This window comes from Mobula hypostoma, chromosome 29 (assembly GCF_963921235.1).
Source record: "Mobula hypostoma chromosome 29, sMobHyp1.1, whole genome shotgun sequence".
Lineage (NCBI taxonomy): Eukaryota > Metazoa > Chordata > Chondrichthyes > Myliobatiformes > Myliobatidae > Mobula > Mobula hypostoma.
The window spans coordinates 20,719,744-20,841,639 of record NC_086125.1 but is presented as its reverse complement, the minus strand read 5'-3'; the positions used below and the strand labels follow the sequence as shown (position 1 = coordinate 20,841,639).

At 43.7% G+C, this 121,896-nt stretch overlaps 1 protein-coding gene and 1 non-coding gene across 3 annotated transcripts; one reads left to right on the top strand and one right to left on the bottom strand.

Moving 5' to 3' along the window:
- Nucleotides 1–7,448: 7,448 nt before the first annotated feature.
- LOC134339489 (breast cancer anti-estrogen resistance protein 3 homolog) lies at nucleotides 7,449–59,475 on the bottom strand. Of its 2 annotated transcripts, none has more exons than XM_063036042.1 (10): nucleotides 59,066–59,475; nucleotides 52,888–53,015; nucleotides 50,142–50,587; nucleotides 43,763–43,857; nucleotides 30,094–30,722; nucleotides 26,986–27,101; nucleotides 22,558–22,729; nucleotides 16,738–16,849; nucleotides 15,278–15,481; nucleotides 7,449–10,687 (listed from the first exon to the last, which is right to left on the bottom strand). In XM_063036042.1, exons 2-10 carry the CDS (start codon nucleotides 52,993–52,995, stop codon nucleotides 10,476–10,478), a joined length of 2,094 nt encoding a protein of 697 aa, XP_062892112.1. In that variant the 5' UTR covers nucleotides 52,996–53,015; nucleotides 59,066–59,475; the 3' UTR covers nucleotides 7,449–10,475. The 2 variants fall into 2 exon arrangements, with proteins under 2 accessions (XP_062892112.1, XP_062892114.1); XM_063036044.1 differs by lacking the exon at nucleotides 59,066–59,475 and adding an exon at nucleotides 57,107–57,128.
- A 38,323-nt stretch (nucleotides 59,476–97,798) lies between these two features.
- Nucleotides 97,799–97,883, top strand: trnar-ucu (transfer RNA arginine (anticodon UCU)). The gene is given in 2 exon segments: nucleotides 97,799–97,835; nucleotides 97,848–97,883. It is a non-coding gene; the product is annotated as a tRNA-Arg (tRNA).
- Nucleotides 97,884–121,896: the final 24,013 nt, after the last annotated feature.

Here is a 121,896-nt window from a genome sequence, read left to right as displayed (position 1 = left end):
ACTTTCAATGACTGGTGTATAATGACACCCAGGTCTCGTTGCACCTCCCCTTTTCCTAATCGGCCACCATTCAGATAATAATCTGTTTTCCTATTTTTGCCACCAAAGTGGATAACTTCACATTTATCCACATTAAATTGCATCTGCCATGAGTTTGCCCACTCACCCAACCTATCCAAGTCACCCTGCATCCTCTTAGCATCCTCCTCACTGCTAACACTGCCACCCAGCTTCGTGTCATCTGCAAACTTGGAGATGCTGCATTTAATTCCCTCATCCAAGTCATTAATATATATTGTAAACAACTGGGGTCCCAGCACTGAGCCTTGCGGTACCCCACTAGTCACTGCCTGCCATTCTGAAAAGGTCCCGTTTATTCCCACTCTTTGCTTCCTGTCTGCTAACCAATTCTCCACCCACACCAATACCTTACCCCCAATACCGTGTGCTTTAAGTTTGCACACTAATCTCCTGTGTGGGACCTTGTCAAAAGCCTTTTGAAAATCCAAATATACCACATCCACTGGTTCTCCCCTATCCACTCTACTAGTTACATCCTCAAAAAATTCTATGAGATTCGTCAGACATGATTTTCCTTTCACAAATCCATGCTGACTTTGTCCGATCATTTCACCGCTTTCCAAATGTGCTGTTATCACATCTTTGATAACTGACTCCAGCAGTTTCCCCACCACCGACGTTAGGCTAACCGGTCTATAATTCCCCGGTTTCTCTCTCCCTCCTTTTTTAAAAAGTGGGGTTACATTAGCCACCCTCCAATCCTCAGGAACTAGTCCAGAATCTAACGAGTTTTGTGGCCACTGAGTTTATAAAACAACGTCAATGGAAGACTGGGGGTGTCCTTTTGGTGAAATGACAAACAGGGACCCTGTCTGTACTCTCGGGATAGATTGAGTCGATCCCATGGTACAACTTAAAAGAGCAAGATGATTACCTCTGGCATAAAGACATTCCCCGCAGAAATCACCGCCACATCTCTCCACCCAGACACAATACTTTGGTCCATGGCCGCCAAGACAGTCCTCCTCATTGAGTTAACCATCCCACAGGAAGAAGGATTAGAGGCTGCCCATGAGTGGAAGAGCTTGAAGTACTCAGGCCTGGCAGCTGGCTGGACTACCATCATCTACCCCGTGGAGGGAGGGTGCCGGGACTTTGTCGGAGCATCGGTGACAAGGTTACTCCGTGATACGGTAGTGACTGGAGCGAGGCTCGGGTGGGTCGCCAGCAAGATGGCTGAAGAGACAGAAAAGGAGGAAGGACGGAAATGGGTGGGGGGGGGAACTAATCTCACTGAGAGCTGCAGGGGGTGGTGGGGAGACGTCCCTGCTACTGCTCCACCACCAGGAGATGTACCAGGGCGAAGGGGGCAAAACTTCAGTGAGCGGTGGTCCCTGGCTGATGACCTAAGGGCATTGTTGGAGGTGTGGCAGACAGCAATGCCAAGCAGGAAACAACATCTTCCTGTAAATGTCATTGTTTATAGTGCAATATCTATCAGTTATTAAATATAGTGATAATTTCAATGTGCATTAAAATGGCTTTGGTATTCATAACATCATCTGGCCACTATAAATAATGCCTTCAGTGGGAGCACTGTGTATACTTTGGCTGACTTGCTTCCTACGTTGCAGCATTAATTAAACTTCAAAAAGGTACAATGGAAATGTTTCTTTTAAACTCCCTTATTAAAAAATAGAATGCCGAAAATATCATATAGAGATAGGGTAACTAATGAGACAGTGCTCCAATGGGCCCGTACAAAAAGATCTTTAATGAGAACATTAAATGAGAGGAAACTTAAATTCCTGGGCCATGTCATCAGAAAGGGAGAAATAGAATGCCTCACATTACAAGGCCGTACGCCTGGGAAACGCTGAAGGGAAAGGCAAAGACGAAAATATATGGACACTGTGAAGGAACTAACAGATCTAAGTGTGCGAGATATCATTGACGCTGCGTGGGATCATTCGATGTGGAAAGCTATGATCGCCCAAGCGTGTAAAGTGTAAGGCACATGAAGAAGAAGATTAAAAAATGGAACAGAATACATGCGGTCATGAGCACACATTAGAACTGATTTTATAAGTTAACATTGTTGGACCATCATTTCCAATGTGTTTTGTGCATGGATGTATGTCAGTTTACAGACATCCTTACTGAAACAAGAGAGATGCACATCTGTTGGGAAATTTTACAACTTGTGAAGCACATTCACTGTAATATGGGACATACAGCTGCCAATATGTACTCAGGTTCCCATGCATATCAGTGTTATAATTTGTTTTTAGAGTATTGCTGATAAAGGGACTGCCCGGCATATGAGTTTCTGCCATTATCTCCTCCAGCATTTGATCTTCCAACCCTCATCTAAAGATGCTACTCTCATTTAGCTTGGCTGTCGTGAAACATCTCCCAATAAAAGCAGCTAATGGCATGGAAAAATGCAGTGAGTGGAAGATAGCTAGATAAAAACTAATCGCAGTCACTTACAGCAAAGTATCACCAGGCTTGACTGATGGGGGAGTTGCACCTTTTACTCTAACCAGAGATAGTTTGTCAGCATGAGAGTCATACTTTAGTTCTGGGACCTCAGTGCTATGTAGAAAAATACTCCTACTTGATCTATCTGAGAAATGACAAAGCTGGTAATCGGTGTGGGAAGAGGGTAGAATTGAAGGGACAGGACCTACGCTAGTGGAAATTGATGAGTCAATAGTGGAATGCACAGAAGAATGATGTAATGGTATGGGGAGAGACTTGGGTATGCGACTTATAAAATCTTAATTAAAGGTTCTCCAGGACCTGATGACTGTCTCTAGGTTTCATTGGTACCCCCTCCTTCCATAATCCGGGCTCAGATTCATATATATTCAAAATGTAGTGGAAAGCAAATTATGTCCAGCTACCTTCCTTCCTACTGAGTGAGCAGGATTAAAATTAGACCCTTGAATGTAAATGTCGTTAAAGAAAATATACTTGGACTCATCTGGAAATCCCAAAAGATTTTACCACCAATGCTGAATCTTTGAAGGACTGTAATGTGTAAAACCTGGCAGACAATTAATGCAGAATGAGTTTTCACCAACAGCATTGTTATGGTGGCTGGAGGGTTTGCTTTCTGATATCTTACTGATGGTCAGGGTAACAGGAAAAGCCTCTATGCACCTCATTTATAATATTAAAGAGCTCTGTAATTTTAATCCAATCTCTAAACATGGTATCAATGATATTGCAATACTCCCTGGACATCCAATTAGTATTGTCACCCAAAGAAAGTACCAATGACCCAACTCAGAATTGACGGGACTGCCACAACATAGCAAAAACCGACAGTAAAGTCCCAAGATTTTGAGTCAACATATTTCTGAAACCTGGCTATTGATGATGTGGTGCCTGTGCTCATTAGAAGAATATAAGAATTACTCCATAACGTGTGGTTGACCACCTTATGAGATAAATGCAAAATGGAAAATCATCCAGTCTTCAGCTTCGGGCTTTTATGAAGCCAACTACAAACTAAAGCATTAACCATTTCCTGGCACACTTTCCTCAGGATCCTAATGTGTCCTATTTAGAGATTTACAGTCAAGAATTCTTTGAGTATCTTTACAACAGATTCCTGTCCACATATGTTATGGATTTTCAAGATGATTTAACTGAATTGGAAATTGGGAATTAATTTAACACACCTGACATTTCCTGACTTTCTAAGTATCTTACAACAAGTTATCCTCAAAGGACCTATCCAGACAGAGCTCAACATGCATCTCTCATTAACTCAAATATTTGTAGTATTCTTGTGAATATTTGTGCAAATTCCCTGGCCTCTTTCCACATTTTATTTAACCCCTTGAATTAGTTATGTGTGAGTGCATTTAAAAACATTGGCAACAGGCCCAGAGGGGAGGTGGTGAGTTTATTTTTCATTCAAGAGTTGTCAGGAGCAGGATGGTTTGTCCTGTAAAGGAGCTGGAAACAAATTCCACAAATAATTTTGGATGAGAGTTTTACAAGAGCTGGAAGATAGACTTCCTGACAACAGCAGTGGGTGGGGGTAAATTAAGTCTGCCTGATCTTTCAAAGAACAGACAGTGTAGACTGAAGCAACACACACAAAATGCTGGTGGACACAGCAGGCCAGGCAGCTTCTACAGGAAGAGGTACAGTCGACGTTTCGGGCCAAGACCCTTCGTCAGCACTAACTGAAAGAAGAGATGGTAAGAGATTTGAAAGTAGGAGGGGGAGGGGGAGATCTGAAATGATAGGAGAAGATGGGGGGGGGGCGTGATGGAGCCAAGAGCTGGAAAGTTGATTGGCAAAAGGGATACAAGGCTGGAGAAGGGAGAGGATCATGGGACGGGAGGCCTAGGGAGAAAGAAAGGGGGAAGGGAGCATCAGAGGAAGATATAGTGAGAGGGACAGAGGGAGGAAAAAAGAGAGAAAGAAAGGGGAAAAAATAAAAAAATAATAAATCAATAAATAAGGGATGGGGTAAGAAGGGGGAGGGGCATTAACGGAAGTTAGAGAAGTCAATGTTCATGCCATGAGGTTGGAGGCTACCCAGATGGAATATAAGGTGTTGTTCCTCCAACCTGAGTGTGGCTTCATCTTGACAGTAGAGGAGGCCGTGGATAGACATACCAGAATGGGAATGGGATGTGGAATTAAAATGTGTGGCCACTGGGAGATCCTGCTTTCTCTGGCGGACAGAGCGTAGGTGTTCAGCGAAATGGTCCCCCAGTCTGCGTCGGGTCTCACCAATATATAGAAGGCCACATCGGGAGCACCGGACGCAGTATATCACACCAGTCGACTCACAGGTGAAGTGTCGCCTCACCTGGAAGGACTGTCTGGGGCCCTGAATGGTGGTGAGGGAGGAAGTGTAAGGGCATGTGTAACACTCGTTCCGCTTACAAGGATAAGTGCTAGGAGAGAGATCGGTGGGAAGGGATCCGGTGCTCTTGGTGCGGCCTCCTATATATTGGCGAGACCCAACGCAGACTGGGAGACTGTTTTGCTGAACACCTGTGCTCTGTCCCATGATCCTCTCCCTTCTCCAGCTTCGTATCCCTTTTGCCAATCAACTTTCCAGCTCTTAGCTCCATCCCTCCCCCTCCTGTCTTCTCCTATCATTTTGGATCTCCCCCTCCCCCTACCACTTTCAAATCTCTTACTATCTCTTCTTTCAGTTAATCCTGATGAAGGGTCTCGGCCTGAAATGTCATCTGTACCTCTTCCTATAGATGCTGTCTGGCCTGCTGCGTTCCACCAGCATTTTGTGTGTGTTGCTTGAATTTCTAGCATCTGCAGATTTCCTTGTGTTTAAGTGTAGACTGAATGCCTTCTTTCTGTGCTTAGACAATGAACTCTGAGTTTCCAGGCCCTCTGAATGTTTCTTTGATATGTTTGAAATAATGATGTTTGGCGTTTTTTTTTTAACATCTCATGGCTAGCTCCTCTCTGCAGGATTTGGAGAGACTGTCTTTTGGAAATGAGACACAATCCCTGCACTGCCTGGTAATTGAATGATTTAGGTAGATTTCAAAGAATTTGTGGTTGTGATTGAAGGAACAAATGGGAGTGTAATGGAGATGATTAAGAAATAATGCAGATAATAGTTTGTATGCATGGGCGAGGACTGGACAGTATAGATTTTATTATGTAAATTGGAAATGAATGTTCTTCATTCCTGTTGATAAAACCTCTTGTTACAGACACAGTTTGTTTACCCAGTAAAAGGACAGCACAAAGAAGGCCACAAATTGTTCTGGGAAACCCTGACAATTCTTCGGAGTTGCTCTGAAGGGTCTAGTAATTTATGAAAATTACAGGGACTCTCGCATTCCTTTTTGATTTTTATCTCTTTCAGGGAGAAAAACCCTCTGGCGCCTGTTCTACTGCCTGTTTATAAGATACTCATGGGCAGCGCATTCATCCAGTGAGATCTTGATCAAGAGGGGAAAATTCATCCTAACGTCACTAAGTAGAAAGGGCATCTTAAGTATGACTAAAACAGAAATTTTTTAAACAGTTATACATGAATGATATTATATGTTTGCTTTATTTATACTAAGTTTTAAACTTGGAGAGTACCACTACAGTAGGTGTTATCACTGATGAATACTGAACTGCTGTACAGTTTCTATCTGGTATCTATTGTTCATGTATGGAAAAGCAGGTCTTTGATGAAACCAAATGTTCATTGGCCAATATTATCATGTTGAATTGAGACACACTTCTTTACCTTTTGGTCATTGAACCTCCAACAGGAACACGTTTTGTCGTGAGGGGAGAAGTCAAAGCTTAATGTGTTGAAAATCAAATATTTCTAGTGCTTGAGAATTCTGCTGAGTCCCATTCAAAGTTCTGCTTACAATACTATAGATTTGCCAGTCATTTTTAAGACTGTGTGGAGGTTAAGGTTGTAGCTGGAGCTTATGGCCTAGAGGTTCTTGGATTTGGCAACTTTTAGGCATTGGTAAGGACTAGAAATTAGCTCAGTATAAAATTAAAATATGAACACATCCAATCTGAGCCCTTATGTTTATTCCCTACCTATTCGAACTCAACTCGTGTGATTTTTAGACACCTACACTTGAAGCTACATCTACAGTTCCTGTTCCCTGCCCATTCTCTGACAGAGGGACTATTCTGGGTCAAGTTCTTTATGCATTCCCTGGCTGAGTATCCAGCTAGCAAAGGAAAACCAAGTCAAAATGACCTGGCGAGTGTATAGATCTGCACTATTGCAGGATGCCCCAACCTGACCCAACCCAACAGTTCATTTGGTCTTTGGTGGGACACAGACTGAAACTGACCTTCCACTTATAGTTGGCTATTTTTGGGTTCAGACTATCAGGCTTTGATAATCTCTGTAGGTGAATTACAACTGGAGAGGAAAAAGAGATTGAGTAATTTTGGTGAAAGTAATTACCTCAAACAGAAAATCTATGGGACATTACACTAAAATATTAAGGTCTTGTGTTTACTTGGCTTCTGTATAATGGAATCATCTTTCTGCTAAAATAAACCAAATTCAGGATTCATTTTGCAGCTCCGACAACCCATTACAGGAACCCAGGTGACCAGTTCAATTAACCCTGCGAGCACTTTTGAGATCTAACCTGCCCTAATCTTCTCAGTTGCTTTCTATATAGCTCAGCGACAAGAGGCAAGAGGGAAAAATGGACTAGATTTATTGCCTCTGTCATAATACTTAATGAAGAAACTGGTGTTTACCTGCCAAGTCAACTTGGTATGTCTGCCTCAACACTAACTAAGCTGAAGATGAGAAATCTTTGAACTCAAACATTAACTCTATTTTTTCTTTCCTCACCTGCTGAGTGTTTCCAGCATTTTCTGTTTTCATCTCAAATTTCCAGAATCTGAATTGAATTGAATTAACTTTATTTCTTACATCCCTCACATACATGAAGAGTAAATATCTTTGCATTACATCTCCATCTAAATGTGCAATCATAGTAATTAATAATAATTTATAATAAATAGAACAGTCAATGTAATATAGAGTACACACAAGTCAGCATGAGTTAATCAGTCTGATGGCCTGTTGGAAGAAGCTGTCCTGGAGCCTGCTGGTCCTGGCTTTTATGCTGCGGTACTGTTTCCTGGTTGGTAGCAGCTGGAATTGATTGTGGTTGGGGTGACTCGGGTCCCCAGTGATCCTATGGGACCTGTTTACACACCTGTCCTTGTAAATGTCCTGAATCATGGGAAGTTCACAACTACAGATGCGCTGGGCTGTCCGCACCACTCTCTGCAGAGCCCTGCAATTAAGGGAGGTACAGTTCTCATACCAGGCAGTGATGCTGCTAGTCAGGATGCTCTCAATTGTGCCCCGTAGAAATGTTTTAGGATTTGGGGGCCCATAACAAACCTCCTCAACGGTCTGAGGTGAAGGAGGCACTGTTGTGCCTTTTTCACCACACAGCTGGTGTGCACAGACCATGTGAGGTCCTCGGTGATGTGGATGCTGAGGAACTTGAAGCTGTTTACCCTCTCAACCTCAGATCCGTTTGATGTCAATAGGGGTTAGCCCAACTCCATTCCTCCTGTAATCCACAACCAGCTCCTTTGATTTTGTGACATTTTTTCCCTGTATTTTTCTTCTGATTTTTGTCACCAATCGGTCTATCCTAGCCACCCATCTGCCCTCTTGGGGAAACCTCAGTCTGTTCATGTACTGAATTCATGTTCCTGGTGTCTATACAACTGCTGTGTCCTCTTTCATAAGCCTGTTTACAAGGTTAAACAGTTTCAGCTGCTGGGATAGGAAAGGTTTTGAAGGAATATTTGAAGATTATTTTTATGAATGAAATTTTTCAATACTTGTTTTGATTTTATCGAGAATTTTGACCTTGATTTACAGCAACAGAAAAGTCTGTAAGATAAAATGTCCTGTTCTGCTAAAATTATGTAACAGCCTTGGGTAGTGAGAAGCAGGCTGAAAATAGACATCAAATTAGGCCAGAAAACAAAAAAACTCCATGTTTCTGTTTCAAGTTCACGCCGGCTCCATCCTGCGCTAGGTTAAATTCACAATGAGTTTGCGTTTTAACAATTAAAACAGATTAAATGCACACCAGTCCAGGTGAAGGGTCCAATTGAAACGTCGGATCTCCATGTCTCTCTGCAGATGCTCGCTGACTGCAGAGTTCCTCCTGCAGCATGTGCGCTCACTTCTGTCTATCAGGCACACTGCAACTGCGAAGTTACTGATCGGGAGGCTGATATCAAATGAAGGCTGAGCCCGATTAGGTGCTGATATGTTGTACATCCGATGGTTTCCAAAATCTCTGAAGTGGGCAGTCTCTGAATGATATATCAACTTTATGCTTATTCTTGGAGCACTTGGACAGATTCAGCCTGACATCTTGTGTATAATCTTGGGCACACAGTGATGCAGCAGTTGGCATGATGCTGTTACAGCGTCAGCAACCCGTGTTCAACTTGCTGCTGTCTGTCAGAGGTTGGTACATTCTTCCAGTAAGCACACGGGTGATCTGGTTTCCTCCAGCCGTCCGAAGCTGTATGGGGTATTAGGTTAAAGCAACGCTCACAACGCGCTGGAGGAACTCAGCAGGTCGGGCAGCATCCGTGGAAATGATCAGTCGACGTTTCGGGCCGAAACCCTTCGTCAGGACTGAAGAGGGAGGGGGCAGAGGCCCTATAAAGAAGGTGGGAAGGAGAAGGCTGGTAGGTTCCAGGTGAAAAACCAGTAAGAGGAAAGATAAAGGAGTGGGGGAGGGGAGGCAGGGAGGTGATAGGCAGGAAAGGTGAAGAAGGAATAGGGGAAAACACAATGGGTAGTAGAAGGAGGCGGAACCATGAGGGAGGTGATGGGCAGCTGGGGGAGGGGGCACAGTGAAATAGGGATAGGGGAAAGGAGGTGGAGGGAATTACTGGAAGTTGGAGAATTCTATGTTCAAAGGTTGTTAGGTTAATTGGTCCAGGGGTGTAATTGGGCGGCCTGTTACCGTGCTGTATCTCTAAATAAAAGTCAGAGAGAAAATGAAGCCACTTTTGCAGCAAGACATCATTATCACTGAAGTTCCTTGGCTTAAAAGGAGGGGAAGTTCAGCTTCGCTGCACACTATGGTATGATCTGATGCTTTGCACAGGAAACAAATGACTGACATGTACTACTGTTAACAGGAGACCACTGTTTACTACAGACGTTACTACATTGCCGGACGGGTTGTCATCTAAACTGCCATACGTATAAAGGAACTCCTATGCGGAGGTTCATTTGGTTCCGTCACTGTAAAATTTAGACCATATTTTGGTAAAATGTAAAGAATTTATCCATTAGGTACAGAATTAAGATTTATTTATCATACATACATACATACTGTGAAATGTGCCACTTGTATCAACAACCAGCACACCCAAGCATGTGCTGGGGTAGCCCAACCCCATTATAAATGTTATTATAACACCAACTATGTCTCCATGGGTATAGAATCAGAGTGGAGTTAAGATTAAAATAATTCTTTTGATGAAGTTGCTGCTGGCCAAGGCCAGCATTTATTATTCCTCTCTTATTGCCATTTACAAGATAATAATGAGCCCCCACTATGAACTGCTACAATCTATGTACAAAGGACTTGCCGGATTTTGACAATGAAGAAACTTCAGATATATATTCAGGTTGTATATACAAATAATACATCCAGTGTGTGACTTGGGAGTAAAGCTGATCCCATGCAACGACTGGTCTTGTTTTCCTGAGTGCCCGGAGGCTGTGGATCTGGGAGTTGCTGTCCATTTAACAGAAACAACAACTAGTCAGAAAGCAACAAGTTCCACATGGTAGGAGATCCACGGACGGAAGAAAAGGACATTTCCCATATGGCACGTGCCACATTGATCGGTACCTCACTATACGCACTTTGTTAACTCCTGAGTTGACCGTTAGATCTTCACTTGTTTTACCTTTTCTCCTTGGCCTCGAGTGTCTGTTCTGTCATATAAATCTCTGAAGGGCCCAGAGGCTCCATCTTCCGTGACAAAGCATTAAGAATTTTATCAAATTTCTCATATCTCTCTTTGCGTGCAACTACAGTTGCATTGGCACCCCAGAACAATCTCAGAGCAAATTCAGTCTTGAATGCCTCTAGCAATTCTTCTTTAGCTTGAAAATCTGGGGGGAAAATTAATACCAATTATTGAAATCTTCTGTTGTAAGACCACAAGCCATTGGAGCAGAATTTGCCCATTCAGCCTACTGAGTTTGCTCCATCATTCGATCATGGCTCTGAACCCCGAACTCCTGCCTTCTCCCCAGAAACAGAATAGGGGCACCTCGCACAACACTATTACAGTTTGGGGGCGCTGGGGTTTGGAGCTCAATTCTGACGTCAACTGTAAGGAGTCTGTACGTCTCCCCGTGACCACATGCATTTCCTCCAAGTGCTCCAGTTTCTTCCCACAGTCTAAATATGTACCAGTTAGTAGGTTAATTGGCCATTGTAAATGGTAGACATGAGAAATTCTGCAGATAACTGGAAATCCAAAGGAACACGCAACACACACACATTGATGGAGGAACTCAGCAGGTCAGGTAGCATCTATGGAAGTGAATATACAGACCCTTCTTCGGGACTGGAAAGAGAGGGGGAAGATGCCAGAATAAAAAGGTGGGAGGAGGGGAAGGAGGATAGCTAGAAAGTGATGGGTGAAGCCAGGTGGGAGGGAAAGGTAAAGGGCTGGAGAGGAGGGAATCTCAAAGGACAGCAGAGTGGACTATAGGAGGAAGGGTCCCAGGAGAGTATGATGGGCAGGTGAGGAGAGGCAAGAGTCCAGAGTGGGCAATAGAAGAAGGGGATGGGGTGGGAAAAATTATTTTACAGGGAATAGAAATCAAGTTGGAGGCTACCCAGACAATATAAAGCGTTGCTCCTCCACCCTGAGGGTGGCCTCGTTGTGGCACGTGCTGGAATGGGAATGGGAATCAGAATTAAAATGTACGGCCACTGGAAAGTTCCGCTTTTGGCAGGTGGAGAGGAGGTGCTCGATGAAGCAGTCCCCCAACCTCCTCTACGTTGGACAGACCCATTGTAAATTGGGGTGGGGGGGGGCACTTCATCGAGCACCTCTGTCCCATTCTCCAAAAATGAAATGTACCGGTGACCAAACATTCCAGTGTCTGCAGAAGTTCTCACGTTTACAATTAAACTACGAACCTGTACATGTTCGGACTGTGGGAGGAAACTGGAGCACCTGGAGGGAACACGCGTGGCCACGGACAGGATGTACGCACTTCTTACAGATGACGCTGGAATTGAACTCCAAACTCCGATGCCCCGAGCTGAAAAAGCGTCACACTGACCGCTGTGCTACTGCGGTGCCTCTATTTCTGTTTTCATCCTCCAGTTAGTAACAGAATTAGTGCCTTGTTAAAATTTCTGACCTCGTCTCAATGTAATACCTGTGAGATCTTAAATTAGGACATTTTTTTTGAAGTAACTTGATGCATTGTTTCCTAATGGTGCTGCATTGGATGCATCTGGTTAAAGACAGGCTGCCTGTGGTCAGGGAAATGAACCAGGATTGGTGGGAACAGGGGCCATGCGCCTTCTCTGTATTTTTAACTTGAGCATGGCCCTGGCAGAATTATAATCATGCCCACATTTTGGTTGCTAAATTCTTATACTTGGAATGTACTGTAGATGAGAAAATTTAGCAAGAATTACTGTATTTAAAAAGGGTGAAAGATGAATTTGATATGCACAGAACTGTTCACTACAGGATTATTATATTTGGACACTTCTGGGTTTCTAGGTGAAGGTTCTATATGTGAGAGAGAATAAGAGAGAGGATGAGATAGATTGAAAGAGAAAGAACGAGATGTTAAGCCAAAAACAGATTGTCTGGAAGTGACTGGGGGAGGAGGTGAGGTGGAAGGGAAGGCAGTAAATTTTAACAGATTTGTTTCCATAGTTTATATTCCGTGAGCAAGGCAAGCATTTGCAGGTCCCTCTGAATCCCGAACCAAGTCACCCCCAATTCGTAGCCTTGCAGGAAGGCAGCCTCCTGGCCCAATGTAACACTTCGTTTGCCATCTCCGTATGGTTTTGGCTGCTGGTGATGGATGGGCAGTCCACAGATATTCATCGAATGTGATGGATAAAGCGTGCACTGTAACGTTTGGCTCCCATCAAACATATAGAGTCCTTAATATATGGGAGGATGCTACAGTGAGTGTTGTTACAATGAAAGGCCTGTCATACAGGCAATTCTTTGTATTTTTGATTATTTTTCCAAATATATAAAATGCTCGTTTCCAGACCATCGTTAAGCTCTGTAGCTTTCAACATTACAACCTTCCATATCTCGTACCCTTCAAGATCTGACCTCCGGATAATCCCTTAACTGATCCATCATTAGTAATTATACACTCACCTCCCAAAGTATCATAAACCCACTTTTATAACCAAGCTTTTGATCGTCTGTGCTAATATCTTCTTACTTAGTCCACTGTTGAATTTTGTTTGTTAACCCTCCTGTGCAATCCCTTAGGGACATTATAGCTTATTAAAAGTGAGGTATACTTTGATGTTACCTGTGTTGCTGTTAAACAGATTTCACTGCTTAACCCCAGAGTTAAGTATCATATTACTTCAGTGAGGCCTTTGGCAACATCTCACACGAGAAAGTAGACAAATTAAATCCAAAATTGGCTAGATAAGAGGAGTCTGAAAGTGACGGTGTAGTGTTACTTTTACAGGTAGATGCCAGTAACATTATATTTGAACAATTTCAGTATGAATGTACAAGTCAGTTTGCAGACAATATGAAAATTGGAGAATGGTCTTAGGTTACTGGTGAATCGTTGATCAGATGGCAAGATAGATAAAGCAGATGCAACTTAATCTTGATAAATGCCGAAGGATGCACTTTGGGAGACAAATAAAGGTGGGCCAAAACCCAACAGTCTATGGGAGTAGGGAATGTCATGGGGTGAAGGGCCTGTTCCTGTGCTATTTTATTGCACTTTTTAAATTTCAGTGCACTCTGCAGTACTCTCTGGTCATTGAAGAGGATACGATCTAAACTCTCATCTATCTGTGAAGGTGGCCAGATAACTTATTTTACCGGTGGCTGGATGATGCAAAATAAATAGCTCTTCTTCGAAGCATTGCTATGGCATGCTTACATTCAGCTGAAAGAGCAGAGTTTTAATGTTTAATCTGAAAGACTATACCTCAGAGCACATCACTCCTTCAGCACTTCGTGGGGAGTACTGGTTGGGATCTTGATGAGATCGAACCCACAACTTTGCAGTGAACAGAGATAGAAAATCTGGTTCAATGGTACCACAGCAACAACCTTTCACTCAACGTCAGCAAAGCCTATGAGCTGATTATCAACCACAGGAGGAAGAAGCCCAAGGTCCGTGAGCCAGTCCTCATGTGGGGATCAGAGGAGCAGAGGGTCAGCAACTTTAAATTCCTTGGCATTATCATATCAGAAGATCTGTCCTGGAACTAGTATGTAAGTACAATCACAAAGAAGGAATGACAGAACCTCTACTTTCTTAAAGTTTGTGTAGATTCAGCAAGTTGAATTTTGAAAGAACTAAAGAAATTTGGCCTGTCCCCTAAAACCCTCACTAATTTTTATAGATGCACTGTAGAAAGCATTCTTCTAGGGTGCATCACAACCTGGTATGGAAGTTGTCCTGTCCAAGACCGAAAGAAGCTGCAGAAGATCGTGAACACGGCGCAGCACATCACACAAACCAATCTTCCGTCCTTGGACTCACATTACACCGCACGCTGTTGGAACAGTGCTGCCAGAATAATCAAGGACTCGACCCACCCAGCCAACAGACTTTTTGTCCCTCTTCCCTCCGGGAGAAGGATCTGGAGCTTGAAGACTTGTACGGCCAGATTTGGGAACAGCTTCTTTCCAACTGTGATAAGACTGCTGAACGGATCCTGACCCAGATCTGGGCCATACCCTCCAAATATCCGGACCTGCCTCTCGGTTTCTTTTGCACTGCCTTACTTTCCATTTTTCTATTTTCTATTTATGATTTATAACTTAAATTTTTAATATTTGCTATCGATTTGTAATCCAGGGAGCAGGAAGTGCAGAATCAAATATCGCTGTGATGATTGTACGCTCTAGTATCAATTGTTTGGCGACAATAAAGTATAAAGTATAAAGTTATCTAAAACTTTGACTAACTTGTATAAATGCACAGTAGAGAGTATCCTGATTGGTATAGAAACACCAACGCTCAGGAGTGGAAAAGTTACAAAATAAGGTGGATACAGTCCAGTGCATCACAGGACAAGCTCTTCCCCCCCCCCCACACCCCCCATGAGCACATCTACAAGGAGAGCTGCCTGAAGAAAGTAGCTTCCATCAGCAAGGATGCCCACCATCCAGGTCATGCTCTCTTTCCACGGCTGCATAATTTCTTTACTTTTTTATTTGCACCGTTTGTCTTCTTTTGCATATTAGTCTTCGTTTGTGTGTGGTGTGGTTTTTCATTGACTCTATTGTATTTCTTTGTTCTACTGTGAATATCTGCAGGAAAATGAATCTCAGGGTAGTATATGGTGAAACATACATACTTTGATAATAAATTTAATTTGAACTTTGAACTTCCTGGCAGCACCAAGAATTGCAGCCATGACCCAAACTACCACAGGCCTGGTTCTGAAAGGAAACACTGGACTTAACACCGGTCGGGTAATATACTGCGGGGCGAGGAGCCTACCCTTCAGTTTGGCTTCAGTGTTGGCTCTGTATATTGCAGTGTTCACTGTCACAACACGAGCTGCTTCCAGGGTCTTCAATACCAATCCGCAGTCTGAGTCGATGTTATCCCAAGTTTCCATAAAATCGGATACGGATTGTGTCTCCATCAGCCTGATGACGGGCATAATGTGTGGAATGGTGGTATTTTGCAGAGGAAACTCAACTGTGTTGAAGAAGAACTTACATTACTTTTCACAACATCATACCCCTTTACATAACACCTTTAACATGGCATTAATGACCCAGACTATTTCATGGGAATGTTATCAAACACACGTTATCTCTGAACTACACAAAAGAGATATTAGGTCAGATGACGAAAAGTCAGTCAATGAGGGAGGCTTTATTAAGGCATCCGTTAGTCTTGCGAGACCATGGATCTGTGCCTTCACTTTCCAGGTCGCAGGCCTGGGTAAGGTTGTATGGAAGACCAGCAGTTGCCCATGCTGCAAGTCTCCCCTCTCCATGACACAAGGGCATTAGGACCCATACAGCTTGGCACCAGTGTCATCACAGAGCAATGTGTGATTAAGTGCCTTGCTCAAGGACACAACACATTCCCTCGGCTGGGGCTCGAACTCACGACCTTCAGGTAGCTAGTCCAATGCCTTAACCACTTGGCCACCTGCCCACACTGGCCTTAAGAGAGAGGCTTTAAGGGGCATCATAAATAACAGCAGAAATGGAGATGCAGATTGGTTTGGGAGCTTAATCCACTAGAAGCCATATATGCTATTATACAGTGATTAACTACAGCAATGAATAAGAACAGAATTATCCAAATGTGTTATGGGGCTACTTTTCACAACCGAGTAGCTTGTGGGAAGTTTTCAGAGTTGGGAGTTGCCCAACTGCTATGGTTCTAGAGTCACAAGCAGGCTATGCTGATAAAGAACAATGAGTGATCAAAATGGTATTTTTAGAAAAATTGCTGAAGTTTTAAAAATATCATCAACAAAATTTTGATTTCCCGGCCGTCATGATAGAATACAAATGGAATCCCAGGCTTCCACATCTCTGTACCACCGTTCCTATCTTTCTTTGTAAATGATTTTCAGAAAGTTCTGAAAGCATCAAGTGATGAGTTTGTAGCAGCAGTGCATATAATTCTATCTAATTTATGCCAATTATCCAAATTCAAGGACTTTTGGTCAGTTAATCACGAGACCTAGTTAACTACTAAAGACAGATACTGTCTCTTTAACAATGGAGTTGACTCTTAGCAGAACTATATAATTACAAAGTGCATGACCACTGAGGCCTTGGAGTATATTTGAAGCTAACTTTGAAAAAAAAAGAGGCCTATTCTCTAATATTTGGGTGGATTTCTGACTCTGAAATGCTAACTTAATTCTGCCCTCATCTGGTCATAAACCCATATCACTGATTGACATTTGTTTTTGGAAAAGAAATACCTACCTTTCCCCTCATTCAAGGATTTCATGAATGGTTTGAGTTCCTTCTCGAACCTGATGGCACTATCTGTATAATTTCTGCGTAGAGTCCTCCACGTGTGCTCCAGGCGCACAATCTGCAAGGGGAAGGGAACAAGTTGCATCAACAGTGGGATTTTTTGAGCTTTTTACTCCTTTATTCCTGGAGTTGAACAATTCCAGATCAACAATGTGGGAGGTTACGTTCCAGTGTTTCCTGAGGTTCAAGTTCGAGTTTATTGTCATTCAACCATACAGCTAAATGAAACATTCTTCCTCTGGGACAAGGTGCAAAACACACACCATACATATAGTTATGATCCAACACATACAGTCACAGAATAAAATGAGCACAAGTTCCTGAGTGTCTTGGCCTGAGATTGACTTAAAGTGCAAGGTGCAAGGTTGACAGAGCCACCGTGGCAGTGTGGAATAATTTTCCTTCTCAGTCATCCCTAGACCTAACAGTGCTGTAAGTAATGATTTCGCGTGGAGACTGTGAATTATAAAACCATCCACAACTCACTGCGCTTTGTGGGGAAATTGTTTGGGAGACGTTGTTAAGTTCGTAGTTAAATGTAGTGTTGTTTTGAATAGTTCCTACTTTCTGTTGAGCCCCTTGCAGTTTCAGACCCAACATTTAAATTCTTTTAATTCGCTTTTTTCATGATCTTGGTGTCACTGGCAAAGCTACTGTTTATTGTCCATTTATGAATGCTTTTGAACTGAGTGGTGAGCTAAGCCATTGCAGAGGCCAGCCATGTTTTGACCAGGCTGAGTAAAAGAGCTGACCTTACTCAGACTGTCTGGGTAGCCTCAAACCTGATGGCCTGAACATTGACTTCTCTAACTTCCGCTAATGCCCCACCTCCCCCTCGTACCCCATCCGTTATTTATTTATATACACACATTCTTTCTCTCTCTCTCCTTTTTCTCCCTCTGTCCCTCTCACTATACCCCTTGCCCATCCTCTGGGTTCCCCCCCTCCCCCTTTTCTTTCTCCCTGGGCCTCCTGTCCCATGATCCTCTCATATCCCTTTTTCCAATCACCTGTCCAGCTCTTGGCTCCATCCCCCCCCCCCTCCTGTCTTCTCCTATCATTTCAGATCTCACTCTCCCCCTCCCACTTTCAAATCTCTTACTAGCTCTTCCTTCAGTTAGTCCTGACGAAGGGACTCGGCCCGAAACGTCGACTGTACCTCTTCCTGGAGATGCCGCCTGGCCTGCTGCGTTCACCAGCAACTTTGATGTGTGTTGCTTGAATTTCCAGCATCTGCAGAATTCCTCGTGTTTACCTTCTCCTCTGAAGGGTTTTTACAAAAATCTCATGGTTTCGTGATCATCACTACTAATGTCAATTAAAAAAAATATAATTCTTTAACTGAAATTAAAATTCCACAATTGCCATGGTGGGATTTGATGACCCATTGTCTCTGCCTGCTCCTGCTCTACTAAACTCACGTCCACATACCCAGACTCCACTCTATCCCTCTTGGTTCATTCCCTTCCCACATACATCCACGACACTTCACGTGCTCTCGATCTCAACACCGTTCAATTTCCTGGCCCTGACCATCTCATTTTCACCATGGATATCCAGTCCCTCTACACTTCTAACCCCCATCAAGAAGGGCTTTAAAGCTCTGTGTTACTTTCTCAACAAAAGACCCAGCCAGTTCCCCTCCACCACCACGGTCCTCCTGGCAGAACTGATTCTCACCATCAACAACTTTTCCTTCAGCTCCTCGCACTTTCTCCAGACTCGAGGGGTAGCCGTGGGCTCCCACATAGACCCCAGCTATGCCTGTCTTTTCGTTGGCTGCGTAGCACTGTCCATGTTCCAAGCCCTCCCTGGTAAAGCTCCCCAACTCCTCCTGTACTACATTGATGACTGTATTGGTGCTGCTTCATGCAACCATGATGAGTTCATCAATTTCATCAACTTTGCCGCCAGCTTCCACCCTGCTCTTAAATCACTTGGTCCATTTATGACACCTCCTTTACCAACCTCAGTCTCCACTCTGGAGCAAACTGTTGACTGACATCTTTTATAAACCTACCGACTCCCATTGCTATCTTGACCATACCTCTTCCCACAGTGCCTCCTGTAAAAATGCTATTCCTTTCTCTCAGTTCTTTAATCGCCGCATCTGTTCTCAGCTTAGGGCTTTCCTTTCCAGGACATCAGAGGTGTCCTCCTTCTTCAAGGAACAGAATTTCCCTTCCTCCTCCATTGATGCTGCCCTCACCTGCATCTCCTCCATTTTCCAGACATCCGCGGTTACCCCATCTTCCCGCCACCTTAATAAGGATAGAGTTCCTCATGTCTTCACCTGTCACCCCATAAGCCCAACTGCTATCTTCAATGGGATCCGACCATCAAATACATCTTTACCTCCTCCCGGCTCTCCACTTTCCGAAGGGATTGCTTCCTCATGATTCCCTTGTCCATTCGTCCCTCCCTGCTGATCTCCCTTCTGGAACATATCGCTGCAGGTGACAGAAATATGACACCTACCCATTTACCTCCTCCCTCACCTCCATTCAGAGCCCCAAACAGTCCTTCCAAGTGAGACAACACTTCACCTGTGAACCTTTTGGGGTGATCTATTGTATCTGGTGCTCCTGATGCAGCCTCCTCTACACTGGTGAGACCCATTGTAAATTTGGGAACCACTTTGTTGAGCACCTCCGCTCCATCTGCCAAAAATGGAATTTCCCAGTGCCCAACCTTTTAAGTTCCTATCCTATTCCAGTTTTGACATGTTGGTCCATGGCCTCCTCTTTTGCCATGATGAGGCACTCTCAGAGTAGAAGAACAAGAACTCATATTCTGTCTAGGTAGCTTCCAATCTGACTGACATGGGCATTATTTCACCTTCCAGTAAAATTTTTCCCTCCCCCTTCCCTCTTCTCTGTTCCCCACTTTGGCCTCTTATTTCTTTTTCTCACCTGCCTATCCCTTCTACCTGGTGCCCCTCCTTCTTCCCTTTCTCCCATGGTCCACTCTCCTCTCCCATCAGATTCCTTCTTCTCCAGCCCTTTAACCTTTCCCACCCACATGGCTTCACCTATCACCTTCTAGCTAGATAGATAGATAGATAGACATACTTTATTGATCCCGAAGGAAATTGGGTTTCGTTACAGTTGCACCAACCAAGAATAGAGTATAAATATAGCAATATAAAACCATAAATAAATAATAATATGTAAATTATGCCAGATGGAAATAAATCCAGGACTAGCCTATTGGCTCAGAGTGTCTGACCCTCCAAGGGAGGAGTTGTAAAATTTGGTGGCCACAGGCAGGAATGACTTCCTATGACGCTCAGTATTGCATCTCGGTGGAATGAGTCTCTGGCTGAATGTACTCCTGTGCCCAACCAGTCCATTATGTCGTGGATGGGAGACATTGTCCAAGATGGCATGCAACTTGGGCAGCATCTTTTTCTCAGACACCACCGTCAGAGAGTCCAGTTCCATCCCCACAACATCACTGGCCTTACGAATGAGTTTGTTGATTCTGTTGGTGTCTGCTACCCTCAGCCTGCTGCCCCAGCACACAACAGCAAACATGATAGCACTGGCCACCACACCACTGGCTAGTTCTCCTTCCCTTCCCCTCATCTTTTTATTCTGGCATCTTTTGCCTTTCTTTCCAGTCCTGAAGAAGGGTCTCTGCCCGAAATGTTGACTGTTTATTCATTTCCATAGATGTTGCCTGACCCGCTGATTTCCTCCGGCATTTTGTGTGTGAGCCTCCAGATTACTGGTCCACTGTGTTCTGAATGTGATAGCGGCAATTTTGGGTGTGTTCGTCCATTGTCAACGTCAGTGAGGACCTTGACACCATTATGAAGGTGTTGAGACTGGTGCTTGATTTGGATTTAAGTGAGGGAGAGTTGTGCAGTGTCAGCCTCACTCTCTCTCCCCAATTCCCATCTGGATCCAGTGGCAAGACAGAGTTGAGACAGCTGGAGATGGGGGTACGACACCTCAAACGATATATTGGCTTAAGAGCAGATACAGTGCTTGATCAATAGAATGAATCGGTTCAGATTGTCATGTGATTAGAATGGATTCTGTAAACTAGTGCAATACTATCTGGTATTTAGAAGATGGGAGCGTGGTAATCTGATCAAAGTAATTAGATCACCACTCAATCTTCTAAACTCAAATGAACATGTGTAAATGTTGTACAAACTTATCCTCATAAACTATCCCTGTAGCCTGAGCACACACTTTTTTTTTATTAAGCCATCAGGGCTCTTGTGATCTTGTATAAAACATCTGAAGATTTCAAAAGGTGGATAGATATAAGATGGTTTATTTTGGTGTAGAAATCCAAAACATAATCTCAAAATTGTAGCTGTACTGTATAGGAGTGAAATCACACAACATTTCTTCACAGAACGTTAGAAACTATTACTCCAAAAGACAGTGGATGATGGACCAACTATAGTTTTAGATAGATAGATTATTGTTTAAAAAGGTTATTAAGAGATATGCAGCTCGAATACAACAATGGAACAGTCTTTGGAAGTGAATAGCTATCTATTCTGAATATTCCTACATTCACCAACTGACCACAGTGTTTTGATATCTGGTCTGCAGTAAGATAACTGATCTCAGCCAGTTAAGAAATATGGGACTTCCAAATGATTTGTAGTAGGCTTGGGAAAACAGAGAAGAAATTTGTGCTGATCACAATCACTATTTTCTGTACAGAAAATTGTGTGTTTATGAAGATATCAGATATGGACAAATTGCACTTCATAGTAGAGTGTCTCCTGAGTCCTTTCAGAGCATTAAATTGTACCCAAACATAAGGAAGTAGCTTCAAAATAATGATAAGGGCATAGACAGCAGACACCAGAAATCAAGACTCAGTTAAAATCAAGCTGTTTGGGTTATTTCTTTAGAGTAAGACGAGCTCTACCATTGATGTGAAAGTGCAGGACATTACTAACTTGCTATTGCAATGAACTGCAGGCTGATTCTGTTACTCTTGCATAGTTACGTTACACGAGAGAGTGGGTTTTAAAGTCCACCAGTCCATATGAGAGATTAAGTATCACAGCAACAATTGGGTCTGTTGTACTTGTGCTGGCCCTTTGAAATAAGATTTACTCCCTTGTCATTTTGCTGTAACTCAGCAAATTTATTTCCTGTAAATATTTATCCTATTCCCCTTCCAAAGTTACTAATGAAACAATTTTCACTGCTCTTGCAGTTAGTGAATTCTGGATAATAATGACTTGCCTGACTTCATCAGCTTTCTAGCCCCTTTCGCAGCTACTTAAATTGAAACAAACCTCGCCGAAATTTGCACTCTGGCCTGCTACAAATACAGATGGGTAGAATTTCCTGTCAATAAATCACCTCAACTTAATGATCAACACCCGACAGAGGGTCAAGAACTGAAAGAGGCTAAAGAGTCAGAGGACCAGAAAATACATTTCTGATGCATTTAATTGTTCTGGTTGGGATGCATTGCCCAAAAAGACAGTGGAAGCTGATTTAGTAATGACATTCAAATAGGATGTGGACAAACATGAGAAGGAACAATTTTCAGGGTTGGAGGGAAAAAAGTAGTTCGTAGTAGCTAATTAGATCGTGTTTTCAATGAACTGGGTCTGGCACAGTAGCCTCTTTCTGTGAAATGTAAAACTAAGATCATTCATTTTCATATCTGCTGTACATATGAAATATATAGATTACACCTTGGTGTGAATCTCGAGTCCTTGCGGGAGATAGGGTGAGACGAGTTAGGAAAGGAGGAAGGAGTGGGGGTTCATCTAAGTACCTGAGGCAGCTCCAACGCTTTCATCACTGCTGACAGTGCAAACAGATCACCCATGGAATCTTTCAGCTCGGCTGCAACTTGGATAGTTTTGTGAAGTACTGCAGACCTCTGTCCGACACTTCCTGTACAGCCCAGGATGTCCACTGCAATTCCAAGAGCTATTAAGTGATGTCTGAAAGGAACAAAGCGAGAAGGTCAATAAGAATATTTTAAGCAACACACATCAAAGTTGCTGGTGAACGCAGCAGGCCAGGCAGCATCTGTAGGAAGAGGCGCAGTCGACCTTTCAGGCCGAGACCCTTCGTCAGGACTAACCGAAGGAAGAGTGAGTAAGGGATTTGAAAGTTGGAGGGGGAGGGGGAGATCCAAAATGATAGGAGAAGACAGGAGGGGGAGGGATGGAGCCAAGAGCTGGACAGGTGATAGGCAAAAGGGATACGAGAGGATCATGGGACAGGAGGCCCAGGGAGAAAGACAAGGAGGGGGGGACCCAGAGGATGGGCAAGAGGTATATTCAGAGGGACAGAAGGAGAAAAAAGAGAGCGAGAGAAAGAATGTGTGCATAAAAATAAGTAACAGATGGGGTATGAGGGGGAGGTGGGGCCTTAGCGGAAGTTAGAGAAGTCGATGTTCATGCCATCAGGTTGGAGGCTACCCAGACGGAATATAAGGTGTTGTTCCTCCAACCTGAGTGTGGCTTCATCTTTACAGTAGAGGAGGCCGTGGATAGACATGTCAGAATGGGAATGGGATGTGGAATTAAAATGTGTGGCCACTGGGAGATCCTGCTTTCTCTGGCGGACAGAGCGTAGATGTTCAGCAAAGCAGTCTCCCAGTCTGCGTCGGGTCTTGCCAATCTATAAAAGGCCACATCGGGAGCACCGGACGCAGTATATCACCCCAGTCGACTCACAGGTGTTGCCTCACCTGGAAGGACTGTTTGGGGCCCTGATGGTGGTAAGGGAGGAAGTGTAAGGGCATGTGTAGCACTCGTTCCGCTTACACGGATAAGTGCCAGGAGGGAGATCAGTGGGGAGGGATGGGGGGGGACGAATGGACAAGGGAGTTGCGTAGGGAGCGATCCCTGCGGAAAGCAGGAGGGGGGGAGGGAAAGATGTGCTTAGTGGTGGGATCCCGTTGGAGGTGGTGGAAGTTATGGAGAATAATACGTTGGACTCGGAGGCTGGTGGGGTGGTAGGTGAGGACCAGGGGAACCCTATTCCTAGTGGGGTGGCGGGAGGATGGAGTGAGAGCAGATGTACGTGAAATGGGGCAGATGCATTTAAGAGCAGAGTTGATAGTGGAGGAAGGGAAGCTCCTTTCTTTAAAAAAGGAAGACATCTCCCTCGTCCTAGAATGAAAAGCCTCATCCTGAGAGCAGATGCGGCGGAGACGGAGGAAGAATATTTTAACTTTTTTTTTTGGCAAGCTACTGAAAAATTACACCGATCCCCAATATTCTCCACAGATACTGTCTGACTTGCTGCATCGATGTCTGGTTTTGTTATTATTGTACACTCTTGGTTGCAATCCATAACAGACATGAAGAACTATTGGAATCACCATCTGAAGCACCTGTTATTTCTGTCAACCATCTAGACTAAAACTCAAAAGATCCAAATGAAAATATCCAATAGACAATAGGCATTCCCTCTGGTGTGAATTGCTAGTAATAATCTCGGTGAACAATTTGTTTGCCTTTCTCTACATTTTCTTTTGTTCTATCTGTGACCGAACATCAGAATATCTTTCCTAGTGTATATTCAGTGACCGCTTTATTAGGTCCACCTGCACACCTGCTCATTAATGCAAATATCTAATCAGCCAATCATGTGGCAGCAACTCAATGCATAAAAGCATGCAGACGTGGTCAATGATTCAGTTGTCGTTCAGACCTAACATCAGAATGGGGGAAGAAGTGTGACCTAAGTGACTTTGACCATGGAATGGTGTTGGCATGTGGCCAAATGGTTAAGGCGTCGGTCTAGTGATCTGAAGGTCACTAGTTCGAGCCTCAGTTGAGGCAGCGTGTTGTGTCCTTGAGCAAGGCACTTAATCACACATTGCTCTGCGACGACACTGGTGCCAAGCTGTATCGGCCTTAGTGCCCTTCCCTTGGTGGTGTGGAGAGGGGAGACTTGCAGCATGGACAACTGCCGGTCTTCCATACAACCTTGCCCAGGCCTTCCATACAACCTTCCAAGGTGCAAATCCATGGTCTCACGAGACTAATGGATGCCTATATAGACCATAGAATGATTACTGGCGCCAGACAGGGAGGTTTGAGTAGCTTGAAAACTGCTGATCTCCTGGGATTTTCACGCAGAACAGTCTCTAGAGTTTACAGAGAATGGTGCAAAAATCAAAACCAGAAACATCCAGAGAGTGGTGGGTAAAAATGCCTTATTAATGAGAGAGGTCAAAGGAAAATGGCCAGATTGATTCAAGCTGACAGGAAGGCAACAGTAACTCAAGTAACCATGCTTTACAACAGTGGTGTGCAGAAGAGCATCTCTGAACACTCAACACGTTGAACCTTGAGGTGCATGTACAGCACAGGAAGACCATGAACATCCAGTCAGTGGCCACTTTAGTAGGTACAGGAGGTACGTAATGAAGTGGTCACTGTGTGCATCTTTCTTTGGCTGTACTTGATTCCCACACAGTATTTACCACACAGGGACAGGGCACGTAAGCACTCCAGACACCTATCTCTGCAAGCGTGCTAGGTGTTACACATGGCTCTGCACCTCCACTGTTACCACCTTTCAAGGCCCTAAACAGTCCCACACATGAATCCATCGGTGTCATTTATTGTGTCCTGTGTGGCCTCCTCTACGACCGTGAGACCTGACACAGATTGGGGGAATCGCTTAGCTGAGCACCTTCACTCTGCCTACCATAACAGAGAGGACCTCCTGCTGGCTAGCCTTTTTAATCCCATCTCCCACTCCCACACTGACATGTTAGTCTACAGCTTCCTCTACTACCAAGTCGAGTTTAGATGCAGATTAGAGAAACAGTGCCTCATAGTCCGTTTTGGTAGTCCCCAACCTAATGTCATCACTACTGATTTCATAACCTCTTCCCTCTGTTTCCCCTCCCCCTTCTGATTTCCCCTTTATTCCTCTGGCCCCGTCACCCCTTCTGTTTCTCCTTCCCCACCCTTATGACCTACCATCATGCACACTTTGTCTTTCTTATTCTCCAGTTCTCCCCATTATTCCATGGTCTTCTGTCCCTTCCAATCAGACTCCATCTTGTTCTGCCCCTTGCCTCTTCCACCTATCACCTCCAAGCTTCTCACATGATTTACACTTTACTCTCTCTCTCTCTCCACCCTTTCCTCCATCCTTTTATTCTGGCTTCTGCATTCTTTCTTTTCAGTCCTGATGAAGGGTCTGGACACAAAACATCAGCTATTCATTTCCCTCCATGGATGCTGCCTGACCTGTTGAGTTTCTCCAGCATTTTGTGAATGTTGCTCCAGGACATTTAGCCCAATAGATGGGAGGTACGCTCAATACATATCTACACTTATTTGTCTCACCCTGTGATTCTATTTTGCCTGCCTTTGCTTTTCCCATAATAGAAACATAGAAAATAGGTGCAGGAGTAGGCCATTCGGCCCTTCGAGCCTGCACCGCCATTTATTATGATCATGGCTGATCATCCAACTCAGAACCCAGCCTTCCCTCCATACCCCCTGACCCCTGTAGCCACAAGGGCCATATCTAACTTCCTTTTAAACATAGCTAATGAACTGGCCTCAACAGTTTGCTGTGGCAGAGAATTCCACAGATTCACCACTCTCTGTGTGAAGAAGTTTTTCCTAATCTTTGCTGTACACCAATGACTTCACTTGTATATGTGTTCTGCATTTCCATCAAATGCTGGCTTCCCCTAAATTCCCTATATGCATATTTATAGCCCTTGTTCTATCTTCTCCCTCAAGTACAAATCTTTTCCAGGAAGTCAATAATGTTAAGACAAGACTTTTCTAGGGCAGTCCTCAATTTTACTGTTTTTTAGAATGAAGTATCCCAATTCTTTTATCCTCTCTGAACAATATAACATCTCTGTCCTGCTATCATAAAAATCTTTTCAGCAGTTTCACCAATAGTGTTATATTATACACTACAAAAAAAATGACCATTCAGAGTACTGCAAGTGTGTTCTAACCCAAATTTTCACTTTGTTAAAAGTTTCCACCTGCTGGGTAGCTTAAGAGCTTGCGGCAGTACAACTTGAGACAACACAAGCAATTGACATTGGAATTCGCTTCTCTTGTGATGACATCCTCATCTCATCTTTACCTCCCAAGCTTCCTCTCACCCACAATAAGTGAATCTCCCAAAACACTGAACAGAAAAAGTTTTAATTGGTTGAGGCCTTTTGCATCTCAGTGCCAAAGATTGTTGGTGCTACCTGTCCAGGAGATCCATCCTCAGCTGGTGTCCGTGGGGCAACGTAATCAGATCTAGTCCTGAGCTCACTCCCATCATCCTCTTCTGCATTGGGGACACATTGACGAGGCGAGCAACCTACGAGATCAAAGCATGCGTATCTTTGCATCAGATTAAAATAATTTGCTCCTCCCAGCAAAGGGCTTGGACATGTTTCCTGTTTCTGTTGGAATGGCCTACCTATTCTCAAAGTAACCTCACAAAGAAATGCAGAATTTATTTAAACGTGCGGATTCCAATGGCACATGTTTGTGGATATTGATAATTTCCTCAAATGCCATTATTGAAGTCAAGGCCTTCACTGACGCTAAACGTATATTTGTGTAGCATGATGGGTTTTTTCACAGCTATTCATGTGTAAATCTCGGCAGTGGGAATAGAAGCCAAGTTGAACTCAGAGTGATAGGAAGGGACTCCTCCAGTATCAGTGAATTCTCTCTCGCCTTATTTAATAAGGTATCACACAGGAGGTTGATCAACAAGATGAGTGCACATGGAATTGGGAGTAAGATGCCAATGTGGATAGATAATTTGTTATCACAGAAAACAAAGACTGGGAATAAACAGGCTGCAGTTAGTGAGGTTACTCGGGCATTGCTGCTCACAACCTAGCTTTTCACAATCCATGAAATAATACTCAACAAGGTAAGAGATTGCACGCACTGAGGAGATGCAGGCCAGCTGAGTGGGTGTGCAGGAGCAGAGTACTGGAATGCAGTGTGGAACATGTGCCATTATCAGTGTAATGTGGAGTATTTGTTAAGTGGTGAGAGACTGGAAAGTGTTGATGTTGAAAAGAACCTGGGTGCGCAAGTGGCAGAAGATTAACACTTCAACACAGCAAGCTATCAGTTTATTACAATTTTTTTAATATAGGCATCCGTTAGTCTCGTGAGACCATGGATTTGCACCTTGGAAGGTTTCCAGGGTGCAGGCCTGGGCAAGGTTGTATGGAAGACCAGCAGTTACCCATGCTGCAAGTCTCCCCTCTCCACGACACCAATGTTGTCCAAGGGAAGGGCACTAGGACCCATACAGTTTGGCACCGGTGTCGTCGCAGAGCAATGTGTGGTTAAATGCCTTGCTCAAGGACACAACACGCTGCCTCAGCCAAGGCTCGAACTAGCGACCTTCAGATCACTAGACGAACGCCTTAACCACTTGGCCACTCACCAATACTTATTACAAATAGCTTTATGACAAGAGGATTTTAATACAGAAGGAAGGAAATTCAATTGCAATCGTATAGGGCCTTGGGGAGACTGCACCTGGAGTACAGTTGTGGTCTCCTTACCCATCAGAGAGCGTAGCAAAGTGCATTGAAGATTCACTAGACTGCTTCCAGATTTAGAAGAATTGCAATACAAAGAGAGGGAGAGAGTAGATTGGGATTGTATTTACTAGAGTACAGAACAATAAGGGGAGATCCCATCATAATTCGTAGAATTCTCAAAGGATTCGACAGGCAATACACAGGGAAGATGTTTCACCTGGCTGAGGGTCTGAGGGATCCAAGACAAATGGCATAGTTTCAGAAATGAAGAGCTGGCAGTTCAGGACTGAGGTAGGAACATAGAACAATATCACAGCACGTGTCCTTCCCCTCCCATGGAACCCTCCATTTTACTTCCATCCTTGTCCATCTAAGAGTTTCTTAAATTGCCCTGATGTATCTGAAGATTCAAGATGCCACATGCATACACAATACAGGAGGAATTCAGCAGGCCAGGCAACATCTACGGAGAAGAGTACAGTGGACCTTTTGTGCTGAGAATCTTCATCAGGACTGGAGAAAAAAAAAGATGAGGAGTCAGAGCAAGAAGGTGGGGGGGGGAGAGGAGGAAGAAACACAAGGAGATGGGCGAAACCAGGAGGGGAGGAAGGATGAAGTAAAGAGCTGGGAAATTGATTGGTGAAGGAGGTACAGGGCTGGAGAAGGGGGAATCTGATCGAAGAGGACAGAAGGCCACGGAGGAAAGAAAAGGGGGAGGAGCACCAGAGGGAGGTGATTGGCTGGTAAGGAGATAAGGTGAGAGAGGGAAGAGGGAATGGAAAATAGTGAAGGTGGGGTGGGGGAGGGGAGGGATATACTGGAAGTTCAAGACATCTTGAAGGCTTGAACATCAGGTTGGAGGCTACCCAAACAGACTATAAGGTGTTGCTCCTCCAACCTGAGTGTGCCCTCATAGCGACAGTAGAGGAGGCCATGGACTGACATGTCAGAATAGGAATGGGAAGTGGAATTAAAGTGGGTGGCCACCGCGAGATCCTGCTTTTTCTGGTGGGCGAAGCCCAGGTGCTCAGTGAAGTGGTCTCCCAATCTACGTCAGGTCTCACCGATATACAGGAGGCCACATATTTTAATGTCCCTCTACAGTTGCTACGTGAACTGCTGAGTTCCTCCAGCATTTTGTGAGGCTCTGGACTTCCAGCACCTGCAGAATCTCTTGTGTTTATAATTCTAACCACTTTCTGGTTTGACAGGTCCTTCTGATTTTGATGTTGCATTTATTTATATGAACGGCCTCGGCCTCTAGTTTTGGGTCTGCACCCACAGGTAGACCAAAACTGATTCCATTGGGTATTTATTTATATTTATGGCTTTTTCAAACACCAACTATATTTTAAAGAGCTCAGTTCTGTCAGGCTAATATTCTACAGTAAATGATCCCTTTGTGTAACTGAATGGCAACAGTGAAACCAAAGGGGAATTGATTGGGGAAATTATGTGAGACAGTTTCAAGCAAGGTGAAATAGTCCGGTGGGATTGATCTGCTGGGCTGGATAGTTTCCTACATCACTCCTCAATGCACTTTTGGCCTCCAATTTACAGATTAAGATTTATTTATCACATGTACGTGGAGACATACAGTGAAATGTGTCATTTGTGTTAGCAACCAACACACCCAAGTGTCACTGCACATTCCGGTGCCAACAATGCTACAGTTTACCTAATCGAATGAACGACTGAGAAGATGAAACAGTCATGCTAAAGGTTTTGACTGTATCACAAAGGAGGTGGTTCTGGATATAATCAGGTTAATCACTAATTAAAACCTATGTACTGTACCTCAGAGTCCACTTTCAAAATATGCTGTGCTATTGTCTTTGCATCGTGTTCACTGAATATTTCTTTGAGTTGCTTAAGCACAGATGGATCTAGAGATCTGTTGTCGGGCGGAAGTAAGATTGAAACAAAGGTGTCAGGTTGAAATGAGCTGGTAGTCTCCAGCTGTGGCTGAGTGAAGGTCCAACCATCTCCCTTCACAGCTTCCTCCTGGCAGGTCTTCATAGAGATTGAGTTCATATCTAAATCCAGGAGGCAAAAATTCATGTCTGTCATACGGGTCCTGACCCTCGATCGTTCTGCAGCTCGTAATCTCTCCACGTGAGTCATTGACGGTGAAGTTTTCTGGCCGGGCTTTAGAACGTGTGGCACTAGCTCGCAGTAGACGCTTCCATCTAACAGTGGATCTGTAGGAACATTCGGAACCAAGAGAGACGGAATTCTGAGTGGTTTTGGAGGTGCCTTCGAGTGTAACTGTCCTTCAGAACCTCTTGACCCAATACTAGACTGGGAACAAAGGCGTCTTAGGCCCACTTTGGGGTTTATTAATGGGTCACTCCCTGCTCTATACATCAACGATGAAGATCGAATTAATTTCTGTGTTTCATTTGCTTGAATGATGTCCCTGGGTCCTGTGGCACAGAAACACAATATGAATGAAATAAATCTCACAGTGTACATCAATCTCCCCTTTTTTTTTTGTTGTCTTCCCTGTCAAATGGTTAGATGCTAGGGCCCTGCCATTTCTCCAAACTGGCCATTAAACAAAATACCAAAGCCCTTCCAAGATACCTGTACCACTTCATTTCAAACCTCTAGCTCATTTAATTATTCCATAACTGCTGGTTATGCCTATACTTATCAAACCCCTGAGCTCTAGAATCTCCACCTTAAACCCTTGTTATTAACTCCTCACTTTGACCAGTGCTCTAATTATGTTGCCAACTCTCTCAGGACCCAACACCATACCCCTTTTTGGAGAACACCAAGAACAGAATCTCTAAATTGTCACCCAAATGATAGGCACGGGGATAAAACGATTAGGGAGGTGATAATGTGGATAAATTCAAGGTGTGGGGAAAAGACATTCCACTTAATAGTGCCATTTTGGGGTACTGTTGAGCTGAGATCTATCTTAACCCAGCTGAGATCAAAACCCTGTTGCAAAGGATACACACAGTAATCTCAAGAACTACAACTTTGTAAATGGATGATATGTTTCTGAGGAGGATTAGCATTAATAACAGCTCTTAAAAAAAGAAAACAGTAGGTTCTAGTTTGAAATCATGTTTTAGCCACAATAGGTGAATGGAAAATTAAAAATGTAATCAAATTAAGCTAGAAAATAGAGTGTCTGTGCACATCCATCGTGAGCAATGAGGACAACTGACATTCTTGGGTGGGTGTGTTTGTCATGTCACGACTTGCGCGTGAGTTTGATTAAAATGAGGGAGAGTTGTGCGGGTCGTCAAACTCACTCTCTCGTCCCAGTCTATCTGAATCCAGTGGCAAGACAAGAGTCAAGACAGCTGGAGATAGGTCAGGATGCAGTGGATGACTAGTGCGATCTACATGTCTTGTCGTGCTCTTTACATTCTACAATGCCTGCTGGGAAACGCCCTCATGCCCATAGAACCAGCTGCGCGGTCCGCTGAATCCAGTCTTCACATGCTTTGGGTAGACAACCCTGAATCACCGAGGTTCAAGAAAAATCCCCGACGGATACTCTCACCTGGTTTGGACGGCCTGTCGAAGCCGTTGCCCCGGGTGTGGCCGCTGTCACATGCAAGCAGCTTACTTGGAGCCACAGGTGAGACCCAGCTGAGGACCAAAGTAAGGAGTGACAGGTCTTCACCCCAGAGGTGCTACCCCCTCCCTGACTCCCCACACAGGATAGAGTAGAATAGGTTGGAGTTTGAAACTCAACAGGCACTTAGACAAAGTATAAACACCAATTTGAATGAATGGTTTGTGGAAAAACTTTCTTTAAATGTCACCTTAAACTCACGTCCAGGACTGTGATTATCTAACTTGTTTATGTCACTCACAGTTTTAGAAACCTCTGTATGGTCACTTTATATCCTGCAGCACCTTAGTGAGAATAATCCCAGCCTATCCAGTTTCTCCTTGGAACTAAAGTCTCCATTCCTGGCAGCATCCTGATGAATCTCTTCTGCCATCTTTCTACGGCAACCACATCTTTTTTATACTGTGATTACCAGAACTTAACACGATGTTCAATGTACAGCCAAGCCAATATCTTATACAGCTGCAACATGTTGTCCCAACTCTTATACTCAATACAGGCTTATTGTCAAGGGAATACACACCCACAGGATAAATGCCACCAAAATTTGCTTTCTGTAGCAGCGACACATTACATTACAACCATGGCAAATGTAAGTTGCATCAAACTAAATTAACATAAATTATCACAAACACGAGGAAATCTGCAGATGCTGGAATTTCAAGCAACACACATAAAAGTTGCTGGTGGACGCAGCAGGCCAGGCAGCATCTCTAGGAAGAGGTACAGTCGACGTTTCGTCAGGGTCTCAGCCCGAAACGTCGACTGTACCTCTTCCTAGAGATGCTGCCTGGTCTGCTGCGTTCACCAGCAACTTTTATGCATGTAGCATAAATTATAGATGACTTACACAGCAAAATAAACAAAATTAATACCCCGGCCTCTGAGCTATGCTTTTTCACACTACCCTATCCATGTGCGTAGGGAGCTATGAACCTACAGCCCAAGATTCCTCTGAACGTCAACACTTCAAAGGCTGCTGCTCTTTCCTGTGATATGTCTGGCTGGTATTACATGATACAAAATGCATGACCTCATATTTGTCTGGATTAAAAATATCCAACTGCCACCGCTTTGCCCGACTTCCCAGCAATTTATGCCTTTTTGTATCCTCAGATAACAGCCCTCGCTCACTAGCTACAACTGCACCAATCTTTGTGTCATCAGCAAACTTACTTATCAGACCACAAACATTCTCACCCAAGTCATTTATATATATGACAAATGACGCAGGTCCCAGCACCATTCATTCACCACGGTATACCACTGGTTACAGTTTTCCAGTCAGGAAAACAACCCTTCTCCATGACCATTGGGCTTCTAGCTCTAAACCAAATTCGGTTCAGTTTGCTGCAAGACATGGACCCGACATGCTCCAGCTTTCTAGATCAGTCTACCATGCATGCTCCTGTCAAAAGCCTTGCTGAAGTTCATGTACATCACGTCTGCTGCCTTTCCTTCATCAACTTTCTTTGTAGCCTGTTTAACAAGAACTCATTGAGGCAGGGTTCCCCATGCACTAGACTACACTGACTCCCCTAAAGAGATCCCCCTTTGCGTGTGATCATAAATTATAGTCATGGTATTGAGTAGTCAGGATTAAGAACTAAATACACGTTAAAATGGATACAGGAGAGAGAGAAAACGTAATAGAAGAAAAAAGAAACATGACGATCTGCCTCCCTGAAAATGCTCCAGTCCGTGCTTTTGAAGCAGTCCTGTCGTGCTGAGGTGGCTCCTTCTGGCCAGGTCCTGATCTCCCTGTGAACTGGCTTAACTCATTTAACCAGTGGTCTGTACGTAAGGATTAGCAAAATGGACAAGTGGTCTGAATATCTGAGGGAGGGTGGGGGAGGGGGGCAGGCTTTTAGGCTCCATAAATTTTGCTATGAACTCTGGTTGTGAAGCTGATCTGCTGGCAGGAGTGTTTTTAAATTGACTGAAGTCACCAGCAACAATGGAGGCAGCATCCGGGTGAGTGGTTTTGAGGTTGTAGACGGCACTGTGGAGTTCCCAAAGCATTTCCCCAGCACTAGCACAGGGATGGAGGGGGAGGGGGAGGGGGTAAGGAATAAGCAGCAATAATCACAATGGCAGTCAACTCCCTCACTAAGCAGAAGGGCCTGAACTTCACCATTAAAAACTATCTGTCATTACTGCTGAGGCATTCACACATCAGTTCTTATTGATAAAGACACACAGACCTCCTCTACGGGTCTTGCCGGATGCTGCAGCATTTCTGTCCACCCGAAAGGAGATTAGGCCTTCTAGCTGGATGGCCAAGTCTGGAGTTGTGTCAGGACAAATGTCCCTCATCTACCACTGGTTCAGACAGACACTGGTAATCCATCTATTCTCTAGTGATTGAACAGTAGTGAGTCGAACTGTCGGGACCTGTTTTAAGTCTCGCTCAAAACGTGACGCACTTACTGTGCTTCTGCGTTCAAGGTCACCGCTTCCGACGGCCACTTCTCTGAGTGGCTGCAGTAAACCGCGGGGCAGAGCGAGGGCCCGTTCCCCACATGAGTCTGTAACTGAGCAGCACCTTTGTTATACCGCTTGCTAACAAGGTAGACTTGCAGATTTTAGTGTTCATTATAATCAGCAGAGTTTTCCAGTCATAAAAAAGATGAACGGGACTACAAATTTCACCGCTGATTGGAGCAGGAGCGACTGCTATGACCATGTATATTCCTGGAGCATCTTCCCCTTCAGAGATGCAGTCTCGCCATAGATTCTTCTTTCTCCATGGACACTGCTTGACCTGCTGAGTTCCCCTGGCATTTTATGTGCGTTGCTCTGGGTTTCCAGCACCGGCAGAATCTCTTGTGTTTATGATTTGATGTCTCCCGTTTGCTTTGCATGGTCAGTTATCCCCAGCTCAGACATTTCTTCACGGTAATGTGCAATGGTCACAAAAGCCTGCGGCGACTGGGTATCACTGGTATTTAATGGCCATCCCTGGGCAGATGGCGGTGAACCATCTTCTAGAACCACTACAGCCCTGCCGGTAAAGGTACTCCCACGGTGCCATGAGTAGGAATTCTAGGATGTAGGTGATAATGAGAGACTGCCAGTATATTTACAAGACAGAATGGTGTCTGACTTAGAAAGTGTGGGTGGTGTGTTCCCATTTACCTTCTGCCTTGTCCCTCGTGATGCCAGAGTTTGTGGGGAGTGATCTGAGTAGTCCAGGTGGACAGTGCAGTGTATTTAGTAGCTGGCATGCACTGTAGCCCCCGTGTGCTGGTGGCGAGGGATTGAAGGTTTAGAGCAGTGAATAGGGTGGGGTGCTTTGTACTGTAATGGTATTGAGTTCTGAAGAGTTATCAGTGCTGGACTCTGCTAGCAAGTAGACAACATTGTGTCATACTCCAGATTTGTGCAGATGGTGGAATGACCCTGGGGTATCAAGAGGAATGTTTCTCACTGCAGGATACCCAGCTCCCTGACCTGCTCTTAAAAGTAAGGTAGTTATATAGTTGGTTCAGTTGTGTTTCTGCTGAATGGAGATGCCCAGAATATTGATGGTGGAGTGATAGTAACGGTGGGGTGATAGCAATGCCATTGAATGGAAGGGCTAAATTGTTGGAGATGGTCATTGCCTGGAACCTTTGTGGCATGAATGTTACTTATCAGCCCAAGCTGGATGTTGTCAGTGGCTGCTTCATTTGCCAAGGAGTTGTGAATGGACATCATACAGTCACTAGCGAAGTATGGACTTGATGTCGGTTGGAGGGTCTGTGATGAAATAGTTGAAGATGCTTGTGCCCAGGATCTATAGTGATATCTAATAAACACAAATCTGTGTAAGGTAGGACCAACCAATGGACTGTTTTCTCTTTGATAGAGTCATAGAACACTACAGCACAGAAACAGGCCCTTCATCCCATCTAGTCTGTGCTGAACTATTATTCTGCCTCATCCCATTGACCTGCACCTAGATCATAGCCCTCCGTACCCCTCCCATCCATGTACTTATTAAAACTTCTTATAGAAGTTGAAATCGGACCACTTCCACCACTTCTGCAGGCAGGTCACCACCCTCCAAGTGAAGAAGTTTCCCCTTGTGTTTCCCTTGAACATTTCACCTTTCACCCTGAACTGAGTTTTTATTCTCACCCAACCTCAGTGAAAAAAGCCTGTTTGCATTTATCCTATCTATATCACTCAAAATTTTATATACCTCAACAAAATCTCTGCTTATTCTCCTGTGCTCCAAGAAATAAAGTCCTAGCCTATGCAATCTTTCCCTGTAACTCTGGTCCTGGCAACATCCTTGTAAATTTTCTCTGTACAATTTCAATCTTATTGGGATCTTTCCTGCAGATACAGTAGATGACCAGAACAGCACACAATACTGCATATTTAGCCTCACCAATGTCTTACACAACTTCAACATAACATCCCAACTCCTGTACTCAATATTTTAACTTATTGATAGATGCCTATTGATTCCAGTTTTACCAAGCACCTTGATGCTACATTGGTCAAACGCTGCCTTGACGTTGATGGCAGTCAATCTCACTTCACGTATGGAATTGAACTCCTTGGTCCACATTTGGACCAAGGCTGTAATGAGATCTGGAGCCAAGTGAGCTTGGCAAAATTCAGACTCAACACTGGTGAACGAGTAAGTTCTCCCTGATGGCATTCTTGAAGACAGCACCTATCACTTTGTTGCTGATTGAGGGCAGGTGGACAGGCTGGTAATTAGGAGTGGATTTGTACACACCATGCTCCCAGCACCCAGGTTTCTAATGACAGCAGAGCACAGTAACAGAAAGGGCAGTGTTTGTACTAGGCCCTCAGCGCAGCAGCATTTTCAGTATCACATCTTGTCCCATATGACACAGGAGCAGAATCGGGCCATTTGGCCCATCGAGTCTGCTCTACCACGGCTGATTTGTTTCCATCCAGGGAATCAGTGTGGACATGGTGGAGGATTACAAATACCTGGGGATACGAATTGACAATAAACTGGACTGGTCAAAGAACACTGAGGCTGTCTACAAGATGGGTCAGAGTCGTCTCTATTTCCTGAGGAGACTGAGGTCCTTTAACATCTGTCGGACGGTGCTGAGGATGTTCTACGAGTTTGTGGTGGCCAGTGTGATCATGTTTGCTGTTGGGTGCTGGGGCAGCAGGCCGAGGGTAGCAGACACCAACAGAATCAACAGACTCGTTCGTAAGGCCAGCGATGTTGTGGGGATGGAACTGGACTCTCTGACGGTGGTGTCTGAAAAGAGGATGCTGTCTAAGTTGCATGCCATCTTGGTCAATGTCTCCCATCCACTACATAATCATAATAAATGACGGTGCAGGCTCGAAGGGCGAATGGCCTACTCCTGCACCTATTTTCTACGTTTCTATGTTTCTATAATGTACTGGGTGGGCACAGGAGTACATTCAGCCAGAGACTCATTCCACCGAGATGCAACACTGAGCATCATAGGAAGTCATTCCTGCCTGTGGCCATCAAACTTTACAACTCCTCCCTTGGAGGGTCAGACACCCTGAGCCAATAGGCTGGTCCTGGACTTATTTCATAATTTCCTGGCATAATTTACATATTACTATTTAACTATTTATGGTTCTATTACTATTTATTATTTATGGTACAACTGTAACGAAAACCAATTTCCCCCGGGATCAATAAAGTATGACTATGACTATGGACTATTATTCCTCTCAACCTCATTCTCCTCCCTTCTCCCATAACCTTTCATGCCCTGACTAACCAAGAACATGTCAACCTCCACTTTAAATGACTTGGCCTCCATAGCCGTCTGTGGCAATGAATTCCTCGGGCTAAAGAAACTTCTCCTCATCTTTGTTCTGAAGGTATGATGACCCTTTTGTGCCAAATCCATTAGCATTCTTGTTCTTGGGAATGCGTCCTGAGTGCTGAGCGAAGGGGTTAGTATAAAACTCTACTGGGAGTGGGCTATGGGCATCTCAGAGGGAGTCCTGAAATGGGCAAGTATGTTGTAATTGCACAGTCATTTTAATTAGGAACTTTAACTTCATATAAATTAAGAAGAGCAGATGAGTTCACACCTGAGAGAGAATTCTGAGTTATGTTCAAGGCAGGTTTATGTTTATGTTCTCAAACAAGGCATGCTAGGGCTGGCAATATTAGATTTAGTGCTGAATAATGTGCCAAATTTAAAGTTAAAAGTAAATTTATTATCAAAGTATGTAAATGTCACCATTTGCTACCCAGCAATTAATTTTCTTGCAGGCATTCACAGTAGACAATAGACAATAGATGCAGGAGTAGGCCATTCGGCCCTTTGAGCCAGCACCGCCATTCACTGTGATCATGGCTGATCATCCACAATCAGTATCCAGTTCCTGCCTTATCCCCATAACCTTTGATTCCGCTATCTTTAAGAGCTCTATCCATCTCTTTCTTGACAGCATCCAGAGACTTGGCCTCCACAGCCTTCTGGGGCACAGCATTCCATATATCCACCACTCTCTGGGTGAAAAAGTTCTTCCTCAACTCCGTTCTAAATGGCCTACCCCTAATTCTTAAACTGTGGCCTCTGGTTCTGGACTCCCCCATCAGCGGGAACATGCTTCCTGCCTCCAGCGTGTCCAATCCTTTAATAATCTTATATGTTTCCGTAAGTTTCCCTCTCAGCCTTCTAAATTCCAGAGTATACAAGCCCAGTCGCTCTAATCTGTCAACTTATGACATTCCCGCCATCCCGGGAATTAACCTTGTGAACCTACGCTGCACTCCCTCAATAGCAAGAATGTCCTTCCTCAAAGAAATGGAATAGAATCAATGAAAGAGTACGGACAAAGACTAACAAGCAGCCAATGTGCAAAAGAAGACAAACTATGCACCAAAAACAACAACAAATGATGATAATAACAATAATAAATAGTTCTGAGAACACGTGGGGTCCTTGAAAGTGAGTCTATAGTCCATAGACTGTTAGACTATTAGTTAAACAGACTAACCTGAGAGTTTAATAATTATGACATAGTTTTTGAAAGGGAGAAACACTAAACAGTGGGAAATTCCTAGAATCTATCGTTATATTAGAGTGACAGAAAAATTTGAAGTCTTTCAGTTGGTCAGAAGGATCAAGTGTGAATTTGCGGTTATGGTAAGACAGACCTTAAGTGGATGGAACAAGCAAATGCTGTTGCTGTACACATGGGGACATCACTGCAGAAGTGAACAGTATTATAAGACCATGAGACAAAGGAGCAGAAGTCGGCCATTCGGCCCATCGAGTCTGCTCCGCCATTTTATCATGAGCTGATCCATTCTCCCATTTAGTCCCACTCCCCCGCCTTCTCACCATAACCTTTGATGCCCTGGCTACTCAGATACCTATCAATCTCTGCCTTAAACACACCCAATGACTTGGCCTCCACTGCCGCCCGTGGCAACAAATTCCATAGATTCACCACCCTCTGACTAAAAAAATTTCTTCACATTTCCATTCTGAATGGGCGCCCTTCAATCCTTAAGTCATGCCCTCTCGTACTAGACTCCCCCATCATGGGAAACAACTTTGCCACATCCACTCTGTCCATGCCTTTCAACATTCGAAATGTTTCTATGAGGTCTCCCCTCATTCTTCTAAACTCCAAGGAATACAGTCCAAGAGCGGACAAACATTCCTCATATGTTAACCCTCTCATTCCCAGAATCATTCTAGTGAATCTTCTCTGTACCCTCTCCAATATCAGCACATCCTTTCTTAAATAAGGAGACCAAAACTGCCCACAGTACTCCAAGTGAGGTCTCACCAGCACCTTATAGAGCCTCAACATCATATCCCTGCTCCGATACTCTATTCCTCTAGAAATGAATGCCAACATTGCATTTGCCTTGTATGTGAATGATTATGTATGTGAACTTCCAGTTGATAAAGTTGCTCAAAGTAGGTTGGCCAACTTTGAAGCTCAAGAAACTAGTGGCAAGTTATTGCTGGGCTATGAAAATAGTGAGAGCAGGAGACAGAGTGGATGTAATGCCAGTTACTGAAACGGGCAGGAGAATGGACAAGGCACAGGTTCAGCATAGGTCTTACTCAAAAGGAGAGTAAATTCTACAGGAGCCATTTAATATCCTTTTGTTTCTACATCTTAGTTTCCATGTGTAAGAAATTTAAAGGGTATTTATTAATGGGCAATAAACATGAACAATGCCATATCCTGAAAATGTAAAGGAGATCAACTTGTTAAACTGATGCAAACCTCATAAATCCAGAAACAGCCCTTGCCTGCTCCACCCATTTAGGGTATGTCTCAATCTAACCACAAGCATAGGCCACAGGGTTGTCAACTAATGATGCAGTGTAGAAGGCAGCTATTCACTGATTGAGTCTGGGCTGACTCTCTGAATGAACTATCCATTTAAATACACTTTCACATTCTTGCCCTCATACTGTAGTCATGCTTTTCTCCTTTTAAGTATTTATCCAATTTCCTGTGTGGGTAACGGTTGACTCTTCTTCCCATTTCGGGCAGTATGCTTCACATGTATTCATTGCAGAAAAATGTTTTACCTCATATTTCGTGACATTCATTCCCAATCCTCTTAAACATGTTAGATTAGGGGGCATGTGCTGTGATGAGAGGCTGGATAAACTTGGGTTGTCTGCTCTGGAGGCTGAGGGGCAATCTGATAGAGACTTGTAAGATTATGAGAGGTGTAGATAGGGTAGACAGGCAGTATCTTTTCCCCCAGGGTTGAAACGTTGAATACCTGAAGGCATTTAAAGTGAGAGGGGGTAATTACAAAGGAGATGTGAGGGGCAAGTAGTTTCTTTACAGAGTGGTGGGTGCCTGGAGTGCACTGCCTGGGTGGCAGTAGAGGCAGATATATTAGGGATGTTAAGAGACATTTAGATTGGCACATGAATGTGAGGAAAATGGATATTGAGTAGACAGAAGAGATTAGTTGGCCATTTGATTACACATTTAATTGGTTCAGCAAAACGTTGTGGGCCGAAGGGCCTGAACATGTGCTATACTGTCCTAAGTTCTCCATGTAACCTCTGGTTATTCATCCCTCTGTTTTACTTATCATATCGAAACCATTCACGGTTTTAAAAGTCTCAATGAAAACTGATGTAGATGATGAACGATCAAGTGAAAAGGGTCTCAGCCTGAAATGTCAACTGTTCATTTTCCTCCACAGATGCTGCCTGACCTGCTGAGTTCCTCCAGTATTTTGTGTGTGTTACTCAAGATTCCCAGCATCTGCAGAATCTCTTGTGTTCAGTCAAAATTTGTCTTATCTGAAAGAAGTGTATTAGAACATAGGACATAGAATAGTACAGCACAGTACAGGCCCTTCGGCCTACATTGTTGTGCCAACCCTCAAACCCTGCCTCCCATATAACTCCCCCACCTTAAATTCCTCCATATACCTGTCTAGTAGTCTCTTAAATTTCACTAGTGTATCTGCCTCCACCACTGACTCAGGCAGTGCATTCCACGCACCAACCACTCTCTGAGTAAAAAACCTTCCTCTAATATCCCCCTTGAACTTCCCACCCCTTACCTTAAAAACATTGAATAAGATAGTAATTAATTTTTCCATCAGTCTCTCCCCACACTGTCTGTATACACATATTTGATAGTTCTTGATTCGCAAGTTTTTAACTGGAGCTCCATAGGAGATTAATAATTAAATTATAAAAAATACTGAGGAATGCTAAATTGTCAGAGGAACTTCCTGTTATTGAAACATGAGATAAATCTTCTCAGGATATTCAGATGAGAGCTATAAATTGTGGATATATTGTAGATTTGTATTTAACAGGGTGAAATCAAGGGCCTTTACTCAAGATTATCACATGGAACTTATTACGAAACCTAGATCATTGAGTCCCTCAACATGCTATATTGGTGACGGAGGCATGGCGACGGTTGTGGGCTGCCCCCTCAGACGGTGTTGATCGCTGATGCAAAACAATGTACTTCCCTGTATGTTTTGATTAACATGTGACAAATAAAGCTAATCTTTAAAAAAAAATCTTTAAAGGTGCATCCTGCTGATAAATAAAGCCATGGCTGATCTGTACCATAGGAAATTACCTACCTTGACTCAATAATTATTAGTACCTTTATCTCATAAAAGTGTATCAATCCCCAGCTTGAAAATGCCAACTAAGCCCAAGATCAACAGATTTTGGAAGAACAATTCTTTATCCGGAGAAGTATTTCATTACATCAGCTACGAACGCCTTAGTTCTAAATTTAAGGTTATGATCTGTTGTTCTAGACTCTCCCACAAGAGGAAACAGTTTCAAGAAAACCTTTAATTATCTTAGGTACGTCAATCACCCATAATAAGTATACAGTGGATGCAATCTCACTGGCTCTCCACTCAGCTTTGGATAACCTGGACAATAGTAATATCTGTTTATTAATTACAGCTCAGCATTCAACACAATCATACCTTCAGTTCTAATCAATGAGCTCCAAAACCTAGGCCTCTGTACCTCCCTCTGCAACTGGATCCTTGACTTCCTGGCTTTCTTTTCAAATCTTTTTATTATTTTTTTTCCAAAATAAACACGAGTACATCGAAGTAAACAGCACTTACAATGTCTCAAGAAAAAAAAACATTATATAAAGATTGAAAAAGATCCTTGACTTCCTCACCAGGAGAAAACAGTCTGTGTGGATTGGAAATAACATCCCCTCCTCACTGACTATCAACACTGGTGCACCTCAAGGATATGTGCCATGGAGAGCATTCAGCGACAGTGGGGCCATTGCACAGGATTGGAAATAGCTGCAGAAAGTTGTAAACTCAGCCAGTTCCATCGTGGGCACTAGCCCCCCTAGCATCCAGGACACCTTCCAAGGGGATGCCTCAAAAAGGCGACATCCATCATTAAAGACATGCCCTCTTCTCATTGCGACCATCAAGGAGTGGTGCAGGAGCTTGTAGACACACACTCAACATTTCAGAAACAGTCTCTTCCCCCCACACTGCCAGATTTCTGAATGGACAATGAACCCATGAATACTGTCCATCTAGGTACCATATTTGATGCGGACTTTGGTGACCGTGGTTTTCCATATAGATCTACCCTTCGTTTTTTGGATTACTTCCATTTCCTCGATGTGTAGCCACCTGGCTATGCTTTTGATGTACATAAGCCGAGGTCTTCCTCTAGGTTTGCTCCCCTCGATCTTTCCAGAGAGTATGAGTTTTTCTAGTTCATCTTTCCGCATGATGTGTCCTAGGAATCTGAGTTGTCTTTCTCTTATTGTTGGTATGAGTGATCGAACTGCTTGGGCTCTTCTGAGAACTTCTTCATTTGATGTGTGTGTGGTCCATGATGTTTTTAACATTCTCCTGTAGAGCCATAATTCAGCTGCTTCTAGTCTCTTTTCCATTGCTGGAGAAATGGTCCAGCATTCACTTCCATAAGTCAGGATAGAATAAATGTAGTACTACTATCTCACTATTTTTTCTCTCTCTTCTTGCACTTCTTATTTAATGTAATTTTTTCTATATATGTAATTTACAGTTTTTTATTATTATTATGTACTGCTGTGCAAAACAACAAAATTTCACAACATATGACAGTGATATTAAGCCTGATTCTGATCTAGTTCTGATTCAATTAAATCATCCCTTGATGTATACTCAAGGGAACACAAACCCAGCATCAGCAATCTATGCTCATAATTCACCACTTTTATCTCTAACAGCTTTCAGTCCTCAGATCAAAAGAGCATAGGGTGCAGTTGCAGAAGATATTTCAGTCTAGATATATTATCTCGAAGCTGAAATGGCAGTGTTATTAGGATGCAATCCTATCAGGATCGGAATGCATGGAGTGCAAGAGGTGAGATTTAAAATGGACTCACCTCCAGAAAGGTAGCTGTCAGACTGGGCGGACTGCAATGGCTTTTTGTCATTCCAGTCCAGAATATTTGGTTGGCTGCCACTCTTGTCCTTATTCCTAGAATTAAAACATGTCAGCAAATATAGAATGGCTTTGTTAGTTAACACTTCTAACTTATCAAACAATTCACATGGTAGAGCACAATTGGCATTGTAAAAGAGCCTCCAACTCTATAGTGCTTTCATGAATTTAAAACATTTTACAATACACTTTTGGAGTGCTGTAATGTGATAACCATGAGAATGAGCTGTGGGTTCTCACAGAGTTGATTTGTTCCTCCATTTCAGCATACTCTTGCTGTAATTTTGTTATGGGACCAGCAGACCAACTTGGCAACAGGCAGCAGCCTAGGCAATGAAACAGTCCCTCAGTACTACATTGGAAACTTATGTTTAAATGTTCACTGGGGGCTCCAATTAAAACCTTCTTGGCCAAGAAGGAGCTTTGCTGCTGTCTCAAGTGTATGGATATTAGTGAGGAGAGGCAACAAGGGAGAAAATAATCACCCCTTTACCCAATACTAATCATGTATACCTCCTCCAGAGAGGTTTGATAGAGGCATGAATGGTTTGGATGGAGTAAGTTAAGAGAAATTGCTTCTGGTGGCAAAGGGGGTATGCTCCTGGAGGAAACATTTTTGAAATAATTGTATTAAAAAAAACAAAGGAAAAGTGAGGCAAATCATAAACACAAAAGATTCCACAGATTCTGGACTTCTGGAGCAACACACACAAGATGCCGGAGGAACTTAACAAGTCAGGCAGCATCTATGGAGAGACATAAACAGTCGATATTTGCTGATGAAGGGTTTCGGGCAGAAATGCCGACTGTTTATTCCTTTTCAGCAGCCTGACCTGCTGAGCTCCTCCAGCATTGTGTGTGTGTTGTTCTAAAAGTGAGGCAAGCAATTTCACTGCAATGAGTTATGCTCTGACATGCATTGCCTGTAAAGGGGGAGGAAGCAGATTCAATGGTAACTCTCACAATACATGATGGATGAAAAATTGTGGGAAAGCTTATGCGAGTGGGGCTCATGATTGGAGCATTGATCGCCTGAACTGGCTCATTGAATGGAGCCTTCGAAGCTTGGGTTGTTTCTGAACTAAACCAGAGATAGCCTTTTCCCAACACTTGACTGTCCAGCACAGCTCAGTAGTCAGCTAGAGATCTCTGGCTGATTTATTTCTTCTCTTGTGTTTACTGTATTTCTTTCCTTTCCCAGGAATAAAGAATAAGGGTGTAGACTGTTGTCTAAATGGAGGGAGAATTCAGAAATCAAAGGTGCAAAGGGACTTGGGGAATCCTAGTTCAGGGTTCCCTTAAGGTTAACTTGCAGGTTGAGTTGGTAGTTAAGAAGGCAAATGTAATGTTAGCATTCATTTTGAGAGGCCAAGAACATAAGAGCAAGAATATACTACTGAGTCTTTGTAAGGTATTGGTCAGACTGCATTTGGAACACTGCGAACCAATTTTGGGCCTGGTATCTGAAGAGAGATGTGCTGGCCCTGGAGAGAGTCCAGAGGAAGTTCATGAGAATGAAAGGCTTGACATGAAGATCGTAAACACAAAATAATCTGCAGATGCTGGGGTCAAAGCAACACTCACAACACACTGGAGGAACTCAGCAGGTCGGGCAGCATCCGTGGAAACGATGAGTCAACGTTTTGGGCCGGAACCCTTCGTCAGATGGAAATGACCCTTCGTCAATTCTATGTTCTTGGTATGAACATAGAATTCTCCAACTTCCGGTAGTTCCCTCCCCCTCCCTTCCTCTATCCCTATGTCACTCTGCCCCCTCCCCCAGCTGCCTATCACCTCCCTCATGGTTCCGCCTCCTTCTACTACCCATTGTGTTTTCCCCTATTCCTTCTTCACCTTTCCTGCCTGTCACCTCCCTGCTTCCCCTCCCCCACCCCTTTATCTTTCCCCTTACTGGTTTTTCACCTGGAACCTACCAGCCTTCTCCTTCCCACCCTCCCCCACCTTCTTTATAGGGCCTCTGCCCCTTCCCTCTTCAGTCCTGATGAAGGGTTCCGGCCCGAAACGTCGACCGATCTTTTCCACGGATGCTGCCCGACCTGCTGAGTTCCTCCAGCGTGTTGTGAGTGTTGGCTTGACATGAGGAATGCTTGCGTTCTCTGGGTCTAAACTCTAAGGAGTTCATAGGAATGAGCTGGGCGTGGCGGGGGGGAGGGGTAGTAATCTCATTGACCCTATTGATCCTACTGGATCCTGAAAGCCCTGAAAGACTGGATGGAGAGAGAATGTTTCCATTAGCAGGAGAGTCTAGGATTGGGAGGCGTAGCCTCAGAATAAAAGGAAAGGACCTTCCTTTAAAACTGAGAGAAGGAGAAATTTCTTCAGCCCGAGGGTGGTGAATCTATGGAATTTGTTGATACAGAGGCCTGTGAAGGCCAGGTGATAGGTAGATATGGTGGTGTAGCTGTTAGTGTAATGCCTCACAGTGCCAACAGCCGGGATTCATCTCCCTCCACTGTCTTTAAGGAGTTGGGACATTCTCTGTGTGACAGAGTGGGATTTCTCTGGGTGCTTCCATTTCTTCCCACTTTGCAAAGACATATGGGTAAGGGTTAGATGGCTGTGGGCATGCTCTGTTGGTGCTGGACGAATGGCAACACATGGGCTGTCCCTAGCACATCCTCAGACTGTGCTGGATGCTGGTACTGTATGCTTCGATGTTTCAAGTAAAACTAATCTTTAAGGCAGAAATTGATAGGTTCTTGATTGGTAAGGGGTAAGATGTTACAGGGAGAAGGCAGGAGAATGGGGTTGGAAAAAAGTGTCAGCCATGATGGAATGGCAGAGCAGACTCAATGGGCCGAATATCCTAATTCTGCTCCTATATCTTATGATCTTATTTGATCTCCAGGTATATCTTTGTCTCTGCTAGGATTAGCACAGTAAAAATGCCCCAAGGGGCTTCACAGGAGTTTTATCAACTAAACTTGATTCAGAGTCTTCAAAAGAGAAATCAGGTCATCTGACCAAAAACATTAAGGTACCAAAGAGGAAGAGAAAGATCATTCACCAAACAAATTTAGGGCCTAGAAAGCTAGAAACATGACTGCCATTGGTGGAATAATTAAAACTGGATAGTTTACGTCAGCCAGACAATACAGGGATTTGTAAACTAGATTTCTAAATTTAGGTACAGATACTGTAAGCATGGAATTGATACAGGCCAGTGATATTAGAGAACGTGAATGGCCAGTGGGGTATATCAGCAGAGTTTCAATGAGCTCAAGTTTATGGAACATGGAAGATGACATCTGGTAGCTGAACTTGCTAATGGAATTAAGAGCATAAGACCATAACAGTTAGGGACAGAATTAGGCTATGAGTTTGAGCCATCATTTCATCATGGCTGATCCAATTTTGCTCTCAACCCCATTCCCCTGCCTTCTCTCTGTAACTCTTCACACCCTGACTAATCAACAACCCATCCATCTTTGCCTTAAGTACACCCAGTGACCTGGCCTCCACAGCTGCATGTGGCAACAAATTCCACAGATTCACCACCATCTGGTTCAAGAAATTCCTCCTCAACTCCATTCGAAATGAATGTCCCTCTATTCTGAGGCTGTTCCCTCTGGTCGTAGACTCCCCCCCTATAGGAGGTATTCTCTCCACATCCACTCCATCAAGGCCTTCCAAAATTCAATAGGTTTCGATGAGATCCCTCCTCATTCTTCTAAATTTCAGTGAGTACACACCCAAAGTCATCAAACACTCCTCAAATGATAAGCCTTTCCATGCCCAGAATCATTTTCGTGAACCTCTTTTGAACCCTCTCCAATGTCAGTACATTCTTTCTTAGATAAGGAACCCAAAACTGCTCACAATATTCCAAGTGAGGCCTCACCAGTGCCTTATAAAGCTTCAGCATTGCATCCTTGCTTTTATATCCTAGTCCTCTTGAAATGATTGGTACCATTGCATTTGCCTTCCTCACAACTCAACCTGCAAGTTAACCTTTAGGAAGTCCTGCACAAGGACTTCCAAATCCCCTTGCACCTCAGATTTTTGAATTTTCGGCCCACTCAGAAAATAATCTATACTTTTGTTCCTTCTACCAAAGTGCATGACCGTATGCTTCCCGACACTGTATTCCACCTGCCTCTTCTTTGCCTATTCACCTAATCTGTCTTAAGTCCTTCTGCAGCCTCCCTGCTTCCTCAACACTACCTGCCCCTCCACATATTTTAATATCATCTGCAAACTTGGCCACTAAATCATCAATTCTGTCAACCAAATATAATGTAAAAAGAAGTGGTCCCAACACCAACCCCTGAGGAACACCAACCATTAATCACCAGCAGTCAACCAGAAAAGGCTCCCTTTATTCCCACTCTTTGCCTCCTGCCAATCAGCCAATCCTCAATCCATGCTAGAATTTTTCCTGTAATATTATGGGCTCTTATCTTGTTAAGCAGCCTCATGTGCGGAACCTTGTCAAAAGCCTTCTGAAGATCCAAGGGCACTACATCCACCGATTCTCCTTTGTCTATCCTGCTTGTTAATTTCCTCAAAGAATTCCGACAGTTTTGTCAGGCAAGATTTCCCCTTAAAGAAACTATGCGGACTCTGGCCTATTTTATCATGTCGCTCCAAGTACCCTGAAACCTCATCCTTAACAATCAACTTCAACATCTTTCCAGCCACTGAGGTTGGGTTAACTGGTCTATAATTTCCTTTCTTCTGCCTCTCTCCCTTCTTGAAGAGTCAAGTAACATTTGGAATTTTCCAATCCTCCGGAACCTTCTCCTTGAAAGAAGAATCCCTCCATAATCTTCCCAGCCACCTCTTTCAGAACCCTGGAGTGTAGTCCATCTGGTCCAGGTGACTTATCTACCTTAGGGCCTTTCAGCTTCCCAAGCACCTTCTCCCTTGTGATAGCAATTGCACTCACTTCTGCCCCCTAACACTCTCGAACTTCTGGCATACTATTAGTGTCTTCCACCGTGAAGACAGGTGCAAAATACTTATTTAGTTTATCCGCCATTTCCTTGTCCACCATTACTACCTTTCCAGTGATCCAGTATCTACTCTCACCTCTCTTTTACTCTTTATGTATCTGAAAACAAACTTTTGTTATCCTCTTTGATATTATTTGCTAGCTTACCTTGATATTTCATCTTTTCCCTCCCTGTGGCCTTTTTAGTTGCCTTCTGTTGGATTTTAAAAGCTTCCCAATCCTTTAACTTTCCACTAATTTTTCCTCTGTTATATACCCTCTCTTTTGCTTTTATGTTGCTTTTCACTTCCCTTGTCAGCCATGGTTGCATCATTCTGCCTTTAGAATGTATTTCTTCATTGGGATGTATCTATCCTGTGCCTTCCAAATTGCTCTCAGAAAATCCAGCCATTGTTGTTCTGCTGTCATCTTTACTAGTGTCCCCTTCCAACTCACTGTGGCCAGCCCCTCTCTCAGACCTCTATAATTCCCTTTACTCTACTGTAAAACTGATACATCTGACTTTAGCTTCTCCCTCTCAAACTGCATGGTAAAATCTATCATATTATGATCACTTTCTCCTAAGGGTTCCTTAACCTTAAGCTCCCTATGCAAATCCAGTTCATAGCACAACACCCAATCCAAAATTAGCCCTTCCCCTCGTGGGCTCAAAGCCAAACTGCTCTAAAAAGCCATCTCGCAGACATTCTAGAAATTCTCTGTCTCAGGATCCAACACCAACCTGCTTTTCCCAAATTGCCTGCATATTGAAATCACTCATGATTATCATAACATTGCCCTTTTGACATGCGTTTACTATCTTCTGATGTAATTTGCAGACCACATTCTGGCTACTGTTCAGAGACTTGTATATAACTCCCATCAGGGTCTTTTTATCCTTAAAGTTTCTTAAAGCTACCCACAAGGATTCTACATCTTTGAATAGTGTGTAACCTCTTTCTAAGGATTTGATTTTTTTTACCTACAGAGCCACCCCACCCCTCTGCTTACCTACCTGACATTTCGATACAATGTGTATCCTTAGATGTTAAGCTCCCAACTATGATCTTCTTTCAGCCAACTCAGTGGTGCCTACAATGGCATTCCTACTAATCTGTGACTGCGCTACATGATCATCTACCTTATTCCATATACTGCGTGCATTAAAATATAACACCTCCAGTCCTGTATTCATCACTCTTTTAGATTTTGTTCCCATGTTACTCTGCAATTCACCCCGCTGACTGCACTTTTGTCCTACCATCTGCCTGTCCTTCCCGTATACAACTGCATCTAGTTGTATACCAACTGACCCATTCTCAGCCCTGTCACTGTGGTTGCCAGAGTTATTTAAGTAAATAATTACCTCAAAAGATTACTATCCACTTCAAGCTGGCCCAAAGATACTCCTTCGGATAGATTTAAGCTGAATCTTTTATTTTGATCATTGCTTTTGACTGCCTGTTGTCCTTGCTGTGATCTTTGATTTGATGCTTTCCTATATTTTTCCTCTATGCACCTCAAGGGTACAGTGCGGTTTACTGGATGGAAGATTATCGCTCCGCTTTTCTCTGAAATTGGCCTGCGGTTCCCCACGTAGAATCGCACTAGCGCTGGGAGGTTATCGAAGCTCTCCTGTTCAAACTGGTACAGCACGCGGGTGTAGGATTCCTTGTGCCGCAGGACCACGCGGATGATCTTGAAATGGAGAGGCTCGTGTTTCCAGGTGCAGCTCAGTACATAGTCTCCTGGACTGGAACGGGACTCGCGTATGAGGAAGTCTCCATCTCTCTCAATCAGCGCCTCTGCTTCCTGTCAACAAAGAGGAGAATCAGCCCCCATCTGCTATCCATCGGCTAATGTTAAATTTATTTTATTTGCCTTTCCATGTTTGTTTTAGGATGAAAGAATGAAAGGCTTCAGGCTTGAGATTAGAGATAAGACCTGAGGTCAACCGATCAGCTGAAGTCCAAGATCAACATCTGATCCTGCTGCTATTTGGCTATGAGTTAAATACATTCTTAGAAGAGGCCAAGGAAAAGGATTCCTTGAAGTCCTGCAGGATAATAAATGTGAAAAAGTTGGCACTATTTCATGATCACCAATAACACAGTGGTGGAACTCATGGGTGCTTGCTTTATTTTCCAGGCAGCCTGCCATTTTGATGGCATAGTGGTTCCTGACTACTGTCTTTTGATAACAAGAGCATAACTCCTGTTCAGCCACTGATATCTAATCAACTGTTGGAACCCTAACTTCCTGTTGAAGTATCAGTTCTGCCATTTCCTTCTCTATATTTAGATGTTTTTGAAAAAAAAAACACATCTCAATTCCTCACTTTTTCCATTAACAGTTTCTCCCCACTGTGAAGTCTGCACCTTTTTTTAAGGACTGTTTTCTCTTGTGTTGGAAGTGGTGTATGAATATGCGTTGTTGCCTTAATAGATGGGGCTACAGTTCCAATTCAAGCAGTGAATTGGGATCTGAATGAGGTTTATTACCAGTGACGTACGTCAGGAAATTTGTTGTTCCGTGGCAGCAGAACCAAGTAAAATTAAAGGGCACAGTTAGGCAGTGTGGCAAATGGAATGTCACATTTGTGGTGAATTGGATCTGCCAATTGGTTCAGACAGAATCGGTTTATCAGAATCCATGTGGATTCCTCTACATGTCATCAATGCTTTACCCTAGACCTATAGTTCTTTATCCTGGCTCTCATTTGATCTCTGAGCCAAATTAATAATTCAAAAAAATACCTCTTTGCAGAGGTAACTGGTTAGGATTTTGTTGCAACCTCTTTTGCAACCTAGATGGATGTAGCAAATTGGTGTTTTTATCCTTGGCCCTCGACTGACATTTTCGCTTATTGTATTGCATCTTTTTTTTTTTACAAAATATGTCCTCAACCCCTTTAAGAGGCTGGCTTTGTCTGAGGAGGAATTTCTTTAGCCGGGGGCGGGGGGTGCATCTGAGGAATTTATTCCGCAGATGGCTGTGAAGACCAATCATTGGGTGTAGTTAAAACAGAGGTTGATAGGTTCTGGATTAGTCAGGGCGTCAAAGGTTATGAAGAGAAAGCAGGAGAATGGGGTTGAGAGGGATAATAAATCAGCCATGATGGAATGGCAGAGCAGACCCGATGGGCTGAATGGCCTAATTCTGCTCCTATATGTTAAGGTCATACTGGGGGAGCGGGTGACTCAGTGGACACAGTCCAAGAGCTCCTTTGCCATGGCCAGGATTTAGGGAGGGTGGTAACGTGGCTTTGATATCCTGCAGTTTGAAAGGAGGAGGATTGTTCAGGGAGCATTATTGGTATTGCGATTTGGTGGGGGGGGGGCGGGGAGAGGTATAGTGATGAGGAATTAAGAGAGTAGAGACTAACAGAATAAAGAAAGAGCCTGAGAGGAATCTGGGAATTGATGAATCAGTGGCGCGGGGAGGGGAAGGACTCCAGTAGTGCCAGAATCAAAGAAAAAGTGGAGGTCAGAGGTCAGAAGACTCAAACACGAGGAGAGGGCGTATTCAAGGTCTAACAGAATCAGCAGGGAGAGGGGAGGGTAGAATTAGGTACTAGAAAAATCCTGGCCATTGGATGAATCAGGGTCCAGCAGAATCAAAACAGAAGGAATGAAATTTGACCTGGTAGATTCGATGATCTGGGAAATTGCAGACCAGCAGAATGGTCGGGGCCTGAATTTGGCTAGGACTCCTGTCGGGACATTAAAGTGGGGACTGGTGTAGTGTGTGTTGACCTTGAAGCATAAGAAATTAGAGGGCTGAGTCCAACACCGTAGTATCCAATTCCCAGGTCAAAACCTACAATCAACCCCAGCACAAGGTGACCCAACTTTCTCTACAATGTTCCTATAGGAGCAATACGCATCAGTCTGTGTGGACTTTTCCAACGGGATGCAGGTGATAGAGGCCATGAAGGGTTTGTAGTGGTTACAGCATTTTTAACTTAAAAAAATTCAATTGCACAATACTGGAAAAACAGCATTTTCAATTAACTTCAAGGAAATTTAACTGCATGCTATGGTTTTCAAGTTGTGTTAAGTTTGAACCTCATGGTTCAGAGATACAGAATGAAATAGAGAGGAAATTCCAACCTGTCGTGGGATAGGGCCGTAGAACCAGGCATGGCTACGGAGATCATCTGTGTTCAGTTTTAGTTCCTCCTCCAGCTCCTTCGTTAATGGATCTTTCACAGAAGCCATTCTATGTTATCAGCAAGCAGCTAAAAAAAAAGGATTAATAAAGTCAGTGCCAAATTAATTATTGTCCCAAACAGTCAGATCTCCAATTCAGACTGTCCCTGATCACTGATGTGTTGACAGTTGTGATGGCAGTCTTGATGCTGCACGTTGGATCATTTTATGTCCAAATTTCACCTCAGTGACCTCAGCATAAAATCAGGGGAGACAGCTGACACTGATATAGAACCATAGAACATTACAGCACAGAAACAGGCCTTTTGACCCTCCTTGGCTGTGCCGAACCATTTTTCTGCCTAGTCCCACTGACCTGCACCTGGACCATATCCCTCCATATACCTCCCATCCATGTACATGTCCAAGTTTTTCTTAAATGTTAAAAGTGAGCCCGCATTCTCCACTTCATCTGGCAGCTCATTCCACACTCCCACCAGTCTCTGTGTGAAGAAGCCCCCACTAATGTTCCCTTTAAACTTTTCCCTCCTTCACCCTTAACCCATGTCCTCTGGTTTTTTTCTCTCCTAGCCTCAGTGGAAAAAGCCTGCTTGCATTCACTCTATCTATACCCATCATATTTTTATATACCTCTATCAAATCTCCCCTCATTCTTCTACGCTCCAGGGAATAAAGTCCTAACCTATTCAACCTTTCTCTGTAACTCAGTTTTTCAAGTCCCGGCAACATCCTTGTAAACCTTCTCTGCACTCTTTCAACCTTATTAATATCCTCCCTGTAACTTGGTGACCAAAACTGCACACAATACTCCAAATTCCAAATATAGGGGACGTCCTTATTCTCGGTGCCATCTCTTGGTTACACTAAAAACTGCTTCCTTCTTACCGTGACTTGCAATATCTAGTGGCAGCATTTGACAAAGCAGTTGGTTCCTTTGTCATGGCGAATATTTAACAAAACTGCAAAAGATGACTGATGATGATTTGATTACTAATTGTAGACATCTGATGCGTGCAAATTGGTTGCTGTATTTCTTGGCTGGCAGCATTGACCACGAGTACTTTGACTGACTTAGTAAAAAGTGCTGTAGAACGTAAGCCTTTCTTTATTCATAAAGGTCATAATTTTCAGAATGTTCATTCTAGATCAGCCTCGAACAGCTTTTGTATGTGATAGGGGCATGGAATATATTTCAAAACCTCTGCAGATGCCTACAGTGAAATGCAATATACCACATGGAGTCTCACTGAGGAGAAATATGTCATCTGTTCCTTGTGCTAAATGTGTTTGAGAATACCAGTTTGCCTCTGATATTCACTTCTCCCAGGAGCTGAGTACAATCAGCAGATGATAATCTTGTAACCATTTGATCACAGTGGCCAAACATAAATTACTCTCAGACGCCTCAGGGGAAAAAGTAATCAGTGTGCAAAATTGTGCAGCCCAACCTACTAAAATCTGGTAATTAGCGGGGGGTTCAATTTCCCTTGTTTATAATTTCTCTGCTATTTATTAAAGTTAATGAAGACAGAATGCTGCTCTGTCCTGGGAAACACAAACGTAACTATTCAGGCTGAAATGGGAATTCTGAACAAATAGAAATGTTGAATGTGGGCACGTTCATTCAGTATTGTTTAATTCCAGTCTTATTTATAACTGCGTTAATAAATTCTGTCTCTCACACAGAATATAAAAACAAATTAACCCTATCAGCAACCTTACCTGATGAACAGGTGGGGGGGGGGTGGCAGGGGGAAAAGGGGGGATAGCTAGCAATCTTGCCTCTCTCCTCATATCGTTATTGGTTCAAGGTCCATCCTAGTGAGGGAGTGCTGCAGAGGTGTCATCTATCAGGTGCAATGTGTAACTGAAGCACTGTTTGTTCTTTCAGGTGGGTGTGAAAGATTCCCACATCATAATTTATAGGAGCAGGATGCAGTCCGTGACATGTGATTGCACTGGGATGGGCGCACAGAAGATTTATAGGAATGTTACCAGGACTGGAAAATGTTAGCTATGAGGAATAAAGATGGGCTGGGGATGTTTTCTTCAAAACAGAGGAAAGTAAGTAAGTCCAAAGTAAATTTATTATCAAAGTACGTACTGTAGATGTCGTCATATCCTACCCCGAGATTCATTTTCTTGCTGGCATTCACAATAGAACATAGAAATACAACTGAATCAATGAAAGGCTACACACAGACTGACAAACAATCAATGTGCAAAAGAAGGCAAACTGTGTACACACAAAAAAACAAAAGTAATAATAAATAAATAGGAAATAAATAATACAGATAACATAAGTTACAGGATCCTTGGAAGTGAGTCCATAGATTATGGTATCATTTCAGAGTTGAGTGAAGTTATCTACGCTGATGTTAACTGGGGACTTAAGAAAGATGAAAAGATAGAATAAATGTATAGATAGGTTTATAGATAGAATATATAGGAAAGATTAATTTTCCTGGTTAAAAAACCAAAAATAAGGAGGGAAATATTGAAAGTAAATGACAGAAGAAGAAGTGGAGGAATGGGAGAACTATTATTCATCAGAGGGTGTACAGGTCTTGAATTTTCTTCCTAAAAGAGAAATCCTCATTACATTTAAAACATGTGTGGGCATATCCTTGAGACAATGATTCATAGGGGCCTTGGTTCAAGTGCTGTGGATTGGAATGAGAAAATGCAGATGTAGTCGGCCAAACAACTTTCTTCTGGACTTTCTACAATTCTTTAACACAGGGGTCCCCAACAATTCTTTAACACAGGGGTCCCCAACCTTTTTTGCACTGCGGACCGGTTTAATATTGACAATATTCTTGCGGACTGGCTGACGGGTGGGGGGGGGTGGTGTTCAAGTTCAACAGTGCGTGACAGGGAATGAGGAAAGGTGCAGCTGACTCATATCGCCAAATGATATCATTTGCTTGTGGCCCGACAGCACATGCTTTGCGGCCCGGTACCAGTCCACAGCCCGGTGGTTGGGGACCGCTGCTTTACCACCTTGGTCTATTTTTACCCAGTATCATTAAAAGCAGATTATCTGGATATTGTTACATTGGTATTTGTGGGAGCACATTTTGCTGCTGTGCACAATATCTGCACTTCCAAGGCCAAGCTGTTACTACAATATACCTTGGGATGTCCTGAGGGGTGAATGATGCAGTATAAAGACACATTTCTGATTGATGCTGGGTCCTTGCAAACCAACAGACCTTGATACTCTGTTCCACAAGGATCATGGCTCAAGTCATTGTCAAGGGGATGTGGCATTAAGGATTCAGGAGTTATGCAATTAAATGTCCTGATCAAAAAGCTACAGTACCTGTCCTCTATACCTCCCTCTGCAACTGGATCCTTGACTTCCTAACCAGAAGACCACAATCCGTGTGGATTGGAAATAACATCTCCACCTTGCTGACAATCAGCACTGGCACACTACAGGGGTGTGTGCTTAGCCCACTGCTTTACTCTCTCTACACCCGTGACTCTGTGGCTGGGCACAGCTCAAATACCACCTATAAATTTGCTAGAGATACAACCATTGTTGGCAGAATCTCAGATGGTGATGAGAGGGCATACAGGAGCGAGCTATACCAGTTAGTTGAGATGTGTCATAGCAACAACCTTGCACTCAACGTTAATAAGACCAAAGAGCTGTTTGTGGACTTCGGGGGGCTACTGCACAGGATTGCAGAAACTTGTAAAATTAGTCAGCTCTATCATGGGTAGTAGTCTTCACAGTAACCAAGACATCTTCGAGGAATGGTGTCTAAGGAAGGCGGCGTCCATCATTGAGGGCACCCACCACCCAGTACATGCCCCCTTCTCACTGTTACCGTCAGGAAGGAGGGACAGAAGCCTGAAGGCACACACTCAGTGATTCAGGAACAGCTTCTTCCCTTCTGCCATCCGATTCCTAAATGGGCTTGAACCCATGAATGCTACCTCACTACTTTTTAAATTTATTTCTGTTTTTGCACCTCTTATTTTAACTCAACTATTAAATATAGATATATACTTTCTGTAATTCAGTTTTTTTTCTATGCTTATCATGTATTGCAGTGTGCTGCTGCCACAAATTTCACAACATATTGTGGTGATATTAAACCTGATTCTGATATGAACATAGCGGATATTAATTCAAATGAGATCCTACCTTGCAAGTTGTAATCAGGTTGAAGTTGAAAGGACAGCTTTGTAAACAAACAGAATTGTCCAGAGCACAGACTGCTAGCCCACAGTATGGGGATGGCTGCTAAGGTCTGCAAAGTGACCGTATGAAGTTCTCATTTGTATAAGCCAAATGTAAGACAACATAGGCTAAGTTATTTTGCACTATTGTGACTGAGTCCAGCAAAGCTTGCAAACCAGACTGATTACGTCACTCAGCATATCAAACATGGTCACAAGTGTAGTTGATTAATCAATGGCTGGGATATTATGTACTCAGAGAGTCAGCCTCACACCATTAGTTTTTGAGTGTCTGGGTTCTCTGTCTTCAGAAGCTTTTAGACCATCTTTGTGAATGACGTTGTCCCAGCAAAGGTATTTGAATATTCAGAATGCCTCCACCGTAGATATGTAACTCTTAGGGCTCAAAATATTGAAATAAACTGTGTCATTGTAGTTATTGAACTTGTATTGAATCATCTGCTATTACCTTTGATCTGAATGGTGTAAGAGTGTGATTTGCTTTAACTTTTGGAGACTCTACGGAAAGGATATCAAAGAGAATGTTTGCTTGTCGCGATGAATAAAGACGTTAATATCACCAGCTTCAGTGACTCTCCGGTCCCAAAGGTCACAGTCACAAAATAAAGGTCGGTCAGTTAAAGCTGGGTGTGTATAAATGTTTTCTATCAGAGGGTAATAAATCTCTGGCATTCTCTACAGTCTAGGGAAGGTTGAGCCTAGAGATACTTCGATATATTTAAAGTGGAGATTGAAAAGTATTTGGCAGATTGAGGAATGTTGGGGTGTGGGAACTGGCTCGAAAAGGGGGACACTGCAGATCAGTCATTGTGAGAACCTCAAAGGAGCTGATTAAAACCTACACTACAAATCTTTTGGTAACCTGGCCTTATATTTTCTGATGCAGCAGAATTTTAGTACCAATCGGTAGCATTCCTGCGATGCACCTTGATGTTTTGTTATGTTAAAGCTGTTTCATAGGGATTGTTAACATGAAATAGCAAAAGGAGTTTATGGTAAGTATTAATAAATCAGTTATGACCAAATGGCAGAGCAAACTCAATGGGCCAAACAGCTGAATTCTGCTCCTATAGCTTATGGTCTTAGGATCATACTGAATGCTAGAGTATGTAGCATGGTCCTGCTTTCTTGTGCTCCTGTGAAAATGGCAAAGTAGTGCTTGTAAAGGACAGGCCTTAAATGTGCCAATGTGATTTGTAACAATTCCTCTGTCAGAACTTCTGAAGTGCTTTTGCTGACAGTAGAAGGAATCGATAAAGAACACATTCAGAATTATTAAGACATGGAACTATTGAGACTTCGCTGGTTCCTTATCAAGGTAGCTGGTCAGTTGCATTCCCTGCTTTTTCACAACAGACCAGCAAATTATTTCCTGTCAAATTTCTCCCCCTTTTGTTTCTTGTAGATAGCAAGTTACATATCGTAACCGCACAGTTTAAAAAAAAATTTCTATAACGGAAGGATGTAAATATTGGGTTGGCAGAGGGAATTAGTTCAATTAGCCATTTGATTACTAATTTAAAATTGATTTGCCACAACATTGTTGGCTGTTGCTGCTCTGCAATTCCACATTCTGTTTCATTGTATTCCCTTTCATCCATAGCCCCTGTATCCGTTGTCCATCCCTCTAAATCTATGCCCACACACCATTCAATTCTCACATACATAACTCACATTCAAGTTAATTATTTAGGTTAATGTTCCTTCCAAAAATTTCTTTCCATTTTGAAGGAAATTACAGTAGCCTGAACACGCCGGTACTGGTTTGTACACGTCTTGCACAACTCTCCTTGTTAATACGGAATAAAACTTCAACCATTTCATTAATCACATTCCACACATTTCTCACCCAGTCCCAGCTGATGTGCCATAGAGAACCACCGATCAGTAATTTTTCGCCTACCTTGTATGTCCTTTGCTCCAACTTTGATCCGCTAACCGAAAGGTACAGCCATTTAGGTTAGTGGTTTTATACAGAAGTGGAAGAGCACCTCAACACAGCCCAGGGGAACCGCACCTCCTGGGAAGACTATTAACTGGAAAGGTATAAGGGGACTGAAGGTTACTGACAGATAAGCCCGTACAGGTTGGCGGGGGTATTACCTCAACAAAGCAGCACCATTAAGCAGTTTCTAGCACAACTGCTTAACAATTAAAATGACAAGCCATTCTATTTTAGTGTCACCATTTTACTGAGCTTTTGAGAGGCACAGTGCCCCCACAAAACATGGAATATCCCAGTGCTGTACTCCACCCTTTAGTTTAGAGGACACTTTGACGGCAAACCTATGGAACACTCACGCATATCATTCAGTTTAGTAAGCGGAGAGATTGTGCAAACAGTGCCCTTCCCTCTTGCAAATATCTAATCAAGATTATCAACCGCAAGGATTGCCCAGCAATTAAAAAAAATATATACCCAGAGCATTGCTCAAGGCAACTCCCGGAGAGAAAAAAATCTGAGTGGCTTTAAAAATATTCTACTTCCTATTCCAACATTTCAGTCCATGACCTCCTCTGCCGCTATGATGAGGCCACTCTCAAGATGGAGGAGCAACATCTCATATTCCACCTGGGTAGCCTCCAACCCGATGGCATGAACATTGATTTCTCTAACTTCTGGTAATTTCTCCCCCTCCCCCTTCTATCTTTTTTTCAATTTCCCATTCTGGCTCCCCTCTTACCCCTTTTCCTCACCTTCCAATCACCTCCCTCAAGTGCACCTCTTCCTCCCCTTTCTCCCTTGGTCCACTCTCCTTTCCTATTGGACTCCTTCTTCTTCAGCGACTTTACCTATCACCTCCCAGCTTCTTCCTTCATCCCCCCTCCCCCACCCACCTACCTTTCCCCTCACCCGTCACCTCCCAGCTTCTTCCTTCATCCCCCCTCCCCCACCCACCTACCTTTCCCCTCACCCGTCACCTCCCAGCTTCTTCCTTCATCCCCCCTCCCCCACCCACCTACCTTTCCCCTCACCCGTCACCTTCCAGCTTGTACTCCTTCCCTTCCCCTTACCACCATATTCCAGATTCTTCCGCCTTCCTTTCCAGTCCTGGTGAAGGGTCTCTGCCTGAAACGTCAATTGTTTATTCCACTCTGTAGATGCTGCCTGACCTCATAAGTTCCTCCAGCATCTGGTGTGCTGCTGTGGATTTCCAGCATCTGCAAGAATCTCTTGTATTTATTAAAACAACGTGTTTGTCCATTAAAATGGATGACTTTTGGATTGACAAGGCCATTGGAATAGAGAATTGGGTCTGAACCAGCCAAGACGCCTGTCTGTGCTAATCCCATTCACCTGATTTTGGCCCATATCCTCTCCAAGGCTCTCCTATCCAGTCACCCGTCCAAATGTCTTTTAAATGTAATTGTACCTGCCTCTATCATCTCCTCCAGCAGCTTGTTCCATTTGCCCACCTTCCCACTGGAACCCCTTTAAATAATTTATACACACCTTAAATCTATGCCCTCTAATTTTAGATTCTCTTACTCTGTCCCTATCTATGCCCCCCCTCCCCTTAATTTTATAAACCTCTAAAGCTCACTTCTCAGTCTCCAACACTCCAGGAGAAACAGTCCCAACTTATTCATTCTCTCCTTTAGCTCAAACCCTCGAGTCCAGGCAACATTCCTGTGAATCTCTGCCTGCATCCTCTTGAACTCAATCACATCCTTCCTACAGCATGGCCACCACAGCCACCCATATTACGATCATGTGAAGAAGCGTCAGGATACGCCCACATCAGCTTTTACCCCAGTTTCTTCATCTCTGTCCCTGCTGCTTTCAAAGGGAAATGGCATCTCACTTCTTCTAAGTGGTTAAATGCAGCTCCCTAACGTTCTGATATCTCCTCAAGTGGCACGTAGACCTATGCTCTACATGCTGATATCCTGTGACAGTGTTTCGTGTAGATGTGCTCAATGGTGGGGAGGGCTTTACCCTTTATGGACTGGGCCATATCAGTGCCTCTACTTCCTTAGGATTTTATGAAGATTCAGCATGACATCTAAAACTTTGATGAACTTCCATAGATGTGTGGTGGAATGTATACTGACTGGCCGCATCACTGTCTGGTATGGAAACACCAATGCCCTTGAATGGAAAATCCTACAAAGTGTAATGGATAAGGCCCAGTCCATCATGGGTAAAGCCCCACCGCAGAGCACATCAGTACAAAATGCTGTCATAGGAAAGCAGCAGCAATCATCAGCGACCTCCTCCTCCACCCAAGGCATGATCTCTTCTTGCTGCTGCCATCAGGAAAAAGGTACAGAATCATCAGGACTCATGCCACCTGGTTCAGGAACAGTTACTACCCCTCAACTATCAGGCTCTTGAACCTAAGGGGATAACTTCACTCAACTTCACTTGCCCCATCATTGAAATATCCCCACAACAGATGGATTCACTTTAAAGGATACTTCATCTCATGTTCTCAATATTTATTGCTTATGGTACTTATTATTATTTCTTTCTTTTTGTATTTGCAGTTTGTTGTCTTTTGCACACTGATTGAATACCCAGGTTGGTGTAGTCTTTCAGTAATTCTGTTATGCCTAATATTCTATGGATTTATTGAGTATGCCCACTAGAAAATGAATCTCAGGATTGTATATGGTAACATATATGTACTTTGATGATAAAGTTACTTTGAACTTTGAATATTTTGTAGGATTTTCCATTCAAGGGCATTGGTGTTTCTATACCAGGCTACGATGCAGCAAATCAATATACTCTTCACTACCCTTCTGCAGAAGTTTGTCAAGGTTTTAGATGCCAGGCCGAATCTTTGTAAACACTTAAGGAAGTAGAGGCATTGCCATTTTTTCTTTGTAATTGCACCTGTGTGAGGGGCCCAGGACAGGTCCTCCAAAATAATAACGAACATTGAGGCATTTAAAGTTGCTGACCTTCTCTACCTCTGATCCTCTGATGAGGACTGGCTCCTGCAGTCAAGAATAAGCTTGCTGACATTGAGCAAGAGGGTGATGCTCTGGCACCACTCAGCCAGATTTTCCATCTCCCTGCTATATGCTGCTTCATCACCGCTTCGATTTGGCCTGTGACAGCGGTGTCATGAGCAAACTTGACTATGGCGTTGGAGCTGTGCTTAGCCACACAGTTGGGCTAAGCGAGTAGAGCAGGGGACTACGCACACAGCTTTGTGGTGCAAAGATCACGGAGGAGATGTTGTTCCAGTCCAAACTGTTTGGGGTCTGCAAGTGAGGAAGTAAAGGATCCAGTGCATAAGGAGATAGTAAGGCCAAGGCCTTGGAGGTTATTGATTAGCTTTAAGGGGATGATCATACTGAATGCTGAGTGTAGAGCATCCTTGCTGTCCAGATGTTCCAGGGCTGAGTAAAGAACCAATGAGATGGCAGCTGCTGTGGACCAGTTGCTCCGGTAGGCAAATTGGAGTGGATCCAAGTCACTTCCCAGGCAGGATTTGATAGGTTTTGTCGCCAGCCTCTCAAAGCACTTCATCACTGTGGATGTAAGTGCGACTGGATGATAGTCAATAAGGCAGGCCACCACATTCTTTTCTGGCACCGGTATACCTGAAGGCTGCTTGAAGCGGGTTATAGGTACCACATAAGCACAAGTTGTTACCATTTAGTGTTCAAACCCATTTATTCCTGAAGTGTCAGCAACACGTAATTCAGGCCATAGAGAGAGAGTCAGCTAAACAACTGCGTTATTTTTTCAAGAGCGGGAACGAAAAGCAGAATCTGTAAAACATTAAATATTGATTAGACCATAACAAGGAAGAGATGTAAACCGTACATCCCCTCTATTTAAAACAATTAGGGCTGAACTAATTGTAGTCCTGAATTCCACTTCTGTATCTGATTCTCAGATTCAGATTTATTTGCATTGTATATTGCATATTGGTAAATTATTATTGTGTATATTATTATTCTGTACTTTATTATTAGTTAAATCTGCACACTAAGTGTATTTTTAAATGTTGCTGCTGTAATGAGAGAATTTCCCACTAGAAATCAATAAAGTACTTATTATTATTGAAACATACAGTGAAATGAATCATTTGTGTTAACAACTAACACAGCTTAAGAATGTGCTGGGGCAGGCCACAAGTGTCACCACATGTTCTGGCATCAAAATAGCATGCCTACAATGTTCAGCAGAACAACACACACACACACACAGAACAGGCCTCCTCCAGCCTCCAGTGGACTCGCAGATATCGGACCTATGACTTCCCCTGTGGACTCGCAGACCCTGGGCTTCCAGCCATCGGCCTTTGACCTTCAGTATTGATCTGCACAGACTGCCGATTCCGGGACCCTTGATTCCCTTAAAATCTAACCCATTGTTTCCCAACTTTTTTTAGCCCAACACCCCTTAAAGCACTTTCATACTTGCCGATGCCCCTCTTAGGCACAATATACTTTCTGGCACCCCCATAGTGTAAAAACATGTCTACCATATGCAAAATGATTCTGCTTTTAATTTTTATTCATCTTTAAATTAGCTTACACAGTACCTGTGCGCTGTACAGCAGCTTTGATATCAATGTGCTTCTTGAGCTTGATGGTTTTTAGCGAGAATTGAAATACCTGGTTCAGAGTGACAACAAAATACTTAAGTCCCCATGTGTAGCAGCGTCCAAATGGTTTCTGTTTTTTGTGAGTATGTGGTTCACTGCACTGAAGCTTCTTTCTACAAGGTAGGAGGATGGAAATGCAATGAAGAGCATTTTGGCTCTTCTCTAAAGACCAGGAAACTTCATATGAAACTGTAGCCACGTACCACAAAAGTTGACATTTTTGAAAAGCATTTTTGCTTCTTCATCATTCTGAATTTCGATACTTTCTTCTTGCAAGCTTTCTTCCTGTTCTTCCACCTTGAAAAGAAATGGGTTAATTATCCAGTCTGGAATTTCCAGATTGTTCAAATCCTTGAATCGATTCTGAAAATCCTTCTTCAGTGACTGCAGGTGTAAGCAGTACTCTTGCAAATCACTGTCTGTGAAAGAGAGTGCCATACCTTCTATGCAGGGAGACTGTAAAAACATTCTTCTCCCAATGTTCTGCTAATGTATTTTCAATTTTCCGATAAAAACGGACACTGCACTTTTTGTCTGGATTAAATTGAAATTTTCATCCTGCAATTTCATATTTAGATTGTTCATTTTGTCATCTAGATAGGCTAGATATGCCGCATCTCCACATAGAAGTTCAATTTTGTTTCCCAAACTCTTACCAACTTTGAGCAAAAATTCAGCCACAGTGTCAAAAAGATCAAAGAAATGTTTTAAGCAGCAGCCCTTTTGACAGACAATGCACTTCAGTGTGAAGAAGCAGGCATTCAAACTCTTCATTGTTATCTTGGCATAACTGGTGAAATATTCTGCTATTTAACGGATAAGCTTTAATTTTATTGATAGCGGATATTACAAGAGTTGTGCTTAGCTGAGGTTTTTGGCTGTGAGATGTTTATGATGAATTATACAATGGATTGCAAACTGACTTGGAATTTCTTTTTTCATAAATGCCACTAAACCAGATCTAACCTGCCATATATGGTCTCCACAAAATAATCTGCAGATGCTGTAAAAGATCAAAGTAACACTTTCAGTACACTGGATGAACTCAGCAGGTCGGGCAGCATCAGTTAGAAACGATGAGTCAATGTTTCAGGCCGGAACGCCTCGTCAGGACTGAAGAATGAAAGATGGGGAAGGATTTGAAGAATGCTTGTAGCGTCAGTTGATAGACCAGTAATTTGAAAGACAAAGGGGTGGGGGGAGGGGAAGCATCGACGTCATAGCCCTGAAAACAATGAAGAAGGAAGGAATGTAGAAGAAGGAAGCGGAACCATGAGGGAGCTGGGGGAGGGGGTAGAGTGAAATAGGGATAGAGGAAGGGAGAGGGAGGGAATTACTGGAAGTTGGAGAATTCTATGTTCATACCAAGGGTCTGGAGACTACCATATGGTCTCCATCTGTTGCCCAAGAAATCATGTTCCTAATCAGAATACTTTCATTCCCAATATACCTTTTCAGCTCATCATAGATTGAATCTCCATTGATATTTGTTTTTAACTTTTTACAAAAGAGAATCTCTTCATAAACTTTTCCATTTTTGATAAACTGTACATATGCCATTAGCAATGGCTCGTTGTCATGCACGGTAGACTTATCCAGTAAAATCCCAAATTCTGTTTTTTGTAGCTCTGTGCATAGCTGATACTCAATGTCTTCACTCATTTTGTCTTTATGATGAGCTACAGAGTTATTACTCAGAGGAATTGATTTTACAATACTAGCATCTACTTTGAGAACAGTGGTGAGCACGTCTAATACAGCAGGAATTATTAATCTTTCACCAATTGTATGAGGTTTTCCACACTTTGCTATCATTTTGGAAATGTGATAAGGAGCAATGAGACCACTATCAAGGTCTTCTTTTAGCTTTCTTTCGCAAATGACTCTAGTGACAATGCTTTTCAAATGCTTCTTTCATCTTCTGGAACAGTAATATCATAAGAGGCCTTTTCCAGGTGTCTTTTACTGAAGTGTTCCTGCAACCTTGATGGTTTCATGGCTTCATTAGACACTACAGTATTACAAATAGGACACATACGGCGTCGCTGATCTGACGGGAACGGAATTAAACCATACTCCAGGAATGTACATTGTATTGATGCACGTTCTGTCGTTTCTGTTTTTTAGCAGGATTAGAATTCAAGGCTCCACCACCTTCAGAGTCACAGAGATCTCGCCATATGTATTTATCCATCATTAACGGGGCTAAATCAAAATAAAAAATTAACACAAACTGCGAATGCCTATCGAATATTGACGACGGCAGTGAGTTGACATGGATTGAATGATGGTAGCACCATGCAAAGGAACAGTGAGGCGAAGATGAAGATGATATCAACAAAAACTACATTGACAAGGATTCAGATTGGAATCTGAATGTTAGTTGGGATCGAGCTGGTGTTCGGTAAGCTACCTTTATACTATTCCAGTTAGCGCAATTGACCAATCATGTAAATTATCATAATCCCCAAAGGTGATTCTTGACTGCACGTATGAAGCTGAGGTTGCTTTTAACACCTCAAGAGGAATCCTTGGGGTTGGCAGGTTCACTGATTGGCTCTATTTCACTGCCCACAGAGCTATGGTTCTTCTTGTGTTCTAAAGCCTCATTCTTTTATTTGGAAGTGCCTGCTCTACTAACGGTCGGTAGGGTCTCGTGCCTCCAGTTAGGGTGCCACTTACCGCACGCTGCCCCCCATGAATCCTGAACAACTCCAAACAACTTCTATTTTCCCTAATGCCCCCTTAGGGAATCATTGATCTAACCATTTATCCTTATCCGTTTTGAATATACTTAATGAAAAATATTCTGGTATCTATATTAGAAAAGGATAACAAAGTACATGAGAAGGTACAGAAAAGATTCTCAAGACTGCTTACTGAACTATAGGAGGTCATTTCTTTCAGGAAAAATGAACAGATTGGAATTCCCTTAGAAGAGAATTGGTTACAGTGATTTGATAGTAATTACAGCAGGGTTTATCGGGGCAGGAACAGAGAAGGTTCTGTAACAGACTAGGAGCCATGAGATTAAGATGATCAATCATACATACAGCAAAAGACATTTTCTGGCTGGAGGTGGGTGGGAATATGCAGTTCATTATGGTGATTAATAGTTGTTCCATATATCACAGATGCATTTGAATCCATAAACGTAGATAAAGTCATGAGGAAGAACGGATAGAGGGATAAAAATTGAAAAAGAAGAGTCGGAGAAAGTTTATAGGTGCATATATACAAGTATTAACTAAATAGTGTTTTTCTTATGTATGATCAATATAATTCTGTGCTATTTCTGCAGAATTTCCGATGATAACCGACTTAATTTTTGTCCTGTAACTCACTCTACAGTCATGTACTTTAGGATATCTGTGAGCAAAAAGGTTAGAGTTTAGAGAAGCAGGGTTTTCTCAAAGAGGAGGATTATAGGAAGAATCCAAAATTGTAGGGCTTCATAGATAGGGAAACTCTTTTTTCCCCCTTTCTCTGTAAGAAGACACATTAAAAAAAATACAGATGTGAGAAAATTCAAAAAAGAAAGAGGGAGTGAGAAATTGTGTTATATGTTTATTTTTGAGAGGGGTTTGAAAGGGTGCTGGAAGCAATTTAAATAGTATCTTTCAAAAAGAGGGTGTTGGACTGAACGCACAGCTTTTAATGTTTTTAAAATTTAGAGATACAGCATGGTAACAGGCTCTTCTGGCCCAATGAGCCCACACTACCCAATTATACCGGGTGGTCAATTAACCTGCTAACCTGTACATCTTTGGAGAGTGGGAGGAAACCCACACAGTCACGGGAGAAAGTACAAACACCTTGCAGACTGCAGTAGAAGTGAACCCAAGCTGCTGGTGCTGTAATCGACTAACCACTACACTACTCTGTCGCCCCCATTCTATGAAAGTTTACAGTTGATTTCATCCCACTAACGCAAGGTTTTATTCAATTAATGATGTCTCTAACAAGCATTAGATGGTACTAAGTAATTCTGATGCAGAATTTAATATATGGTAACTGCCTGTTCCATAAAGAGATGACAGCCTTTATTACACTCACCAGTATATCATCAAAACAAAGACCTGCCTTTCTTTTGAGTTGTTGATTACATTGCGAGAATTCATTTTTAATTAATTCCTGAAAATGGTCATAGCTGACAAGGCCAGCTGAACCTTGCTTGAGAAACCCCATATTTATTGACCATCCCTATTTTCCCTTGAGTCAGTGATGTGAGTTACCTCTTTAAAGGATACAGTCTTACATTAGATGAACTCCCATACAGGTAAGCCTTCTGTTAGATATAGATGGGAGCCTTGCTGGGATACACCAGATCATTCTTACATATGAAACTAGAGTCATATCTTGGCCCAGATCACAGGATCCAGACTGTATCATAACAAACTGCAATGTCCCACCAAACCTTCACTCTTTCCTGTCTCTTCTTGTCCAGGCCCTTCCCACCCACATCCGGGACATGGTGCACGCACTTCATCAGTTCTGATACAGGGTTTTGAAACAACACATTGATATTTCCTTTCCTCCCACAGATGCTGCTGTACTGGCTGAGTTCCTACAGCATGGGCAGCTTTGCGTCTCCACTGCAATTAACCAGTTAGGGGTTTATATGATCATTTGACAGAGTTATTATTTTATTTCCAAAGAATCATTATTTTATATGCAGATTGCCATACGGGGATTAGACACACATCGCCCAGAGCACTACTGTGATATTACACCGATCTGCTCATGCAGTTAAACAGCAATTAACAATAACAATCACACACTGGTCCAAGAGCCTGATGATTGTAGGGTAATAAACGTTTCTGAATCTAGTAGTGTGGGACCTAAGGTTCCCTGTACTTCCTGCTGATATTAGTAGTGAGAAGAGAGTGAAAGTTAATGACATTTATTGTCAGTTTTCACCCTGATCTCACTTGAACATGGACCTTCTATAACACAGGTGGTTGCCAGGCTGGGTTTGAATCCAGGTTGTTATGGCAACGTTCCGTACCTTTAACCAGTAGACTACCAGGTGGATTCAAGTGCAGAGAAGACCAGAACTGAGCATGGAGTTGAATAAAAGATCTTTACCTGAGGATTGGTTTGTAGAAAACTCACTTGACAATCACTTCACACAGGGTAGGTAGACTTAAGACGGAACAAAAACAAACAAAGCAGAGGGAACTTAACTAGAGACACAAGGCACAGATAAACTGGTAACTGAAACAAGAGACTGGTGAAAATGATCAATTAATAATTGGGGAAGAGGAGTGGAGGGCTCTGGTGTGTCGCAGTGGTCAGATCAAAGCCCGACAGGACCCTACCCCCTGTGACCGGCACCTGATGGCCCAGGGTGATCTGGGTGGTGGCAGTGGGTGTTTCAGATCAGGTCCGGGTCCAGGGTATCACGGGAGGGAACCCGCAGCCTTTGCTCTGGGTCACAAACCAGACGGGAATCCAGAAGCCGCCAGATGTACCCCAGCTAACCGTCGATGATGTGAGGAGCTGGGGGCAGTCTCAGGACTGGTGCCAGCAGACCACACAGAAGGGGCCTCAGAAGGGAGAAACGGAAGGTGGAGTTGATACGCATGGCGTCAGGCAGCTGGAGACGGTAAGTGACGGGGTTGTACAGTCTGATGTAGCGTGGTGCCAGTTTCTGAGAGGTAACCTGCAGAGGAAGGTCTTTGGTGGAGAGCTAGACCTGTTGATCATGACACCTACTCGTTGAAGAGTGTCGCAGAATATTCTGAGCAAACTTTCCCAGAGCTGATGATCACTCCAAATGGTTGGGTTACCCAACACGTCCCCTCAGGGTCTTCTCTAGGACCTGGTTGGTCCTCTCCATGTGCTCAATGGACTAGGGGCAAAATCCGATGAGAGGCTGACCGTAGCTCCAATGAGCTGACAGAAGTCCCTCCAGAACCAGGGGGTGAACTGAGGGCCGCAGTCGGAAACAACATTCCAGGGAAAGCCATGCACTCTAAACATGTGTTGCCACATACGGTTGGCCGTCTCCCAAGCTGAGAGAAGGGCTTAGGTAGAGGCACAAAGTGTCAGGCCTTGAAGAACTAGTCCACCACCACCGTAATCATGGTGCTACCTCGTAATGGTGCCAGACCAGTAATGAAGTCCACGAGATATGGGACCAGGGACAGGAAGGATTGGGCAGCGGCTGTAACAGCCTCCTGTGGACATGATCTGGGTTCCTCCTTCTGACCACAGATGCGACAGGCTGCCACGATGATTTAACATCCCCAGCCATGCCGGCCACCAGGACTGCCTCTTGTTGAACTCCACCATATGAGCAGTCCCCAGGTGTCCTGCGATACGTAATGCATGCCCCCACTGTAACACATCTGAACAGACAGAGTTAGGGACATAAAGGCAACCCGGTGGGCCATTCTCTGGATCTGCCTTCTGTTGCTGTGCTCTCCTAATAATGGTCTCAACCTCCCACTGGACCAATGCCACCATCCTTGACCTCGGAAGGATGGGTTCTGGGACGGCAACTAGGTCCTGTTGTTCAAACTGCCTGGAGAAGGTGTCCAGCTTCTAATTCTTCAGACCTGCACAGTAGGTAATGATAAAATCAAAAGTGTTAAAAGAGACCATCAAACCTGGCATGAATTTAGTTACTTCTCCCCTTGAATCTAGGCCAGGATCTTGTGATTGGTCTAGACCACAAATGGATGTTTAGCCCACTCCAGCTAATGTTTCCACTCTTCCAGTGCTCATTTGACTGCCAACAGCTCTCTACTGACAAACGTGGAAGCTGAGTGCAATAAAGTTGGACTTCACCTAAACGCTAAAAAGACAGAGTACGTGGCGTTTAACTGTGATGATGGTACTCTCTAGACTGCAGAGAATGATACCATTAAGAAAGTCTTTGACTACAAGTATCTCGGGTCAAGAATGATGAGTTCGGAGAAGGACATAAAGATACAGAAGGCGCTGACGTGAAGGGCTATGAACAACATGAAGGAAATCTGGAAGTCAAACCTGACCAGAGGGCTTATAAAGAGGATTTTCATAGCAGTCATAGAGTCCATTCTCACGTACAGATACGAGATGTGGACACTCACCAAGACGATGCGAAAGTCTCTAGATGGTTGCTATACACAAATGCTCCAGATGGCTCTTGACGTGAGTTGGCAACAGCACATGACGAACGTCGAGCTCTATAACAACCTACTAAAATAACTCACCACTAAAATCAAGGTGAGAAGACTGCAACTAGCAGGGCACTGACTACGCCACCCTGAGCTACCTGCCAGCCTAGTCATCATATGCGAGACCAAGCCTGGGAGGATGAACCCTAGGTGCCCTCCCAAGACTATGGTCAACATGCTCCTAGAAGACAGCGGCGCGACTAATGTAGATGAACTGAACACACTGATGAGGGAGAGGGAGAAGAGAAGAATCCGTCATCGTGCCCGACGCTGGCCCCCTAGGCCTGAGTCGACGTAGTAGTAGTAGCTCTCTATTCCCTATGTCATAATTCCTCTCTGCAGGAGAGCGTCATTGGGGGAAGAAAGCACAGGGATGGAGTTTTTGGTCAGACAGGCATCGTTGCAAAAGAACTGCCCCAACCCCAACACCTGAGGTGCCTACTTCAAAAATGAATGGCAGTCCTGGGCCAGGGAGAACATGGATGGAAGCTTTTGTGAAGCGAGTTTTCAATTCCTGGAAAGGTACCTTGGCTTCTGGGGTCTAGTGAAATGGGCCGTAGGTTCCCTTAGTCAGAGCAGCGAGGGCTGCTACAATGGAGCAAGCTGTGGATGAACCTCCAGTAAAAATGAGCAAATCCTAGAACTGCTGGAGCTGCTTGATCGTGGTAGGTTGAGGCCCATCCCTGATGGGCTAGGTCTTACTCGGGCCCATCTGCAGATTCCCCTTAGAGACAGTAAACCCGAGCAAATTCTCCAGTTTGACGAATAGCTGGTTTTGGAGTAAACATCGAAGGACCTGTCAAACATGTTAGACGTGTCCATTGTATGTCTTGGAGAAGATGGGTATATCATCCAGGTACACAAGGACAGAGTGATGTAGCTTCTCTCGCAGAACATCATTGGTAAGGGCCTGGAAAATGGCAAGAGCATTGACTGAACTGAACATCATCATGAGATACTCTTTGTGGCCAGCGGGGCGTTAAAAGCAGTCTTCCATTCATCACCCTCCCGAATGCGGACCAAGTTATATGCAATTTAGAGGCCCACCAGTAAAGACAGTTGACCCCTGCAGCAACACGAAAGCCGTGACCATCAGCGGCAAGGGGTACCAGTTCTTCTCTGTGATCTCATTGAGATGTTGAGAATCTACACATGCTCAGAGACCGCCATTCTTTTTCACCAGGATAAAGAAGCCTGTAGAAGCAGGGAATCGGGGAGGGCAGATGAAATCTGACGTTAGGGCGTCACGATCTACTCTTCCACGGTCACCCGTTCTGGAGCTGACAGGGAGTAGAGTTTCCCTCGGGGCAGACAGGGTCCATGTGTATGTTTTTGCAAATAAAATGGCTTGAGGTGTTTTATGTTTAAGAAGAAACCAGTAACAAGCCATTCATTGGACTCCAAAAAAACTGAAGACAGAGCACGGTAAAAGTACTTTAGGTGATCACGTCATCATGTCAGACCCGCCTTTTAAAGTGAATCCCAACTCAATGTCTGTGGTTGTGAATTCTGTACATTTTCATCAATTATATTACCCTACACGGGCCCCCCTCCACTCCCCCAGAATTCACTAAAACTGGCATTGGGAGCTTGGATGAGCTGGCTGGCTCGGGTCCTATGCTCCATGGTTGGAGGAACAGTAGGTGCCTCTAGCTCGTCCAGAGGCTTGTTGACCCATTCATGTCGTGACAGCAGGAGCATGGTGGCAGAATCCTTCAAAACTAGCTTAAGGCGATCTACTGAAATGCATTCTGGTTTACCCCTCCTATATATGAGAAAAGTCTGTTCTCTCTGTTTCAAAACACAGAATGGGTCATTGTAAGGGGGCCCAAAGAGATGTTGGTGTGCATCATGGCGGACAAGAAACAAGCGAGGCGGAATGTAGGTTAACAGGAATCTAAGAGTGATGGGAGGTAGGAACAGGTGCAGAGGAATTGAATTTATTGATGAGGTGGATTGCTGTTGAGAGGCTGACCAGGCAGTCTGGAATAAAATCACCCGGCCCTCGGAATGGCTGCCCATATACCAACTTGGCCGTGGATGACTGCGAGTCCTCTTTTGGAGCTGCTCTGAGCCCCAGCAAGACCCACAGGAAACGATCATGCCAACACTCTTTCTTCAGGGAAAGCTCAGGGAAGCCCTCAGAGCAGCCTTTAAGGAGTGGTGAAAGTGCTCACATAGGCCATTGGACTGTGGGTGATATGCTACGGTGTGCTGTAGCCTAATGCGAGATTCTGGGCCAACGCAGCCCAGAGGTTTGAGATGAACTGGGGTCCCCGGTCAGAGAAATAACAGATGGGGTGCCAAACCGAGCAACCCGGTGCAGATGAATGCCCGAGCCACGTCTGTGGCCAAAGTCAATGCTAGAGGGGTGACCTCTGGCCACCTGGTTGTATGGTCCACCATGGTAAGGAGGTATGTAAAACCACAGGTGGCGGGGGGGGGATGAAAGGGGACCAGCAAGGTCCACATTGACATGGGTAAACTGTCGCTTAGGGACCACAAAAGGTGCCAATGATGCCTGAACATGACGGTTAATTTTTGCTCACTGGCACTGCACACAGACTGCACTCCAATCACGCACGTCCTTTCTAATACCATTGAAACGCTCTGGTTCTGTCGGCTGTGTAAGTCTAGGGAATACAATCTCCAGCCCCGCCAAATGTGTGAGATTGAAGTGCAAAACCCCGAAACCCCATTTGTGTGGATGCTGCATGATTTGTTACCCTGTTACAAATAAGTGCCATGAAATCACAGACAGTAGACTGTATACAATTACATGATTTAGCCTTATAAAGAATTATAGTAAAGAAAAAAAGAAAAGGGCCCATTTTAATGAAACAGTCTAATGTGCACAAGCTGGAGCTCACGCTTTCCTCTTTGCCGATCCTCCTTCGAACTCCCTGGGCTTTGTCGAGTCATGACCCCACTCTGGGTCAGGTCCTACGACCTCTTCTCTCCAGCATCTCCCTTCACCTCCTGCTGAACAAAGGACCCAGCTCACCCCGGTGTCAGGCACACAACACGAAAACACACTCCCTTCATCGGACAGCTCACATTCCAAAGCGCCTGTTATCTCTAATCTTAACCCAAACACTGCTTCTACAGAAACAACATTACGATAGCAGTAAAACCTTTCCCAGGGTGTTACAAACAAACTTTAGTGCACCCAGTTTCCATGAGGCCTTCTGACCTGGATGCAAAAAGACATGTATGGAGTTAAAAACAACCTGCTACCAGTTTGCAGGCACTATGGGACAAAGGCGACTGAGTCATTGCACAGGAAAGAAAACCCACTACCCCAAACTGAATGTCAGCCAACCGTAGGCCCATGACTGTTGTTTGGTAAGCCGGGACCCCTGGGTCAGTAGCTTGGTCTGTTGGCATGCCGGCATAGTCAACCCCTATGTGTATGGCCTCAATGGCTGGCCACTGCTTCAGTATCCACCTTGTGGTGGGAACCGAACTGAAGTGACGGAGGAAAGGGAGGTTGGCTCACAAGTACAGAAAACTTGGAGACAGTGCGAAAGGAAGGATAGGCAGGTGATAGAGAAGGGACACACTCAGACCGATGGTTTGAGATGTGTCTATTTTAATGCAAGGAGTATTTTGAATAAAGCAGATGAACTTAGAGTGTGGATCAGCACTTGGAGCTATGATGTTGTGGCCATTACAGAGACTTAGATGGTGCAGGGGCAGGAATGGCTACTTCAAGTGCTGGTCTTTAGATTAGTGGTCACCAACCTTTTTAAGCCCAAGATCCCCTACCTCGACCTCAGTGAAAGGCAAGATCTACCTACTAAATCATTTAGAGAAAAAACAGCTCAGATTGTACTTCCAATTTGAGGCCTTTTATTTGGGCGAATTGTATTTGAATTACACAAAATACTTTTGTCAAACTTTCAAATTAATTCAAACAAGAAAACACTGTAACTAGCATAGCAAACAGGCCATAGCTGTCTTTCTTTAAGAATATTACAATACTTCACACCTTTAATTCTAAGTTTCATTATTTAATTTTATTTCAACGCCAAAAATAAATGAATAAAAATTGACTGTTGCACTCAGTGTGATGACTGGGGCTGAATACTTTCTGCTAGTTCCCTGAAATTTGGCTCATAACTACAGACAGCCAGTCTGGGACAGTCTGTGAGGTGTAGGGTTGCCAGCTGTTCCGTATTTCCCCCGCTAAGGTAGAACGTTCCTATGAAACCTTTCGTGCCAAAATGCTTTACGCCGAAGAAGCAATTACCATTAATTTATATGGAAAAAAATTTTGAGCATTCCCAGACCCAAAAAAAACCTACCAAATCATACCAAATAACACATAAAACCTAAAATAACACTAATATATAGTAAAAGCAGGAATGATATGATAAATACACAGCCTATATAAAGTAGAAATAATGAAAATTAAGCCAAAACCGATTGGTGGGGTAAAGAGAAGAAATCGGCACGTACGCGCATGCGCACACAGGTGCCCGCTCAAGGCTTCATGGTCATGCTAGTATTTCTCGGGATTTGACATCTACTTTTGTCCATTATTTGGGAGTAAGAAAGTTGGCAACCCTAGAGAGGTGTCTGTCAGTAAGTCAGCTCCTGTACTTAGATTTAATAATTTTCATCTGTGAAAATACAATTTCACATAGATGTTGACCCGAAGTAGGCACCGACTTTTAGTGCTATAAAACCAACGCACACACCGCGCATTGCTCGGCCCCATCAGTAGTAATTGCCACCAGTTTATGAATGGGGATGTCATTTTCACGGACGTTTTTTAAAACTCATTGTAAATATCCTCACCTCTCGTTCTTTCCTTTAATTGCAAAAGAGTGAGGAAGTCCTCCCTTGTTGTAAAATCCTGGAAAGCTATTCTGACAAATACAACAAGCTGAGCTGTTTGCATTACATCCAGGGATTCATCGAACTGTAGTGAAAAATATTCACATCCTCTGATGGTGACTCTACCCTCCTTGTCACTGTTGCAGTGCCAAGCGGTCTATTATGTATTGTGGTTGTGATGCCGTTTTTGTTTTTAAAGTCATTAAAAACAGTCTCTGCGGTAATGGCCATTGCTTCCTTGAATAAATCGCCATCTGTAAAAGGCTTCTTGTGTTCAGCCAAAAGGTGACTTACACGAAATGATGCTTCAATAGCAGCCTTATTTTGAGCAGCATGTTTTGTGAAAAACGATTGCTGGGCCTTTAACCCCGATTTCAGCTCAACTTTCCAGGCACGAATTGCACTCTTTGTGGGGTAGGTGCCTTTAAATTCCCGGTGGTTGGTGTTGTGGTGCCGCTCCAGATTCCCTCTTTTAGTCAGTGCCTGTGTTTGGTGGCACAACATACATACACACTTGTCTTTCACCAAGGTAAATGGAAATTCCTCTTTCCATTCTGGATGGAATTTGTATGTTTTCGCCTTCTTTCGTGGAGCCTCCGCCATGCTATCAGGATATCACGAGCGATTGCCGATTGCGTCGCCTCTGATCTGAGGCGCCATTTATGTGCCGGGCAGCACCTAATTAATTAGCTTGTTTATTTCGGCTTTTTTTCTTAAAAATGTGCTGTGTGCATCCCGACTACTGCTGCACCCCTGCCTGCTTCGCAACCCGGAGGTTGGGGACCACTGCCGTATATTGACGTTTGCGACAGTCAGTACTCTTATCCCTAATCTGATTGGTGACTTTGATGCAGCACAGGCTACGCTGAAAACCTGGTGCATGGCGGGGGAGTTACACACATGCCCACTGGGCAGAAAGAACGGAACTAAACCCCCGCAACCCGGAAACAATCTCTCTTTACAAACAGCTTTTCAGTGAAAATATTGCTGTCTTACCATTATCCTAATTGGTATTACTTACTTTTATAATGCTCACATTACAACAGTATTTGTGTATTTATTTTTGATTTTTCTTCAGGATCTGCTGGGAAAGTCTGAAAGATCGGCCGGTTGGTGACCCCTACTTTAGATGTTTCAGAAAGGATAGGGAGGGAGAAAAGAGGTGGGGGCGTGGCACTGTTGATCAGAGATAGTGTCACGCCTGCAGAAAAGGAGGAAATCATGGAGGGGTTGTCTACGGAGTCTCTGTGTGTGGAAGTTAGGAATAGGAAGGGGTCAATAACTCTACTGGGTGTTTTTTATAGTCCACCCAATAGTAACAGGGACATCGAGGAGCAGATAGGGAGACAGATTCTGGAAAGGAGTAATAATAACAGGGTTGTTGTGGTGGGAGATTTTAGTTTCCCAAATATTGATTGGCATCTCCCTAGACAGAGGGGTTTAGATGGGGTGGAGTTTGTTAGGTGTGCTCAGGAAAGTTTCTTGACACAATATGTAGTTAAGCCTACAAGAGGAGAGGCTGTACTTGATCTGGTACTGGGAAATGAACCTGGTCAGGTGTCAGGTCTCTCAGTGGGAGAGCACTTTGGAGATAGTGATCACAATTCTTTCTCCTTTACCATAGCATTGGAGAGGGATAGGAACAGACAAGTTAGGGAAACATTCAATTGGAGTAAGGCGAAATATGAGGCTATCAGGCAGGAACTTGGAAGCATAAATTGGAAACAGATGTTCTCAGGGAAATGTACAGAAGAAATGTGGCAAATGTTCAGGGGATATTTGCGTGGGGTTCTGAGTAGGTACGTTCCAATGAGACATGGAAAGGATGGTAGGGTACAAGATCTATGGTGCACAAAGGCTGTTGTAAATCTAGTCAAGAAGAAAAGAAGAATGTACGAAAGGTTCAAAAAAACTAGGTAATGAGATGAATCTAGAAGATTATAAGGTTAGCAGGAAAGAGCTTAAGAATGAAATTAGGAGAGCCAGAAGGGGCCATGAGAAGGCCTTGGTGGACAGGATTAAGGAGAACCCAAAGGCATTCTATAAGTATCTGAAGAGCAAGGAGATAAGATGTGAGAGAATAGGACCAATCAAGTGTTACAGTGGAAAAGTGTGTATGGAACCGGAGGAGATAGCGGAGGTACCTAATGAATACTTTGCTACAGTATTCACTACAGAAAAGGATCTTGGTGATTGCCTGTTGCCTGTTGCTTGTTGCCTCCCTGGTGCCAAGGTCAGCGATATCTCGGATCGAGTTCTCGGTATTCTCAAAAGGGAGTGTGAGCAGCCGGATGTCGTGGTCCATGTAGGGACCAATGACGTGGGTAGGAAGAGTGAGGAGGTCCTGAAAGGTGAGTTTAGGGAGTTAGGCGCCAAGTTAAAGGACAGGACCTCCAGAATAGCAATCTCAGGATTGCTACCAGTGCCACGTGCAGGCGGGTTTAGAAATAGTAAGATAGCGCAGATCAACACGTGGCTGAAGACATGGTGCAGGAGGGAGGGCTTCAGATTTATAGATATTTGGGCAGTTTTCCAAGGAAGGTGGGACCTGTTCTGGCAGGACGGTTTACATCTGAACTGGAGGGGGACAAATATTCTTGCAGGTAGGTTTGCTAGAGAGGCTCCGGTGGATTTAAACTAGATAAGAGGGGGGAGGGGAACCAGAGTGTAGGAACAGATGTAGGAAATAAGGAAGAAAAAGAAAATAGTAAAGTTGTTTGCACCATTGGTGATAAACAGAGAGTAAGAGGTGGAAAATTTCTTAAATGCATTTATTATAATGCTAGGAGCATTATAAGAAAGGTGGATGAGCTTAAGGCATGGATTGATAGCTGGAAGTATGATGTGGTAGCTATTAGTGAAACATGGTTACAGGAGGGGTGTGATTGGCAACTAAATATTGCTGGATTTAATTGCTTCAGGTATGATAGAATCAGAGGGACAAGAGGGGGAGGTGTTTGCATTGCTTGTCAGAGAAAATATTACAGCGGTGCTCTAGCAGGATAGATTAGAGGGCTCGTCTAGGGAGGCTATTTGGGTGGAATTGAGGAATGGGAAAGGTGTAGTAACACTTATGGGGGTGTATTATCAACCACCAAATGGGGAGCGATAATTGGAGGAGCAAATTTGTAAGGAGATAGCAGATATTTTTAGTAAGCACAAGGTTGTGATTGTGGGAGATGTTAATTTTCCACACATAGACTGGGAAGCCCATACTGTAGAAGGGCTAGATGGTTTTGAGTTTGCAAAATGTGTGCAGGATAGTTTTTTGCAGCAATACATAGAGGTATCAATGAGAGAAGGGCAGTGTTAGATCTCCTGTTAGGGAATGAGATAGGTCAGGTGACGGAGGTTTGTGTTGGGGAGCACTTCAGGTCCAATGACCACAATGCTATTAGTTTCAATATAATTATGGAGAAGGATAGGTCTGGACCCAGGGTTGAGATTTTTGATTGGAGGAAGGCTAACTTTGAGGAGATGTAAAAGGATTTTGAAGGAGTGGATTGGGGCAATTTTTTATGGGAGGAATGTAATAGAGGTCATTTAAAGGTGAAATTTTGAGAGTACAGAATCTTTATGTTCTTAAGTTGAAAGGAAAGGTTAAAAGTTTGAGAGAGCCATGGTTTTCAGGGGGAATTGGAAACATAGTTCGGAAAACGAGAGATATCTACAAGCATGGAGTAAATGAGGTGCTCGAGGAATATAAAGAATGTAAAAAGAATCTTAAGAAAGAAATTAGAAAAGCTAAAAGAAGATATGAGGTTGCTTTGGCAAGTAAGATGAAAATAAATCCCAAGGGTTTCTACCATTATATAAATAGCAAAAGGATAGTGAGGAATAAAATTGGTCCCTTAGAGAATCAGAGTGGACAGCTATGTGTGGAGCCAAAAGAGATGAGGGAGATTCTGAACAATTTCTTTTCTTCGGTATATTGAGGAGAAGGATATTGAATTGTGGAGAAGGATATTGAATTGTGTAAGATAGGGAAACAGGTAGGGAAGTTATGGAAACTATGATGATTAAAGAAGAGGAAGTACTGGAGCTTTTAAGGAATATAAAAGTGGATAAGTCTCCGGGTCCTGACAGGATATTCCCTAAGACCTTGAGGGAAATTAGTGCGGAAATAGTAGGGGCTCTGCCAGAATTATTTCAAATGTCATTAGAAACGGGGAAGGTGCCGGAGGATTGGCGTATTGCTCATGTTGTTCCATTGTTTAAAAAGGGTTCTAAGAGTAAACCTAGCAATTATCAGCCTGTGAGTTTGACATCAGTGGTGGGTAAATTGATGGAAAGTATTCTTAGAGATGGTATATATAACTATCTGGATAGACAGGGTCTGATTAGGAACAGGCAACATGAATTTATGCGTGGAAGGTCATGTTTGACAAATCTTATTGAATTTTTTGAGGAAAGTTGACGAGGGTAAAGCGGTGGATGTTGTCTATATGGACATCAGTAAGGCCTTTGACAAGGTCCCACATGGAAGGTTGGTTAGGAAGGTTCAATCGTTAGGTATTAATATTGAAGTAGTAAAATGGATTCAGCAGTGGCTGGATGGGAGACACCAGAGAGTGATGGTGGTTAACTGTTTGTCAGATTGGAGGCCGGTGACTAGCGGTGTGCCTTAGGGATCTGTACTGGGTCCAATGTTATTTTGTCATTTACATTAATGATCTGGATGATGGGGTGGTCAATTGGATGAGTAAGAATGCAGATGATACTAAGTTAGGTGGAGTTGTGGATAATGAAGTAGGTTTTCAAGGCTTGCAGAAAGATTTAGGCCAGTTAGAAGAGTGGGCTGAAAGATGGCAGATGGAGTTTAATGCTGATAAATGTGAGGTGCTACATTTTGGTAGGACTAATCAAAATAGGACATACATGGTAAATGGTAGGGCATTGAAGAATGCAGAAGAACAGAGGGATCTAGGAATAATGGTGCATAGTTCCCTGAAGGTGGAATCTCATGTGGATAGGGTGGTGAAGAAAGCTTTTGGTATGCTGGCCTTTATAAATCAGAGCTTTGAATATAGGAGTTGGGATGTAATGTTGAAATTGTACAAGGCATTGGTGAGGCCAAATTTGGAGAATTGTGTACAGTTTTGGTCACCGCATTATAGAAAAGATGTCAACAAAATAGAGTACAGAGAAGATTTACTAGAATGTTACCTGGGTTTCATCACCTAAGTTACAGAGAAAGGTTGAACAAGTTGGGTCTTTATTCTTTGGAGTGTAGAAGGTTGAAGGGGTACTTGATAGAGGTATTTAAAATTATGAGGGGGATAGATAGAGTTGGCGTGGATAGGCTTTTTCCATAGAGAGTGGGGGAGATTCAAACAAGAGGACATGAGTTGAGAGTTACAGGGCAAAAGTTTAGGGGTAACATGGGGGGGAACTTCTTTACTCAGAGAGTGGTAGCTGTGTGGAATGAGCTTCCAGCAGAAGTGGTTGAGGCAGGTTTGATGTTGTCGTTTAAAGTTAAATTGGACAGCTATATGGACAGGAAAGGAATGGAGGGTTATGGGCTGAGTGCAGGTCAGTCGGACTAGGTGAGAGTAAGAGTCCGGCATGGACTAGAAGGGCCGAGATGGCCTGTTTCCGTGCTGTAATTGTTATATGGTTATATGATTGTAGGGATGACTTACAGTGGACTGAAAAGCTTCAGAATGTAGATATTAAGAAAGAGGATGTGCTGGAGCTTTTGGAAAGCATCAAGTTGGATAAGTCACCAGGTCCGGACGGGATGTACCCCAACTACTATGGGAAGTGAGGGAGGAAATTGCTGAGCCTCTGGCCATGATCTTTGCATCATCAATGAGGACGGGAGAGCTTTCGGAGGATTGGAGGGTTGCAGATGTTGTTCCCTTATTCAAGAAAGGGAGTAGGGATAGCCCAGGAAATTATAGCTTTACTTCTGTGGTTCGTAAGTTGATGGTGATGATCCTGATGGATGGCATCCGTTAGTCTCGCAAGACCATGGATCTGCGCCTGGGAAGTCTTGTTTCAGTCTCTCCAGGGCGCAGGCCTGGGCAAGGTTGTATGGAAGACCAGCAGTTGCCCATGCAGCAAATCTCCCCTCTCCATGACATCGATGTTGTCCAAGGGAAGGCCAAGGGCCAATACAGCTTGCACCAGTGATGTCGCAGGAGTCGCCAGAGCAAGGTTGAAAGCAACGTCGGATTGCCTTAGGGTCTCCAGCTCTCCGGATTTGTCCTCAGAGTTTACTCCTGAAGCCTTTCCCATAAGCGCGTATGGCCGCAAGGCAGCGGAGGTTTGAAATCAGAGTTTTCCCTCTCTTAGATGGACTGCCTTCCCAGGCTGACGAGCTCTACCCGAAGCACTGGTTTTAAGGTGCCAGGACCTGCCTTCGCCCCTTCTCCTGTTAGTAGAAACAGTTCCGCTGGGCTTAGAGGCTAAGCCACATGAGAAGGCCAGGAGTTGGACTTGGTTGTCAGAGGCTATTTGAGGCACATGCCATGAGGAACACTTTTAGGTAGTGAGAGCTTGTCCCCACTACCACTTCTTGGCTTGACAACCTTGGAACCTGAAAGGCAGAAGCTCCTGAGAGGCAAGATTTATGAACATTTGGAGAGGCATAATACGATTAGGAATAGTCAGCATGGCCTTGTGAAAGGCAGGTTGTGCCTTACGAGTCTGATTGAATTTTTTGAGGATGTGACTAAGCACATTGATGAAGGTAGAGATGTAGCTGTAGTGTATACGGATTTTAGCAAGGCATTTGATAAGGTACCCCAGGTAAGGCTTATTGAGAAGGTAAGGAGGCATGGGATCCAAGGGGACATTGCTTTGAGGATCCAGAACTGGCTTGCCCACAGAAGACAAAGAGTGGTTATAGACAGGTCATATTCTGCATGGAGGTCAGTGACCAGTGGTGTGCCTCAGAGAGCTGTTCTGGGACCCCTACTCTTTGTGATTTTTATAAATGACCTGGGTAAGGAAGTGGAGGGATGGGTTAGTAAGTTTGCTGATGGCACAAAGGTTGGAGGTGTTGTGGATAGTGTGGAGGGCTGTCAGAGCTTACAGTGGGACATTGATAGGATGCAAAACTGGGTTGAGAAGTGGCAGATGGAGTTCAACCCAGAGAAGTGTGAGGTGGTTCATTTTGGTAGGTCAAATATGATGGCAGAATATAGTATTAATGTTAAGACTCTTGGCAGTGTGGAGGATCAGAGGGATCTTAGGGTCTGAGCCCATAGGACACTCAAAGCTGCTATGCAGGTTAACTCTGTGGTTAAGAAGTCATCAATCGTGGGACTGAGTTTCAGAGCTGGGAGGTAATGTTGCAGCTATATAGGACCATGGTCAGGACCCACTTGGAGTACTATGCTCAATTCTGGTCGCCTCACTATAGGAAGGACGTGGAAACTATAGAAAGGGTGCAGAGGAGATTTACAAGGATGTTGCCTGGATTGGGGAGCATACCTTAAGAGAATAGGTTGAGTGAACTCGGCCTTTTCTCCTTGGAGTGACGGAGGATGAGAGGTGGCCTGTTAGAAGTGTATAAGATGATGAGAGGCATTGATCGTGTGGATAGTCAGAGGCTTTTCCCCAGGGCTGAAATGGCTAGCACGAGAGGGGCAGTTTTAACGTGCCTGGAAGTAGGTACAGAGGAGATGTCAGGGGTAAGTTTTTTATGCAGAGAGTGGTGAGTGCATGGAATGGGCTGCCAGCAGCGGCAGTGGAGACGGAAACAATAGGGTCTTTTAAGAGACTCCTGGATGGCTACATGGAGCTTAGAAGAGTAGAGGGCTATGGGTAAAGCCTAGGTAGTTCTAAGGTAGGGCCATGTTCAGCACAGCTTTGTGGGCTGAAGAGCCTGTATTGTGCTGTATGCTTTCTATGTTTCTATATGTTGTAAATCAGTTGCGAACTCTGATATGTAGGCCAGGTGGCATTGTTACCATGCAGACTGAGGGTATAATATTTTGTCAATCATATGCATGAGGGGTTAATGGTCAATGAACGCTGTGAAATGGCGACCCTCTAGAAAATGGTGGGCAGCCAGATAGAGACTAAGAAGCTTGTGGTCAAATGTGCTTTACTTCATTTTGGGATGATGGAACTTCCGGGTGAAGAAGGTGAGCAGCTGCACACATCTCCAACCACAGCATAGTCTGAAATGTCAGTAGTAATGACTAAATGGCTACAGGTGCATTGGGAGGCGGATGCATCAGTCGGGTCATGTTGGAAAGAGCTTGTTTGGCATCATCAAATGCCCTGGTCATGTTTGCTGACCAGTCAAGCACTTGATTAGGGGCATTGCCTAATGTACTATGCAGCGGGAGCACAAGTTCAGCAGCTCGTGGAATGAAGTGGTGATAGAAATTCACCATACTTGAAAACTCCTGTAGTGTGAAGTGGTGGGAATTCTCTAATAGCGGCTACTTTTGATGGAGTGGTTTCGCACCTTCTGTGGAGATGTGATGGCCAAGAATGTCAATGGTTGACAACCCAAACTGAGATTTAGCAGTTAATAGTCAAACTGTGTTGGCTTAAGCGCTTGAAAAGTGTACAGAGATGAGATACGCATTCAAATTTCGATGCACAGGAGACAAGTATGTCTTCCAGGTAGACAAAAAGAAAATCTGTCTTTTAATACTGAGTTCATCAGCTGTTGGAAAGTCTGTACTGCATTTTTCAGCTCAAACAGCAGGCGCAAAAACTCAAAGAGGCTAAATGGGGTTATCACAGTTGTTTTGGGAAAGTCCAGGCACACAGGTACCTGATGGTAGCTCCTAACTAAAGTGACTTTGGAAAAAATTAGCTTTCCGGCTAATTGTGCCAAAAAATCTCGGATTTGTGGGACCGGGTAACAGTCAGGGGTGGTGACCATGATCATATTTAGAGACCATATGGAGGAGCGAAGCCCATTGGGTACTTGAGCAGCATACAATGCCAAGTCTTTCCATATTGGCAAATGCAGCCTTTGCAATTGCCAGCTTTTCCGGGTCCAGTCTGTGTGTGCGGGCACGGACTGGTGGGCCAGTTGTGGGAATGTGGTGCTCGAGCCCACGTTTTGTGTCTGTAGTCTAGAATGTAGGCTTGGTGAGGTTTGGGAATTCACCCAGCAGTTGAATAAACTCGCATGCGGTGGTGCATGCGCTTGAGAGTTGTGGGGAACTTATTGGAAGACCAGGGTAACAAGCCCTGACATTCTTGATATCCACAAGCTGGTATTTCCTAGATCAACCAACAGTCCTTGGGCACACAGCAGAAACCTGCACCAGGCAGAAGTCTAGCCACTCTAGCCAGGACAAAGAATGGGTAACATTGTCCACTGCAGCACAGCGTCAGGCAATCAAGTCTGGATCCTGCTGCCATCGGCGGCCTCCAGGGAGGTTTCATTGTTCTTTGCCTTCTCACTAATAGGCGATGCTGGCAGCACACTCACTTGTCACACAGGAAGCGTCACCCCGAAAGAGTGTCCGTAATGAACAGTAGACCACCTTGGCAGCTGGAATCCACAGTTTTCACAGACCTCTGATGTCCTGATGTGCTAGCAATGTAGAAGCTGCAAGGTGATTGGCTCTTCTTAGCATTTGTACCAAACCGAGTGTGGTAAAAACATAGACTTGGCATTGTCTGTTTCACGTGCTTATGTTGGAGGCCTCACTGACCCGGCTTACTGAGGCAGGGAAAAGCGGAAAAATTATGTTCTGCAGCCTGGCTGAGTGTAGACTATCAACCATTTTGGCAAGCTCCCTATAATCCTTCTCAAGTGCATTAGTGAGGGCTATGCGAACTTGATCATGCACTTGCTGCATGAAGAGTTCTTCAAAAATAACAGAAGGATGGTGATTTATCAGGAGAGACACCAAGGCTGGGCAAAGAGGGCAACTGTTTGGCGCGTTCAGACTCTGATAGTCCAGATTTCTATGAAAGGTGAGTTTTCAGTGATTGGTTTTTATCGTGTTCAGGCGCATGTTCTAATAAACTCACCACTCTCACAGCCGTGGAGTTTTTGAGCAACATTACCACATAGTAGAATTTGGTGTGGTCTGTGTGATCTCTTGTAGCACAAATTGGGCCTTGGCTTGTACAAACCAAGTGACGGCATTTTGTTCCCAAAGCTCTGGCAGTTTCAAAGTGACTGTGTTGCCGAACATGTTCAGTAACTCTGGAATCATCCTAAAGCATCGGGGTCACCAATGTAGGTTTTTGGAAATAAAACAATGCAAGGCATTTTATGTTTAAGAAAAAACCATAGCAACTCATTTATTGAACTCCAAAAAACTGAATACAGAGCATGGTAAGAGTAATTATGTAATCACACCAGACTTATCTTTTAAAGTTAACTCCAATTCAATGTCGGTGGCTGTGAATTCTGTATATCTTCACTAATTACACTACCCTACACGGGCACCAATTCAGTTGTGCTGACACAGGTTCGAAGAGGCGGGAGTGTAGAGACCCTTTACTTACTAACACCCCCTAACAGTTCTGCATACTTGGGCAGAACTTGGGACAGCTCGGAAGAGGCAGCAGGAGGCAGCCCAGGAGGTGGGTAGGCAGGGGGTCTGGCAACGACAAGACCATCCATGGAGTGCACCGGTAATTTGTTGGCCGTGAAGGGCCAACCAGGAGTGTCCCAAAATCAACGAGATCTCCAGAGAATGAATAAGGCTGAAAGAGGACCATGTCGGTATGTTCTATATGTAGACATATGGGAGCAGTGAGATCCTCCCAGGACCCAGAGCTGTGGTCATGACTGGTTGGTTGAGAAGGACCAGAGGAACCTGGAGATATCTTGCTAAACCTAGGTCCATGTCAGAATCCATGAAGGCTCCAAAGGCACGTTGCTGCTCTCTCAATGAGATGGAGTTAGGCAGCACGACTCTGGAAGTAGCAGACCTGGGAAGAGTGGTGGAACCTGTCAGACCCTTTCTCTAGATGGGTCTAACCAGGCAGAATGGAAATGGCTTTACTCACCATAGTAGGTGCAACACTTTCCCTTCATTCTCCAGTCCCGCTCAACTGGAGAAAGCCAGGCTCTGTCAAGATGCATCAATTCCTCTGGAGTAAGTTTAAGGGAGCTGAAGGGGAGGGGTGCATGACTACATCAAGGATGATGCAGCTGGAGGGGCTCAGAAACTGGCAGTTCTAGAGGCCTCGGTGCAGCGCTCTCCTTTCCTGGGGACAATTGTCAACCCGGATGGAGGTATCAATGAATGTCTCAAGATCCTCAACTGGGTCTCTGGCTGCCAATTCATCTTTAGTTTCTCCCGATAACCCATGGCAGTACATGGCCATGAACACCAGGATGTGGAACTCGATTGTGTAGTCAGCCATGCTACAGATACCTGAAGAAGTTGGAGGAGCCAGTCGGCCACCTCTCGTCTGACGACTGGGTGGTCAAGCACCCTCTTCATCTCCCTGGTGTGCATTTGCACAACTTGAAGAGTTCTTCTCCAAGAGCACCACGGCCAGTCAAGAATTCTGACAGACCAAAGAGAGATGACATAGGCCAATTTGCAGTGGTCAGAGGTAACTTGGTGGGATGCAGCTTGAAAGCCAGAAAACACTGAGAAAGAGAACCTCGACAGGTCCCTGGGCTATCATCAAATCACTTGGGCACCGGCAGGTTCAGAGGCTCGGGAGGTTATGTGGCAGCAGGAGTTTGCCGGCTCAGCTGGATGATCTCGGTGAGTGTCTGCAGGGTGGTCAAGATCTGCTGGAGCACATGCTCATGTCTACTCATCATGGCTTCCTGGCTGGCCTGCACTGACTGGAGCTATTAATACTCTGCTGGGTCCGTGTTGTGGCTCTGTCTTGCTGTAAGACAGGCTGGATTTGAACTGGGGTTGTTATGATGAAGTTCCATATCTTCAACTAGGGGACTACCAGGAGAGACTTAGATCAGGTGGACCCAAGTCCACCAGATACAAGCATGGAGTTCAACAAAGAATCTTTACTTAAGGATTGGTTTGCAGAAGACGCAGGCTAGGACTTGAGAATCACTCCACACAGGGCAGATAAACTCAAGACTGAGCAAAGATAAACAAAATAGAGGAAACTTTAAAAGAGAAACAAAACAAAGAAAAGGTGCACTGATAATTAAAACAAGATACAAATATATTATTTCTCAGTGAAGTATTTTTTGATAGTTTGAGTCTGAACTCAGTTGCTTTGTTGTCCAACAAAATATTCGACAACGTGTTCAGAGTAGACTTGTCAGTACATTACCCCAAATACCATTCATAGCTGGCCCGAAGGAATTCCATGAAAACATACAAATGATCAAACAGGCAAGTCTAAACTAGGTAAGAATAAACCAGGCATGGTTAAAATATACTTGAATATATTTAAAGGTCTGATTGTAGCTGGCAAGACTTCCTGGATGTACTGTTTTCTGGACATTGAGCCTTTATTAGAGATTTGTTTACCTTTTTCACTTCTTCAGTAGTTACTAAGGGATAGATACCAGCCTGGAGTGAAAAGTCATTTGTACAGGATTGGAAACCAAGAGCCAGGAAATGTGAGTACAAAATAAGAATATCACATTGTAAATATTATCAATATTTCATTCTAATGCACTTAAGTCATCAAGGGAGTTAAGGTCTTGAGAATAGGAAGGAAAAATATTTCACTTTTTCACTTGGTGTAGCAAATTGCATTTATAATTCGTTGTTTCGAACAAAATGTCGACAGGCAATTAAAGCCTTTTTAAATCCCCTTGCTTCATTAGTGGCTCAAGAAACAGAAAATAACAGAATTATAACGTGAAGAGAATTAAAAGGTTCAATCCACGATTTGACTTAAGTTAGCAGCACATGGGGCAGTTCTATTTGGCATGAGTGCTTCTTGAATTAGATAATGGTTTCCCAAGCCAAGGCCTATTTTTTCAAATTACTGCAAAGTGTAGGCAGTACAGAAACAGGCAATTTGACTTAACAGACCCATGCATGCATATTATATGTATTATAAGATGTTTTACTTAACATTAATGAACATGAACATTGTTTTTTGATTGATTCTGAGAAAATTACAATTGGTGGTAAAATAGAACTAAGGATATCTTTCAAGCAATTCATCTAAGTCACAGAGACGTAACTTCAAGTTGTAGAGTGGAATCCGACTTTATAACCCAGGACACAATACTAGTTTGAATGCAAGTCCATTAACCAAAAATTTTACCAAATCCAGGGTGAGATACTTAATCTTGAGTCTGGAAGTACTTAATCCTACCTCATCTGCAGTTGATGGTAGGAGCAGAATGATGAGCAATGGATGAAATACCACTGTCAGTTACTTAATACGTCAATTAAAGTGATACAAATTCACAGATAATTTATGTACTTTCAATGGAGTTTGCTTTTGCCTGCCTCAAGCAAATAATTTGCTTCTTCATGCAGTTTGGGGAAGTAATTTCTTAACCCTGAATGCTAAATGCGAGGACCATTGTTCTGTACAAGGCCGCTAGAGCAGAGAAGTTCCATCCGAGATATTAAAACATAGTGGAAAAGTTCTTCTGGCACTAATTCATGATTCTCATATGAGAAGATATCCAAGAAAGGAGACATCTGATTATGGTCATTTTAGTGAGATTTCCTGGAATCTGCTGCATGAAAATCTTCACAAGGATCTTCTCCAATGGTCTTCTCTTTATGAATGAAAAGTTCCCCTCAGACTCATAAGGCAAATTCCATCAAGAGATACCACATGTGAAAAATCAATGAAAAATAGAGCACAGCTCCGATCATACATAGTACATGATATATTTGATATTTTTAACATAAGCAATTGACACTGTTGCAAAGACAGAGTATGAAGTATTGTACTCCAATGTGTCTGCCTTCAAAAAATTCATTACCCTTCTACATCTGCCACACAATCATACTGTATATACTCTGTGGTCCTAACAGACTGGTCCATTCAATACTAGCACAGAAAAGGACCAAGCAAGCACTGAATCTTTCAACACATCAACTTCCTCTCTAAAATGCTGCACCTCACTTCCAACAAGCTTCCAAATGGAGTGGAATTGGTCTAAAGTTGGAGCGGGAAGCTCTTCAATTATCATTGCCTCTACCTCGGAATCAAGATAACTACAACCTTAAAAATCAAGTCGCATGTCATTGACTCCTTCAATGAAGTATACAAAAGGATGGTCTTCACATAAAAATCCAGAAGGGAAAGGCCCTCTGTCCATCTTCCTTTGCCACAAAACACCATGACAATCAATAACCACAGCCAGAGACTTGAAACTGTCCATTAATTTTCTTATCTCAGGACCACCATCGAAGCTTAAGGTTCTCAGTGGCATCCCAAACACTCCTCCACTTTATCAAGGCAGCCTGAGAACGTCTTTGAATGAAGGTAAGTGTTGGCAACAGAATTCACCACTTCCCAGTGAGGCAGGTTGTCTTTGGCTGACTGAGGATACACAAAGGCCAAAACCTCAAGTGCCTAGTCTATGGATCTATAGTGATCCATACATCAGGTGATTATTGCTGCTCTGAAGTCAATCATAACCTACTGTAGAAGTTCAAACAACAGGAATTCTGCAGATGCTGGAAACTCAAGCAACACACACAAAAGCTGCCGGTGAACGCAGCAGGCCAGGCAGCATCTCTAGGAAGAGGTGCAGTCGACGTTTCAGGCCGAGACCCTTCGTCAGGACTTCCTTCAGTTAGTCCTGACGAAGGGTCTTGGCCTGAAACGTCGACTGCACCTCTTCCTAGAGATGCTGCCTAGCCTGCTGCCTTCACTGGCAGCTTTTGTGTGTGTTGCTACTGTAGAAGTTTCTGGTTTTGAAGAATCACTATCAATATTATGTTGACAAAATTCTATAAAACATTTGGCAGGAGAGGTATAGAAATGATGATGAACTTTCCAAGGCCAGTAATTTCAGCAGCAGGGCTCTTGCAATGTTGAGATGCATTGTTGGTAGCCTGGCAGAAGGTTCCCAAAATAATTATTCTACTCTGAGCTCTGTATAGACAGACATTTCCAGGAAGGCAGAAAAAGTGCCTCAAAGATGTTCTCAAAATCACCTTCAAAAAAATGTAGCTTCTACCCGACTAATGGGAATCCTTGCTCAAAATGGAGAAGCATTTAGGAGGCAATGAGAGCCTTCAGTTTTGATGACGGGAGGACACAGAAGTCTTGCGCAAACTGCAGAAATGCACATCGTCCTAAAATCATCTTCTGCTCCACTTGTGGTAGAGTCTGCAGTTCCAGTATAGACCACTTTCACCTCTTCAAAATATCCAAAACTGGAGCAGAAGCAAATCATCCTTGCCCCTGAAAGACTGCCTAAGAAGAAGATACGTCACACAATTGAATCCTTTCTGGAAGTGTCAGCTACTGACCTGACACAATTGTATATTTTAAAATAGCCACAATTCATGCAAGTAGCACTGAAAGTGAGTGTCAGATGATGCAAGTGAAGTTCCAAGTATGATTTTCACATTAATATACCACTTCCTCAATGCACCCTCAAACAGTATAGCAAGGTACAGATTGGTTTAAAGTACTGTAATGATTGGGAGTCATTTTATGTGAAGTTTCTATTAGTAAATTAATTTAAGAGGCATACAGAGAATTATAAACCAGCAGAGAAAGAACCCACATGATCGGTTGTGATTATGCCAGCTCGTTAAACGAGCTACTTAATTAGCCCTTCCATATTGCTCTTTACCCCTAGCGTTAAGTAGACAGTAGTCATGTACGCCATTGCCTCTAGCTAATTCCAAACTGAAACAGGCTGCAGTTCCTGTTTGTACTAACCATGTTACTGCTAACACTTACTCATTTCCCCATGGCAACTGTATCAAAGAGAGGGATCTCCCTCCCAAGGCCTCTTTGATTTGAGTCAGGCCAACATGCTAACTTCTTCAGCTAGATCCCCCATTTGTATGCATGAATGAGAAGGATTTGAAGGGATGTGGGAAGGATTAGGAACAGTGGGGCTCAATGGATAGTCCTTTCAAAGAAGTAGCATAGATACAATGGGCCAAATGGCCTACTTGTGTTATTCTATGCCTTGTGACTCTCAAGGGTTTAAGTTCCTTCAACAAACAAATGGAGTTTGATCACTATTCATAAATCACTTAGGTCTGTACCTGCTTTTTTGGCAAGATTAGTCAGGTAATGTGATTGTTACTATGCCAACTGAAACCTATTTCCTTTCTCACTGCGAACTCTGCCCCCTTGCAATGGGACCTTTCTCCAAGTATTAACTTTCAGTAAGTGACTACAGTGCTTAAGCTTCTGGAAAGTTCCTTTGGTTTTGTGCACCCTCTGCTGGAAGTGTTTTGCCAGCATTCTGAAATCTATGCTTCACCACAGTGTGGAGCACATAGCATTTTTAGTTTACATATATTAAAAAATCCACCTGGAGATCAGATTGAAGGTTGAGTCTGCATTCTTATGTGGATTGGGAAATGGCTTCCGAAGACTTCACAGCCTTGTAAGTTTTTGTCAAGACTGAACCCTCCCTCTCCAATTTTTCTGTATGCCCATAAGACCTTTAAGAATGTCTAATGTCATTTCCAGTTCACAAGTGTAAAGGAGAATGAAATAATTGTTACTCCCGATCTGATGAAGTGCATAAAAAGCACGATAAGGAATGCAATAATAATAAAAACACAATAAACATAAGTACGTAAGATAGCTTATATATCTAGATTTATTGTATGTCCATGAAGTGACACGAGACACGGGAGTGTCTGTAGATAAGGTGACTGACAGGAAGTGATAAAGTAGTGGCGATTGGGGGTGTGGAGAGTGGGTTTGTGGGTGGAAGTGTTGATCAGCCTTACTGCTTGAGGAAAGTAATTGTTTTTGAGTCTGGTGGTCCTGGAGTGGATGCTACGTAGCCTCCTCTCTGATGGGAGTAGGACAAAGTCTACGAGAAGGGTGGGTGGGATACTTCATGGTACTACTGGCCCTTTTCTGTATATATGTCCTTGTTAGTGGGTAGACTGTGATGCATTGGGCAGTTTTGACTACTCCTTGTAGAGCCTTCCTGTCTGCCAGAGTGCAGTGTTCGTACTATGCAGTGATGCAGATTTTGTTAGGATGTTCTCTACTGTGCACCTTTAGAATGATGTGCGTAGTCCAGCTCCCTTCAGCCTCCTCGGAAAGTAGCGGCATTGCTGAACTTTCCTGATTGTGTGTAATGTGTTCTGGGACCATGTGTGAGATGTGAACTCCCAGGAGTTTGAAACTGCTTGCAGTTTCCACCGCTATGCTGTTGATGTAAAGAGGGGTGTGAGTGGTGTGAGTTCTCCTGAAGTCAGAAACCATCTCCTTTGTCTTGTTGACATTGAGGAAAAGGTTATTTGCCCGGCACCAGGGCCTCAAGCTCTTCCACCTCCTTCTGTTGGCTGCCTCAGTATTGTTGGTGATAAGCCCCACCATTGTCATGCTATTGGTGAACTTGACAATATGATTACTCAGGTGTCTGGCCATGCTGTCATGTGTGAGTAGGGTGTATAGCACACAGCCCTGGTGGGGGGGGGGCACCCACATTGAAAATAATGGGAAGGGTGGGCATTCTCAATACCTGAGCTCTGTTGATTAGGAAGTCCAACACCCAGTCGCATATTTAGACTGAGAAGTAGGAGTTTGTTCACCGAGGTCTGTGGGACAATAGTGCTGAATGCTAAAATGAAATCCAGAACTCTGGCATAAGAGTCCTTGTTTTCTAGTGACAGGGCCAGGAGCGTGACAGATGCTATGGGATCTGTTGTAGAGCAGTTCTGTCCATAAGCATGCTGGTGACTGTCCAATGTAGCAGTAATGGAGTTGATATGTGACATTACCAGCCGTTCAAATCACTTCATGTAAATTAGCATCAATGCCACTGAATGGCAGTCATTTAGTTCTGAAAAAGTAGAGGTCTTTGGTGCGGGGATGATGGTAGCTGATTTGAAGCACGTGGACACAGCAGCCTGCATGAACGATGTCTTGAAGATATTCATGAAGGTGTCAGTGAGCACAGTCCTTGAGTACTCGGCCTAGGAAATTGTTTGGCCCGGCTGCCTTATGGAGATTGAGTCTCTGCAGAGTCCTTCTCTTACACTTGCTGCTGTTACAGACAGTGGCTGCTTACCTGGGAGGAGGCAGCTTTCACAGTGGTGTGGTGTTGCACGCTTTGAAGTGTGCATAAAGGTTGTTGACAGCATCAGGGAGGGAGGTATCACCGGTACAGTCGATGTTGTTTTTCCTTGCGTAGTCAGTGATGTCCTTAATTTTTTTTATTATTGTGTCCTGTTCTTTCTTGGAGTCTGTTCATAGCCCTTTGCACTTCTCTGTGTTAGCTGAATGAAGAAAGGTTTAAATTTATAGCGTGTCCTTTATGATTCCAGGATGTTGCAAAATATTGTAAACCAAAAACAGTACTTTTGAACCGTAGACATTATTATAATATAAGAAGGCTAATTTATGTACAGCAAGCTTCCACAAGCAGCAATAAGATCGTGACCAGAAAATCAGTTATAGTGATATTGATTGAGGAATGAGTGTTGTGCAGGATACCAGGAATGACTCCATTGCTGCATCCAACTGTGAGAGAAAACTTGATCTGTGCTTGTAACTTTATATAAAAGAGTGAATGTGGTAGCAATAGAGACAGTGAGGAAGAGGTACACTGTCATGTCACTTTCACTGGAATGCAGGGCTGTAGTTATAAGGAGAAATATGCACAAAATACTGGAGGAATGGTTAGGCAGCATCTATGGAGTAAAATGAACTGTTGGCATTTTGTGCCAAGACAATTCAATAGGACTCCTCTTCATGTCCTGCGTAAGAGCCCTGATAAAAGGTATCAGTCTGGAACAATGACTATTCATTTTCTTCCATAGATGATGCCTGACCCACTGAGTTCCTCAGTATTTTGTGTGTGTTGATTTGGATTTCCAGCATCTGCGGTCTTTCTTGTGTCTCAGCTACAAAGACAAATTGGACAGGCTGTGTTTCTTCTCAGTGGGATGCAAGAGACCAGGAGGTGCCCTTATAGAAGTTTGTAAAATTATGAGAGTCATAGATAACAGACACAGTTAGAAACTTTTCACGAGGACGGGGGAAGTCAAGAATTAGTGCACACAGGTTTAAGATGACAAGGGAGAAATTTGAGGGGTAGTGAATATTTGGGACAAATTGCCAGAGCAGATACAATTTCAACATTTAAAAGACATTTGGATAGGTACCTGGATGTGTAAAGAATAAAAGGATTTGGGTCTAATGCAGGCAGATTGGGATAGTGTCGATAAGCACTGCTGTTTACATGTACTAGATGAACTGAAAGGGCCATTTCTTTGATTCTACAGCACCGCTGTCAACAATGGACTTCCTTGTTACCAAAGTGACCTACATTTCTGTGCACTGAGAGTGGAAACTGAACCCTTAGTATTCTTACTCAGCCAAATGTGCTACCATTGGTGGTATAACTCTTCACACAATTGCACTGTCAGATATGTACAGCTAATGCAATCCAACACAGAAGTATATGGAGAGAAAAAATGCACAGTTTAATGCTTTGGAATTAGAGACGTGCGCAACATGGAAGGAGTTCATTTGGCTCATTGTCTTCACTTGTTAAAGCTTCACATCTTGTATCAACGTCACTTCCCAGCCCCACAGGCATGTACATAATAGTTGGATGGAGCATGAATGCAGCTCGGTAAAATATTTTGTATTCCTTGAGATTTCTATTCTCTTTACAACATATTGCTGTGTGCCTAAACATAGCTCCAACACCATCCATAAACTTGCTGATGACCTATTTGTTGTTGGCAGCATCTCAGATGGTGACGAAGAGGCATGCAAAAGTCTGCTAGGTTGGCTGGTTGAGTGATGTTGCAACGACCACCTTACACTCAACAGCAGTAGGACCAAGGAACTGATTGTGGACTTCAGCAACAGGAAGTTGAGGGAACACATACCAGTCCTCGTCCAGGGGTCAGCAGTGGAAAGGTGAGCAGCTTCAAGTTCCTGGGTGTCAACATCTCTGAAGATCTATCCTGGGCCCAACATGATGAAGGCACACCACTGTCTATATTTCATTAGGAGATTGAGGAGATTCGGTATGCCATCAAAAACTAGCAAATTTCTACAGATGTACCATGGAGAGAATTCTGACTGGTTGCATCACCGTTTAGTACATGATTGGAAAAAGCTGCAGAGTGTTGTAGACAGTCAGCTCTATCATAACTATTCTCATTACTACCATCAATGAGGAGATACAGGAGCCGAAAGATGCACACTCAACGTTTTAGGAACACCTTCTTCAACCTTAACCATTAGATTTTTGAATGGTCCAATAACTCATGAACACTATCTTGCAACACACACAAAATGCTGGTGGAAAACAGCAGGCCAGACAGCATCCATAGGAAGAAGCACAGTCGATGTTTCGGGCTGAGACCCTTCGTCAGGACTAACTGAAAGAAAAGATAGTAAGAGATTTGAAAGTGGGAGGGGGAGGGATGGAGCTAAGAGCTGGAAAGTTGATTGGCAAAAATGATACGAGGCTGGAGAAGGGAGAGGGTCATGGGACGGGAGGCCTTGGGAGAAAGAAAGGGGGAGGGGAGCACCAGAGGAAGATGGAGAGCAGGCAAGGAGTTACTGTGAGAGGGACAGAGAGAGAGAAAAAAGGGAAAAATAATAAATAAATAATTAAATAAATAAATAATGGAAACAACAGGAATTCTGCAGATGCTGGAAATTCAAGCAACACACATCAAAGTTGCTGGTGAACGCAGCAGGCCAGGCAGCATCTCTAGGAAGAGGTGCAGTCGACATTTCAGGCCGAGACCCTTCGTCAGGACTTCCTTCAGTTAGTCCTGACGAAGGGTCTCGGCCTGAAACGTCGACTGCACCTCTTCCTAGAGATGCTGCCTGGCCTGCTGCGTTCACCAGCAATGGATTCAGTAAGAACGGGAGGAGGGGCATTAATGGAACTTAGAGAAGTCAATGTTCATGCCATCAGGTTGGAGGCTACCCAGATGGAATTATAAGGTGTTGTTCCTCCAACCTGAGTGTGGCTTCATCTTGACAGAAGAGGAGGCCATGGATAGACATATCAGAATGGGAATGGGACGTGGAATTAAAATGTGTGGCCACTGGAAGATCCTGCTTTCTCTGGCAGGCAGAGCGTAGGTGTTCAGCGAAGTGGTCTCCCAATCTGCATCGGGTCTCACCAATATATAGAAGGCCACATCCCTAATTTATTTATTTTCTCTCTCTTTTCCTCTCACAATAACTCCTTGCCTGTTCTCCATTTTACTTGTGCTCCAGTATCGTCTAAACAGAATATTGCTCTATTTTTGTACTATATATATATATATCTTATTGTTATATATGTAATAGTCTAATATATTTTATTGTAATATTTGTAACGCACTGTACCTCAGCCGGAAAACAATTTTTACGGCATATCTCAGGGATAATAAACCTGAATTTGAGATTATATGAAGCCGTTTCCCATTCTTTTTATAAAATTGCGCAGCACAACTCAGCATGTTCAAAGGTAATGCACATTGTTTTTAACACGCAGCCATCATGTCGATGTTCTAACTGACCGGAGATAAGCCGTCGCGGCCGCCATTTTGAACGCGCCGGTGGCGCCATTCGGTCGGCAGCCGCCTTCGGCCCCGAGCGGACGCGTTGCCAGTGGCAACGGCTGGCTGACGTTCTCCGCCCCTCGGCGAGCGGGTCCCGGGCCGGGGCGGGCAGCTCCTAGCGGCGGCAGCCGGTACGGGCGCCGGTTTCATCGGCCGCCGAGCCATCCACCCCAACACACACACACAGACATCGAAGCTAATTTCACTTTACCTCACCGGCGAAGCCTCCGGGGGTAGATGCTGACCTAGCAAGGTGATAGCTAAAAGGAAGAAATGGCAAGTAATTATCTGAGATTCTGCAAATGCTGGAAAATCTTGAGCAACAAATGTGAAATGGTGGGGGAGTTCAGCGAGTCAGGGGGCATATATGGAGGGGCATAAACAGTGGCATGATCGGAGTTGAGAGCCTGCAGCTGTACGCTTGCAATGTGAGAACGAGTAGTCTATTTCCAGGTTGGATCCAACAGGTGGCTCCGTGGCGCAATGGATAGCGCATTGGACTTCTAGCGGTTGAAGTAATTCAAAGGTTCCGGGTTCGAGTCCCGGCGGAGTCGAAAATCTTTTACATCCCCTGTATTAATATTTCAGAAATATTTATCAGCATCCCCTTGACTGTATTAATTTTTCAAAAATATTTATGAACATTTAAAATAGTCATTTAATTTTACAGGAGTATAGGACATTTCTTTTATTTCCAGCTTTTATTAACCAATAGGGGAAATAAGTATTTTAATTTTGTTTTGTTTTTCTTTAGTGGTTATATTTATAAGATAAGGTTAGATTAGATTAGTTTTATTGCAATTTAATTCCTTGTTTGCATGGCGCTCACGGAGTGAACACTGTACATGGTAATAATAAATACAACAATAATCACAGCCACCAGCACAAACACATAGCACAAATATTGTAGCGCAGTTGGTGAAAATATTGTGACAATAGTGCAAGAAGAAATGCTAAAATGATAGTAATGGAATAATTGAGAGCAGTAGAATTAACGGCACTAGAACCTGGCAGCACCACTGGGAAGTGAGTGTGAAACAGATGATAAATTTTAAAATACAAATTTATTTGTTTTTGAGGGTTTTTAAAAATTCATTGCTGAGGGAAATAAATCTGGTGTTTTATAAATCTCCTAAAAATGAGGACTGAATTTAGATAATAAAAAAAACGTACATTTTAATGTCATTTGGAATTGTTGCAGGGATCAGTGTCAAGTTGAGGTATCTTTAAAAAAATAATATTATTGTGTTCTTTTCCGCAAAATATGAACTGTTTTTATTTTTCTGATCCGGTGATATTTTTCTGATCAGCTGGCTGTGTTTAAGTCAGAATTGAGCTGGAAATAATAGAGCCTGATGTCAACTCTAACAGAGAAAAAACAAAATTGATGTTTCAACTCAATGAGTTTTCATCACAAAATTAGAGAAAATACAAATTTTAAGATACAGGCATAAGAGAACAAAACACAAAGTTCAGAGTTCAAAGGTTCAAAGTAAAATTTATTATCAGAGCACATACAACCTTGAGATTCTTTTTATCTGTGGGTGTACTCAGCAAATCTATAGAGCAATAACTGTAAACAGGATCAATGGGCAACAAACTATTCAAATGCAGATGTAAATAAATAGCAATAAATAACGAGAGAATGAAATGACAAGATCAAGAGTCCTTAAAGTGAGACCAGTGGTTGTGGGAGCACCAGAAATAGATTGAGTGTAGCTACCCCCTTTTGTTCAAAGGCCTAATGGTTGAGCGGTAGTAACTGTCCTTGCTTGAACCTTGTGGTGAAAGTCCTGAGGCACTTGTACCTTCTACCTGATGGCAGAGGAAAGAGCATGGCCTAGGTGGTGAGGATCTTTGATGATGGATGCTGCTTTTCTATGGCAATGTTTCATATAGATGCGCTCAGTGGTTGGGAGGGCTTTACCTATGATGTACTGGGCTGAATCCACTACCTATGGTAGGATTTTCCACTCAAGGCCTTTGTTGTTCCCACACCAGGCCGTAATGCAGCCAGTCAGTACCCTTTCCACCACACATCTATAGAAGTTTGTCAAAGTTTTTGATGACATGCTAAATCTCCACAGACTCCTGAGAACTACTGCACAGAGTCTTGTCATCTTCAGAAGTTTTCTGATGACTCTGCCATAGTTGGATGCATCAGCAAGGGAGATGAGGCCGAGTACAGGGCTACGATAGGAAACTTTGTCACATTGTGTGAGCAGAATTATCTGCAGCTTAATGTGAAAAAGACTAAGGAGCTGGTGGTAGACCTGAGGAGAGCTAAGGTACCGGTGACTCCTGTTTCCATCCAGGGGGTCAGTGTGGACGTGGTGGAGGATTACAAATACTTGGGGATATGAATTGACAATAAACTGGACTGGTCAAAGAACACTGAGGCTGTCTACAAGAAGGGTCAGAGCCGTCTCTATTTCCTGAGGAGACTGAGGTCCTTTAACATCTGCCGGACGATGCTGAGGATGTTCTACGAGTCTGTGGTGGCCAGTGCGATCATGTTTGCTGTTGTGTGCTGGGGCAGCAGGCTGAAGGTAGCAGACACCAACAGAATCAACAAACTCATTCGTAAGGCCAGTGATGTTGTGGGGATGGAACTGGACTCTCTGACGGTGGTGTCTGAAAAGAGGATGCTGTCCAAGTTGCATGCCATCTTGGACAATGTCTCCCATCCACTACATAATGTACTGGTTGGGCACAGGAGTACATTCAGCCAGAGACTCATTCCACCGAGATACAACACAGAGCGTCATAGGAAGTCATTCCTGCCTGTGGCCATCAAACTTTACAACTCCTCCCTTGGAGGGTCAGACACCCTGAGCCAATAGGCTGGCCCTGGACTTATTTCCTGGCATAATTCACATATTACTATTTAACTATTTATGGTTTTATTACTATTTATTATTTATGGTGCAACTGTAACAAAACCAATTTCCCCCGGGATCAATAAAGTATCACTATGACTATGGACTATGGAAGTAGAGGTGCCGTCGAGCTTTCTTTGTAATTTTATTTATATGATGGATCCAAGACAGGGCCTCTGAGATAGTGACACCCAGGAATTTAAAATTATTAACCCTCTCCACCTCTGATGAGTACGGGCTCAAGGACATCTGGTTTCTCTTTCATGAAGTCTACAAACAGTTCCTTGGTTTTGTTGACATTGAGTGAAAGCTTGTTGTTATTATAGCACTCTGCCAATTTTTCAATCTCCTTCCTGTATGCTGATTCATCACCCCCTTTGATAACAGTCCACAACAGTCATGGTCATCAGCAAACTTGCATATGGCATTGCAGCCGTGCTTAGCCACACAGTCACAAGTGTAAAGCGAGTAGAGCAGGGGGCTAAGCACACATTCCTGTGGTGCACCTGTGTTGAAGGAGATTGTAGAGGCACAATAGATGATGAATAAACTCTTCTCGGACTTCCAGCTGGGTACAGGTATCGATTCTAACCAATGTTTCGAATGCAGACTCTGCCATCTTCATCAGGGATGATGCCTGGGCATGTCTAATCTGGTCGTATTTATACTCCTATAGTCCGTAACTGCTGATTGGTTAGTCCTCATCCAATCAGGTTTCCACTGTCCCACCTTGATTACAATTGAATTCCAGTTCTTATTTACAGTGAGACCTACATCCTTGTTAAAATTCCTTTTCTCCAGTTTTATTTCAATGGCTTCCTTCACCAGACGGTCCCACAGATCATTGGCACTACACAGTAGTTCTGTGCCGTCAAAGTCAATCCTATGGCTATTGCAGATGCAGTGCTCTGCTACCGCTGATTTCTCTGGATACACCTCCTGTGCTCCCTGATGCTCCTGATGTACTACCTGACGTGCTGAGTTTGTGCGTTGCTCCAGATTCAGACACTGAGATGTTAGAATATGCCATCTTCAACGGAACCCTACCATCAAACGCATTGTTACCTCCCCTCACACTCTGCAAGGATCATTCCCTCTCTGAATCCCCTGTTCGTTCATCCCTCCCCACTAATCTCCCTCCTGGCACTTATCCATACAAGCAGCAGTGCCCATTCACCTCCTCCCTCACCCCCATTCAGGGCCCAAACAGTCCGTCCAGGTGAGGCAACACTTCACCTGTGCATCTACTGTACTGGCCACTCCCAATGTGGCCTCCTCTACAACAGTGAAACCTGGCGTAGACTGGGGGACTGCTTTATTGAGCACCTTCACTCCATCTGCAAATAACAGGATTCCCTGGTGGTCAGCCATTTTAATTCCAATCCTCATTCCCATTCCAACATGTCAGTCTATCTATGGCTCCCTCTTCTGACACGATGGGGTCACCCTCAGACTGGAGGAGCAGCACCTCATTATCCATCTAGGTAGCCTCTAACCTGATGGCATGAATATCAATTCCTCCAGTTTCTGGTCATATTTCCCCCATTCCTCTTCTCTCGTCTTCAATTCAGTCCTCTGCTCCCAAGAGAAAAGCCTTAGCTTGCTCAACCTTTCCTCATAAAACATTCTCTAATCCAGGCAGCATCCTGGTACATCTCCTCTTAGATAGATATACTTTATTAATCCCGAGGGAAATTTGGATTCGTTACAGCCGCACCAACCAAGAATAGAGCGTAAATATAGCAATACAAAAACCCCCAACAATCAAACAACAAAATGCAAACTATGTCAGATGGAAAATAAGTCCAGGACCAATCTATTGGCTCAGGGTGTCTGACCCTCCACGGGAGGAGCTGCACGTTCGATGGCCACAGGCAGGAACGACCTCCTGTGCCGCCAAGTGTTGTATCATGGTGGAATGTGGCTGAAGTCCAACAGTAAAAAGTTCAATATCCAGTCTGCAAACGCGTTCCTCGATCGTAATATGCCCCGGATTGCACCATCTGATAGTTAGCCAGAACAGTAAGCACCCAACTCCTTTACGCTTACTGCTGTCAGTGCACTTCCGGTCAGCCGGAACGGTATTACCCACCGAACTCCTCTTCTCCAAAAGTCTCTGTTGTCTCAACCCGGTCGGCCCTCTTTCCTCGGCTTTGTGATCCCCCTCTGCATCCTCTGTGTGTTTTCCTCCGGATTTCAGCAGGGGTGTCCGCCGCTCTGCTTGCTAAACTGGTCGGTATTTGCTGGTCCGTGGAATACACAATGCGACCTTGCTTCTGTCCTGCGTGTTGGGATGTAACCATTTCCAGTGCTAAACCCCCTTTCTCCTCACCTGTCTACCACCTCTCTCTGGTGCCCCTCCTCCTACCCTTTCTCCCATGGCCCACTCTCCTCTCCAACCCTTTACCTTTTCCACCTATGACATCCCAGCTTTTTACTTCATCCCTCCTCCCCCACACACTTGGCTTCACCTACCACCTTGTAGCTTGTCCTCCTTCCCTCCCCATCCCCCACTCTCATGGTGGCCTCTTCCTCTGTCCTTTCCAGTCCTGATAAAGGGACTCGGCCTGAAACTTTGGCTGCTTATTCTTTTCCGTAGATGCTGCCAGATCTTCTGAGTTGCTCCACATTTTGTGTGCGTTGCTCTAAATGTATATCATTCCTCTATTTGCAGAATTTTCTGCCTCGCTTCAAGTTCTCTAACTTCCGTTAATGCCCCACCTCCCCCTCATACCCCATGCATTATTTATTTATTTATTATATATACATTCTTTCTCTCTCTCTCTCCTTTTTCTCCCTCTGTCCCTCTGACTATACCCCTTGCCCATCCTCTGGGTTTTCCCCCCTCCCCCTTTTCCTTCTCCCTGGGCCTCCTGTCCCATGATCCTCTCATATCCCCTTTGCCAATCACCTGTCCAGCTCTTGGCTCCATCCCTCCCCCTCCTGTCTTCTCCTATCATTTTGGATCTCCCCCTCCCCTTCCCACTTTCAAATCTCTTACTAGCTCTTTCTTCAGTTAGTCCTGACCAAGGGTCTTGGCCCGAAATGTCGACTGTACCTCTTCCTAGGGATGCTGCCTGGCCTGCTGCGTTCACCAGCAACTTTGATGTGTGTTGCTTGCAAATGCTGTGGTGCTTTGCCATTGCATTAGCATTTCTATGATTCCAACATTTGTAGTCTTTTGTGTTTCCATTTCTATGGCTCCCTATGTAAGATTACAAATTAGACTGTGCAGAATTGGAACAGACTTTTGACTTAGCCTGGGAATTAGTTGACAGGAATTATAAGATGATTTGATCATAGAGTGCCCTCGGGGTCTGTTGTAGCCTCCCAGCCATATTTATTAAGAACCCGAATGTTGTAACTCAGTGTTGTGGGTTCAAAGTTTAAAGTACATTTATTATCAAAGTACATATTCCTCACCATATACAGCCCTGAGATTCATTTTCTTGCAGGCATTCACAGTAAGTACAAGAAACACAATGGAATCAATGAAAGATCACACCCAACAGGACGGACAAACAACCAATGTTCGAAAGCAACAAACTGTGCAAATACACAAAGAAAGAAAGGAAAAAGAAATAATAATAATAATAAATGAATAAGCAATAACCACTGAGAACATGAAATAAAGATTCTTTGAAAGTGAGTCCATAGTTTGTGGGAACAGTTCAGTGATGGGCAAGTGAAGTTATCCCCTCTAATTTGAAAGCCTTATGTTTGAGGGTAATAACTGTTCCTGAACCTGGTGGCATGCTTCCTGTGGCTCCTGTACCTCCTGACTGCAGCAGCAAAAGGAGATCATGGGCTGGATGGTGGGGGGAGATCTTTGATGATGGATGCTGCTCTTTTGCAGCAGTATGCTCTGTGTTAAAAAAAAACTATCTCTGACATCCCCCCTATGTCTTAAAATTATGGTTTCTCATATGAGCCATTTCTGGTCTGGCCTGGGAAAAAGATGCTGGCTGTCCACCTGTCCTGAAGAAGAGTCTCGGCCCGAAATGTCAGCTGTTTGTTTACTTCCATAGAAACTGCCTGGCCTGCTGGGTTCCTCCAGCACTTTGTGTGTGCCGCTTTATCAATGCTTCTTATCGTGCTATGCACCTCTATCCAGTCACCGCTCATCCTCCTCTGCTCCCAAGAGAAGAGCCTCAGCTCGCTCAACCTTTCCTCATAAAACATGTTCTCTAATCCAGGCAGTATCCGGGTACATCTCCTCTGCAACCTCTCTAAAGCTTCCTGTAATGTCAGCTACCGGAACTGAACTCAATACTCCAAGTGTGGCTTGAGCAGAGTTTTACAGAGATGCAACATTACCTCGCGGCTCACGAACTCAATCCCCTGACTAAAGAAGGCCAACACACGATAAGCCTTCAGGTTCAAAACCTGAACCAGAATCAGGTTTCATATCACCGGGATGTGTTAGGAAATTTGCGGTTTTGCAGCAGCAGTACAGTGCAATAAGTAGTAAAAATTACAATAAGAAATACGTAAAATTTAAATAAGCGGTGCTAAAAGCAGTGAGGTAGTGTATGTGAGGTGATCATCGTCTGATCAGAAATCTGACGGCGGAGGGCAAGAAGCTGTTCCTAAAACACTGAATGTGTGCTTTCAGGCTCCTGTACCTCCTCCCTGATGGTAGTAATGAGAAGAGGACATTTCCTGGGTGATGGGGGGTGGTGGGGTGCTTAATCACGGATGCTGTCTTTTGAAGATGTCCTTGATGCTGGGGAGGCTGGTGATCTTAACCACCCTAATAGAAACTTGTTCTACCTTCTACCTAATAGAAGGAAGCAGAAACCTGGGAGTCCTGCGGGTCTCTTCTGTTTTGTAAAATTACTAAAGAGTACAAGGTAAGCTGGTTAAATGGAAATGTGATCAGCTATGATCTAACTGAGTGGTGGAACAGATTTGAGGGGCTGAATGGCCTGCTAGTACGTCACTATGAAAACAGGACTGGTCAGTGTATCAGGCAGCGTCTGTGGAGAGAGAAACGGATTCACTATTTCAAGTTAAAGCTCTTTCTTCAGAAGGGTGCATTAATTTGAAAATTAATGTTTCATATTCCATATGGTGTATATTGTCTCTGCTGCTGACCAGAGTCAGAGCGTAGAAACAGACCCTTTGGCCAATTCATTGATGTCGACTCCGTTGCCCAGCAAGCTATTCCCATTTGTGCTCTCATTATTTAGATGGCTTTTAAATGTTTCTAATGTGCCCATCTCAGCCACTCTTTTGGCATCTCATTCCCTTTTGGGCAATGAAGCTCCCCCTGATGTCCTTTTTAAATTTCTTGCCTCTGATCTACCCTCTTGTTTACAGCACCTTCTTCCTGGGAAAAAGACAAAGTGCTTTCACCCTGTCTGTGTGCCTCATGATTTTATATACCTGTATCATAAGCCCATAAGACATAGGAGCAGAATTAGGTTATTCAGCCTACTAAGCTTACTCTGCCATTCAATCTTGGCTGTTTTATTTTGCCTCTCACCACCATTCTCCTGCCTTCTCCGCGTAACCTTTGCCACCCTTACGAAGCAAGAACCTATTAGATCACCCCCTTCCTACATTTCGGGCAATAAATTCCTAGTCTATGCAACCTCTCCTTGTAACTCAGGCCCTTAAGTCCACCAAATCCTAGTAAATCTTTTCTTCCACTCTTTCGAGTTTAGTAACTTCTTTCCTATAATAGGCTGACCAAAACTAGTATTTGTTTAATGTTTCCAACATTGGCAGTAATTTGTCTTCTGATAGAAATGCACAGCCTTCCATAACAAAGAAAGCACAATGTTACTTTTGATAGACAGGCAAGGCTGGAAGGATTTGTGGAACACTGAGAAAATGAAGTAACTGAATCATAGCAGAGAGTTGTTGAATTCATGGCAGTTTTCCCCAACGGTCTATGCTGGGGAATAAAAGACCTATGTAGCAACAGCAAACAAGAGAAAATCTGTAGATACCGGAAATCCAAGCAATACACACAAAATGCTGGAGGAACTCAGCAGGCCAGGCAGCATCTATGGAGGCGGGAGGAGAAGATGGCGGTGCGCCTGCACATGCGCAACCCTCCGGTGAAAAATGATATCATATCTGTAAAATAGGGGCCTTGGACAATTCTGATTTGATGGAGAATGGACGTGAAAGCACAGAGGAACATCTGGAGAAATTTCTGAAACGCTTGTTCGCTGCTGTCGTTACTGCGTGGTCAGGAATCTTTCGGAGGGTAGGCCTCAAAATCCCTGGCCTTGCCTGCTTTTGGCGACCGAGAAGGAGGTCGAATTGTTCGGACAGAGATGGCGCTCAGTACTCGGTGTCGGAGAGCTGATCAGAGCTCGAAGTTTTCGGATGACTCAGAGTCGGATTGTGGTCAGTATGGCAGGGAGAGTTTTTCTTCCTTCTCCCATCTACGTGAGATGTGGGACATTTGAGAGACTTTGAACTTTACTGTGCTCATGGACTTCTTCATCAAGTTATGGTATTCTGCACTGTTGTAACTATATGTTATAATTATGTGGTTTTGTCCGTTTTTTCAGTCTTGGTCTGTCCTGTGTTTTGTGATATCACACTGGAGGAAATATTGTATCATTTCTTAATGCATGCATTACTAAATGACAATAAAAGATGACTACGTGTCTTCATAATCTAATCTAATCTAATCTAATCTAGGAACAGAGTAACAGCCTGAAATGTTAACAACAGCCTGCTGCGTTCACCAGCAACTTTGATGTGTGTTGCCTGAAACGTTGACTGTTTACTCTTTTCCATAGATGCTACCTGGCCTGCTGAGTTCCTCTGGCATTACCTAACAGCAGTACTGCTCATGAATGAAATGCAGCAAATTTACTACTCACAGGGTATCGTCATCTGTTATTGTAAGGAGCACTCACACCACTAACTCAAAAGGAAAACGATTAAATTTCCGTGTGCAAAAATATCTAGACTGACATGCCAGTGCTATGAGTGAGCTCAAGGTGTTTGTGTTTGGATGAGAAGTTAAGCTGTTCTCTTGGGTAGGTATAAAAGGACCTATGTTGATAAAGAACTGCAGAGTTTATTTCTGGGTGCTGGTTAATATTTATCACTTAACCAGCTTTACTGAAGCAGGTCACCTAGTTGTGATCACTGTGCCATCCAGGAGCATTGCTGTGCACAAAATGTTACCCTACCTCAGTGACAACATTTCCAAAGTATGCCCGTTTCTGAGAAGTGCTACAGGACCCATGGATAGTGTGAATATAAATGAAGGTTGACTCTGCTCCATGGTATTATTAAGGAAGGAGATTATAACCAGTCCTCTTTGGAAGTTCTTTTTCTAAATAGATTTGTTAAAGATTGAATCAAAAATCAGTGTTTACCTCATCTCTTAACACATTCCTTTTATGCTCATGAAAGAACAATTAGCTAATTATTAACAAAGGCTATTCTCATTTGGGGAGGTAATGTCACTTGTAGGTCGTTCTCACATGAATTACTTTTGTATTCTGTATTCTAAAAGTAATTCATGTGGGAATGAATTAGTAATGAAATAACTGGAAAAATACGTGGACATTTATCTTTTTAATGAATTAAAGAACATCTGACTGTTTCCTAATCATATTATCAAATCAGGTTTATTATCACTGACTTGTAAGGCATGAAATTTGTTTTCTTTGTGGGAGCAACACAATAAAAGCTACTATGAATTACAGGAAATAAGTAAGTAGTGCAATACACATAAAAGTTGCCAGCAACTTTTGTGTGTGTTGCTTGAAATTCCAGCATCTGCAGATTTCCTCGTGTTTGCGTTTTTAAGTAGTGCAATAGAAGGGCAAAATGAGGTTCATGGACTATTCAGAAATCCATTGGCGGAGGGAAAGAAACTATTCCTAAAACGTAGAGTGTGAGTCTTCAGGCTCCTGTACCTCCTTCCCAACACTAGTGATGAGAAGATGGTGAGAGTCCTTAGTTAACGATGCTGCCTTTTTGAAGCACTGGCTCTTGAGGATGTCCTCACTGGTGGGGAGAGTTGTGCTATTCATGGTCTACAACGCTCGGCAGCCTCTTGTGGTCCTGAGCACTGGAGCTTCCATTTAGGCTGTAATGTAACCAGTCAGAATGCTCTCCACTGCACCTTTCTAGAAATTAATTATTAATCTATGCTAAGAAATAAATAATAATGCTGATTTATCTTCCCTAAACTTTCTAACGTTTATATCATTCTGCCATTTGACCTGTGCCCCTCAGGAAATCAAAATAAAATAGACTTAATTAAATGTAGTTATTTTGTAATCAAACCACCAGGGGGAGTTACAGGCCCATCTCAGATGATGGCCGTTCTATCTGCATAACGATCATGTGATTAACTACTACGGTCTTGCACAGATAGCTTCAAGTTCTCATGTATCTGACAAAAGAACATAGTATGAAACTATTTAATTGTTTATTAACTAAGTTCTGGATGTTATCCAGTTTGTTAATGTTCAGGATCTTTACAGGACTGTGTCTTCCATTGGGAGGCAAAAGGAATTTATTCTTGTGGAAGGTGGTGAATCCCTGGGGTCCTCGACCCTGAAGGTTTCATAAATTATCAGGGGGAACACAGGAAGAGGGAGGGAGAGACATTTTTGTGACTATGGGGAACTGGAACAGAAGAGGAGATGAGATCGAAGGCAGATTAGCCATGGTCATATTGAATGGTGGGGCGACTGTTGTCCCTATTTTCTTGTGTTCTTACGAGTGTTACTAACACTGGTTAAAAATATTCCTGGAAGTTTCATCACATGAACGGGAGGTGTCATCTCTCCGCTATCACCTCACATCATGCAAAGTGGATATTCTCCCATTTTAAGAATGCTAATAATACAATAAAGTTATCTATAATAATAGCAGGTGAAATTTAAAGGTGAGGTAAGGCATCATGTACCACAGGGCACTTACAGCAAATGGCAAGGACCTCAGGAGCATTAACGTACAGAGGGACCTGGGGTTGGAAGCTCATCGCTCCCTGAAAATGGCGATACAGGTTGACAGGTTGTGAGCACGTGGTTAAGGCATTGGACTAGCGACCTGAAGGTCGTAGTTCGAGTCCCAGCTGAGGCAACGTGTTGTGTCCTTGAGCAAGGCACTTAACCACACATTGCTCTGCGACGACACTGGTGCTAAGCTGTATGGGTCCTAATGCCCTTCCCTTGGACAACATTGGTGTCGTGGAGAGGGGAGACTTGCAGCATAGGCAACTGCTGATCTTCCATACAACCTCGCCCAGGCCTGCGCCCTGGAGAGTGAAGATTTTCCAGGCGCAGATCCGTGGTCTCGCAAGAGTTGTGAAAAGGCACTTGGCATGCTTTCCTGCATAGGACAAGGCACTGAGGGTAAGAGCTGGGGAGATATGCTGCAACTGTAGAAGACGTCAGACAGGCCACACTTGGAGCATTGTGTGCATGTCTTTTACTACACTACAAGAGGACGTGGTGGTATTAGAAAGAGTGCAGACAATGTTCACATGGGTGTTGCCTGGAATGGAGGGCTTTGCTTGTAAAGAGTGATTAGACAGGTCGGGGTCACTCTCAGGAGTCTAAGGGGTGACCTTACTGAAGGCATAGACAGGTAAATAGTCAGATTTTCTTTCCAGAGTGAGGAAGTCTAAAACTACGGGGCATGAGTTTAAGGTGAGAGGAGAGAAATTTAAAGGAGATCTGAGGGGCACGTTTCTCCACACCGAGGGTGATAGTGATATGGAATGAGCTGCCAGGGGAAGTGGCGGAGGCAGGGACAATGATTGCTTTTAAAAGATATTTAGATAAGAAAGATATGGGCCTAATGAAGTCCAGTGAGGTTAGCACAGATAAACATCATGATTGGTGTGGACAGAAGGGCAGAAGCTGGTGGGAAGAGCTGGCTTACTTCTGTGAACTCAATTCACCTCTTAAAGAGGTTTTCTAGCGGCCTGCTGGTGTAGTGGTTAGTGCAACACCCTACAGTGCCAGTGAGAGGAGTTTAAATTCAAGTTCAAGTGTATTGTCACCTGACTGTACACATACACGACCAAACCAAACAATGTTCCTCCAGACCACAGAGCACCCACACAACGTATATCACACACAGCACATAAACCAAGATATTATACTATAAATAAGTTAATTGCATATAAATTCGAAGTGCAGCACAGGTAAACCATAAGCTGTAGCAGTAAACAGCTGGCTGTCCTAGTGACAAAAGGTTCAACCACTGCAATGTCGTCAATGCTCTTTCCTGTGTAGCCGGTCTACTGCATCTTCAACATTGATATGATGATCGTAGGTAGCCGCCTTCCTGATTATACTCCAGTCTGTGCCTTTGAGGTACTCCTGCTGCCTCTGTCTGTAAGGAATTTGTAAGTTATCCCCGTGACTGCTCCGGTTTCTTCCCACGTTCCAGAAATGCTTTAGGCTACCTGCACTCACTCACAGAAAAAAAAGAGACAGTGTCAATAGCAACAAATCTCCAACCCCACCCCCACAGATAAAAACAGTGACCTACCCCCTCACTCGCAAATAAAGAACAGCGACAGTAACATCAAAAAGCCCCTATCCCCACCCCCGCCCACACACAAAGAACTTACAGATCACCCACCCGCCAATCAACCACAAGAAAGAAAATGCCAAAAAACTGAAGGAGTCCAATCGCATAAACCTCAGAATATCGAACAGTTCTTCTGTAACTTGGAACTCACGCCTGGTCCGAAGAGTGGCCTCCGTTGGGAGTGATTGCTGACCCTCTGGTCTCATTGGGAGCAATCACTGACCCGCTGGCCTCATTGGGAGTGATCACTGACCTGGTGGCCCCATTGGGAGCAATCACTGACCCTCTGGTCTCATTGGGAGCAATCACTGACCCTCTGGTCTCTTTGGGAGAGATCACTGATCCTCTGGCCTCATGGGGATCAATCTCTAACCCTCTGGTCTCATTGGGAGCAATCATTGACCTGGTGGCCCCATTGGGAGCAATCACTGACCCTCTGGTCTCATTGGGAGAGACCACTGACCCGGTGGCCCCATTGGGAGCAATCACTGACCCTCTGGTCTCTTTGGGAGCAATCACTGACCCTCTGGCCTCATTGGGAGTGATCACTGACCCTTTGGTCTCTTTGGGAGAGATCACTGACCCTCTGGCCTCATTGGAAGTAATCACTGACCCTCTGGTCTCATTGGGAGTGATCACTGACCTGGTGGCCCCATTGGGAGCAATCACTGACCCTCTGGTCTCATTGGGAGCAATCACTGACCCTCTGGTCTCTTTGGGAGAGATCACTGATCCTCTGGCCTCATGGGGATCAATCTCTAACCCTCTGGTCTCATTGGGAGCAATCATTGACCTGGTGGCCCCATTGGGAGCAATCACTGACCCTCTGGTCTCATTGGGAGAGACCACTGACCCGGTGGCCCCATTGGGAGCAATCACTGACCCTCTGGTCTCTTTGGGAGCAATCACTGACCCTCTGGCCTCATTGGGAGTGATCACTGACCCTTTGGTCTCTTTGGGAGAGATCACTGACCCTCTGGCCTCATTGGAAGTAATCACTGACCCTCTGGTCTCATTGGGAGCGATCACTGACCCTCTGGCCCCATTAGAAGCAATCACTGACCCTCTAGCCTCATTGGGAGAGATCACTGACCCTCTGGCCTCATTGGGAGTGATCATTGACCCGCTGGCCCCATTGGAAGCAATCACTGACCCTCTGGCCTCATTGGGAGTGATCACTGACCCTTTGGTCTCTTTGGGAGAGATCACTGACCCTCTGGTCTCATTGGGAGAGATCACTGACCCTCTGGCCTCATTGGAAGGAATCACTGACCCTCTGGTCTCATTGAGAGCGATCACTGACCCTCTGGTCCCGTTGGAAGCAATCACTGACCCTCTAGCCTCATTGGGAGCGATCATTGACCCTCTGGCCCCATTGGAAGCAATCACTGACCCTCTAGCCTCATTGGGAGCGATCACTGACCCTTTGGTCTCTTTGGGAGAGATCACTGACCCTCTGGCCTCATTGGGAGTGATCACTGACCCTCTGGTCCCATTGGAAGCAATCACTGACCCTCTAGCCTCATTGGGAGCGATCACTGACCCTCTGGCCCCATTGGAAGCAATCACTGACCCTCTAGCCTCATTGGGAGCGATGACTGACCCTCTGGTCCCGTTGGGAGTGATCGCTGACCAAGTCCGAATGCCATCATTCAGGCTTCCCAAACCATTTATCATCGGTAAGGTGGTAGGGAGGTTACTGGGATTGCAGGGATAATGGGATATTTTCTAGTTTTCTGTGTGTATGTATTTACCACAGTATCAAGGAATTTGACACTGGCCTGGGCAATGCAGCCCATTTGATTGGCACCTCCGTCTACTTCGTTAAACATCCACTCCCTTCCTCATCAGTGCACAGTGGCACCGGTGTGTGCCGTTCGTAAAATGCTCAAGGCTACCTTGTTACAGGAAAGAGGACAGCAGGTACATACAATATCACACCTAATAATTACTCACCAAATCAAACACCATCCTGATTTGGATAAAATTGAGTCTTTCACCATTGCTAGATCAAACACCCGGAACTTATGTGAGCATCTGTTTATAGTTCTCAGAGATCACACTCAACTTTCATGTAGCAAATAAACTTACGGATCTGCACTACTCCCAAAGTCAAAGTCAGGAATACCTTCTCAGAAATGCGCCTCGGAATTTTTGCTGCTCTTGGTCCCATTTGTCACTGCTGCGTTCCTGTGCATGGGCACAGTGCAGAGTGCTTGAATCTTGCCAAATGCAATCTCTGTTCGAAGGGCACGGTGCTCCTGCAGGTTCCTTTGTGGTAACTTTCTGGCATGTGCGTTTTGCACAAGAAAGCTGCCTCCTGACTGCACTTTCCTTTGAAACTCATACAGCTGAATGACCGCTGGATATATTGTCATGACACTCCTCGAAGTCTACTCTCTGAGGTCAAAGCTACAAGGAACGTGAAGGCAGTTTTGATACCACCTCTTATCAGATCTCTGTCCTGCTTCGTTTTAACTTACTTCTCATTTAACATAGAACATAGAATAGTACAGCATGGATTCATTTGATGAATCATTTGATGAGCATGGATTCACTTCCCTTTTAAAAATAATTTCTTCTGATATTTATAGAGTTCACAGAATTATAGAGCATGGAAACAGGCCCAGCTGGTCTATGTTAACCAAAAGGCCCCACTTAGTCTAGTTCCATTTGCCAGCAATAGGCCCATAACCTTCTAAACCTTTTCACCCTTTCATTCCATGTACCTGTCCAAATATCTTTTAAAAGCAGTTATTGTACTACCCTCAAACACCTTGCATGGCAGCTCATCCCACATACACACCATCCTTTGTATAAAGAAATTGCTCAAGTTTCTGTTAAACTTCTGTACTCTCACCTTAAACCTCTACTTTTTAGACCTTGATTCCCCAACCCTGAGAAAATAAACTGAGTGTATTCACCTTATCTGTTCCCCTTATGATTTGATACGTCTCTCAGTCTCCTACACTTCACGGAACTGAGAACTAGCCTCCCCCTATAACTCCGCTCCTCTAATCCTAGCGATGTCCTTCTATATCTTTCTGGTCACCAATCTGAAGGAAGTCCTCTTGAAATTACCAAGGGTGTGGTGACAGGGCTCCCAATTTAGGTCAGTGTGGTTGAGGTTTCTTCCATAGATAGTTGTGCAACATTCTCCCATGACTTTCAGTATTGTTAAAAGCTATTTTTTTCCAGAATCTAACAGCATCTGCTGACCAATGATTTATTTTTAATTCTTGACAGAATCAAATTTTGGCTATTGCATGCAACTGGCATCTTTGGAAACCTAAAAGATGCCAAGGTATGTGAAATTTTTGCACCAAAATTTTTATTAGCAGTTAGTAATAACCCTCACCATCCTGACCATTCTCTCTTCTCGTTGCTGACGTTTGGCGGGAGGTACAGGAGCCTTATTTCCCGTACCTTCAGGTTTAGTAACAGTTATTACCCTTCAACCATCAGGCTCCTGAACAGAGTGGGTAACTTCACCCACCTCAACTCTGAACTGATTCCACAACCTATGGATCCATTGTTGAGGACTCTACAGCTTAGATGTTGATAGTTTTATTTATGTTTGTTTGTTTATTTATTGATAGCTTACACAGTTTGTCTTCTTTCTGCATGTTAGTTGTCTCTCAGTCTTTTGTGTGCAAGTTTCATTAATTGTATTGTATTTCTCTGAATCCCTGCAAGACAGTGAATCTCACGTTAGTACTGTATAGGGTGACATATATATAGTTGGATAATAAATTTACTTTGAACTTTGAACTTCTGAACTTGCAAGTTTGAGTAAGGTTGTTTTAATTTTTTGCCCCTTGCACGGATGAAGATCCAGGCCAGTTTCTTTAAACAGAACAGGCAAAAAAAAGGTTTAATTCAGTAGATGCTTCACTTATTCTTTAATAGAGATGACATCAATTATAGATTTTATCGGTAAATGCAGAATAGATCCCAGCTTTAATTCCCAGCCCAGGCTGAGTTACTGACCTCAAATTGGGCAACTTTGGATAAAATTAGCTTTATATTCCTGTCCTAGGAAAGGGAATTTAAACCATGGCTCCCGCTCCTGATCTCTATCTCACGACACACGCTGAAATGTGCACGTTTTTTAGATGTGGGCTAAGGACAAAATCGTTTGTGACATCTCATATTATGGAGCAATCTGCCAGTGCTCACTGCTTGACCTTGCACATAAAAGGGAAAACAGCCTCACTTGTCAGCAAGGGCAGCTTTCAAGAGAGAAGAAATTCTGCGTTGTGTTCCTTGTCTCCTCCTGTTAATTTGGCAGGGTATCAGCGGATATCCAAGGGGAATAGCATTAATAGCTGCTATTAGTTGTTCATCTGGAGGTTCTGTAGATCTCCTGTAATACTCCATCTGGTAGATGAAGCATTACTAGTTAATCAGTGAGTGGAGCTTCATGTAAGAATATAAGAAATGGGAGCTGAAGAAGGCTGTTTTGTTCTTTAAGCCTGCTTTAACACTTATTGAAACCATGGCCTGATTTATTAAAATTCCGGGCTGTTTGCAGCACATCTTGGTTGTTGACACTGTAAATTTTGATGTACATGTGATAAAAAATCTGAATCTAAGTGGTTTATCTTATTTAGTTTTTTAAAAATTATCGAGATACTGTGCAGAACAGCCCTTTCCAGCCCAGTACTGCGCAGTAACTCACCTTTTTAACACTAGCCTAGTCACAGGACAATTTCCAACGATCAGTTAACCTACTAAGTGGTGCATTTTTGGATTGTGGAAGGACAACGGAGCACTCGGAGGAAACCCATGCATTTCTCTGGGAGAACGTACAAACTCCTTACAGACAGTGCCGGAATTGAACTCGGCTCTGAGTGTCGCGCCAGCCACTATGCCACCACACCGCCATTTTCCTGCTGTAGCCGGATTCCTGTAATGCCCTAATCTTTCTGAAGGAGTTCAATGACTGAGCCTCCCCCGCACCCCGCTTCTGAGAATTACAAATTCTCCGTGAAGAAGTTTCTTCTCATCTTTCCCCTGAACTGCCTTCCACGTGGTCGCAGGGAGAACTTACTAAAGTTGTCGCAGGAAAGCAGCGTCTCTCATCAGGAACCCCACCACCCAGGACATGCCCTCTTCTCACTGCTGCCATCAGGAAGAAGATACGGGAGCTTTAGGACTTACACAACCAGGTTCAGGAACAGACACTACCCCTCCATCATCAGACTCTTGAACCAAAGGCAATAACTTCACTTGCCCCAAGTGTGAAGATCTATGGAGGCCAATATCCTTACCTCACACAATCTATGCTATTATTTCTTTGAAAAATTCATTCAAAATTGTCAGCAACTACAATGCATGACAACTGTTTCTAATCTTTTTTTTGCTGAGCATTTTCTAATTTCTTCTCACATTGTGGATAATAAAGGATATTAGATCATGAAGACAGCAGTCCTCTTTTATTGTCATTATTTTATATACATTATTTCCTCTGGTGTGATATCACAAAACACAGGACAGACCAAGACTGAAAAAACTGACAAAACCACATAATTATAACATATAGTTACAAACAGTGTAACAGTACCATAACAACAGGAATTCTGCAGATGCTGGAAATTCAAGCAACACACATCAAAGTTGCTGGTGAATGCAGCAGGCCAGGCAGCATCTGTAGGAAGAGGTACAGTCGACGTTTCAGGCTGAGACCCTTCGTCAGGACTAACTGAAGGAAGAGTTAGTAAGAGATTTGACACTTTCAAATCTCTTACTAACTCTTCCTTCAGTTAGTTCTGACGAAGGGTCTCGGCCTGAAACGTCGACTGTACCTCTTCCTAGAGATGCTGCCTGCCCTGCTGCGTTCACCAGCAACTTTGATGTGTGTAACAGTACCATAGCTTGATGAAGAAGTCCATGAGCACAGTAAAGATCAGAGTTTCTCAAATGTCCCACATCTCACACAGACGGGAGAAGGAAGAAAAACTCTCCCTGCCAAGCCGACCACAATCCGACTCTGAGTCATCCGAAAACTTCGAGCTCTGATCAGCTCTCGGACACCGAGTACTGAGTGCCATCTCTGTCCGAACGATTTGACCTCAACCTCGGTTGCCAACAGCAGGCAAAGCCGGGGATTTTGAGGCCTACCCTCCGAAAGATTCCCGACCACACAGTAACAACAGCAGCGAACGGGCATTTCAGAAATTTCTCCAGACGTTCCTCTGTGCTTTCACATCCATTCTCCATCAATATACAGTATTTGGTAAGATTTTCAGCAAATATTGACTGGTCACTCCCTGGCATCCTTTTTCTTTTACTTGGATATGTGTGTAGGATTTGCCACTTACCAGCTCTAACATATACTTCCTGACTACAAACATTTTTGTGCCTGTGCTATCTCTATCTAATCTGTCTTTCTCTGGGAAATATACAACCCGGACTTTTTCCATTCTTCTTTAAATCCAGTTAACTTTTTAATGGTATTATTGTCATTAAGTTTGATCTTAAACTATTAGTGGCTCATTCTAATGTCTCCTCTTTAGCTTAGTGATACAAATACTTTCACTCATTCCACTTGCATATAAATATTATAATTCCAATATAGTGGTTGTGGCTCCCATATTCCTAGATTTTAACAAAAAGATGCTTTGCAACCTACTTAGGCATACTGTATGGAATGGTAGGGGAGCACTAATACCTTTGAATGGAAACTCCTACAGAAGGTAATGGATTCAGCCGAAGTACATCACTGGTAAAGCCCTTCCTACCATTGAGCACATCGACATGAAATGCTGCTGTAGGAAAGGAGCATCCAACATCAGAGATACCCACCACTCAGGTCATGCTTTCAGCCTTCAAGTGGAAAGCACAAGAGCCTCAGGACTCACTCCACCAGGTTCAAGAACAGTTACTACCCCTCAACTATCAGGCTCTTGAATAAATGGAGATACCGACACGTACTCGCCCTGTCATTGAGATGTTCCTGCAACCAATGCTCTCACTTTAAGGACTCTTTATCATATCATCTCATGGTCTTGTTATTGCTGTTTATTTAAATTTGCATCTGCGCAGTTTGCGCTCTGCACTCTGGTTGATCTTCCATTGAACCTCTTATAGTTATTATTCAATAGATTTGCCAAGTGTGTCCACAAAGAAATGAATCTCAGGGTTGTACAGTATATGGTGACATAGATGTACTTTGATGATAACATTTACTTCAAACATTGCTATTGACCCAGGATCCAAACGTAACACCAGGAGATGGTGAAAGATAGAGAATAAGATATCTCCATCTTCAGCCAACCTGTACTGGCTTTATTTTATTTAAAGATACAACATTGTAACAGGCCCTTCCAGCCCAATTACACCCATGTGACCAAGTAACCGAATAACCCGTATGTCTTTGGAATGTGGGAGGAAACTGGAGCACCTGGAGGAAACCCACATGGTCCTGGAGGAAACGTACAAACTCCTTACCGGCAGCAGCAGAACTGAATCCAGGTCTCTAGCGCTGTAATAACTTTACGCTAACTGCTACGTTACCTTATATTATCCAAGATGGCAAAGGTGTCTCACGACTGACCAAGCAGCAGAAGAGGAGACAATTGCTCAAATTTATGACTCATATCTATGGTGGATTATTCATGGGAGTAATCTTGACGTTGTGAAATGCTGTGTTACAAATAGTGGGGGTAATCGGTGTGTTGAATTTCTACAAAAATAAAATGGGTGGAGGTGTGGTGGGGCAACATGTAACAAACTTGATCATTTGGTTGATCATTTGGTTAACTGGTCCTTTCTGATGTGTTAATATTGAGTCAAAATGGAATTAAGTCCAGCTATGAATCAGATAAATACTTATATTTGATGAAACTCTGAGGGGAATGGAAATATTTGCTAGAACACAGTGTGGCTGGAGAAATTTCTAAAGCATTTTCTGAATAAATGTGGACCAACATTTTTACCATTTGATATGAACCTTGGAAAATTCTCTTGAGATGAAAGTCCACCTATCCAAGTTAGTTTCAATCACAGAGCTGGTGACTATGGACACTGAGTTTCTCTTTCCAGACAATATAGGTGCTGACATCTGAACTTTTACTCAACTGTAAATTTACTTCCAGGGTGGTAAAGAATACTGTTCCAAGAGATTTAAATCTGTAAATAGGACAACTATACACTTAGAGGCCACTTTATTAGGTACACGTGTACACCTGCTCAGTAATGCAAATATCTAATCAGCCAATCATGTGGCAGCAACTCAATGCATAAAAGCATGTAGACATGGTCAAGAGGCTCATTTGTTGTTCAAGCCAGAATGGGGATAGAATGTGATCTAAGTCACCTTTGACAGTGGAATGATTATTAGTGCCAGATGGGGTAGTTTGAGTATCTCAGAAACTGCTGAGCTGCTGGGATTTTCACAAACAAAAGACAACCACTGAGTGGCAGTTGTGTGGGTGAAACACCTTGTTAGTGAGAGAGGTCAGAGGAGAACGACTGTATCAAGCTGACAGAAACTAAATAACTGTGCATTACAACAGTGATGTGCTGAAGAGCATCTCTGAATGCACAACACATTGGATCGTGAAGTGGATGGGCTACAGCAGCAGGAGACTGCTCCTGTACCTAATAAAGTGGCTGCTGAGTGTAACTGGTTGGTACGGCACGGTGGAAAGGGGATGAAGGGACGGGCGGACGTAATAAGGGCAGCAGGGTGGCGTATTGTGAGACAGTCGAAGCAGTGTGCTTCTCCGTCACTTGGAAAGTACATTCCGACTGGAGGCAGACCGGTTTATTATCTTAATAAGGTTCGTGTGACAACGCTGAAGCTCGGTGACCCGGTTCCCATCCGAGACAGCCGTGCCCCTGTGTGAAGTAGGACAAACACTGCTGCTGAGGACTGAACCTTTGGAGTGTTGTGCCGTGTCAACGTCCCCGCATTTTCCAACTTTTGCTCATTGTCTTGGAGAGAATGGACGCAACTTACCACCTCCCTGCCCCACGGAAAAAAATAAACAACAGCACAGCCTGAGCTGTCAGAACCAATCACCTTTATGAAGACCGTTTGTCTGTTTGTCAGACGACATTAGACTGGGTCATTGTCCTTGGTTTCTACCCTAGGACATGCACTCATTCTAATTTGACGTTTCGCTGCAAAGTAATATGGCCCTGCAGATAAACAACAGAAATCATTATGAAGCTAGATAATCATGGAGCCAATAAATAACTTCAAATACACTCAGAGATGATTCTTATTACAAAAAATCTAGAATTTGAGTTCATTGCGTTATTCATTCTGGGACCTAAATGCAAATTACAACACAAAGCACTAGTTTTAGAATGAATGATTGTTTAAAAGAAATCAGTTTTACTCAGAAATTTACTCCATTTACAAAGAAATCCTCGTGGCAGTGAAGTTTCACGACAGAAAATGTTTCATTATTGGGATTTCTTCCAGTTCCCTCTTACCTTCTCTTTTCTCCTCACCTGCCTATCACCTTGCTCTGGTGTCCCTCCTCCTTCCCTTTCTCCTCTGGTCCATTCTCCTTCTTCTTCAGCCCTTTGCCTCTTCCACCTATCACCTCCCAGCTTCTTCCTTCATCCCCTCTCCCCCACCCACCCACCTTTCCCCTCACCTGTCACCTTCCAGCTTGTAGTCCTTCACCTCTTCCCACCTTCTTACTCTAGATTCTTCCCCCTTCCTTTCCAGTCCTGGTGAAGGGTCTCTGCCTGAAATGTCAATTGTTTATTCCACTCTGTAGGTACTGCCTGACCTGCTAAGTTCCTCCAACACTTTGTGTGTTGCTCTGGATTCCCAGCATCTCAGAGTCAGAAGCAGATTTAATTTCACTGGCATATGTCATGAAATTTGTTAACTTTACAGCAGCAATACAATGAAATACATCTGATAAATAAATATAGAGAGGAACAATCTGAGTTACATCAAGTATATATACATCTGTTAAACAGTTACGCTAAAGTAAGTAGTGTGAAATAGTAGAAATAAAAAAAGTAGTGAGGTAGTGTTCATGGGTTCAATGTCCATTCAGAAATCGGATGGCAGAGGAGAAGAAGCTGTTGAGTGTGTGCCTTCAGGCTTCTGTACCTCCTTCACAACAATGTGAAGAGGGCATGCCCCGGGTGGTGGGAATCCTTAATGATGGACGCCATCTTCCTAAGGCACTGCTCCTCGTAGATGTCTGCATATCTTGTTTTTATGAAAGCAATGTGTTTGTTCATTGGAAACTATATTGGAGATGTTAAAAATAGACAACTTTTGGATTGACAAGGCCATTGGAATAGAGAGTTCATAGTTCCAGTACGTAACATGGAAACAGGCTCTACAGCCCAATGGGTCAGAGCCAGCCAAGATGCCTGTCTACACTAATCCCATTTGCCTGGATTCCTAAGCCTTTCCTGTCCAGTTACCTGTCCAAATGTCTTTTAAATGTAATTGTACCTGCCTCTATCACCTCCTCTGGTATCCCGTTCCACATACCCAATCTCTTCTCTCATCAGATTTCTTCTTCACCCTTTACTTTTCCCGCCTTTCACCTCCCAGCTTCTCACTTCGTCCTGTTCCTCCACCCACCTTCCTTTCCAGGCATGGTGAAGGTTTCATTCTGAAATGTCAACCGTTTATTCCCTTCCATAGATGCAGCCTGACTTGCTGAGTTCCTCCCTCAATGGCCTATTTCTGCTTCTATGATTGTGGCCTTATGGACAGTTCTCAGCAGTTGGATTGAAATCAAAGTAAGGACATAGAAAACTCAAACAAAGAGTCCATTAAGAAATATACTGAGGGATGTGGACAAATGAACGAGGTGAAGAACGTGGTCTGTCAGATGTATGGCCTATGCTGTACTTTGAAGGAAGAGAGTAAGGATTGCTCCCTACGTGACTCCCTTGTCCATTCGTCCCCTCCATCCCTCCCCACCGATCTTCCTCCCTGCACTTATCCTTCTAAGAGGAACAAGTGCTACACATGCCCTTACACTTCCTCCCTCACTACCATTCAGGGCTCCAGACAGTCCTTCCAGGTGAGACGACACTTCACCTGTGAGTCGGCTGGGGTGATATACTGTGTCCGGTGCTCCCGATGCGGCTTTCTATATATTGGCGAGACCCGACGCAGGCTAGGAGACCGTTTCGCTGAACACCTACGCTCTGTCTG

Coding starts and splice junctions, on each gene's coding strand:
- LOC134339489 (XM_063036042.1), bottom strand. CDS start 52,995: ATGGCTTCTGTGAAAGATCCATTAACGAAGGAGCTGGAGGAGGAACTA. Junction 16,850..22,557: donor AAGCGTTGGAGCTGCCTCAG/GTACTTAGATGA, acceptor TTCCCCTTGCAG/ATTGTGCGCCTGGAGCACAC. Junction 10,688..15,277: donor CACTGAAGCCAAACTGAAGG/GTAGGCTCCTCG, acceptor TTTTCCCCCCAG/ATTTTCAAGCTAAAGAAGAA.